This window comes from Camelus bactrianus, chromosome 16, assembly GCF_048773025.1.
Source record: "Camelus bactrianus isolate YW-2024 breed Bactrian camel chromosome 16, ASM4877302v1, whole genome shotgun sequence".
Lineage (NCBI taxonomy): Eukaryota > Metazoa > Chordata > Mammalia > Artiodactyla > Camelidae > Camelus > Camelus bactrianus.
Genome location: NC_133554.1, coordinates 20,325,016 through 20,469,194, shown reverse-complemented (window position 1 = coordinate 20,469,194; position 144,179 = coordinate 20,325,016). Strand labels below are relative to the sequence as shown.

At 42.7% G+C, this 144,179-nt stretch overlaps 1 pseudogene; it reads left to right on the top strand.

Annotated features, from left to right (window-relative positions):
- The first annotated feature begins 6,744 nt into the window (after positions 1 to 6,744).
- LOC123615645 (melanocortin-2 receptor accessory protein 2-like) lies at positions 6,745 to 8,501 on the top strand (annotated as a pseudogene).
- The last annotated feature ends 135,678 nt before the right edge of the window (positions 8,502 to 144,179 follow it).

Sequence of the window (144,179 nt, the reverse complement as noted above, 5' to 3'; positions counted from 1 at the left end):
CTCAGTCTCTGTCTCTCTCTCACTTGTAACTTTCTCTCCTGTTCTGGTTTCATTTGATTTCGACTCCCCCAATCCCCAGATGAACTTGATTTCTGTGTGTCAGTTCCAATTTCCCAGGATAGAAGCTCTGTCTCCCTCTGGATCAGTTGTCCAACCATCAGTTGTAGCCAGAGGAGCAAGACCCTCTGGGATCCCAGTGGAGGGGCTCTGCCCAGACCCCCAGACACCACTGTGATAGCACATAGCTCTCCAAGGAGGTGATACTGGCTGTGACTTGGTGTCAGTAAGTGTGAATTTATGTCTTCTCTTGTTCCACCTTCATCCTCCTAAAGAAAGATGAAAATTAAACACTCCTGGGATCTGTGTTATCGAACACTCATGGTGAGGGCTAAGGGGGCTGGATTCTCTGCTGCATTTAAGGGGCTACAGTGATTCCCCAGTGATAGCCTGTGAAGGGAACAGCACCATCACCACCCGGCACTTAGGGCGCTGAGTCTGCATGACGTCGAGCCAGGCTTCTGACAACAGCTCAGGTGTCTGGTCTGACCAGTTAGCCTTTGAAATCAACCAGCTTTGGATTCCTCAATCCCTCCCTGAGGTTTTACCTGAACCACAAGCTTCTATATCTCTGAAGACAAATGAAGAGGACCCTTCACATAAGTCGTTCTCACAGCCCTGTGCAGGCCTTTGTGCTGCACGGTCTCCCCAGTGAGTTGACTGTGGTTGATATTTTACTGGTCTTAGAAATAGTCTGGTTTCCCGATGTACTGTTTCACTAAACAAGCAACAGAAGCCACCTCTGGCTGATAAAAGCAAAAAAGGGAATTAATGATAAGATACTGGGAAGGTGAGTCGAGTGGCCAGGACCAGAGCTTACCCGGGGAACATAGGAGGTGTTGGGGATCCCTGGTCACCAAGCACCAGGCCAGGCGGGGTGCTGCCAGGCCCCTGCTGTGCCAGCACGGACACCTCCTCCACCCCAGCCCTCCACCCCACTCACTGCAGGTTCGTGTCCCGGCAGGGCCGGGTCACACTGAAGCCACCAGCACACACCTCAGTGGGGGAGTTGGCCCCATCTCAGCTGAGGGCATGCCTGGTGTGGGGAGATGCCCAGTTAGATGAAGGCAGCTCTCCTACTGTTCCGAGTTAAGGTGCAAGTTAGTGCCCATCACTCAGGAAAGCCAGGCTGGTCGGACCTCATTGTGGTGACTAGGCCGTCTGAGTTCCCTTATTACTTTTTATGTTGGAAGGTCCTGGAGGGAGAAAAAGTGGAGGTTCTAGTACTTATTTTGTATTTTCCACATACCAGGTGCGGTAAGCAAGCCACTTCACATAAATAGGCCACAGAGCAAGTCGTGCAGTCAGGCCTCTGCATCCCCAAAACCCATGTCCCCATTGGCTCCATAGTTACCAGTGGAAATTGGGGGGATTTATGGGACTGTGTGCTCATGTGGGGGCTGAGATGTGTGTATTTAAATCCACATCTTCTGAAACTCACGTAGAACCACAGCCACTGATTGCATGGAGGGAGAGGAGGGGAGGCTTCCAGCCTCTGGTCCAGCTAGTGAGGAGCTCAGAAGTTGCTCCTCCTGTCCTGAAAACAACATCAGAGCTGAGGGAGCTGCAAACCCACTGCTCTTCTTAGATCCACCAGAAAACTGAGGAAAAAAGCTGCTCCCAACCCAGAGAGGTAGCTGGGCAGCCTCAGAGATTCACAGCTCCTAGCGCAGAATCCGCTGCTGTAAGAACTGCTGAGGCAGGCAGATTTCAAAGGTCCCTGAGACCAGCAGGAGGCTCAGCATGGAGATGTCTGAGTGTGACAACTACAGGGGGCCAGTCAGAGGGGACCCCTGCTCTTTTTCATGCAGTTTACTTCCAAGACCATGCCCTGTTCTCAGAGTGAAGATCAGAGAAAAACCCCTCATGCTTCCTGCCAGGAAAGGAGAAAATAGCTCTATTGAAATACACCCAGATTCTGTTCCATTGGGGGGGTTGTGGTTTTTGTTTTTTGGGTTTTTTTAATGAGAAATTATTTTACCAGAGCCTAACCAACCTGGGGGAAGGGAAATACCTTCTGTTTCACACAAATTGGGGTGGGGAAAAGAGACAAACTTGTGGAGGTCACAACTCAGGGCACAGGCTCAGTGAGAACTAACCACAAGACTACAGATGCTCCCCTCTGTTCTGCCCCCCCATCACCTAATCTCCATGTCAGTAGGGCTCCTGTATAATAACAGGAATAAAACCAAAAGAAGTAAATGTCTCAGGAGTGTCTAGGGAAACCCAAAAAAAGCAGGGAGATGAAAACAAGTACAGACAGGTGGCTTTAGCCTCTCACACCAATAGCTGTAGCAAGCTACACACAGTGGTTCTCTTACCCACTGCATCCCATGATGCATGCTCACCTAGAATTTAGTGGAAGCAAATCCATATCAGAAGGGACACAACTGAAGAGGGATGCCTTTCCAGACTCTGAAGGGCAGACAGAGCACCAGCCTGGGTGAGAGCACTGTTAGGGCTGGGGTAGGGGGTGGGCTGCCTTTTCCCCAAATAGAGAAGTTCCTGAGGCCAGGAGAGTGGGAGGAAGGGCCATAGGGTTGAAGCAGCCAGACTTCTTCCTGAGAACTGATGGGATGCCTCCAAAGGACCATTCAGGTGACCAAACTGGGCCCTGAGTGTGGGAGACAGTCTGTCTGCCTCAGAGCCCAGGACTGAGGTAGGCGCACAGCAGGTATTATTTGGTTGGGGCCATTTCACTTCCCTGAAGTCCTGTGTAAAACATGAAGTGTGGAAGGTCTGGTGAGCACAGCTCCGCCCTAAAGATCGGTTTCAACTCCTGTCTTCCTGAAGAACAGCGTCTCTGATCCCGTCCTGGGTGACCTCACAGAGATCACCTTAGTGGCCCAGGATAGTGACCAGGAACATGTACCTTTCTGCAGCCAACCCCAGAGGTCCACTAATATATCATGTACTGGGAAGGATGAGTCCCTTTGCGCTGGTGCAACAGCAGAAGTTCTGCCACAGGCCCAAGTGGTGGTGTGTGGGACATGCAGGGGTGTAGGCGGTGCAAAGGTATAAGTGATGCCAGGGGTGCAGGGGCCGTGGAGGGTGCAGGCAATGCAGGGGATGCAGGGGTGCAGTCAGTGCAAGGGGTGCCAGGAGTGCAGGGGTGCAGGGAGTGCAGAGGTTCAGAGGCGCATGAAGTGCAGGAGGTGCAGGAGTGCAGGGAGTGCAGGAGTACAGGGAGGTGCTCAGGCACTTGGCCAGGATCAGAAGGCAGGCACACATCCTCACAGTCAGCCTGACCCCTGGAGGTGGGTGTGGTGTGTTTGGGACAGCAGCAGTGGCAGCGGGAGTGGGGCTGCCAGGGCAAGCCAGTCGATTCCTTCTCTTTCCCGCAGCCTGGCCTGGAGGTAGCCTTGTCCGCTGGAGATTCACCAGACGTTGGACTCCAAGTAAGCTTGCTCCTGGGAGGCAGGGCGGTTAGGTCAGGGGCAGCGGCAGCGACAGAGGCAGTGGCAGAGGAGGGTAGTAGCACTGCCCCTGGCTAGCTGGTGGATTAGCTCCCGTCTCCCCGGGGGCCGGGCCTGGGAGCAGCCTCTGCTGCCCCAGGTCTCAGGACACACCTGTCCCACTCAGCTTGCTGAGGAGGGGAGCAGGGGCAGTGCCATTAGGGTGCAGGGGTGACATGGGTAGGGAGCCTGCCACACGGAAGCCCGGCAATTTGCTCTGCTCCACCCTGTGGTGTGATCTAGTATCTGCCTCTACTGCCCAAGAAGCAGGATGCCCGTCTCCAGGTCACCTTGCTCCTGGGAGGCGGGCACGGTGTGACCAGGGGGCAGGTAAGTTGGCGGCTGCCGTGGGTAGGGGGTCTGCCCCGGGGGAGTTTGTGGATTAGCTCCCATCTCTGTGCAGTGTGGCTTGGGTGGCCTCTGCTGCACCAGGTCCTGGGACACACATGTCCCACTTTGCCTACTGGGGCGGGACAGTCAGGGTGCAGGGGCGCTGGGGAGTAGGGGACCTGTCATGTGGGAGCGGGTCCCTTTGGTCTCCTCTTCCCCGCGGCCAATCCTGGGGACGTCCCCTGATGCCCAAGAAGCCGGCTGCCTATCTCCCGGTCAGCTTGCGGGGGCGGGCGCGGCAACGGGGGCAGGTGGGCTGCGCTGTTTGCAGATCCAAATCTTTCCCTTGACCTGGCCTAGGGCGGCCTCTCCCGCCCAAGATTCGCCTGACACCCCACTCCTGGTCATGTTGCTCCTGGGAGGTGGGTGCGGTGAGATCAGGGGGCAGAGAGGGAAGGGATGCTTCCCCTTTTGAGCTGGTGGATTAGCTCCCATCTCCCTGGGAGCCTGACCTTGGAGCGGCCTCTGATGCCCAGGTCACGGGACACACCTGTCCTACTCAGCCTGCTCCCGGGAGGCAGGCACGATGAGGTCATGGGGTGGGGGCTGCAGCTGCTGTGGGCGGAGGGGAGCTGCCACAGGGGAATTGGTGGATTAGCTCCCATCTCTGGCAGCCTGGCCTGGTGGCGGCCTCTGCTGCCCCTCGTTCCTGGTCGCCCTTCTCCAGGTCATATTGCCCCGGGGGTGCAGTACAGTTGAGGGCGGCTGGGTGGTGGTAGGGGTATGAGCCTGCTACTCGGGACCCCGTGGGTTAGCTCCCGTCTCCCTCGCAGCCTGGCCTGGGGGTAGCTTCTGTTGCCCTGACCAACTAACCACCAACACCGGAGGAGGACAGGATGTGCTGAGGGTGTGGAGGCAGCAGGCCAAGGTGGCGATGGAGGGGGCTGCCCCTGGCCGGCAAGTCAATTTGTCTCCATTTCCCCTGCAGCCTGTCACAGGGGCAACCTTTGCTGCCCTAGGTTCACAGGATGCCCGTCTCCAGTTTATCCTGCTCCTGGGAGGCGGGCACAGTGCAGTCAGCCCAAGGTCTGGGCTCTCCCATGGGGAGGCACAGAACTCTCTTGGTCTCCTTTATCTTTATTCTTCAGTAAAGAGGTCAGTGTACCCAATTCTTAATCCTGAGAAAGTGTAGCCTGTGATGTGAAAGAGCTGCTGAACAGTGTGGTTTCTGGGTCAGTTTTCACATCAGCTGATGCTCCAGGCAGGCAGGAAAGCTATTACACAGAGCTTCTTAGCCTGGAGTTAGGGCATGGTCCCCGCCATCCTCACCATGCTTTTTCTAAATATGTTAATCCTCTCTTTTTCCTTGGTGACATTTTATGTTATTGGGTCAAAGATTGCTGGCATACTTATCCTTGTTCTCAAACATCTTTTAAACTTGGGTGAAGTGACAAGTAGGGGAAGAAGATGATTTACTGAAAGATAAGACCACTTAAATTTGCATTAAAATCACATTCTGTCAGTCTTTCTCAAATGATTTTTCTGATTCTAAATCCACAACCTAGGGAATGTTGTACGCCTGTGTAAATCATTGATCTTCACATTACATTTGTTGAGTGGGCAATGAGATTTGTTAATCAGGCTTATCCTTGAAAGGAGAAACTAAGGCTTTTGAGAATTCCTTGTCTGATGTCACCCAGGCAATCACAGTAGAAGATAGATCTGATGTAAAAGTCCCTCAGCTGCCTGAATTGCAAAGCTTCTGGGATTACTGATCCCTGAAATGCAGGTGACTCTTGATGATAATCTGGGGGATAGTTTATATGATCAGATCCTTCCCATCCCATAAATGGGTTCCATGGCCCCAGCCCTGGGAGAACTGGTCATAAGGGCTATATCATGAGGGGTGGGATGAGAAGGCAGAGGTGTAAGAGCTGGCATCACTGAGATTCCACACTCGCTAAACACAGAATCCAGAGACTCATTTTTGTTGGGTTCTGTTCTGGAATTGAGAGATTGTTCAGACATGATTCTTGCCCTTCAGGAGTCACTGCCTGGGTGGAAGTAACCTTTATAAAAACGTGGAAAGGATGGCGATTATAGTAGATGGGCTCTTACTGTACTCAGTGTGCCCAGGCTCACTCTTCCAGGCACTCGTGGGACTAATGAGAGTTATGTTATTCATTAATTCACTGAGTTATTATCCTTGAATTGATCATTTGTCCCACAGTAAGTGAAATAAAGGATCAGTAATCTGAGTTTTGTCCCCTCTCCTATCAGTGATTGTATCGATCCGTTAGGTGACCTGCGTATGCATTGTGAAATGGTGTGGTATTTCTTGCCCAATGGGACTGCATTGTCAATTTTGAGAATCAAGGGAGACAGCTCCTTGACAAACATGAACACCCACCGCCCCGTGAAACAGTGTTGTCGATGCTCAGGCCAGCTTGATGTAGACTGTGGTTCTAAACCAGAGTGTGTGTAGCGAACTTGGTGACTCTATGAACATACAGACTACTGGTCCCTACCTCTGGAGATTCTGAGAATCTATACCCCAGAATTCTGCATTTTAAGGAGCACTTAAATTAAATCTGATGAAGATGATCTGAGTGTCCCTCTGAGAAACACTGATGTGAGATGCACCAATATTGAGGATTCTCAGGGAGCGATGTCTTTTCAGGATGGTCCAAGGGCCCTCAATTGAGACTTTTGCCTTGGGTTTATTTATATGTGTTCAGAAGTGATGCCACTCACTTCCGATGCTTGTCAGCATGTTCTGTGCAGGGACTTGCACTCAGTAGATGGCAAAAACCATGATTCTTCAGGTCACTGATCTAAGTATGAGCAATCTTTTATTTTGGTTTTCTTTATAGCAATGCAGTCTCCCGAGAAGATATTCAGAATGAACAGCTTTGTGTCAGACTTTGGAAGACCGCTGGAGCCCAAGGTGTTATCTTGACAGGGCAATGAGGAATCTAGGTCCCTCTTTCACTGCTACATCAGTGAAGTGGACCACTTGGACAAGGCCAAAGCTTGTCTCCAAACCGCAGCCCCTGACAGTGACGTTCGGCTCCAGGAAGCCATCAGATGCAATAGGTGGCCAGAGGAAGAGCCAAACAGGCTTATGAAATGTGACATCCCCAACTTTGTCAACACGAACCAGAACTACTCTTTTGGGGGTGGTGATCTCCTGATTTTGGAACCACTGATTGTTCTAGAAAATAAGCCAGTTGCCCAGACCTCACACAAAGAATTGAAATGAGAAACGTGTTTTGTCAAGTGTCTTTCTGAAGATGTGAAGTCTGTCTTTGTATGGCAGGAAGTCCCCTTTCACAAAATTGTATGTGTTTGTGTCTGAGAGAGAGAAATGGAGACAGACAGAAAGACGAAGAGACAGAAGAGGACCCCTCAGAAGCGAGCTAGTTAAGGTGAGTTTTTGTGCCTTTAAAAAACATTTAGGATTCTGGGGAGGGGGCAAAGTATTTACACTGTCTCATTCTCCTCATTGGAAACCTTGGCCCCGTACAGTGTCACCATCCTTGAACGGGGGTTGGCACGTTACGTTGTTATCTGGCACTGCCACATCCACTCTCTGCACTTAGCACGTTGTTTTGCCTCTCAGGGCCGCCACTCTTTTAACTGTAAGAAGAGGAGTCTGGAGTAGATGATCCATCCCAGCTCTGCTGTTTTGCAAATTTCTGATTTTGTATTTGGATGAGGCTGGGATACACCCAGAGCAGTCTAACCCAGGCACTGCCTCTTGTCTCTTGCTGGAGCATTCCTCAGGTCTGTGCCTTCTACTCAACACTTAACTGAACCTAGATTTTGTCAGGAGCCCAAGTGCCTACCAGGATGGCAGGGGACTTGTCTCTCGTGGTCACAGTGGCCAATATTTCTATTGGTTGTGCTGAAACAGCTCTTCTGAGATCCTCCAGCCACCCTTGCTCAAACTTTAGGACAGCCCTGCCTTTCCTCTCCTAGGATGAGGATCAATCCATGGTATATTTTATGACAATCCTGTCCCCAGGAATGCACGGAAGTTTGTCAGCTGAGTGAGGGGAGTTGCCTCTGTGTCTCTGTGTCAGTGTATCTCTGTCTGCTCACAGTGCCCTGCCACCAGCTACTGAAAAAGAAAAGTGCTATTCACCATGCTGTGTGTTTTGCAGGTGTGTAAGTGGTGGTCGTGTGGCTCATGTGTGGGCTTTGAGTTGGGATGTTGAAGGGCTTATAAATACCTCAGAAACATGTATTCGAGGTGGCCTGGTGCCACACAGACTTGATTCATGAAGACATCAAGCCTGCACACTGGTTTGGAAACAACTTGGTTTTGATCAGTCACACTGCATGCATGACTCGCTTCTAATCTCTGGGTGTTTTTTTTCATTTTAGATTTGTTCACCCCGTGTCTTGCTTAAGCTGAAAAATATATTTATTGCACCAGAATATTCTCTGGTTCTTTGTTTTCACACATCCAGTTTTTTAATTCCTTTAAAAATGATTCTGTATTTATAATGCCTCCTAATTTCTATCATTTCTAGGTTCCCAGTGGCCTAAGCCATGCACCAGATTTGATATAGGAACTGTTCCACCAAAAAGAAATCCTTTTGCCATATCTTTTAAGGAAAATATTATTCTTTAAGAATCTAACACTATATTGTACAACAAAACATGGAACATTTCTTGTAGTTAATAAATGTTCATGCAAAAAGAAACTTGATATTTTCATTAAAGAATGTTGATTTTAATAACTGTTACTAATGTGAATATTATTATTCATAATTTAAGTAACCAAATAGAACCACAGTTATTTATTATTAAGATTCAATACTATTTATGTTGTCTCTCAATTAGAAGTAGCTTTATTAGAAGACTGAAGGGTATTTAAAAGATGGAAAATACTCATGATGACACCATCATTTTTATTAACTAAACATCAAAAACTGTGCAGGGTTAAGATTTGACCCCTCTGCAAGCTGCCAAATTAGCATGAGGTAGTTTGTGGATGCTGCCAGAAGACACGGAACTCCTGGGTCAGAGACAAAGATCTTCCTGCCAGCACAGGAGGCAGCCAGTGGTTCATGTTCATGTTGGTTCCTGAGTTCCTTTCCTATTGCTGTTGTAACAAAGGACCACAGACTCAGTGGCTTAAAGCAATACACATTCATTGTCTCACTTTTCTAGGGTGCAGAAGTGCAAAATCAATGTCAGTGGGCTAAAACCAAAATGTGGTCAAGGCTACGTTCCACACTGAGGCTCTAGGGAGGGATTCATCTTCCTACCTTTCCCAGCTTGCAGAGGTGCTCACTCACACTCCTTGGCCCAGTGCCCTGTGTCACTGTGACCTCTGCTGCAGCTTCACATCTCTGTCTCTGACCATCCTGCCTCTCTCCGCTAAGGATCTTCATGATGATGTTTGCTTACCCACAGTGGTCTCCCATCCCAAGGTCCTTGACAATCACACCTGCAGAGTCACTTCTGCCATGCACAGTAACATATTCACAGGTTCTATGGATCAGACCATGGACATAATGGGGGCCATTATTCTACCACTTTCTTCCCTTTGGCCCCACAGATTCTTGTCCAACCCACATGCAAACTGCATCCACCTCATCTCAACATCCTCCAGAATCTCAATTACTACACCATCAACTCAAAGTTCAACATGTAGTCTAACTATTATCAGCTCAAAAGCCTAAATATTTTCATTCTCATTGCCTAAGTCAGGCATGGGTGAGACCCTGGGTGTGATATTTCTCTGCTCAAAATCCTTCAATGGCTTCTCATTTCACTCAGTGAAGAAGTGACACTCCTTACAGTGACCTCACAGCTTTCCTCCACTTCCCCAAGCTGAACTCACCTCCGGTTTTCTCCCTGGCTCACTCCCTCCAGCCACACTGGCCTCCCTGCTGGCCCTTGGGAAAATCAGACATGCACCCATAGGGCTGTTGCTCTGGCCATCTCTGTCCAATTCATATGCTGAAGTCCTAGCCCCCAGGACTACAGAACATGACCTCATTTGGAAATAGGGTTGTTGCAGATGTCATTGATTAAGATGAGGTCATTAGGGTGGACCCTAATCCAGTATGACTTGTGCCCTGATAAAAAGGGGCAATGTGGACACAGAGACATGTGTACATGGCAGATGACGTGAAGAGATGTGGAGAGAAGACAGTCGTCTACAAGCCAAGGAGAGGGTCCTGGACCAGCCTCTCCTTCCCAGCCCTCAGAAGGAACCAGCCCTGCTGACAACCTGCCTGTAGACTCCAAGCCCCCAGGGCTGTGAGACAGTGAGCCTCTGTGCTTCACGTCACCCAGTGTGCGATGCTGTGTTAAGGGAAGCCCAGCGACTAGTACCCCCTTCCCAAGGTCCTCAGTCAGCCAACTCTGGCCATCTCATTTTAAACTGGAAACTGCCTTCTCCTTATCTCTGCTCCAGAGCCCATCTCTCCCTGATCATACTCTTTCAACCACCTTCTAGAATACCATATAATTCACGTGACTGTTACAACTGTAGTTTATGTTCTGCTCCTCCTCAGTCCTGCGAGGACAATGATCCTTATTTGTTCACTGGAGGACCTCAGGTGGTTTGACCAGTACCTGGGACACAGCAGTCAATACAAATTGGCTGGATGGAGGGAGGGATCGTTACTTACATTCACAGGTGAGTGAACGAAGGTTCCGGGGGATTGAGCGTTTCGCTCAGGCACAGAGCTGGTAAGTGTCAGACCAAGGTGGGTTTCAAGTACCTATGAACCTGAGGGAGGCTTGAGTGATTCCCTTTCTGTTGGTTAGTATTTCTCAGATGTCTCTTTTTCTGGCTCTAACTTTTGACCTCTTTCTGTTATAGTTTGAAGCTTTCAACCATTTTTAAGTTTTAATTTTGCTTTGTTTTGAGTAAACAAATGAAACCTGTAAATCCTTTAACTAATTATTTATTTCATCTAAATACACTGTGATTAGCATTGATGTTTTATTTCTGGCATCTTGTTTTGTGATTTCTATTTGCTTTGCTCTGCTTTTCTCCTGCCTATTATATACCTTGCAGTCACGGTTAAGGACATGGCGTCTAGAGACAGCCTATCTGGGCTTGGTTCCCTCCCTTGCTAACCATGTAACCAGGATATGTAATCTCTTTGAGACTCACTTTCTTCATATACAAAAAGTGGTACTATCCAACTCAAAGTCTGTGAGCATTAAGTGATAAAATAGATGAAGAACTTAGAAGGGTGACTGGCCTATTTTGCATACTTCATTTTGACTTCTTTATTTTTATTCTCTTTTTAAACAATTATTTTACAGATTACTTTTGAATTTTAATGAACACCCTAGTTATTGAAGGTTAAAATTTATTTAACCCACACATTGAATTTTATATACCAAATGTTATCTGTATTTTGTTTCCATAAGTTCTGTTTTGTTCTTTAAAAAATTGACCTGTTTTATTTTTCATAATGTCCTGATTTTTCATTATGTCATATATGATTCATTTTTTTTAATGATTCAGTCATACTTATTTTATGCTCTCTCTTAGGTTGTTTCATAATTTTAGGCTCTGGAATATTAATCATCCTGTGTTTTACAGTTAGCTTATTCTTCCCTGTGGCCACTTATTTCCTTCTGTTTCTGGTTGTGTGTCTGTGTGTGTAGAGTTGTGTGAGCTTCTCTTTAAGAGTACAATTTTTTTCCTATGAGTGTCCCTTAAAAAATCCTGGTTTTTAAAGTTTCCCTAGAGAACAACTTTGTATTGCTTATCCTAAGGTTCCAGGTGATTTTATCAACCTTGAATTATTATGCTTTTTGGTTTGGGAATTCCTGAATCATAAGCAGAGTATCAATTTGGATTCCAAATACATAGAAAGCAGGGGTTTGGGGATTAGATTTTTTTAAGGGAGACTTTGTTTTTTCCTAGAGAAGTGGTTCTTTCACCCCTTTCCTGTGTGTACATGTGGAGAATTTTGAGTCTCACTTTCAGTGAAGATGCAATTCTTCCAATAATTCTTATGCAGAGGTTTCTATAAAGGAAGACTCTTCTATATCTGGTATGAACCCTTTTTCCTAGATGGACATTGTATCCCTATTTATGTGCAGATTAAAACCCCCTCCCTCCAAGGCACAGTGGCATAAGCTCACAAGATTACCATTCTGGCTTTAAGTGTCCTCTTTGTATTTTCACATGGGAACGTCTCTTTCCATAGTTAGCTCTGTATTATTTTTGTTGTTGTATTTTATCCAACATTACTAAAAGTTTTACTTAACAGTGATCAAAATTAGCTCTGTTCACCTGTTTCCAGAACTGAAAGATTCAGTTCTACAGTATCTGTTTGATTTTTCTTAAAAATACTTTCCAGGATATTTCTCTGGTGAAAATTTTTATCCTGTTATCTATTTTCCCATCATTTCCTTATATTTATGAATATATTAAAAGTAATTATTTTATAGTCTTTATTGTTAACTTTGATGCCTACGTCACCTGGGGGTTTGCATCCATTGTCTAATGTTTCTTATTCTCATACTATCCATCATATAGTCTTGACATGTTGCATATCTAGAAATTCTGTATTGCATGGCAAATATTGTGAATGAAAAATCCATAGGTTATCTTCCATGACAGGTTTTCCACCTTCTCATCAGGCAGACAGGGTGAGGGATTGATCATCTCACTCTGATCAGGCACTGAGGTGGGTCAGGATTGAAGTGCCTTTTTTCTTAAAACAGCTTTGAGGTATATCTGGCAAAATAATTTTCACATATTTAAATGTACAACTTAGTACACTTTGACATAAGTATATCCCCAAGAAACCATGACCGCACTCAGGACAGTGAACATACCCATCACCTACAAAGTTTTTCTCCTGCCTTATTTTGTCCTGTTCTCCCCATCTCTTCCCCTGGAAACCAGTGATCTGCTTTCTATCACAACATATTGGGTTGCATTTTCAAGGTCCTTGTATGAATGGTTACATGCAGTATCTACTCTATTTTGTCTGACTACTTTCATTCAGCATAATTATTTTGAGAGTCATCTGTGTTGCTGTGGGCATTATTAGCTCATTTTTCTTATAGCAGAGTATTGTTTAGTGCTGAGTTATTGCTGACTAGTTTATTGTGAATAGTGTTTGCATACACCATCATTTGTTTATCCATGTACTTGTTGATGGATTCATGGGTTATTTACAACTTGAGCTACTATAAATAAAATTGCAGTGAATATTTGGTTACAAGTCTTTTTATGGACATATGCTTTCATTTTCTAAAGCACCCAGATGAGGAATGTCTGGGTCATATGGTAGATAGGTGTTTACCCTTTTTAAGGAAATTGCTTAACAGTTATCTGATATGATTGTATTATTGTACATTCCTCATGGTGTATATCAATTCTGGTTGCTCTACTTCCTTGCCAGCACTTTGTGAGTTCAGTCTTTCAAATTGTATTCATTCTAGTTTGTATGTATAGTAGTATCTCATTGTGGTTTTTAAAAGCATTTCACTAATGACTAATGGGATTCAGCACCTTTTCATATGCTTGTTATCCATCTGGGTATCTTTAGTGTAGGGTGTTTTCTGGCCTCATTCATTCATTCAGGTGTTGGCTTTATTACTGAGTTTTGAGAGTTCTTTATTCTGGATCAGATACAAAGAGAGACCTCTTTGTATCTGATCATCCTTTGTCAGACATATGATCTGCAAATAGTTTCTGTCTATGTCTTGTCTTTTCATTTGCTTAGCATTGTTTAAGAAGAGCTTTGAAGAGTCTTCATTTTGATAAAGTTCACTATATAAGTTTCTTTTTTAAATAGGTTATACTTTTGGTGTCATAGTAAAGAATTATTAGCCAAACTCAAGGTCATAAAGTTTAAGCCTATGTTTTTTTCTCTTAGATATTTTATAGTTTTAGATTTTCTATTAAGATCTATGATCCATTTTGAGTTTCTTTTTGTGTATGTTATGAGGTATGGACGAAAGTTCATTTTTTTTTTTTTTTTGCATGTGGATATCTAATTGTTCTAGCAATGCTTGTTGAAAAGACCCTTCCTGCACTGCATCCTTACTGAGAATCAATTGTCCATATAAGTGTTGGTTTAGTTCTGAACATTCTATTCTGTTCCATTGTTCTATTTTCCTGTTTTACATCAATATTATAATTTCTGATTACTGTAGCTTTATAAAAAATTCTGAAAATCAGATAGCGTAAGTCTTCCAACTTTGTTTTTCTTGTTCAAATTTGTTTTAGATATTTGGGATCCTTGGTATTTTTATATGAATTTTAGGATCAGTTTTTAACTTCCTTTCCTTACATCCTGTTCTGTCAAATTTCCACTCATTTCTTTGTCCATCAACAAAGGCACATTTTCTGAAGAAGTCTCTCTACATCCCAGGTGAAAGGAATTTCTCTTTCTTATGTGCTCCATTCACACTTCATAATACTTGATTGCATTTATTCATATTTGGCTGTATGTACTTATCTGATCTTCCCTGCCACATAGTAAACCTCTCAAGATCAGGAATCTTGACTTGGTTCCTTCTGTCTGCTGAGAAAAGTAGTTCTATGCTTTGCAGGAGTGAGCCCTGCAGTAAGAGGTATCTGCAGCAGACATCTAGCTCATTGCTTGCATATTGTAAAGGAATCCGGCAGATTTAGATTTGTTTATTGTTTGTTGTCTCCAATACGGCTCAGTCTTTATTATTTCTATTGCTACTGCTGCACTTTCAAAGAGCAATAGGCTAATTATTTTCCTAATATCAAAACATGCTATAATTGACTTGTGATGTTAATTATGTGCTTATGTGTCTTAACAACCTGCTTAGTGTTCACAGGCTCCCTCACTCATGGAACTTTTGGGAGGATGTCATATACTTAGAGATAGCAATGCTGTCTTTGGCTACCTGAGCAGTAGTATCTGAACTCAATCCTGCTGTATTTCCAGTGTCCCCTCTAGCTCGCCTCCTGCCCTCCATGGGGGGGCCTGCAGTTCTACCCTCAAAGAGCCTATTGTTTCACAGGAAGTGTTCCCTATGAAATATAAGCATGTCCTTCTTGTGGGGACATTCAGTCCAGAGATCTGACTGCAGGGGAAAATGTTTAGTCTGCTTTTTGTAGAACCTAAACTCTTCCATACTTATTAGAAGCAAATCCAATGAGGAAATTGTGTTGGCATCCACAAATCAGCATAAATGTATGATGAGGAAGATCAGCTTCCCCATCCCACTCAGGTGTCATGTTGATGTAACACTCACCTTTCTCCTGTGAGCAACATAAGCTTCAAGATGTTATGAATGGCTTTTTGTTTTTCTTCCTTATTCTTTCCACATTCAGTGTCTGGTGAGATTATATGAATCCTACTTATTTGCAGCCCAGCACTAACTTTTTCTTTAAAGAATCACGTGTTTAAAAGGCTAGTGGGCAATTTGTTAGAAGATAGAAATCCTCTTAGATTTTGGTCCTAAAGTCAAATCTTGGTTAGTGGTGAATGAAAATTCCCCTTAAAATTTTAAATACAGTGATATAAAGTTTTAAAAATAGTTAAGTATTAGTCAATTTCATTAAACACTTTAGCAGTTATTTAACTTTAAGCCTATTTCTGGAGCAATTTTGCAAAGATTCCCTCTTTTCATTGATTCCCTCTTTATCAGAGTCCTTGAGAAACCCCTGTCATCACTGTCAGTATCATCATCATCATCATGGAACTGAATCCTCTGTAAGATTCTAGGAAAATAAAGAAGATTCTAGGAAAATAAAGATTCTAGGAAAATAAAGAGATGGAGACATGTAGGTGAGTGTGTGCATATACACTGAGAACAATTATTAGATGTTAGATGTACAGTATCTGTTCCATTTAGAGAAGAATGTGGTCATGAACTCCTGATATGCTCAATGAAGGAAGTGGTCGAAACAGGAGTCAATGGAAAGGAGGAGGAAGTGAGCAAAGCTGGGAACATAGATCTTCGGTTAGGAGATCAGCACATTGGTGTGAATGAGGGGTGTGTGGTGGCAGAACAATGTGTCCCTCCGTCCCACAGGGTAGCCACCTGTGAAATGTTACTGTACAGGGCAAAAGGGATGACAGACATTTTAGGACAAAAATGTTAAAAAATCTTAGAGGATTTGTCTTCTAAATTGTCTATTAGTTAGCCTTTTAAACCAGTGATACATTATTAAAGATTAGTGCCAGGCCACAAATAAACAGGATTCATATAATCTCACCAGATGTACTGAGTGTGGAAAGACTAAAGAAGAAGAACAAAAAGCCATTCATAAATGTTTTGAACCTTTAATTGCTCATGAGAGGAAACGTTACCCAAGGTGAGTGTCACAGCCACATACATACAGCCTGAGTGGGGTGGAAAAAGGGGATCCTGAGATGATGTGATAGGGAGAGTAGCCTGGATTGTCCAGGTGGGTCCAGTGTAATCACAGGGCTCCTTAAAAGGGAGGGACATTTTCCAGCTGAGTTTAGAGTCAGAGGGAGGTGTAGCCATGGAAAAATGTTCAGAAAGGCTGCTGTCCATGAAGATGGAGGAAGTTTTGGGGCACAAGCTAAGGAAGGTGGGTTACCTTTGGAAACTGGAAAAACAAAAAAAACAAAAAAAAATAAAAACAAGGAAATATTCTCTTCTAGACCCTCCAGAAGGAAGGCACCATGCTGGTACCTTGAATTTAGCCCAATGAGAACTGTGTTGCATCTCTGACCTCCAGAGCCATAAGGTGATAAATCTGTGCTGGTTTAAGCTATTAAGTTTCTGGAAATTTGTTACAGCAGTAATTGAAAAGTAAAATAGGGAGGGGTTGTGTAAAGGATTAAAGGTCTGGGATGGGATGTGGAGAGGATTCTGACATTTACACCTAAAAAACAACCAGGTGAAGTGGGAAGGTGTTTTAAGGAAGAAATACCTGGTAGGGCTTTTAAGCAGACTGTTTGGAGTGAGAAGAGCATTGGAATTGAGGAATCAATTAAACCTCTACCGGGAAAATAAGGAATAAATTGTCACAGGGCTTCAGCGGTAGTGGATATAGGAATGGAAATGGGCAGAGAGATATAAGCATTACTTTGAAATTAGCTACAGGCTTGATGACTGCATATTGGGGAGAGTTAGCAGATGTGTGGACTGAATGTTTGTGTCTCCTCAAAATCCATATGTTGAAACCCGATCTCCCAGTGTGATGGTATTGGGAGGTGGGGCCTTTGGGAGGTGATTATTAGGATAAGATGAGATCATGAGAGTAGAATGGGATTAGGGGCCTTTTAAGGGTCCCAAGATAGCTTGCCTTTCTGCCCTCGGCCCCATGAAGATAGTGGGAAGACAGCCATCTTCAAGCCATGAAGCCAGTCCTCTCCAAGATACCTTGATCTTGAATGTCTCAGCCTCCAAAGCTTAAGGAATATGCTGTTTTTTTAAGCCACCTGACCCATGATAATTTGTTACAGCATCCCAGACTGACTAACACAGTGGAGGATGCCTCAGACTTTGGAACTGATTGCCTGAAGAATGCTGAAACCCAGGGAAGTGGGCAGCACATAAGTTAACTCACTTAATCCTGCCAACACAGTAGGAGATAGACTTTACATATTCCTTACCATTTAAAAGATAAGAGAAAAGAGGAACAAATAAGTAAATCATAATCATAATCATAATCATTATTATTTGTCCAAGATTCACACAGAACATCCCAGAGGCAGTGAGAATTTATACTCAGGCAGGCTGGCCCCAGAGACCCTGCTCATAACTACTAAATCAGATGGCCTGGCTTATGTGCATCATTTTTTTTTTCAACTCTGATATGATGATACTGTGTCCAGTAACTTATAACTTCAGAATACGTCACTATAAGGGAATCATTAGTCACAGACGTTAAAAACCACAGAAAGCTAGACATACAAAAATAAACTATTAGGACAAGAAAACCACTAATGTTTCTAAACATCATACACACTGAGCCTTTGCAGTAAATTTTTTATTTATAATTCTGCCTGGCTACAGATTAGCTTCATAATTCTGCATGTGGCTGGTGGCTCCCATAGAGGACAGCACAGGCCTACAGAACTTAAATGACTTGCCCAGCCTTGCCCAGGAAACTCGTGGTAGGATCAGACCTACAGTCCAGGACTTTTCCTTTCTACCCACCAAGTAACTCATGGAGGGTTAGAAGCATCTCCTTTGGTGCCCAGCTATCTATCCATGCTTATGACATCTTGTCATGTGTCACAGCCTGCTCCTGAACATCAGCCATTACCCACTTCTGCTCTTTTCTGACAGTGTAATATCTCTTAGCAATTCCAGTTGCCTTTGTGGCATCAGTTCTTACCTGGAAGGGTAGTGGCTAGAGATGGAAATGTGTCCACATGAGCAGACTGACAGACTTTTCATAAACATAGCAGGAGTGGTTAAGAGAAGAAAAAGTCAGGAAGAAAGACCAGCAGAAGCAGGTCATTTAAAATACCAAATGGATACCTTCAATGTATGTTTATGTTACTGAGTCTAAACTAATTCTGCTCACTGCAGGACAGGCCAATAAATTGGGAGACCAGGTTTTAGGGCAAGAAATAGTGACTTTAATTGGAAAGCCAGCAGACTGAGGAGATGGCTGACTAATTGTCCTGGAGAACCATCTTCCCCAAGTCAGAATTCAGGCTCCTTTTATATTAAAAAGGGGAAGGGGTTATGCTTGGTTGTTGCAAACTTCTTGGTGTAGGAATTCTTTGTTGTTAAAATCCTTTGTTCTTGCAGCTATCCACCTGGGTCACATTCATGTAAATCTCCAACAAAACAAATGTTATTTTCTATTTTGCAACTTGTTATCTTTATATGAATGGAAAAGTGTTAATATCCTTAAAGGTCAGAGCCTTGAGATTAGGCTCTCCTGTCTATTTCAGGTTCTAGGCAACATTGTTTCATAAAAGGTGCAGAACCAACAAGACTAAGCCTAGGAAACAGGGCACAGGCTCAAAGTCAAAGGAACAGATGTAATATGGAGTCAGATTTGTTCTTTCCTATTACAATAGTGCCATGGAGAAACCACTTTGGGCAGCTTTTTGTGGGGTCCTGGAGGCTTTCTCTCTCAGCCTCTGGGCATCTCTGTTGAAAACCCTTCCTAGCTGTCTGGCCTGCTGGAAACCCATTCCACCTGGTTTGCCCTGAAGATGTGCTCTGTTTATAACTCCTTTCTACTCCTTGGAATATGATTCAATAAAAACTCAGTTGGTTTTCCACCAGCCCTGGGCAGGGGTGAGGGATATCAAGTTATTATTTTATAAAAAATATACATAATTAATGAAGTCATAAAACAGCACTGGGCACATAGGAGAGAGTCAATAAATGCTTCCTGGTTTAAAACAAAAGTGACGGCTCAGTGTTTCCATGGCTGCTGTATTTGCTGATCTAGTTACTCCTTCCCTCCATTACACATTTTTTTTTAACTGAAAAAGAAATACATGCATACGGTAAAAAAAAAAAAAAAAAAATTCAAACATCACAAAAATACACAAGTGAAAGAAATTTTCCCTCATCCTCTGTTCTTTCAGCCCTCCCTGGAGATGCCACTGTTTACAATCCTTTGTGTGCTTTTCCAAATATTCTATCCATATTCTCACCTATGTATGTAAATTCCTTTTAAGTTTTAGTTATTTTAAACCTAAAGGGATTTAAATCCTCAAGTGGCTTCTTCTCGGGTAATAGAAAAGAACCTAGGCTGGAGGGCTGAAGCAGGGAGGTGAAATTTGAGCTGCGGGCCTTGAGGGGCTAGAGAAGGGCACAGAGGCAGGACTGGCACCTCCTTCGGGGTACCCCTGAAGGTAAAGCTTTTTCTCTCTATCTCTGCTACTCCTCTCCGCCTTCTCCTTCCAGATCCCTCCCTTCTCCCTGCTCCTCCTTCCATATATCTCTCTCCCTTCACTTTTCCCCTCCTCTCCTCCCACTCCTATCTTCTCCCTCCCTTGATTCCCCAGCTTCTCTCGAAGAACCCAGAGTGGATCTGGCCCTCCTGTGCATGCACAGAGTCGGTGCCAGCTGGACTGCGGGTCTGAAGCTCCAGCTCCAACCTGGGGATTGGCCCCAGAGGCTGCTCGGCTCTGCTGCCCGCCGGCCCTTGGGTCCTGCCCCTGGCCACAGCCTCCAGCTGTGTAAGTGCAACTTGGGGGGCTCCGAAGAAGGGGGTCTGTGTGTCACAGACCACAAGGGTGCAAGTCAGCACGTGTCTGGCTAAGGGGCTCCCTCCACCACTCTCTGAGTGCACCACCTGCCCCGGCGCCCCAGCCACAGCTGTCCAGGGCCGGGCACACGCCTGCCGGGGTCCCGGCCACCCCCATCCCCGCCGTGGCCCACACCTGCTGCCTCTCACCCCAGCTGGGCTCCCTTAGGTCCATGGCCAGCGTTCCCTTCCCTTCACCCGCCACTAGTCCTCTCCTCCTGGGCTTCCTTTCCTCGGCCGCAGACCCCACCCCAACCCTGGGCCGGCTGTGTCCTGGTCCAGCAGGGTCTGCAGACCCAGGCGAGGGTGGAGGCAGTGGCTGGGACTGGCCTCCAAGTGGGGCTGCAGCCTGCGCCCCTCGCCTCTTTCCATGCCCCGGGACCCCGGGACTTCTGTCCTCTCCCTTTCCCACTCCCCAAGGTCCAGCTCAGCAGCATAGGTGCTGTTCTGAGGGCTGAGAACCTCCAGCTGTAAAGCCCAGATTCTCCTGGCAGAGCCTTGGGAAAATAAAGCCCCATCGCTGAGCTTGTTTCTGTCTCTTCCCTCAGTGTTTCTGCCCCATGTAAGTACCTTTAAAACTTTTTCTAGTGTTAGGATGGGGGTGCTTGTTGATTTCACATGTTTTTTACAGTGAGAGGGATTACAGTGTTGAAAGCAGGACTTGATTCACTTAACAATGAGCTGAAGAGTGGGGGTATGGCTATAATTAATATATTTGAGTTCTGCAGGAGCTAAGGCCCCCACCCAGGTGGAGGATGGTAACTTCAGGCTGAGCATGAGATTGCTGGAACACAGCCCTATTACCTACCACAACCTAGTCAGAAGAAAGTCACACACATGGAAGCCTTAAAGCCTCATTTTCCTATTAAAAACTTCACCCTAGTAAAAAAAAAAAAAAAAAAAAAAAAGAAAGAAAGAAAGAAAGAAAAAATATTCACCCCAGAAGCCATCAGAAAGTTCAGGATTTTTGAGCACAAGCCACTGTTCTCCTTGCTTGGCCCTGCAATAAAATCTTTCTCTACCCAAAAAAAAAAAAAAAAAAAAGAGCAGAGGGCATGAGGCTGTGACATCCTCCATCCTGCCCCCTCCCAGGGTGAAACATGTGACCGTGGATTTTAAAAAGATATAGTCTTTAACTAGTCCAGCTCAACTAGTGTGCATTAACAGAAGCAGCGCCGCCAGAGGCATTGGAGACACAGGAACATTGCAGTCCTAAAGATCTGGCAAATTTTTGTTTGGTTATGTTTTTTCTTAAATTGTGGGGCAGACTACTAGTATAGAGAGAAAAATAGTTGTCAAGAAATAATTTTTCATAGAACAGCCTTATTGCAATGTTGTTCACACACTGTAAAGTCCACCCATTTAAATGGTACAATTGAGCAGCTTTTAGTAGATTCACCATAGTGAAATCATTATTATTCCTGAATGTATTCATCACTTCAGAAAGAACAGTGGAAAAGAATGACCTATCCACCCCTCCCTAGTGGTGGTTCTAAAGAAGTTTCTTGGCTGTTCCTGACCATAAATTAACTTGTTACACCCCAAAAAAAATCTGGTAGGAATTCTAATCAGAATTGCATTGAATCTATATATCAAAGCAGGAAGAATTAATGTCTTTATAGCATAAACTTTTTCTATCCATGAATGTATCTGGGACCCTATCATTTCATCTGTCCAGAGCCTGGCTCTGGGAAGTCCTCACTAATTGTTGGGTCTGTGGATAATGAGATTCTATACATCGTTACTTGCAACTGTAGCCTTTCACAAAAGAGAAAAGTATCCTCAGTAAAGCGAAGTGACTCCCTGATGGTCAGAAAGAGTGACAGCCAGTGCTGGAGTGATCCATTGGACTTGGTGCTTACAGCCAGTGTTCTCCACCAGCTACAGCTAAGGGGATTACAGGGTTCTTTTATTTATTTATTTATTTATTTATTTATTTATTTATTTATTTATTTATTTATTTATTTATTATGGCATTGCTTTTATTTTTATTTATTTATTTATTTTTATATTCTTATTTTTTATTAAAGTGTAGTCAATTTACAATGTTAGTTTCAGGTGTATAGCAGAGATTCAGTTATACATATGCATATGTACATATATATTTTTCAGATTGCTTTTAGTACAACTCATTACAAGAAATTGAATATAGTTCCCTGTGCTATACAGTAGGTCCTTGTCATTTATTTTATATTTGTTAATGTGTATCTGTTAATCCCAAACTCCTAATCTATCCCTGCCCCCTTTCCTGCCTGCTAACCAGTTTGCTTTCTATGTCCATGAGTCTATTTCTAGCAGCATTCTTTTTGCTAGTAATGTATGCTGGTTGGCTGCTTTCAGTTTAATTAATTCCATCTTATCTGTGGGCGTTTTACTTCTGGTGGGCCTGTATGTGGTTTGCACATGTGTTAATAGAGATCTGTATTTGGGAGAACCCTGGGCCTCGTGTAGTGCCTGGCACTGAGCACCCACTGAGCTCATGCTTGAACTGGGAAAAACCATAGTAAATGTTGGAATTTCCACCATGGTTGAAACTTCCAGGTTTCTATAACCTGTTTAGCCCACCTTAATGTTGGCTGTACCCATACTGGATAATTTGATGGAACTTCATGGTATAGTGGTATAGAGAGGGCCTTGTATGCTTCTTCTCTTTCATTTTCCTAACACTCATTCTCCTGGGCCTCCCAGATCCTCCCCCAGCAGTGCCCAGGGCTGGCTTGGTGCTGCGCTGAGACGATATTTGTTAATAAGTCCCTTTCCTCATCTTTGCTGAGCCTCCATTTCCTTCTCTGCCCAGTGAGGGCTTGGACTAGATAATTGCTTTTCACTTTCTTTTAAACCAATGTCTCCTTTTGAGAAACAGAAAACTCAAATCTCTCCTCCTATCCCAACCCTTCAGATTTTGAAACATGCTCCAAGGGGTAACATAGCTCTTTGTGGAAAGTTGATGTGATTGTGATTCCAGATGGCACAGAAAAGACTCTTCAGAGATTTATTGCAGGGAGAGGGCAGGAGAGGGGCAAAATGTCACACTTTCTAGTGTAAGCACTGGAGCAGTGGCTTGGGTTTAAGATTGGTCTCTAATCTTACACAATGTGATAAACTTCTTTCCCTGTTTCTTCATGTGTCAATTTGGGGTGACAATATTTTAGGGTTTTTGTGAAATATTATATGCGTAAGCCATTTGTGTCTTGGTAGGAACAAGACCTATAAGGGAGTCAGGGATTTCTTTAAAAAAAAAAAAATCTTGTCCATATCACTCTGTCTGTGTGTATTTTGAAGTTCCTGGATTGTGAGGGTTGAGTCTAAAGTCCATCATTGGACAGGTGGCCCCAGGGTCTGCATGCCCTAGATTGCCTCTTCCTCCCCAGTTCTCTTCCTCTCAGTCCAGGATGAAGTTCCCCATTAGAATTACACAGAGGTCTTTTGGTAATGGCTTTTCATTTTATTGTTTAACTGGGGGTGGGGGGCTGCTCTCATGATTTCTGTGGTCAGGTTTTGGTGACCTGAAGTCTATGCAATAGGGAGGTTCCTATTTAAGAAAAAGAAAACAAAGTTACAGATACAAAATTAGACCCAGGGCCGTGGTAGGAGCCCTTGGAAGTGGGGACCATTCGCTTTGTTAGCTTCAGGTGCAGTGGCCTCTGGCCACGAGGACACATCATTGTGCTCTGAAGTTGGAGGGACCAGTGGGTTCAGTGGGAATGTTTACTGAGTGTATCTCATGGGCTGAGCATTGTCCTATTTGTAGGACAATGCAAATAGACTCTGCCCAATTTTCCTTAATGGTTCCATCTTGCAAATTTGGGGTACAATTTGTTATTGACTCACTAACCCTTTGAGGTTTGTGTAATTACCCTCATTTCTAATCATAATTAAACTGGTGTTTAGAGAAGCACACAGGCCTGCCCAGGTCACCCACATGGTTAGTGTAGAGTCGGGTGGAACGTGGGCTTGAGATTTCCAGGCAGTACCATTATGATGGTCTGTGACAGGAAGCAGCATTCACTTGCTTGTTTATTCATTCATTCAACAAACATTTATTGAGTAACCTCTGTGGGTCAGATACTTTCATAGGATTATCTGATTCTTCAGCAGTACTGAGAATCAGGTAATGTTTTCTTTTTCAATCTGAGAAAATTAGGTCTGAGAGGTTATAAAACATCCCAAAGGAAATATAGCTCATAAAGGAGGGATAGTAAATGTGTACAGTCCCCCATTTTTATGCAGGTGGTAGCCTAGGCATTTTACATTTGCAAACTTCCATAATCCAGATATATTCTTGTAAGGCAAGGTTTTTTGTTTTTTTTTGTTTGTTTGTTTGTTTTTTTAATTGAAGTATAGTCAAGTTTAAAATGCTGTGTCAATTGCAAGGTGTTTTTCTGAATTTTCATTGAAAAAATTATTTTTTGAAGGGGGGTGATTATGTTCATTTTTTTGTTTCATTTTTTAAAATGGAGGTACTGGGAATTGAACCCAGGACCTCGTGCATGCTGAGCATGTGCTCTACCACAGAAATGTACCCTGCCCCCAAGGGAAGTTTTCTTATCCATTATTTTGCAGCTTAGGAGTTCAAGTAAATTGGAGTTGAAACCCAGATCTTTTGATCTGACTGTGGTTCTTTTCATTATATTCTCCTGAGATTCGGGGAAGCAGTTCCTTTTTACATTCCTTTATTCAGCATTTTTGAGCACTGGCTTTGCATCAGGGCCTGGCTAGATGCTGGAAACAGAAAAAAAGAAATCACCCTTTTCTCCAAAGGCTGGAATCCTAGACCAAGAGCAGGATAATGTGATCCTAGATATGGTAGCCATGTGCAGACTCTGAGGACAATCTGTACCCCAGGCTTTGCTTGGGCTTCCCTTGCCATCCAGCTGGTACACACCATGTCACTGCATTGCAGAGGGGCCTGCAACCCACAGCACTGTGTGTATCTCAGTTTCCTCTCCCCTCTCAGCAGAGCCTGCAACATGAGCATCCCTACTACGTGCAGTGTGCTGAGAACCACCAGAATCTTCCCGTGGTGGTCCAACCCATGGGGATCGTCTCAGATGAGAATTTCTTTTGCATCTATAAGCGAATCTCTTTGGTGAGCCAGATCAGCCCGAGCGGCTCACAATGGGCACTCTGTATCCACTACAAGCACCACTATGTGCCCGAGAATGGGTGGAGCGATGTTCAGACACACCACAAGGTCGTGGGCCTTGTCACCATCACCGACTGCCTCTTGGACAAGACCTTCGAGAAGCTCAACATGCAGAGGAGCTGTATAGCTTCACATTCTATGACTCTTAGCTCTTTGCCTTTGGGCTGCATGGGGAGGTGGTCAAGCAGCCGCGCATTGATGTGGTCTTCAACCTACGAGGACTGTAGAGCAGTGGAGAAGAGGATCAAGGACTTCATCAAGTCACTCTTCATCATGCTCGAGTCCAAGTTCCTGGACGGGGCCCCCTATATGTCTAGGGACAAGATCCCCCTCCTCTGCATCCCGTTTGGGAAGGACTTCGTGGGCCTGGACACAGACAGCAGATAAGTCTACCTGGAGGCCTGGCTGCCCTGGCTGCATGCCAGGGTTGCTTCCCTCCATCCAGAAAGGGATCGGCAAGGAGGAGGGCTGTCTTGTAGCCAAGGAGGGAGGGAGATGCAGCCTGCCGGTTTTCAGACTTTTAAAAATGAATTCATCTTTGGTTCAGAGAGATCCTTTTAGGGTTAGTGTGGACACTTACTCCCCCTTTTCAGTCAGAACCCCTGGTGGGACCCCTGGAGTTGCTGTCCAATAGAGTAGCCACAGCCACTGATGCTAGGAGTGCTGGGGAGGAGGCTGGTCTGAGCTGAGATGTGCTGGAAGTCAAATGCACATCAGATGCTGAGAGAGGTGGTCCCCCCACATTGCTGGGGAGAGCGAGGGAAGCTATGCCCCCCCAGCCTCGGTCCCTGATTCTGGAAAGCACACACAGCGGTCCCACAGGTGATGGTCAGAGGGCCACCGATGTGGAGGCAGTGTTCCATGATTCTTGAACTTACCTAAGGTCAGACCCTACTTTCTGGTTTTTGATAAGTTGGAGGAGAAGATGCCAGAGAACTGACAAAAAGAACGTCCCCGCCAGCCCTGTGAGTGAGAGGCACAGGGGACCCGAGTCCCACCTGCGTGTGGTGCCTGGCGGGCTCTGGAGGAATTTTCACTTCCTCCTTGGACATGCCTCTATGGCATAAGGAAAGGGTGAGGCATGTCGTAGCCATGATCTGTACTTGTCCTCATAGGGCTCTGTGATCTACATGCCCTCACTCGCCTTCTGCTCCTTGGAGATGAGGTGGCAGGTTTAGGAGACTGGGCTCTGCTGAGGGCACAGCTGCCAGCACCGGGCCACTCCGAGGCTGGCTCCATTCACCTCACCTGTCACCTCCTGCTGAGCCCCAAGGTGTTAGTCTAGGTAGTGGCATCGGTGATGCACAAAGGTGGGGCTACACGTGGGGCATAAGCAGGGACAACCTTCTCCCCATGGACAGACTTTTGGGTGAGCAGTGGAAGCCTGGAGCCCTGCCCCAGCCCCCTGGCCAGTGTCTCCTCTTTTGTCATAGGAGGCACTGGTGACATTTTTGGTCAGCAACTCCTTGGCTCTGAGTCCACAGACCCACTGGAGATTGCCAGCTTGTTTTTGCCTTTTGAAGGCGAGTAGCTACTTTCAGGACAGTGTGCTTAGTTCATAGTGGTTGACACTGTCACCTTTCTTTACCCAGAAACTCATGTACCAGGCATGGCTCTCAGCATCAAAATACAGCAGCGTGGGCCATTAAACCTCCCGCCTGTTAGATCTGTCTGTTCTTGTACCTTAAGTGCTCAGACAGCATCAGAACGTCAGTGAGATAATGGGGACAATGAGCTTGGGTCAAACAAGTTCTCCTCCAGTCACTTTTATTCCATTGTTGCTTTTACTATTTCATAGTCATTAATGTTTAAAACGATGCTTTGGTGCAGGAGCAGAGCCTAATTCTCTCCTGCTACTCTTGGGGGGTGTGAGCTGGTGTTGAGATGAGTTGAGGCCGTGGGACCCAAGGCCACGATCAGAGCATGTTTGTAGTATGCAGTAAATAATTGCTCCACGCATGTGTCAATTATAGAAGATTTAGAACAAAGAAAATAGAAGTACGTGTGTGCTAGAGATATTCTGTAAGCCTAATGAAGAAACTCAGACCGCGCATGTGCTGACAGAAAAGAGATAAAAGCAGGCAGGTGTATCATAGGCACGCAACTCCCTATGGCAATAAAGTGTTGTTAACCCCATGTCTCCGGCTGAAGTCTGTCCAGCAGTATGACAACTCCTCATGCATTTTTTTGTTTGGGCCGCTCACTTCCTAGAACCCCATATCAGCCTCCCTCGGCTGACAATTGGCATAGTCAGCAGGATGAGGTGAGTGCCCCTTCTGAACCCCCTGCCCCTGACGGGGATGCTCTGATGGAAGCAAAGTGGCCCCCTACCTCTGTATGGTACCCGGTGGCAGCCTATTTGCTGACGTGGGCTCAACCTGAGGACTGGGACACAGTGGCACCCCAGCCAGATGATGTCCAGAGGGCGTTGGAGCTGTTAGAAAATAATGTCCCATTAGCCCACCGAGAGGCAGCCAGGAGGGTGGCCTTCATGTTCTTATCTGTTTTATGGCATGCTAGCCAAGACACGAGAGATTTACAGATGCAAGTGGAGGAGTTGCAGTGCAAAGAAGAGGAGCTTAAGCAGAGACCCAGCACAGCAGAAAGATGTCTGCGTGGTCCTAGCTCCGCCACCTCTGAGAGCAGCTATGCCTGTGTAGCTCCGGTCCCACTGCCCCTGGGAGCGTCCAGATGATGAGTTCCTTACAGTTCGAATGAAAGATTTGATTTTGGCTAATGGCCCAACTGGAACGTTTGGGACTATAGCAGCGCTACTAGCACCATATGTAGATCACCCCATTCATGAAGTAACTGAGGCTCTGGCTCATCTGGGGGATATAGAGTTGTGCCAAAAGGGGGTACATGCTGCCAAGACTCAAAGTGAGTCCAAGACCCCCTCCTCCCGTGCAGTGATGCAGAAAGGGAAGTCCACACCAAGGAGGAAAAAGGGGAATGCTCCAATTTTGGGAGGGCCCCAATAGCTAGATCACTGGCAGATATGGTGTGATTTACTGGCAGCTGGCCTGGACCGTGTAAAATTAGATGGCCAGCCATTGGAGGTGCTGATGGCCTTATGGAAGAAATTAAGGCCTGAGCAACAATATACTCCATTGCCAACCTCCCATCAGGCCCGAGAGGTGGCCTTTGCTGATTTCCTCCCAGACTAGGAGGAAGGCCAAGGTGTTCGGGATGTGGGGCACCCCAATGACCAGAGGCCACATGTTGAGCTGAATATTCACTGGTCCCCCAAGAATAAACAGCGAGTGCTGGCACTAATAGACACAGGAGCTGAAATTACATTGGTGAATGGAAATCCAGAGCATTTTCAGAGACCATGGGTTGATATAGAAGGATATGGAAACAAGCAAATGTATGTTAAACGAGTGACTCTGATTTTGGGCATTGACCGTCTGCCCCCTGCTGCATATGAAGTGCATATATCCCCAGTAGCTGAATACATTCTGGGGATAGATATTTTGCAAGGATTGCAAATACAGACGACTCAAGGGGAATTTCGCCTGAGAGTCCACATGGTGAAAACAGTTATATGGGGGCATCCTCATCATGCACCTTTGATTTTGCCACAGGCCACACTAGTGGTGAATGTCCGGCAATATCGATTGCCCAGAGGCCATGAGGAAATAGGACAGACTATTCTGAAGCTTGAGGAAGCCGGTATAATTCGGGCTACGCATAGCCCATATAACTCTCCAGTATGGCCGTTGCAGAAGTCAGACGTCTCCTGGAGGATGACAGTGGACTATCGGGAACTGAATAAAGTCACTCCCCCCATGCATGCAGCTGTGCCAAATATAACAGATTTGATGGACTGACTGTCCCATGAACTGGGTACTTGTCACTATGTGGTTGACCTGGCTAATGCATTCTTCTCATTAGACATAGCCCCTGAGAGCCAAGAACAGTTTGCCTTCACCTAGGAAGGCAGACAATGGACATTTGTTGTGTTGCTGCAGGGATATCTGCACAGTCCTACACTGTGTCATGGCCTGGTGGCCCAGGACCTGGCTACATGGAGCAAACCAGATATTTGTTCCATTATACTGATGACATGATGCTAACCTCTGATTCTCTTTCAGATTTTGAAACCAGTGCCACAGCACTGAGAGAAGCCCTGGCAGGCTGGGGGTGGGCCGTGAATGAGGACAAAGTGCAAGGACCTGGATATTCTGTCAAATTCTTGGGTGTTGTCTGGTCGGGTAAGACAAAAGTGCTGCCTGGAGCAGTAATAGACAAAATCCAGGCATATTCCTGCCCTGAAACAGTTAAACAGTTACAGACTTATTTGGGTCTTCTGGGATACTGGCGGGTGTTTATTCCTCATTTGGCCCAAATAGCCAAACCCCTGTATAAACTGATTAAAAAGAGAGAAGTCTGGAATTGGTCTGATGAGACCGAATGTGCATTTGTTAAAACTAAGAGGGCAGTGGCCCAAGCGCAAACACTGTGCACTATAGACCCAGACATCCCTTTCTGGTTGACAGTCCATGTGGACAATGATGGATATGGCTGGGGCTTATGGCAGAAACATGGGCAACGGAAAGTGCCCATAGGGTTCTGGTCTCAGTTGTGGAAAGGGGCTAAATGTCGTTATTCTCTGACTGAGAAACAGTTGCTAGCAACTTATGCATCCTTCATTGCCACTGAACCCCTGATGGGGAAGCAAGAGGTCCAAGTGCAGACCACATACCCTATTGCAGGATGGGTACAGACATGGGCAAAGCAACCCCAATCAGGAACTGCCCAAACCCCAACTCTGATGAAGTGGGGTACTTATTTGGAACAGAGAGCCCAGTACACCGCTAGCCCCTTGGCTGCAGAGTTGCAGCAGGTGTTAGGGCCTATGATATTTGTTGTGCCTGATGTACAGACACTCCCACAACAAGGGGTGGACCCTGTGCCCAGTCCCTTTCGTGAAGGGAAAGGCCCACCCTCAGGAACTGCTTGGTATACTGATGGACCTTGTAAGGGCAGTCCGCCCACTTGGGTTGCAGTAGCACTGCACCCTGCCACTGAAGCCTTCTGGTATGAGACCGGAGAAGGCCAATCCAGCCAATGAGCTGAGTTACGGGCAGTATGGCTAGTGCTGACGAAAGAACCTAGCCCCTTACAGATTTGTACACATAGTTGGGCCGTATATCGAGGCCTTACATTGTGGATACCCCAATGGGCCCTGCAAGACTAGATGATTGGGCACCAGCCCCTATGGGGACAACAGATGTGGAAACAGTTATGGGACAAAAGCCAAGAAGGCCAGTATACAGTTTACCACGTACCAGAGCACCACCCAGCCCTGGAACCGGGCAATGATGCTGCTGACATGCTAGCCCAACTCCGCCCTGTACAGGCTATGCTTCCAAGACCCAATATAGGTCCTTGGCTCCATAAGAAACTTGATCATGTCGGCTCGTACACAATGAGGCAAGTAGCCAACCGGTGGGGCCTGCACCTGAGCCACAATGAAGGCAAAGATGCTGTGCGGCAATGTCCATGGTGTGCTAAGCACCACCCGCACTGGCAGCGATGGCCCAACAGATGGAAAAAATTGCACGGGGAATTCAGCCATTGCAGGTATTGCAAATATATTCCCTTTGCTCCAAGTACGGGCTTGCGGTACCTGCTGACAGCGGTAGACATTCCTACTGGTCTAGGTTTTGCTCACCATGTGCCCTGAGCTACACAAGGCTCTACTATTAGAGCACTGGAAGTTTTACGGGCCTTCTAAAGGACTCCCTTAGAAATAAAAATTGATAGAGGGACCCTTTTCACTGCCCAGCAGACCCAGGAATGGGCCAAGGAAAATGATATTAACTGGATATTGCATGTGCCTTACCATCCTCAAGCAGCAGGAATGATTGAACAGTACAATGGCCTATTAAAGGACAAACTGAGGGCTCTCAAACCACAAGGGCGAGGCTGGAACAGTGTCTTGCCACAGGCGGTACGTCTTTTGAATGAAAAACCTCGCCATTCAGGTATGAGCCCACTGGAAAAGTTATTGCAAGGGACTATTCGGAGGCTCAGAGTTGGGCCTGTGCAGGATGCCTCCGATGTCTCAATAGTGGGGCATGTGTTAATATTATGCGCCCCCAGGGTGTTGAACTCAGGAAAACAGGACACCTGGACATGGAAAAATCAGGTCCAGACTGAAGGCCCCTGGCTAACCCTTTTGGAACCATGGGGCAGTGGGCTAGAGAAAACCCTGTAGGTAACCCCACTAGTGGGGGAATGGCCTTTTGATGTGCAGGTTACTCTAGGGAAAACAGGAGTGTCCCTACTTGAAGGAGCAGAAGCCACGTGGCTTTGGGCAATTCCACTGATAGCTCCTGAGGCTCTCCCTGAGTGTAACCAACCTAATGTGGTTGGGTTGGTGTGGTACCACTGCCCAGGGCGAACAGCCCTTCCTGCCAGCATACTCTCACAGGATGAGAAAGTGGCTTGCATCCTCCCAGAAGGGAGAGATTTGCCAATCATGGTGTCCACCTCTGCTCTGTCCTTCCATCCAGGGTAACAGCAAATACCATGTTCTCCTGGGCACACACATTCGCGTGAGTCCACAACGTCTCTCACTGTTGGGTCTGTACTGAACTTCCCGTAGATGCAGGAGATGGACTGCCATGGCACCTCCACCCCGCGTCCAGAGCTAATTGGAGCACCTTGATTCAATGGAATGCCAAAAGGACAGCGAGATTGCCCTGGGACTTGCGGCAGCAGACTATTGAAGAAATACTCCAATGTGAGCGGGACAATGCCCCCCCTAATTGGATGGACTGTATGGAATGGGTGGGGATAGATAAATAGTGTTCATGTAAAAGTGAGAAATTTAAGCCCCCTCTGTATTGAGCAGCGGTTTGAACATGAGGCTCCAAACCGCATAGTGGGGTGGCTCCCAGAAGAGCTGTGTGCCAAAATTACTTATAATGTAAATGCCTCCACCTGGTGGGATGGACGACCTCTAATTGGCACAAAACCCACTGATTTCCTGCCACCAGGGTATCTGTGGGTATGTGGCACCCACGGATGGTCTTATCTCCCAGCTAAATGGACAGGGCAATGTACTTGGGGTAGAGCTTACTTGCCCGGACATATCCGGCCCACTTTAACAGAGTGCCCCACAAATTGGGACCCACTGCACACCCGGTAGCACCGGGGGAAGCACGCAGCTTGGTGGTTTTATACCATGACCCTGTTCCTGCCTAGTGCTGGGACCATCAATGTTGAATTGCAGGTAGAAGATTTAGCTCAGCACATATCAGCTGTACTGAATGTTACTAGAAGAGCTATAGAGGAATTGTTAGACGAGACTACCCAGATGCGAAAGGTAGTATTACAAAATAGAATGACATTAGATATTCTCACTGCAAGCCAGGGTGGCACATGTCCTATGTTACATATTGAATGTTGTATCTATATACCAGATCACCAGAAGGAATTAGCTAAGGCAATGCATGAAATAGATCAGGAATTGGATCACATAGATCATGTAACTCAAGATCCCGTTAAGAATTGGTGGTCATCCTTGACGTCCTCCTGGAGATGGAGCCTAACTGTCCTGGCTATTGTTGCTGTCTGTGTATTGGTAGGATGCTGTACTCTGTATTGTTGTTGTGGTCTTTGGGCACAATACTCCGCCCTGTGGGCTAGGGTTCCCACGACCTAGGGGGTGGAATGTGAGCTGGTGTTGAGATGAGTTAAGGCTGTGGGACCCAAGGCCACGATCAGAGCATGTTTGTAGTATGCAGTAAATAATTGCTCCACGCATGCATCAATTATATAAGATTTAGAACAAAGAAAATAGAAGTACGCATGTGCTAGAGATATTCTGTAAGCCTAATGAACAAAGAAACTCAGACCACGCATGTGCTGACAGAAAACACATAAAAGCAGGACAGGTGTATCATAGGCGCGCACCTCCCTATGGCAATAAAGTGTTTTTAACCCCATGTTGTCTCCGGCTGAAGTCTGTCCAGCAGTATGGCAACTCCTCGTGCATTTTTTCGTTTGGGCTGCTCACCTCCTAAAACCCCACATCAGCCTCCCTCGGCTGACAGGGGGAGTGAGAAAAAAAATGTCCAGCCAGAAATGCGACCACATTTTGTAGCTCAAAAGCTGTCTAGCCACATGTAGGTGGACTTTTGTTTTGGGGTGCTGACCATGTTGGGGTCCCCATGGCAGTGCTGCTCCCCTCAGGCCCCTGGCTTCCCTGGAGCAGGAGGTGAGGGTGGGTCTCACTCACTGTCCCCGCGTCCCTGACCTCATCCAATTCACAGAAACTCTTATACATGCTGTGAAAGTTATTTTTGTTCTTGTGTATTTCTAATTTTTGCTTGTTCATCTTTTTCTTTTTCTGTTTTCCTTTTTCTCTTGTACCTCCCTGTGAGCATGTTGTTGGGTCTGAAAATGTGGCCTGTTCACAACCTGCATTGGAAATAGCTAGATTGCCTCCAAGCTGCCTCCATTGCTTTAAAAAGCAAAAACTTAATGGTTGCCTTCATCCTTGTATTAACTCAGTCATGTTTTTATTTTCTAATTTTTTGGAATTTTTGCTTTGTTAGCATGTCACCTGCTGGTGTTTGATACCTGGTAAAATCCTTGCTTTGAGAAACCTATTTAATCTTTCTTACATTTGGTGACAAATGAGCCCTTACTAATTTTGTTTGTTTTGAGGAAGTGAGATGCGAATTGATTTAGGTGGCTTCTGAGGGATGTTTTTCATGGGGTATTTTCACTTGTAAAGTCAAAACACCTTGCCTGATTCTGGCTTTTTCACAAACGTACTCGGCACGTGGTTCCTGGCCGTCGCTGTGTGATGTGCGTGATGGCAGTTCCTGGCTGGCGGTCACCAGGAAGACGAGGCCCTCTCGGGGGTGGGGGGTGAGCAGCCCGCAGGGGACTCTGTTGGAGGAAGCAGTCAACGGGTTTTGTTTTGCTTTTGTCTTCCCCAAGCCATTTACTTTACTTTATCCTCGTAAAGGTGCAGAAGCGTGTCTAAAATACATACCAGTATTTTGTTCCCTTTACAAGGCTGGTTTTTCTGAGTATCAGGACAACGTAGCCTTCTCCTAAGTAGCTGGTTCACTTGGATCTGGTGGACACAGGGACTGGTAAAGGAGACCATAGCTTCCTCTCTGCTTCAGCCAGTGAGTGTTCATAGCCAGGTCTGTGGTTTCCCTCAGCAGCTGTGCAGGCCTCCCTGCACCAGCCTTTACTTTTAAACCATGTTGGCAGTAAATAGCTGACTCTGTGTCTGTTGGAGCTGACGTCCACCACCGACAGCAGTGTCATTAGTTTGCAATAGTGAGAATCTAACACCCCTGTCATCAGTGAAGGGAGGTGCTTTGACCGACCTAGGACCTTGCATTCTTACCCCCACCCAGGGGAAGGGTTTGGCCACCACTGTCATGCTGGCCATGAGGCCTTGTTTCTCCTTTCATGCTCTGGTCCAAATGTCGAAACTTTATCCTTCACTGGCTTGGTCTCGCTTGATACAGAGAAGACTTTCTGAAAGAGTCCATCACATTCTGGGTGGGGAACAGAACAGAAGAAAGTGTGGCAAGTAGAAGGAGTCTACGCTATCCATGTTGGCAAATGCAGGCTGGAATCTGTGATTGCTGGGCTGTGTCTCAGACACAGGGCCTCTCCCATGGCTCCCGAGAGCCCAGAGGTCAGAGTGAGAACAGCCTTGCCTGGGTTCCTCCATCCTCACCTGCTCACTGGCAGGTGTGTCTGCTAACCAGGAGCTTCCACAGACCTCGGGCCCTTCGAAGTTCAGACCACAGGAGAACACTGAGTCTTCTCCTGGGTCTCCTGTGTGAAACTCCAGTGCCTTCTGAGGAGACCGGTGGCAGAAGAAGCCTCCCCCTCCAGGGAGCACCCTTCAGAGGACTGTGACTCAGCACACCTTTCTGTGAGCTTGCGGGGTTCCGGCCGTGGTCTCTGCAGAACCAGATATGAGATGGCCTTAGCGACGGAAGTGAGAGGACCGATTCCAAGGCAGGACTGGTGTGAGGGAACAGGGGAAATTGAATGTGACCTCAAACCCCTAGGTGGGTCCTGGGGCTTTTACTAAAATGGGGAGCCTGGGAGTTACCTGCCAGGGGTTGAATTCCAGAGTAAATTGTGGACATGAGGCATTTTAAGATGCCATTTGTCATCTGAGTTATGACTTCAAAGAGGCACTCCAGTCTATGAACCTGGGGCTGAGGTGACGGAGCCGGACTAGAGATACACGTTGGGAGTTGTCATTCTTAGCTGGTGTTCACAGCCTTGCATGTAGATGAGCTCATCTCGAGAGGTGCAGACTGAGGCTGTGGGAGGACAGGGCTGTCCCTGGGCTGGAGGAAACCAGAACACATTGCTTTGGTGTCAGTCAACAGCGTGTGGGATTTCAGAGCAATGCCATTTATCCTCAAGGGGCCCAGGGGAGGGGCCCCCCAGGAAGAAATCTGAAGGCAGGGTCGTGACCACCTGCGCATCTTAGGAAGATGGGGAAGCCGCAATATCTGGGTGTGACACCTCCTCAGAAGATGGAATTGCCCTGGGGAGAGGGGAGAAGGTAGCCACACTCACCTGTAAGGGAGGTAGGGAGGCCTGGGGAGACCCTAACCCAGTGGACTCGCTTTCCCACAGACAAAAGGCAATCAGATAGAGGAACTGAGGTGAGAGGGGATAGGGGTTGGAAGGGGAGCAAACCTGGAGAATGGTGGTTGGACAATTATGGAATAATCTCCCTACAAAATAGAGTTAAAAAAAAAAAACGAATTCTTAAGAACTTAATGACTAGGGAGGAGGCAGTTTTTTTTTTTTTTTTCTTTTTTTTCTGGCCTCCTAAGGGTAAGGCTTGTATCTGGAGATACACAGAAGAATTGGACAGTCTGTTCCGGGGACTTGATCCTTACCAGGGGGAACAGTACAAGTTTAAAGGGGGAGAAGGGCAGTGGAGGGAAAGCAGCCAGGCCCCATGTCAGGTACCAGTCAGTCACCCTACTTACGTGTTGCACTCACATCCATGTCTCCGAGGTGGGCAGTGTCACCCCCCTTTTGCAGATTGGGGAGAATTTTCACAGGGGTGAAAGAATTGGTCCACTTAGTGGCTAGTAAATACCATAGCAGGATTCAAGCAGGGCCGTGTCAGACTTCAAGGGTGAGTTCTCTGTACTGATTCAGGTACCTCTCTGTTGTACCTGGAATCTTGATTTGGGTCAGTTTTGCAGACTTTCAGGAAAAGTGAGATATAAGTGCTTCAGGACTATTTCACCAACTCAGTGTTCTTTCATGGTTCAGAAGCACCACAATGCTTTATGTCCTAAAGATGTAAGGTCTTACTCCTTTCATGATGACGTTGTTGTAAATGGCATACAGGTGCAAAACAAGACTTAGCAGCTTCTGAAGGGAAACTCTCCAGTTCTCCTTTGATCGGCTTTCTTCCACTGGATGAAACTATGCTGCAGCGTAGGCCTGAGCTTTCCGTATGGAGTGAGGGTTTGCTATCCAATGTTAGCATAAAACGGATCAGATGGAGAAAATCGACGTTGACAATTTATTTTGTGATTTCATTAGACAAGATGCACTATCAGTTAATGGCCCATATAGCATATGAAATTGAGTACAGAACATTGCATTTCTTACTTTCTATTTAGAGCTGTCTTCCAATGTAAGGTTGTCTGATTTCAAACTTCAGCACCACCACCAGGGCGCCTGTCAGTGTGTTGGTGTGATTGCATTTACACAGTGCATGTAATCTGGGCTTCCTCAGTCCCAAATGCTCCAGTACAGAATCATGGGCTGTAGCCATCATTTAGTCATGCAAATACTTCTAAAATTCTATGATGCCAGAAAAAAAGGAGACAGAGAGAAATTGCCTTTATCAAAGTTCCTTTGGATTTTAACTGCAAATTGTTTTTCAGTAGCTCTGGTTTCTTTGGATATGAATATATACATTTCTTTGCATGTAACTTGGGTTTTGGACTAGAACACCAAGCTCTTGCTTTCCACAAGCCACAAAAATTGTAGTCAAATTGCACACGTGTGAAACATTTTATTCTTTTTTCTGAGAAAGAATCCTTGAATTTGGGACTTGGGCTGTGATTTTGCTTTTTCCTCCTCACACCCCTCTTGTCATCTCTCACTCCTTCTTCCCATGTGGCCTCCAAGAGGTCGTGGTCTCAAAGGACCGGGCGGACAAACACCCAGTTGGTCATCATGCAGTGCTGCCGTAAAGGGAGCCCAGCCAAGAGCTAAAGGACATTATCAGAGAGGACTTCTTGGGAGAAATGTGCTCTACATTCAGTTGTGAGGACAGAGTAAGAGTCAGCCAGGAGAAGGGGTCAAGAGTGTGGCTTAGGTGGCAGGAGCAGCCCGGGCAGAGGCCTGGAGGCTTGTGGGGTGAGGACTCGGGGCGAGTGCTCTGTGTGGTCCAGGGTGGAGGTTGCCCCTGCTGGGGAGGACACTGGAGAGGGCCTAGGGTTGGAGGGCTTTGGAGGAGCTTGGTTTTTACTAGAACTGACACAGGGAAGGCAGTGAAGCGTGTCAGCAGGAAGTGACCCTCAGGAGAGGTACTCCTGGTTTTGCTTCTGATGTTCTACAGAAAGAAGGGGTCGGAACGGGTGAGAGCAGCTGTCTGTCCCTTTGAGACCCACCCCTTCATTCATTTATTCAAAACATGTGCAATTCTGAATGTCTAGGGGAGAGGGGTGGACCCACAGTAGTAAGCAAAACGTACTTTCCTCTTGCGAGCTTAGCAGTGTCAGAAGTTGACTCAGCATGGAATGTTCTAGGAACACAGCAGGGGCACCTAAGCCAAAGTGCAGGTGTTGGAGGCCGGAAAGGCTTCCTTGAGAAATAGTGAAAATGAGGCGGGAGGCGAGTGGGAAGTAGCAGCTGGTCAGGGGGCCCCTGAGGTCACTGGGGACCTGGGTACTGTGGTGAGGCTGGGCGACTAGGGGCAGAGGTGGGGGTGGGGCTAGAACTCTACCAGGGAACCTGTGAAGGGTTTGAAGTGGGGGTGCTGTAATCAAATTTGTGTTTTGGGAAGGCTTCCCTTGCTCGCTCACGCTCTCGCTCTCTCGCTGTCTGTCTCTCTGTCTGTCTGTCTGTCTGTCTGTCTGTCTCTCTCTCTCTGTCTCTCTCTCGTGTGTGTGTGTGTGTGTGTGTGTGTGTGTGTGTGTGTGTGTGTATGTGTGTAGTGGGGAGGAGGGGAGTTTCCCATCTAGTGAGAGGGTCATTAGACGACCACTCACAGGCTGGGAGGTGACCAGTGGGAGAGGGGCATCAGGGTTGTGTGGGGACGACAGGGGCAGTGCAGATGCAGTATCTCCTCATGGGGAGGGCTTGTTAGCGGGGCCGCCCTAGCGGCGCCTTGTGGCTGGATGAAAACAGATGGAGGCAGCCAGGCTGACTTTCCTCTGTTCTCCTTCCTTGCCTTGTGTGATGATCTTAGCTCAGCCAACATTTGGACAGAAGAGTTAAGTTCCAGGGTAGCCCAGGAGTTTGTTGAGCTCCTTCGAGCGAGATCTGATAGGATTTATGTTTGTGTTGAAATTTGCATGTTCACTTAGCTAGAAATGACCTGTCTTTTGGATTTCAATAGGGGTTTTTATTCTTGGTAAAGATTACTTTCTTGGTGAAAGGAAATTGAATACAGCTGCTGTTTTTCTCAAAAAAATCTTATCTTTAAAGAAATTTAATATTCAAAAGAATAAGAATATTTTGAAATGATAAAATAAGGCTTCGGTGTATTTTCTTTGGTTTCAGAGTTGATGCGGAGTTAGAGCCTTTGCATTACTTAATAGCACATCCTTGTCAGTATTTAAAGACTTGTTAGTAACCACCCCAGGCCCCACCTCTCAAAGCATCACAAAAGTTTCCTCTGAAATTGTGAAGTCATAAAAGTCTTGATTGCAAAAGCCAAAACAGTTGGTTTATGATATGCAGCATAGCTCTTTTTATAAAATAATAGGTTAAAAGTTAAGAAAGTGGAAGATTTTTTCAAAAAGCTGAAACATAAACATTCTTGGGCTAATGTTGCACCCTGAAATTTTGAAAAGAAAAATCCTACTGTAATATCATCTGCATGAAATACATATATGTCTTTCACGTTTGAAAAATAACTGTGCAGTGGTTTTCTAAGTGATGAACATTCCCGCTCAGATACTGGCAGTGTTGTTACTGGTTTTTGATGTCAGAACCTAAATTCGCCTTCCTAGCATTTTCTTCTTCTTCTTTTTTTTTTTTTTTTTTTTTTTTTTTGTAGTGAGAGGGTTGATTAATGCTTTGCCAGCATGATTTTGGGGCAATTTTGGGGCAGACATCGTGCACCAGCAGTGAGGCATTTCTGTGCAGTTTACTTTCTGGACATCACCAGGGAGCATGCGAAAACACGCAGGGGTTTTTGCCTGAAGGCCGGGATGCTGCACGACTCCCTGGTCCATCCCCATTTGTCCTGGACCTGTTCCAGTCAGTGAATGACTTTCTGTGGCTTGGAGGTAAGGTGATCTGATGCAGATGATCAGATGTGTAGTTAAAGTGCTGCTATTTGAAATAAGAGAAAGCCTAGAAACATGGCTATAAAAATACAGGATGGGGGAGGAGAATTGGCTGAGCTGCTTGCAGTGGGGTGTCTTCTCAGGTGACTCCTTCACCCTGATTCCTGCCAATATCAGCCCCAGATTTGAATAGTAGTCCTGCCGAAGCAAGCATGCATTTTGCTCAGAAATGCGCTGAATTTCCTTGTGCCTCTTTGTGTTGCCTTTTTTTAAAGCATGTCTTCCGTTTGCATTGAATGCAATTCTTGTTACGCACCTCTTACACTCACTCTTCCAGATCTCGTCCATACGTAGCTGCTGAGTAGATGAACAGAATATAGTATCTCCACATAGTGGAATATTATTCAGACATAAGAATGAATGAAAAAGAAAAATAATATAAAGGGGAACATGAAAAAGGCTGCCTGCTCTAGGAAGTCCACCATGACTTCTCAACTCACCCTTTTCCCTTTGAAATCCCACTCCTTATACTCCTCTCTATTTGATGGCACTTACCACCTTCTAATAAACTGTAAACTTTAAAAAAAAGTGATGCTAAAACCATTTCAACATGGACAAGCCTTGATAATAGCATGTTAAGTAAAAGGAGCCAGACACAAAAGGCCACATATTGTTGATTTCAGTGACCTGAAATTCCCAGAATAGGCACATGCAGAGGCAGAGGGCAGATGATGGTTGCGAGGGGCTGGCTGGAGGGGGGATGGGGAGTGACTGCTAATGGACAGGGGATTTCTTTGGGGATGATGGATTGTTCTGGAAATAGATGATGTAAGGGCTGCACAACTGTGAGTATACAGAAAGCTGCTGAATCGTACCCCTTTAAGCAGGTGAATTTTATGGTATGTGAATTATATCTCAATTTAAAAAAACTGAAAAAAAAAATCCTTCAGTCAAAGAACAGCCTCTCCTGGGTCTGTCAGTCTCCGTCTGTGCTGGACCTGCTGCCTGTGGCATGATTTTCTCCTGCAGGGACTGTCTATGGAGGTGGGAGCAGGAGGCACGGTCCATGTGTTTCCATCATCTAGCATGTTGTAGATGTTCCCGAAATGCTTGTTAATAAATGCTGTGGGAGTAAGGACTAAAATGGGGCTCTTTCCTGGAAGAAGCTGACAGCTCAGAGCACCTACCAGCCACTTACGATAAATACGGGTGAGAGTGAAGTAACAAAATTCTCTGATAGAAGTTTAACAACAAGCTGTAGTACACACTAATTAGAAGAGATTCTTGAATGGACTTACATTTCTTAATTTGGCTTCTTAAAGAGGAGAGAGAAATAAAAGTGGGAAAGAGAAGAAATCAATGCAAAAGAAGAGGTAGCAGGTAAAAAAAATTTAGCTGAATGAGAAAGGGAAATAATAGGAGCTTGAGTACGTTGAATTGAAAGAGAAGTCTGTAAATACTCGTGACTGATGGGCGGAGTGTATTTGTAAGATTGGGTATTTCTCCAGGGTGAGAACCCTCCCGGGCCCCTGACCCATGTGGTGGACAGGCTTCCAGCTTCCTGCAGAGGATGGTGCACTGTGCTCTTGGCCTCTCACCTTCAGTCCATCGGAAACGTACTGTGGAGCTTCCTGGGGGCTCCACAACGTGCGACACCACAGCAGAAGAAGCGCAAAGGTGCATATAGGGACCCAGCTCACTTGTGTTGAGCCAGACGCAAGGAAATTTGTAGAATTGTAAAACGATGCCACTCTTCTGGCGTTTTGTTTCAGAAAATAGTTATCCTTCATAAAAATTTAACAGTTAGTGGGTTTATTTTTATTTTAATAGGAACGAATACATAAAGTTTTAAATCCTTCTCTATTTTTCTTCTTTTTTTTAATGGAGGTACTGGGGATTGAACCCAGGACCTCTTCCATGATAAGCATGCGCTCTATCCCTGAGCCATATCACTCTCCCCTACTTTTATTTTTGAATATGGTAAGTATCTGTAGCTGTAACCTGCACACACACACAAAAGCACTCTTTGAGATCCTCAGTGATTTTTCAGAGTGTCAGAGAGTTCTAAGACCACAAAGTTGTAGGCCTGCGGAGCTAATGAATACAGATGAAGACTGTAGCCCAGCTTGTCAGGGGTGTGTCTGCCTAAGGTTCTCAGGGTGGAACTGCCAGTGAGAGGAGAGCAAAAGATTGTAGCTACTAACTGTGGCTGCCTTTGAGAAGGAGGCAGGCCAGTTAGATATTTATTCCAGGTGGGGCAGATGAATTTAGGGTGAAGGAGGTGGAAAGGTATTATGGTACTGCTTCAGGTGGTAATATTTTAAAACACTGTCATTCTGGGCCCATCCTGCTCCATCCCTCATCCCTCTGCAGTGTCAGCACCTGGCCCAGAGCCTGCCACACAGAGCACACACCAGACTCTTGGTTAAATGAAAGACTGGATGGCCTGTTTCACTTGTGGGCTCAGTCCCTCAGTGGGACCCTGACCATCGTGAGATTCTTCCATGTTGCCAGCCTTGACACAGGCGTGCAGAGCAGAAAAGGTGGCATGTTCCTGTTTGTAACAAAACCAGAGACCTGTGGGTTTGATCTTTGGGGGAAAAATTGGCATTTCAACGTAATCAGACTGTCCAAATCATTCTTAGTCACTGCAGTCTGAGCTGAGGATGGCCCTTAACTTTGTTCATTGTACTATCATTTTAACGCCCAGCTGACCCTGAGGGTTTGTGTTCGGCCTCTGTCATCTGTCACTATCCTGCTGAGACTGGTGGCCAAGCTGGGGCTCAGAGGTTCCAGGGCAGCTCACTACCTGCCGAGGCAGCCAACATACATCACCCAGGTAATCTCCGCCTATGCCTCTGTCCTTGGCTTGTTGGCAATCCTTCAGCAAACAGGAGTAATTTATTACTTTGAGTCCCCTTTGAGTTAAGCTTGACTAATGTTTAAATAAAGTATAAAATCCATTGGGTCAAGAATCCTACACATGAGACATTTTCTTCTGATTTTACTGAATATGTATTGATTTTATTGAGTCTTATTGAATGATATTAATGGATTACAGTGATTGGTTGATTTCTGGAACTGGTGCATAACATTTCATGGTAGATCGACCTTGCAATTCTGGGTCCTTTTCATAATTCCTGTGTATTTGGTGAAATTAATCCCAGATGTCAGTTTTAACAGCTGATTCAGGGCCTGGGGGCTGTTTCTTTCTTTTTTTTTTTTTTTTTCTGGTTGACGCATTTCTCTTACTGAGTTGTGTTAGATTTGGTTATATTCGTTAGCAGCTGCAGAGAGTAAAGAATTTTTTTTGGAAGAGCTGACCCGCAAACGATCGCCAAATGACTTTGACCCTTTGGGCCCCTAAAGAATGAAATTGCCTTAAAAGGTTCAGGACGTAGCTGTCATATCGCACAGGTTGCAAAGATAATAACAGAATGTGGAAATCCAGGTGAGACACAGAGCTGTCGGGTGTTTTTTGATCCATGAGGTTTTACTTTTATTTTTTTTTTATAGATTATTCCCCCCAAAGGGAAAGCCTCTGGTAGTAGGTGTGTATTAGATGAGGAAATGCCTTGTATTTCCTTTTCCCTGATTTATACCATCCCCCACCATCAACAAGTTATGCAGCAAACACTTATAAACCATCACTGCAGCCGTGTGGTCTGAACCTCGGTGCACTCTTTGTAGACCTGTTTAGATGAATCTGACGGTTCTTGAAGATAGTTTCATCATTTTTCCTCAGACTGCTCTAGTGGTTTCAGTGGGGTCTCGGCTACTGGATAGGGAAGAAGCAGGCTGAGAAGTGATAGAGGAAATCAGGTCTAGATGTTTCTTCTCCTCCTTTCCTGGGCTTGATTCTGACATGAGGTCCCTCCTGTCAGTGTTCTCCTCCTGTGTTTATCCCTTGCTGTCATCCCTGCTGTCCTGGGAGGAGGTTCCAGGTTTCTAAGTCCCATGGTCCTCTTCTCTCTCTCTCTGGGAGTGCCTGTTGTTGGGGGTGGTTTTATTTTGTTCTCACCCTGCAATGTGAAGAATCCTCATGTGCTGAGGCCGTTGTGTGAGCAGTGAGGCTCAGAGACTTTGCAGAGTCATGTTTCTTTCTTCCCTTTGCTGAGTGTAGGTGAAAAAGGTTTAAGCCTGAGAAAGGACTCCGTCTGCAGAAATGTCTTTATTTAGTTTTGCATGGTGTAAAAACTTTGGGAACTTTTTAATCTTTGAAGACAGTCTGTGGGGGAAACAGTCGGTGAAGCCCAGTTGAGACCTGGAAGAGCTGCACTTCCCTCACTGACACGGGTGGTGACTTCACCCCCGTTCAGGCAGTAAAGGGCCCAGACCTGTGATCGGAGTTGACATCATGAATACATATGTGTATCCGCTGCTTGACCTTGGGTATTAATTTCAAAATGAGTCAGTTTGTGGTGGCAGCCTCATCCTACATCAGGAATTTATGTGGCAGACCAACTTGATCAGTGCAGTATGAAGTTTTTATGAAATCAATGTCATTCTAGTAAGATAGGGACTAGTTAAATTGCCTAAAGCAGACGACCTTGAAGATTATTTACACAGAATGTGTATTTTTACAACTCAGAATTCATATTGCCATGTAGCCATCCACTAGTACCTTTAAATTTGTAGGAATCTGGCCAGAACCATTAATTTAGAATAATCAATATTAAATATTTTCAGGGAATAAGCTTATCTCTTTTGTGATTGAAGAAAAGTTTGATTTTTTTCTGTACTCTTAATAGGTTTTAAAATACCAAAACATTGATTTGACATGTCACTTTTTAAATAGAGAGAATAAAGTTCAAGCTGTTTTAATATGTAACTAAATGCTTTTGTATTTCAACAAAATGGTATGATTTCCTGACTCTTTGGGAAGAATTTTGCAGGATACTTAGATTACCTACTGTTGGGAAAATGCAGAAGTGACTTTTATGAATATAGTCCTAGTTCAGATCTGTTGGTTTTTGATATAGTTCAAGACATGAGGACTAGGAGAGCTTTGCTGCTGATTACCAGAAGGACATATCACGGGTCTCTGTTTCCCCACCTGTAAAATGAAAAGGCTGGAGTGGATTCTTTCCTCTTCTGAGTTTCCAGGAGCCTATGTCTTTTATTTATATTCAGGAGTATTATCAATTTCATATTAAATGAATACCACTCCCTTCCCTGAAGCAGAATTCAGTATGTGCTAGATAAGCTTTTAGTTATCTGATTCTTCTTTCTTTTTCTTAAATTTTATTTTATTGAGTTGCAGTCAGTTTACAATGTTGTATCAATTTCCAGTGAAGAGCACACTTTTTCAGTTATACATGAACGTGCATATATTCATTGTCACATTCTTTTTCACTGTGAGCTACCACAAGGTCTTGTATATATTTTCCTGTGCTATACAGTATAATCTTGTTTACCTATTCTATATATACCTGTCAGTATCTACAATTTTCAAACTCCCCATCTGTCCCTTCCCACTCCCCTCCTCCCTGGCAACCACAAGTTTGTATTCTATGTCTCTGACTCTGTTTCTGTTTTGTATTTATATTCACTTGTCCTTTTCTTTTCTTTTTTAGATTCCACATATGAGTGATCTCATATAGTATTTTTCTTCCTCTTTCTGGCTTACTTCACTTAGAATGACATTCTCCAGGAATATCCATGTTGCTGCAAATGGTGTTATGTTGTCATATTTACGGCTGAATAGTATTCAGTTGTATCAATATACCACATCTTCTTTATCCAGTCATATGTTGATGGATGTCTAGGCAGTTTCCATGTCTTAGCTATTGTAAATAATGCTGCTATGAACATCGGGGTGCAAATGTCTTTTTGAAGTAGTGTTCCTTGTGGATATATGCCCAGGAGTGGGATTCCTGGGTCATATGGTAAGGCTATTCCTAGTCTTTTAAGGAATCTCAATACTGTTTTCCACAGTGGCTGCAAAAATCTGCATTCCCACCAGCAGTGTAGGAGAATACCCTTTTCTCCACAGCCTCTCTAGCATTTGTCATTTGTAGACTTTTGAATCATTGCCATTCTGGCTGGTGTGAGGTGATACCTCATTGTAGTTTTGATTTGCATTTCTCTGATAATTAGTGATATTGAGCATTTTTTTATGTGCCTATTGATCATTTGTATTTCTTCCTTGTAGAATTGCTTGTTTAGTTCTTCTGCCCATTTTTAGATGGGGTTATTTGTTTTATTCTTATTAAGTCATATGAGCTGCTTATATATTCTGGAGATCAAGCCTTTGTCAGTTTCATTATTTGTAAAAATTTTCTCCCATTCTGTATGTTGTCATTTTGTTTTACTTATGGTTTCCTTTGCTGTGCAGAAGCTTGTACGTTTAATTAGGTCCCATTTGCTTATTCTTGCTTTTATTTCTATTGCTTGGGTAGACTGCCCTAGAAGAATATTTTTGAGATGTATGTGAGATAATGCTTTATCTAGGTTTTCTTCTAGGAGGTTTATTGTATCTTGTCTTATGTTTAAGTCTTTGATCCATTTAGTTTATTTTTGTGTATGGTGTAAGGGAGTGTTCTAGCTTCTTTGATTTACATGCTGCTGTCCAGTTTTCCCAACACCATTTGTTGAAGAGCCTGTCTTTATTCCATTATATGTTCTTCCTTCCTTTGTCAAAGATTAGTTAATGAAAAGTTTGTGGGTTCATTTCTGGGCTCTCTATTCTGTTCCATTGGTCCATATGTCTGTTTTTGTACCAATATCATGCTGTTTTGACTACTGTAACTCTATAGTATTATCTGCAGTCTAGGAGGGTTATTTCTCCAGCTTCTTTCTTTTTCTTCAGTAATGCTTTGGCAATTCTAGATCTTTCATCATTCCATATAAATTTTATTATGATTTGTTCTAGTTCTGTGCAATATGTCCTGGGTAACTTGATAGGGATTGCATGAAATTTGTAAATTGCCTTGGGTAGTGTGGCCATTTTAACAATATTGATTCTTCCAATCCAGGAGCATGGGGTATATTTTGTTTTTATTTACTTTGGGCTCTATTGGGCTTAGCATTCCTTGATTGTTTTTCCCCAATCCTATAGCAGGCAAATAGCCTTGCTGTGCCACCATTGCTCGGCTTATCTGACTAGACTGTGAAGGATGAAGAATGTAAATTTTAGCTGTCCATTGTTGTAATAAGTCTTTCCCCCATAGGTTTATCAGCAAGTCAGCAATATAAAGTTGTAGCTTAGCTGTGTGACCATCAGGACCTCGACAATCAAGGATCAGACTGATACGTTTTAATCCCTGGGTTCTCCCTAGACCTGCAATATCAGTATTTGCTGGCTGAGTTGACCATCGACTCAGCAGTGAATAGAATTAATGATAGAAATGTCCGTTCCAGTATCAATTAAGCCTCTGAAAGATTTTTCTTGTATTTTCACATTATAGATATGATGTGAATCCAGAATCTTTTTGGTTAAAAACACTCCCACCTTTCCTGTACTTCCAAATCCTTCGTTTCCTCACACATTGTTGCTGACACCTGCAGGGTAGTATGGCAGTAGTAGTAGCTGAGCAGTTTTATTTCCTTTTTCTGCTTTTCATGGCTTTGTAGATGACATTATAACCTTAATTTCTCCTGTATACTCACTACTTGTTACCCCAGTATGAACCCGGACACCTTGAGAAGTTAAACTAGATCTTCCTAATAACAGGCCCACTGTTCCAGGAGGAAGAGGTCCATACATTTCTGTGTCTATTAATGATGTTTCCTCTCCTGGCATAGGAATAAATGAATTTAAACAGGGGCTATCGACTGAGGCACTCCCTGCTTTTGCTGGGGATAATTCCATGACATTGTTCTGTAATCTTTGTTCTCACTAGCCTGTACAGGGAATGCTTCCTTTTGTCCCTGGGCTGGGAGTGAGCCCCTTTTGAAGTTTTCCTGAAGCATTGTCCCATCCTTATGCAACACAGACCTACATTGATTTGCCCAGTGATTCCCTTTTTCACGTCTTGGACAGACTCCAGAGGACTTTTCTTTTTATTTCTCATAAAACTTCCTTGTACAGCCTTTTGTTTTGTATTTCTTCATTCCTTTTTTGTATGACAAATTTTTCCACAGTTAAAACATTTGCCTTGAAAAATTTTTCCTAATTTCAATCCTGCCATGGCTTGCAACTTCATATTGGCCTTAAAACATTCTGTTCCCACTCTCTGTCACAATTTTATATATTCCGTCAATGGAACCTTCCCTTTAAAGGGACCAGTAGCATTTTGCAGTCCTCATTAGCTTTTTAATAAGCAAGAAGATGAAGAATTGTGTTGGCAGCCTCCAGGCTAGTCTGTGGGGAAGATGGGAGCAAGATGACCAGAGCAGAGCATCCAGGGCAGGCTCTGTACACCTTCCTCCGTCACTGCACCCGCAGACTCCTGACCTCACCATGCAAGCCTCCTGGGAGCAAGCTAACCAGGAGACATGCATCCTGTGAACCTAGGGAAACAGATGCTGCCCCCAAGACAGGCATCAGGGGAGATGGAAACCAATCCAGGAGCTCAAACCCCACTTGTTATGCAGATGCTGAGAGTCCCTGCTGTGATAATGATGACAGTGGGGGTTGGAGGTGCCCAAGACCATACTGGGCACAATACTCAGTAATTGCTTCATTTACTTTAACCCTCAAAAGCCCTTTATGAAGTTGGTGCCTCTACTGTTTCACCATTTGACAGATAAGGAAGCTGAGGTTGGAAGAGGAGTGACTTTTCTAATACTAATTACTGGTGATGGAGGTGGGGCCCAGGTCATCCATCTCCAAAGCATAAAGCATAAAGATCTTAACACACAGAGGATCCAGGAAAATGGGCATAGACTCTGATGGGTGACCTTTTCCACTTGGTTATTTCTTCATCTGGTTTACCAAGGTGTTTTCAGTTTCTTACTTGAAATGTTAAGACTATCTTGACCTCCTTGCAAATTACCAACTTGATAGAAGAAGGTCAGATACCAGATGGTCCCGAGGTCCCTGACTCAGTGACATTGTGAACTGCTATAAATAACAGCCAGATACCCTTCAAGCTCCCACTTCAAAAGGATAAGCCTGCACGTTATGTTCAGTCATTGACTCCTGAAAGCATAGGCTGCCTTCTCCCAGCTGACCTCCCCTTTGGTGGATATGTACAAAAATGATGTACATCCAAAACCAGGAGCTTGGGCTCCAATAATGACATACCTTATATGAATAGTATTTACATATTTTACATGCATTTCAGTAAAATTGTGAGTTTCCTAAACTCCAGGTGGTAGAAATGAAAACTTACAACATAATGGAACTTTGGCACTGAAAAGTTTACTCACACTCCCCTTCCTACATAAAATTCTGTGCTGCTCAGGAGACAATGAGAAAACTGATGATGCAATAAGTGTAGTCCCTTCCCTAAAATAACTTGTGACTTCATCGATGAGATCATATATAGAGAAGAAAGCAAAAAGGCAGCATTAATACGTGAGTGCTGTGACAACTCTGTAGGGATTATCTCAGGTTGAGCTCCCCCAGAAGCAGATCCTCAGACAAAAATGTGTGTGCAAACCTGTTTGGGGTATGTTCTTAGGAAGCTCCCGGGGGGGAGGCAAAGTGAAAAGTGGAAAATGTTATTTCAAGTGAAAACAAAAAAGTTCATCCCCCACTTAAACCACATGGCCTGGCAGAAATGTCACATTTCATATGGTTTCATTCATAGGGAACATCCAGGAGAGCTAAAGACACCCAGAGAGGAAGAGGACTCGGGGTTGTCAGGGGCTGGGGGAGGGAGGAAGCGGAGTGTGCGCTTTGGGCCCAGGGTTTTACTTTGAGGAAAGAAATAGTGTGAAACTAGATGGTAGTGATGGTCGCACATTATGAGTGCACCTAATGCTCCTGATTGCACAATTCAAAAGGGAAAAAGTCTATATTTTATTACAAGAAACTAAAAACATAAAAATAAAGGATACCAAAAGGATGTGAAATAAACAAATGAAACTAAAGAAAAACAAAATGAAAACAACTCCAGGGGAAGGGAAGTCAATTTCGGGTTGGGGAGGGTATTGACGGTGGGAATTTGGAGAAGGTGTGGGTGAGCGCAGAGGGGGCTCAGCCCCAGGGAGTGGTGAGGTCTGAACTGATTCTCCATTGCCCAGTGGTCCAGGTGCAGGTTCAGAAGGAGCAGCAGGAGCTGCAGGAGGGAGCTCTGGGTCTCCTGCTGGATCCAGATCATCTTTTTTTTGGCCTCCGGCACCTTCCCCTATCCCCGCCTGCTCTGGATCTGTAACTGTTGGACTTGGAGAGAGCTTTGAGTCTTGTGGAAGTGCTCATGCTGTGAGAGAGGAACAATTTACCCACGTGCCTCCCTTTCCATGTGCCTTTTCAAGAAGAGAAATCCCAGAGCTTGCCAGACACGTCCCACCCATGAAGTGCCCACAGGATGTGTTCTGTGACTGAATACTTGCAGACAGGTGATCTGAGGCCAGTCTTTGCTCTGGTCCCAACAGCAGCCTCTGGGGACACCTCCCTGTGTGGCCCAGCCCTTGGCCCTCCTTCATCTACACACATGCACCAGCTCTGCCCTTCTCACCTTTGGGCTCGGCCTCAGTGGGCACCTGGTCCTCAATCTGACTCAGAGGGAGGAAGGTATGGTGCTCCAGGTCAGAACCAGGTGTGCTGAGCTGTTCATCAGCCCCAGGCAGGACCCTGGGGAGAGGCCTAGGTGGTTTCTGTGCAAGAGGCCTGCCCTGTTCACCTCTGGGCCATTGTGGGGACCCCTCCATGTCCAGACTCACCCAGAGCCTGCACTGGCCCTCAGAATTGTGGCACACCAGCACCTCACTCAGGGAGATGGCATGGGTGCCCTTGTCCACCAGCTCCTGCTGTGTCTGGCTCTGGAATGACAGTGACCGGCATCCTGCCTGGCCTGGAGGTCTCAGAGCCCTGCCCGGCCAGGATCACCCCTGCTTCTGCCCACTAGACCCTCTGCTGCCAGATCAGACTGGGACCTTTGTCAGCTCAGACAGTCACCTGGGAGGGAAGAGACACACCCAGAGAGCATGGGCTCCACCTCAGACAGCAGGGCCCTGCCCTGGCTCTCCACATCCCAGCCAGCCAGCTTTGACACAGGTTGTGGACGTGACCAGCGCCCCAGGCCTCTGACTCTTCCTTAGCCTGCTCTTGCTTGAAGAAGGACCCTCCCACCCCAACATGACGGCCCCTTCTCCACCAGCCAGGAAGGGGCCATGTGGCTACCCAGGTGGGATCTGAGTGGTGGCCTGGCCTGGGTGGGCCTGCCCTGGCTGCCCCGTGTTACCTTTGGGTCCCTGTGGCCAAAAGGCCAGAGGCGCCTGGGTTGAGATCTCACCAAGTGTCAGCACCATTCGTACAGTCCCTCGCTGTGGGCTTTCTGAAGGTCGCAGCCTCGGAATTTTGGGATGCAGCAGAACATGTCTGAGTTGAGCTGAGTTGACCAACCAAGTGAGCTGAGTAGGGGGCTTCTCTAAAAAGTGGGTGCCTGGTGACCTAGGATCCAAGTTCTGTTGAGCTCTATTGTGAGGTCATTTCAAGGGGTCTGCTTCCACAAGCTTCCTCCTTACACAAAGCTCCCCAAGAACCTTTCTGTGCTGCTGATGGCTCACTTCCCACTCCATGCCATGTCTACAGACAGTGACACCAACTCAGCTCACCTCATAGCCCTGGGGAGGCATGGATGCAGCCAGGGCACCAGCTTTGAGGACACAGCTGGGTTCAGACCCAGCTCCCCACTCAGCAGTGCTGTCACCCTGAACAAGATACCTGCCTCTCAGGGTCTCCCCAGTCCCCCATCAGTGCAGAGGGCATCATTCTGGCCCATGCTTCCTATGGAAGCCATCCTGTCTGCAGGCCCATAAAAGTCTACTGCATCTGTCTCCCCCATGGGCTGGCATCACAGGGAGCTTGTGCACAGGCTCAGAAAAGGAAAGACCCCACAGAGGGCTGGCAGAGCACAGAGCACACCCCAGACAGGCCAGGGTCTGCCCGGGGACGTGGGGAATATCACCCTCCTTGCCGCCTGTTTCCCAGCTCCCTGTTGGCAGGTTGAAATTAAATACAATTCTGACATCGTCCTCTCTGATATACAACCTCCTAGGTCATTCTATCATTTTCAGATTCAGGTCCAGTGTCTCATCTCGGCCTCTGGGGTGGGCTTCCCCACAATGGCTCCCTGCTTGTTTTCCTTCTGGTCACACGTCCTTGTGTGATCCCCACACCATCCCCTGCAGGGTGGATATTGGGACCAGGTTCTCACATGTAGCCTGACTTGTGAAAATGCACGTGAGTTCCGCTCATTCCCAGCTCCTGTGTTCCTTATCTCTGTCTGTGTATCAGTGCCTCTCTGTCTGTCTTGTCTCTCTCTCTCTCTTTCTCTCTCTCCCTCTGCCTCTTTGTGTTTCAGCCTGTCTGTCTCTTTCCTGTATGTATGTGTGCATATGGTTATATGTATATGTGTGTATTTATGTGTGTGTATTGTTAGGACCCAGGGCAGGTCACTTCTGAAAATGCCTTGATGACATATTATTTTATATTCATGTTACTGAAGATAAAACATCTTTGAAAGTTGTGCAAGCACTTTGGTGGGATCAGCTCTAAGGTTCAGCACCGCTGGAGAAGGGATGCACCTGTGGCCCTTTGATGTGTCCTGCACACTGTTTCCCCAGAGAGGAGCTAGTGTCTCTTCGCTCTTCCCTCCAGGGGACCTGCTGGGGCATCTGCCTCTTCACGTTGTCACCAGGCTAAAGACCTGCCAGTGTGATGGTGACCAGTGCTGCCTCCACAGTGTGTCCGTCTGCCTGTGTCCTCACCTGAGAGGTAGAGCATTTCTAACACACTGGCCACCTGCACTTCCCTCATTGGTACTGCCTGTGTGTGTTTTGTTTCTTTTTAGAACACTAGATTTCATGAGGTTTTTGGACCACAGGGATGTGAAACCTTTCTCTGACCTTGGGTCATGAGGAATGCTTTTTCCACGTTGTGGTTTGTCTTTCCAGCTGTCTTTCTTGGCCTTTGTTTTTTGGTTTTGTTTGGTTTTATTTTGCCACAGGAAGAGCTAAGCATCTCCCTTCTGGCTCTGGTTTCACACTTAGAACAGCAGTGTCTACCCCAAGATTATACACAGAGTTACTAAAAGGGCTTCATTTTGTACATCTCATCTTTAATCCATCTGGATTTTTCCTCTCAAAATACAAAAATGCTAATTCATGTGAACACAAAAAAATTCACCAGTCCTCGCTTAAGGTATGGGGGCACACACAAAAAGCCACCTTTTATATGATCTCATTAACAGGGTACCTCTAGAATAGGTAAAGACACAGAGGGAGAAAGGGAATTGGGGCTTTTCATGGGCTGGGGGAGGGAGGATGTGGGGTGTGCTTTGAATACAAGTTTTTAATTTGAGGAAGGAAATAGTCTGAAACCGGACAGTGGTGTTGGTCTCAGCATTGTGAGTGCACTTAATTCTCCTGAATTGCACAATTTTAAATGGGAAAATGCTAAACTTTATTCTTGTAAACTTAAAACATAAAAATAGGTGTTACTCTAATAGGAAATAACAAACCTGACTCCATATTAGATCTGTTCTTTTGGCTTTAACCCTGTGCCCTGATTTCTAGGCTTAGTCTTGCTGGCTCTGGACCTTTTGTAAAACAATGTTGCCTTTAGTCTGTCTGGTAAACGTAAGAGCCTATTCTCAAGGCTCTGATCTTTATGCATATTAACACTTCTGCACTGATATAAAGACAATAAGTTACCAAATAGGAAATAACTTTTGTTTTATTAGAGGTTTTACAGAAGCACCATGACCTGACCCACGTGGAGAGCTATAGACCAAGAAAATGGTAGACTACATCCTGGAGAACCATCTTCCCCAAGTCAGACTTCAGGTTCCTTTTCTACTGAAAAGGGGAGGGGCTATGGTTGGTTGCTGCAAACTTCTTGGTGTAGGGTTTCTTTGTTCTTGGAATCCTTTGCAGCTGTCCACTTGGGTCGGATCATGGTATCCCTGTAAGACCTCCAAGAAAACAAAGATTATTTTCTATTCTGCAACTTGTTATCTTTATAGGAGGGCAAAAGTGTTAATATCCTTAAAGGTCCATGCCTTGAGAATAGTCTGTCCTGTATATTTCAAGTTAAAGGCAACATTGGTTTACAAAAGGTACAGAGGTAGCAAGACTAAGCCTAGAAAACAGAGGACAGGGTTAAAGGAAAAGGAACAGATCTGATATGGATTCAAATCTGTTATTTTCTATTACAGTGCCTTTTGGTGAGAGGTAAGAGGATGTTTACAGGTGGGTCCTCCTCTGCCCCAGGCTGGGGTTCAGGCAGAAACCCTGCCAGGTTCACCATGACTGTGGACTCAATCTCCTTCAGAGAAAGTAACAATTATTGGTGATTAAAATTGCAGTCAATGTCCCTTCAATTGCCTGTAAACCATACCACAGCAAGGGACATCTCTTTGACCAGTTAACGGTCAATCTTCCCTGATGCAATGTTCCAGCATCATGGTGGGTTCCAGGGTGGCCTGGCCAGCACAACTGCCTGCTTTGTTCTCCAGCCTTGACTTCCTAACATGGACACTTTCAAAGCTCCTGTCCCTCTCCACTCTGGCCCGGTGTGAATGAACAATGTCCCTGCACCCACATGGGCTGAGCCCAGGCCACACACACAGCCCCATGCACACAGCCAACTGCCTGCTTTCCATCCCTGGGCTTAGCTGCACCCTCCAAACTCCCCCATCCCTGCCGGTCCACATTCACTGTGCCTCCGCCCTAGGGGTCCGGATAACCATCAGGACCATCAACCACCCAAGGTCCACAGGCCAGTTATGGGCAGCCAGAGATCACCCTGACACTCAGACTCAGATGAGGTACAGCATGCAGGGGTCAGGGCGCCAAGGCGGGAATTGTAACTGCCTCCAGCTTGGCCCACCTCGCCCTGTAGCCTCAGACACTAGCTATGCAGGTGCACACTAGGCCAGATCCCTCGCTGATGGCAGTCACCATGGGGACTGGAGTCTGGACTTCCCACCCCCAACCATGGGGTGAGGGGTGAGGGGGTCATCTCCAGGTAGGGGTACACTAGAAGTGAGGGGGGAAACCCGGTGAATGGGGTGTAGGCTGAGGGGTGGGGGGCCACTCTGAAGGAAGTGACCCAGTTGAGGCATGAGGGGGAACACCTTGTGATGTTGGAGGTCCTGTGGTGAGGCATGAGGGGTGAGGTTGGGGAGTAGGGGCCATAGGTTAGGACCTAGCAGGACTGAGTGTGGGGGCAGGGACCTCGGTGTGAGGAGAAGGAACCCCATCTTCGGGGTCTGGTGGGAGACTGGGCCTGTCCAGGATGGGAGGAGAGTATCAGGAAGGGGGAGGTGACCAGAGGGAATGGGGCTGGGGATGTGGCCTGGCCCAGGGTGGTCGTGGTTCTGGTTGAGTGCCAGGACCCAATTGGTAGCAGTATGGGGGCACTGGGGATGGAGATAGGGGAATTGATGGCAGGGGTGTGGCGGACAGGAAGGTAGACCCGCAATAGGGTGGGCCCACAGGAGGGTGGGCCCACAGAAGGGTGGGGGCCCACAGAAGGGTGGGGGCCAACCCCACCTCCCCATTGCCCCAACACAGGGCCCCACCCAGGTCCTCCTGGCCCCAGGCGCCACTTCCGGTACAGCAGGCTCCCTAGCCGAACATCTCCGCTGCCGGAGGGAAGGGGAGGGGCACTCAGATGCCTGAACCGTGCAGAGTGTGTGGAAGCTGGACGGGAGCCAGGTGCTCCTGGTGCAGCTCCCCAAAAAGGAGCCCTGCCTGGGGTCTGGGCCAACGCTTGCTGTCGCCTCCACTGCCGCTTCTTGGCAGGTGAGGGGGCGCTTGTATGGACACAGAGCAGGTGGGTGAGGCCTGCGCTGCACAGTTGGGGAGGCGCATGGTTAGGGGTGATTAGTTGAGTCCCGAGCCACAAGGCCTGTTAGGACCCTGAGGCGGGTTCGAGGCCACCGCCTGGTTCGTGGTGCTGGCCCCCAACGTTAGGAGTCCCTGAACCTCACATCTTCCCCAATTCATGTATCTGGGTTTGGGAAAGTGGGTGTGGCCCCGGAACATCTCCAACCAGCCCTCAGACCGTGGCCTGATCCCGGGAGGCTGCTGCAGTGCAGTCAGGGGGCAGCGGCTGAAAGGAGAGGTGCCTGTCTTCAGGAGGAGCAGGTGGACTTGCTCCCATCTCCTCCAGGGCCTGTCCTTGGGGCGGACTGTGCTGACCCAGGTTCGCAGGATACATGTCTTCATGTCAGCCTGCTCCTGGGAGGAGGGCGCAGTGCAGTCGATAGCAGCATCAATGGCGGGCAAGGACTTGTGGAGGACTGGGCTCTAGCCCAGTGTAACTCACTCTCCTTTATTCTCTTGCTTACTCAGGTGGTGGCTGTAGCGGATTTTCCAGTATAGGTTATTACCAGATATTGAATGTAAGTTTCTGTGCTATACAGAAGAAACTTTTTAAAAATCTATTTTCGTATATAATAGCCAACATTTGTAAGTCTCAAACTCCCAAATTTATCCCTTCCTGCCCACTTTCCCTGGTAACCATGAGACTGTTAACTCTGTGTACGAGTCTGTTTCTGTATTGTAGGTAAGTTCATAGTGACCTTGTTTCTTTTTTCTTTTTCTTTAAGATTCCATGTGATATCATGTGGAGTGATATCATGTGGTATTTTTCTTTCCCTTTTTGGTTTGCTTCACTTAGAATGATGTTCTCTGAGTCCATCCACGTTGCTGCAAATAGCATTATTTCATTCTTTTTAATGGCAGAGTAGTATTCCAATGTATAAATATACCACAATTTCTTTATCCTGTCATCTGTTGCTACATTATAGGTTGCTTCCATGTCTTGGCTACTGTATATAGCAGTGCTGTGAATATTAGTGTACAGGTCCCCTTTCACATTGGAGTTCTCTCTGGATATATACCCAGAAGTGGGATTGCTGATTCATAGGGTAAGTCTGTTTTTAGTTTTTTGAGGCATTTCCATACTGTTTTCTATAATGGCTATACCAAACTACATTTCCCAGTGACAGTGTAGGATGCTTCCTTTTTCTCCACAACCTCTCCAGCATTTCTCATTCATGATGACCATTCTGACTGGTGTGAGGTGATATCTCATTGTCGTGTTGATTTACATTTCTCTGATAATGAGAACTATTGAGCATTTTTTCATGTACCTATCAGCCATATGTATCCCTTCATTGGAGAAATGCTTGTTTAGATCTTCTGCCCACTTTTGGATTGGGTTGCTTGTTTTGTGTTATGAAATTGTGTGAGCTGTGTATATACTCAGGAAATAAAGCCTTTGTCAGTCGCATCATTGGCAGATATTTTCTCCCATCCTGTAGGTTGTCATTTTGTTTGCTTAAGGATTCATTTGCTGTGCAAAAGCCTGTAAGTTCAGTTGGGTCCCGTTTGTTTGTTTATTTTTTGCTTTTATTTGCATTGCTTGGCTAGACTGCCCTAGGAGAACATTGCTGAGAAGTATGTGAGAGAATGATTTGCTTACGTTTTCTTCTAAGGGGCTTGTAGTGTCTTGTCTTATATTTAAGTGTTTAAGCCATTTTGAATTTGTTTCTGTGTGTGGTGTGAGGGAGTGTCCTAACATCATTGATTTGCATGCAGCTGTCCAGTTTTCCCTACACCATTTGCAGAAAAGACTGTCTTTGTTGCAGTGTGTGCTTGCCTCCTGTGCTGAAGACTAATTTACTGTAGGTCTGTGTTTATTTCTGGGCTCTGTGTTCCATTCCATTAATCTATATGTCTGTTTTCATGCCAGTACCACACTGTTTTGATTACTGTATCTCTGTAGATTAGTCTGAAGTTTTGGAAGATCATTCCTCCAGCTTTATTCTTTTTATTCAATATTGTTATGGCAATTTTGGGTCTTTATTATGAGTCCATAGAAATTTTAGGATTATTTGTTCTAGTTCTGTGAAAAATGTCCTGGGTACCTTGATAGGGATTCCACTAAATCTGTCGATTGCCTTGAACAGTACTGCCATTTTAACAATAATGATTCTTCCAATCCAAGAGCATGGGATTTCTTTCCATTTCTTTAAGTCATCTTTAATTTCTTTAATCAGTATTTTGTAGTTCTCCATGTATAAGTCTTTCAACTGCTTGGTCAGATTTATTCCTAAGTATTTTATTGTTTATTGGTTGTGATTTTAAAGGGGATTGTATCTTTATTTTCTTTTCTTACTATTTTATTGTTACTGTGAAAAACGCAACTGATTTGTGCATGTTAATGTTGTGTCCTGCCACCTTGCTACATGTTTTTGTAGTTCTTCTCTGTCCTCCTTCTTTCATACTCTTCCCTTATGGGTAGTTGATTTTCTTTATTGTTACATTTGTGCTTCTCACTTGTTTTTGCATACCTAATGTAGGTTTTTGATTTATGGATACCATGAGGTTCATATAAGTTGCTTTGTTACAATATCTGATTGTTTTAAAGTGATTGTCATTTAAGGTTATATAAGTTCTAAAAGATCTACTGTTTTACTCCCTCTCCACTCCTTTTTTGATTGTATTTTTTACATCTTCATATGCATCCTATAAGTGTTTATTGTAAGTATAGTTTTTACAAATTTTATCTTTTAGTCTTTGTAGTAGCTTAAGTATTTGATTCACAGCCATTGCTCCATTTTTGCCTTTAAAGTGGGATTTCCCCCTTCACATAAGTTCTTATTTCTTGTTCTTTCTCACATTAAAAAAACATTTTAATACTTTTTGTAACTTCAGTTTAGGAATGATGAACTCTTAGTTTTTGCTCATCTGAGATGCTCTTTAATTCTCTTTCAATTTTGATTAATAACTTTGATGAGTAAGTGGCTTAGATTCCAGGTTTTTTTTTTTCTTTGAGTACTTTAAATATATCATGGCTGTTCCTTCTGGCCTGCAGTGTCTCTGCTGAAAACCAGCTGATAGGCTTCCACTATTTGCCTCTCCTCATGACTACAGTGAAACCACAATTGACTGCTAAACAAGCATCAAAAAAAAAAAAAAAAAAAAAGACTGGATCCTAGTAAAACAAGAACTTCAGTGGAAACATGGAGACGGAACCACAGCAGGATAGTAGGAGGGGAATTCTCATGATATATGTGGGCCCCATATCCCCCACTGAGGACAACTCACAAGGTGAAGAATAAGTGATAATGAACGTCCAACAGGAGTGGGAATTATAAGCCCAGCATCAGGCTCCCAGCCTAGGGTTCTGGCATTGGGAGGAGGAGTAGACCCCAGGACATCTGTTTTATTTTTTTTTTAATATTCTTCTTATTTTATTTTATTTTATTTTATTTTATTTTATTTTATTTTATTTTATTTTACTTTTAGTTATTGTCAGTTTACAGTGTTGTGTCAATTTCCAGTGTAGAGCACAATTTTTCAGTCATACACTTATTCATTGTCACATCCTTTTCCACTATGAGCTACCAAATCATCTTGTATATATTTCCCTGTGTATGCAGTATAAACTTGTTTATCTAGTCTATATATACCTGTCAGTATCTACAAATTTTGAACTCCCGGTCTGTCCCTTCCCACCCTCCTCTCCCCTGGCAATGACAAGTTTATATTCTATGTCTGTGAGTCTGTCTCTGTTTTACATTGAAGTTTATTTGTCTTTTTTTTTTTTTTAAGATTCCACATATGAACAATATATGGTATTTTTCTTTCTCTTTCTGGGTTACTTCACTTAGAATGACATTCTCCAGGGACATCCATGTTGCTGCAAATGGCATTATATTGTCATTTTCATGCCTGAATGGTATTCCATTGTATAAGTATATCACATTTTCTTTGTCTGGTCATCTTTCTATGGACATTTAGGCTGTTTCCATGTCTTGGCTACTGTAAAGAGTGCTGCCATGAACATTGGGGTGCAGGTGATTTTTTAATGTCAGGTTCCTTCTGGATATATACCCAGGAATGGGATTCCTGGGTCATATAATAAGTCAATTCCTAGTCTTTTGAGAAATCTCCATACTGTTTTCCACAGTGGCTGCACCAAACTGTATTCCCACCAGCAGTGTAAGAGGGTTCCCTTTTATCTACAGCCTCTCCAGCATTTGTCATTTGTGGACTTTTGAATGATGGCCAAACTGACTGGTATGAGGTGATACCTCGTTGTAGTTTTGATTTGCATTTCTCTGATAATTAGTGATATTGAGCATTTTTTCATGTGCCTATTGATCATTTGTTTTTCTTCCTTGGAGAATTGCTTGTTTAGGTCTTCTGCCCATTTTTGAATGGGGTTGTTTGTTTTTTCTCCATGTTAAGTCATATGAGCTGCTTATATGTTCTGGAGATCAAGCCTTTGTCAGTTTCATCTTTTGCTAAAATTTTCTCCCATTCTGTAGGTTGCTGTTTTGTTTTGCTTATGGTTTCCCTTGCTGTGCAAAAACTTGTGAGTTTACTTAGGTCCCATTTGTTTATTCTTGTTTTATTTCTATTGCTTGGGTATACTGCCCTAGGAGAACATTTTTGAGATGTATGTGAGATAATGCTTTGTCTAGGTTTTCTTCTAGGAGGTTTACTGTATCTTTTATTATGTTTAAGTCTTTGATCCATTTTGAGTTTATTTTTGTGTATGGTGTGAGGGAGTGTCCTAGCTTCAGTGATTTACATGCTGCTGTCCAGTTTTCCCAACACCATTTGCTCAAGAGACTGTCTTTATTCCATTATATGTTCTTGCTTCCTTTGTCAAAGTTTAGTTAATGAAAAGTTTGTGGGATCATTTCTGGGCTCTCTATTCTGTTCCATTGGTCCATATGTCTGTTTTTGTACCAATACTATGCTGTTTTGATTACTATAGCTCTGTAGTATTGTCTAAAGTCTGGGAGAGTTTTTCCTCCAGCCTCTTTCTTTCTCTTCAGTAATGCTTTGGGAATTCTAGGTCTTTTGTGGTTCCATATAAATTTTATTATAATTTGTTTTAGTGGTGTGAAATATGTCCTGGGTAATTTGTTAGGGATTAAATTAAATCTGTAGATTGCCTTGGGCATTGTGACCATTTTAACAATATTGATTCTTCCAATCCACGAGCATGGGATATTTTTCATTTTTTTTTAAGTCTTCTTTAATTTCCTTAATTGGTGTTTGTATAGTTTTCCATGTATAAGTCTTTCACCTCCTTGGTTAGATTTACTCCTGGTAGTTTGTTAATTTAGGTGCCATTTTAAAGGGGATTGTTTCTTTACTTTCTTCTTCTGTTGATTCACCATTAGTGTAAAGAAATGCAACTGATTTTTGAATATTAATCCTGTAACCTGCTACCTTGCTGAATTCTTCGATTATTTCTAGCAGTTTTGTGTGGCCCTTTTAGGGTTTTCTATATGTAGTATCATGTCATATGCATATAGTGACACATTTACCTCTTCTTTTCAAATGTGAATCCCTTTTATTTCTCTCTCTTGCCTGATTGCTGTGGCTAGGACTTCCAAGACTATATTGAATAGGAGTGGTGATAGTGGGCAGCCTTGTCTTGTCCCAGAGTTTTGAGTTTTTCACTGTTCAGTATTATGGTGGCTGTAGGTTTGTCATATATAGCTTTTATTATGTTGAGATATGTTCCCTCTTTACCCACTTTGGTGAGAGTTTTTATCATAAATAGGTGTTGAATTTTATCAAAAGTTTTTTGTGCATCTATTGAGATGATTATATGTTTTTTATTTCCTTTCTTTTGTTGATGTGATGTATTGCATTGACTGATTTGCCTATATTGAACCATCATTGTGTCCCTGGGATGAGCCACTCTTGATCATGATGTATAGTCTTTTTTATGTGCTGTTGGATTCTACTGGTTAGTATTTTGGTATGGATATTTCCATCTATGTTAATCAGTGATATTTGTCTGTAATTCTATTTTTTGGTGGTGTCTTTGCCTGGTTTTGGTATCAGGGTGATGGTGGATTTATAGAATGAGTTTGGGAGTATTCCCTCTTTTTCAGTCTTCTGAAAGAGTTTGAGAAGGAAGGGTAATAGTTCCTCTTTGTTTGGTAGAATTCCATTGTGAAGCTCTCTGGTCCTGGACATTTATTTGTCGGGAAGTTTTTTATTGCTAATTCAATTTCATTTCTAGTGATCAGTTTGTTCAAGTGGTCAGTTTCTTCTTGATTCAATCTTGGTGGACTGTATGTTTCCAGAAACTTGTCCATCTCCTCTAGGTTATCCATTTTGGTTCCATATAGTTGTTCATAATATTCTCGTATGATATTCTGTATTTCTATGTTTATTGATTGTAATTTCTCCATTTCCTTTCTTATTTTGCTTATTTGTGCTCTCTCGTTTTCCTTCTTTGTGAGTTTGGCCAGAGGTTTGTTGATTTTACTTAGTCTTTCAAAAACCAGCCTTTGGTTTGATTGATTTTTTTCTATTTTTTAATCTCTTATTTATTTCCTCCCTGATCTTTATTATTTCCTTCCTTCTGCTGACTTTTGGGTGTTTTTGCTCTTCTTTTTCTAGTTCTTTTAGCTGGTGGGTTAGATTGTTTATTTGAGATTGTTCTTCTTTTTTGAAGAAGGCCTGTATTGCTGTAAACTTCCCTCTTAGCTCTGACATTGCTGCATCCCATAAGTTTTGTGTGGTTGTGTTTTCATTTTCATTTGTCTCAAGGTATTTTTTAATTTCAACTTTGATTTCCTCATTGGCCCATTGGTTTTTTAATAGCATGTTTTTTAATCTCCATGCTTTCCTTTTTTTCTTCTTTGTTTCTCTATAGTTGATTTATGGTTTCATGGCATTGTGGTCAGTAAAGATGCTTGAGATAATTTCTATCTTCTTAAAATTGTTCAGGCTTCTTTTGTGCCCAAATACATGATCAATCCTAGAAAATGTTCCATGTGAACTTGGAAAGAATGTATATCCTATTTTGGGGGAGTGTAATGCTCTGAAAATATCCACCAAATCTAATTTTTCTATTGTATTATTTAATTTCTCTGTTGCCTTATTTATTTTCTGTCTGGAAGATCTGTCTAGTGATGTTAATGCAGTGTTAAAATCTCTGACAATGATTGTATTCCCATCAATTTCCCCCTTTATCTCTGTTAGTAGTTGTTTTATTTACTTAGGTGTTCCTATGTTGGGTACATATATATTAATGATTGTAATATCCTCATCTTGTATCACTCCTTTAATCATTATAATATGTCCTTCTTTATCTTTCTTTATGGCCTTTGTTTTAAAGTCTATTTTGTCTGAAATCAGTACTGCAACACCTGGTTTTTTGGCTTTTCCATTTGCATGGAATATCTTTTCTATCCTTTCACTCTCAATCTATGTGTCCTTCTCCCAAAACTGTGTCTCTTGTATGAAGCATATTGAAGTTTCTTGCTTTATTATCCAGTCTGACACTCTACGTCTTTTGAATGGAGCATTTAGTCCATTAACATTTACAGTAATTAATGATATATGAGTGTTTATTGGCATTTTCAACTTATTTTTGCATTTGAGTTGGTATTTTCTCTTTGTTCTTTTCTTCTTCCTTTTGTGCTTCGGTAATTTTCTGGTGTATTATCTTGTATTTCATTTAGTTTTTGTGACTCCCTTGTAAGTTTTTGGCTTGTGGTTACCCTTTTTTGTAAATCTATTAACCTATTACTGTAAATGTTTGTACTAAACAGATAGTAATATTAGCTCAAACCCATCCTACCGGGAACACATTTGTTTTTTAAAAGAAGGAAGAAAAAAATACTGTATACTTTCTTGCTTCCCTCTCCCACTCTTAATGATTTCGATGTCTTCTTTTACAATTTTGTGTTTATTCTATCTGTAATTCACGGCAGTCATCAACTTTCCAGTTCTGGGTTTCTCATTTTTGTAGCATCCTGCTTCTTTTCTATTTAGAGTAGACCTGTCATTATTTCTTTTAGCATGGGTTTAGTGTTGCTAAACTGTTTTAGTTTTTGCTTGTCTGTGAAGTTCTTTATCTCTCCTTCTATTCTAAAGGATAGCCTTGCTGGATAGAGTATCCTAGGCTGCATCTCTTTTCATTCAGGACTTTGAATATATCTTGCCACTCCCTTCTGGCCTGTAGTGTTTGTGTAGAGAAATCAACTGAGAGCCTTATAGGGGTTCCCTTATAACTCACTTTTTATTTTTCTCTTGCTGGCTTTAGGATCATTTCTTTATCCTTGACTCTGGCCGTCTTGATGAGGATATGTCTTTGTGTGGGTCTGTTTGGGTTCTACCTGTTTGGGACCCTTTGAGCTTCCTGTACTTGGATATCTGATTCCTTCTTTAGGTTTGGGAAGTGTTCAGTCATGATTTCTTCAAATACCTTTTCAGTCCCCTTTGTTCTTTCTTCCCCTTCTGGAACTCCCATTATGCATAGATTGACATCCTTTGTATTATACCATAGGTCCCTTATATTGTTTCCATTGTTTTTTATTTGTTTTTCTCTTAACTGTTCTGATTGGGTGCTTTCTGTTGTCCTGTCTTCTAGGTTGCTTATTTGTTCCTCTGCATTATCTAGCCTGATTTGTACAGCCTTTAGATCACTTCTCATTTCAGCCAATGAGTTTACCAATTCTACTTGGCTCTTCTTTATAGATTCTATTTCGTTTTTGACATATTTTATATCTCTAAACACTATCTGTTTTAGTTCCTTCAGTACTTTGATCACTCCTTTTTTAAAATCTTGATCTAGTAGACCATCAGTTTCTATTTCATTGATCATGCTTTCAGGAGATTTCTCTTGCTCTTTTAATTGGCAGTGGTTCCTCTACTTCTTCATCTTGCTCATATCTCTCTGGCACTGTGACTTAAGGATTATAAGTTATCTATTATAGTCCTTAAGCAGTTTATTTATTTATCTATCTAAAGCCTATGCAGGAATAAAACAGATTTTTTGGCATCTTTGTCTTTCAAAGATGGTGATGTTCTCTCTGAGTTCAGCAGGTGATCTATTTGGCTGAGTGGGTCCGTAGATGTGAGTTTTGGTGTATTGGGGAGAGTGAGCTACAAGCATCCTTCCACTCCTCCATCTTGCTTCTAAACTCCGATATCACGTGTTTTTATAGTGAGAGGGTTTACAGTGTTGAAAGCAGGGCTTGTTTCAGTTAAAAATGAGCTGAGGGCATGAGGGTGGAGTCATCCTCCATCCTCTCCCCTCCCAGGGTGAAACATATGACCGTCAATTTTAAAAAGATAGTCACAGTCCCTAACTAGTCCAGCTCAACTAGTGTATGTTAACAGGAGCAGCACCACCAGAGGCACTGGAGACCCAAGAATATTGCAGTCCTAAAGATCTCTTGGCAAATTTTTGTTTGGTTATGGTTTTTTGTTTTTATTAAATTGTGGTGCAGACTACTAGTATAGAGGGAAAAATAGTTATCAGGAATTTTTTTTTTTTCATATAACAGCTCTATTGGAATATTGTTCACATACCATGAAGTCCACCCATTTAAATGGTACAATCTGGTGGCTTTTAGCATATTCTCAGTGGTGCAACCATCATTACTCCAGAATGTTTTCATTGCTTCAAAAAGAGCAGTGGAAATGAATGACCCATCCAGCCCTCCCCAGTTCTAAAGAAGTTTCTTGGCTGATCCTGACCATAAATTAACTTGCTACATTCCATGAAAAATCTGGGAGTAATTCTAATCAGAATTGCATTGAATCTATATATCATAATGGGGAGATTAATGTTTTTATGACATTAACTTTTTCTATCCATGAGTATATCTGGGACCCTATCTTTTTGTCTTTGTAGAGCATGGCCCATGGGAAGTCCTCGCTAATTGTTGGATCTGTGAATGATGAGATTATATACATCATTAATTGCGACAGTAGCCTTTCACAAAATAGAAAACTAACCTCAGTGAAGCCAAGTGCCTCCCTGATGGTCAGAAAGAATGAGAGCCAGTGCTGGAGTGATCCAGTGGACTTGGTGCTTGCAACCAGAGTTCTCTGCCTCCTACAGCTAAGGGGATTACAGTGTTCTTTTAATGGTGTTGCTTTTATTTTTATTTATTTATTTATTTATTTATTTCTTAAATTCTTATTTTTTATTGAAGTGTAGTCAATTTACGATGTTAGTTTCAGGTGTACAGCAGTTATTCAGTTATATATATGCATATGTACACATATAATTTTCAGACTGTTTTTAGTACAACTCATTAAAAGAAATTGAATATAGTTCCCTGTGTTATACAGTAGGTCCTTTTCATTTATTTATTTTATATGTAGTTATGTGTATCTCTTAATTCTAAACTCCTAATCTATCCCTCCCCCCCTTTCCCACCTGCTGACTACAGTTTTCTATGTCCATGAGTATTTGTAGCAGCATCCTTTTGGCTAGTATTATATGCTGGTTGACTGCCTTTGCTTTCTGAATTCTGTCTTATCTGTAGGTGTTTTTCTTCTGGTGGGCCTGCATGTGGTTTGTACATGTGTTAATAGAGATCTGTATTTGGGAGAACTCTGGGCCTCGTGTAGTGCCTGGCATGGAATGCCCACTGAGCTCATGCTTGAATTGGGAAAAAACATAGTAAAGTTTGGAATTTCCAGTTTGATTTAGACTTCTGGGTTTCTGTAACCTATGGTTAGCCCACCTTAATGTTGGCTGCACCTGTTGTGGATCATTTGATGAAACTTCATGGTATGGTGGTATAGAGAGAGGGCTTTATATGCTTATTCTCCTTCCTTTTTTCTAACACTCATTCTCCTGGGCTTTACACGTCCTTCCCCAGCAGTGCCCAGGGCTGGCTTGGTGCTGCACTGAGGCAATATTTGTTAATAAGTCCCTTTCCTCATCTCTTCTGAGACTCCATTTCCTTCTCTGCACAGTGAGGGCTTGGACTAGATAACTGGTTTTCGGTCTCTTTTAAACCCATGTCTACTTTCGAGAAACAGAGTAATCAAATCTCTCCTCCCACCCTAACTCTTCATATTTTGATACAGCCTCCAAGGGGTGACACAGCTCTTTGAGGAAAGTTGATGTGATTTTGGTTCTTTCCAAGTGGTGCAGAAAAGACTTCCAAGATTTATTGCAGGGAGGGGGCAGGAGGGGGACAGTATGTCAAACTTTTTGGTATAAGCGCTGGAGCAGGGGCTTGGGTTTAAATGCAGCCTCTGACGTGACCTCTCTCTAATATTGCAAAACGTGATAAACCTCTCTTTTCCTCAGTTTCTTCATCTGTCAAGTTGGAGTGATATTATTTTAGGGTTTTCATGAAACAATATACACATAAATCATTTGTGTCTCAGTAGAAACATGAGCTGTTAGGGAGTCAGGGATTTCTTTTTAAAAAAAACATCCTGTCTACAGCATTCTGTCTATGTGCATTTTGAAGTTCCTGGAGAGTGAGTGTTGAATCTAAAGTCCATCATGGGACAGGTGGCCCTGGGGTCTGTGTGCCCCAGACTGCCCCCTCCTCCCCAGTCCTCTTCCTCTCAGTCCAGGATGAAGTTCCTGCCATTAAAATTACACAGAGCTCTTGTGGATATGATTTTAATTTTATTGTTTCACTGGGGAGGGCTGCTGTCATGATTTCTGTGGTCAGGTTTGGTGACCTGAAGGCTATGCAATTGGGGGATTCCTATTTAAGAAAAAGAAAACAAAGTTACAAATACAAAATTAGACCTAAGGTGGTGGCAGGGGCTCTTGGAAGTGGGGACCATTAGCTTTGTTAGATTCAAGTGCAGTGGTCTCTAGCCATGAAGACCCATCCTTGTGCTCTGGAGTTGGAGGGACCATTGGGTTCAGTGGGAATGTTTAGTGAGTGTATCTCATGGGCTGGGCATTGTCCTATTTGTACTGTGTGTTCCTTGTTTAAGACAGTGAGCTCATTTAATCTCAATAGCCTCTTTAAAAAATTAGACTTTTTATTTTGAGATGTAATGAAGATTCCCATGCAGTTGTAAGAGCTAATATGGAGAGACCCTATGCACACTTTGCCCAATTTTCCCTAATGATACCATCTTGCAAGGTTGGGGTACATTTCATTATTGACTCACTAACCCTTTGAGGCTTGTGTTATTACCCTCATTTCTATTCATGATTAAACTGGGGTTTAGAGAAGCACATATACCTGCCCAGGTCACCCACATGTTTAGTGTAGAGCTGGGTGGAACCTGGGCTTGGGATTTCTAGGCAGTACCATTATGATGGTCTGTGGCAGGGGCAGCATTCATTTGCTTGTTTATTCATTCATTCAACAAACATTTATTGAGTAACCTCTGTGGGTCAGATGCTTTCATAAGGTTATCTAATTCTTCAGCAGTACTGAGAATCAGGTAATGTTTTCTTTTTTATCTGTGAAAATTAGCTCTGAGAGGTTATAAAACCCCCCAAAGGAAATATAGCTCATAAAGGAGGGATAGTAAATGTGTACAGTCCCCCGTTTTTATTCAGGTGGTACCCTAGGCATTTTCCATTTGCAATCTTCCTTGATCTAGATATATTCTTGTAAGGTAGGTTTTTTTTTTTTTTAATTGAAGTATTGTCAAGAGTACAATATTGTGTTAATTGCAAGGTGTTTATTTTTTTAATTTTTAAATAATTTTTTGTGGGGTATTTAAGTTTATTTTTTTGTTTCATTTTTTTAATGGGGATACTTGGGATTGAACCCAGGACCTTGTGCATGCTGAGCATGTGCTCTACCACTGAACCATACTCTCCTCCCCAGAGAGAGTTTTCTTATCCATTATTTTGCAGCTTAGGAGTTCAAGTTAATTAGAGTTGAAATCCAGATCTTTTGATCCCACTGTGGTTCTTTTCATTATATTCTGTTGAGGGATGGGGAAGCAGTTCCTTTGTTCATTCCTTTATTCAGCATTTTTGAGCACTGACTTTGCATCAGGGCCTGGCTAGGTGTTGGAAACAGAAAACAAGGAGTGAACCTTTTCACCAAGGGCTGGAAGCCTAGATCAAGAGCAGGATAATGTGATACTAGCTATGGTAGCCATGTGCAGACTTTGAGGACAGACTGTACCCCCAGGTGCTTGGGCTTCCCCTGCCTTCTGGCTAGTACACACAGGTCACAGCATCACAGACAGGCCTGCATCCCACAGCACAGTGTGTACCTCAGTCTCCTCTCCCCTCTCGGTAGAGCCTACAACATGAGCATCGCTGACTATGTACACTGTGCTGAGGACCACCAGACTCTCTCCTTGGTGGTCCAGCACGTGGGGATCATCTCGGAGGAGAATCTCTTACGCATCTATAAATGAATCTCCTCAGTGAGCCAGGTCAGGCTGTGAAGCTCCCAGCGACTCTCTGTATCTACTACAGGCACCACTACCCGCCCAAGAATAAATGGGGTGACTTCCAGATCCACCGCAGGGTCATGGGTCTTGTCACCATCACTGACCGCTTGGCCAAGGACTGGCTGCAGATCGAGGAGCTCCCTGTGCAGAGGAGCTGTGTGGCACCACAGTGTACGACTCACGGCTTTTCGTCTTCGTGCTGTAGGGCGAGCTCGCAGAGCAGCTGCACACTGATGTGGCCTTCTACCCCAGCTACGAGGACTGTGGGGCGGTGGAGAAGAGGATCGAGGACTTCATTGAGTCGCTTTTCATCATGCTTGAGTCCGAGCACCTGGACAGGGCCACCGACCAGTTTGGGGACAAGATCCCCCTCCTCTGCATCCCATTTGAGAAGAAGGACTTGGTGGGACTGGACACAGACAGCAGGTAAGCCTACTTGGAAGCCCGACCACCCTGGCTGTGTACCAGGGTTGCTTTCCTACATCCAGAAAGGGATCAGCAAGGAGGAAGGCTGTCTTGCAGCCAAGGGGGGAGGGAGATGCAGCCTGCCGGTTTTCAGACTTTTAAAAATGAATTCATCTTTGGTTCAGAGAGATCCATTTAGGGTTAGTTTGGATACTTACTACCCCTTTCCAGCCAGGACCCCTGGTGGGACCCATGTAGTTGCTGTCCAATAGGGTAGCCACAGCCAAAGAGGCTGGGAGCACTTGGGAGGAGGCTGGTCTGAGCTGAGATGTGCTGGAGGTCAAATGCACATCAGATGCTGAGACTTGTCTAGGAAAAAGAATGTCAACTATCTTGATACTTTCTATATTTACTACATGTCAAAATGATAGTATTTTACATATTAGATTAAATAAGATCTGTTCTTAAAACCAGTTTCAAGTATTTACTTTTCTACTTTTTTAAATGTGTCAACTGGAAAACTTTCTTTGCATGACTCTCATTTCATTTCTGTTGGACAGCCTGTCCTGGGAGTCTCATCCCTTTGATGTATAGGTGAGGGGCTAAATCCTGAGATGCAGCAGAACGAGGCGCTAGCTGAGCTGGGGGTGGAACCCATGTCTCCTGACTCCCAGGTTGTTCTTCCTGCCCGACAGCCACTATGCCAGGTTAGGACATCAGAAATACTGCCAGGGATTTCCGAAGGAGCTCCTTACACAGGGAAGGGTGTGTCACAGAGTATGGGACAGAGCAGGGAAAGGTTCATCCTCACTTTGTCCCTTTGATTAGGTCAGTGGCCCCACTTTGCCCTGGAATTGCAGACGAGTTCTTCTGGGCCATCTGCCCCCCACCACCACCCTCTGCTCTGCTTCCCTGTGTGGCCATTGTGCCGTTCCTCAGGCAGAAGAGGGCGAGATGCCTTTGCTGAGAAGTGGTCCCCCTTTGCTGCAGACAGTGAGGGAAGCTGTGTCCCCCAGCCTTGGGCCTTTGGCCATGAGTCTGATCTCCCCGCGCTGGAGAGCATGCACGGAGGCCTCACAGGTGACGGTTGGTGGGCCTGGGATGTGCTGCTGGGCCTGCTGTGGAGTCGGGGCTCTGTAATTCTTAGGCTTATCTAAGGTCAGACCATACTTTCTGGGTTTTGGTAAGTTGGAAGAGAAGACACCAGAGAATTGACAAAAAGAAAATCCTGGCCAGCCCTGAGAGTGAGAAGCACAGGGGACCCGAGTCCCACCTGTGTCTGGTGCCTAGCGGGGTCTGGATGAATTTTCAGTTCCTCCCCGGACATACCTCTATGGCTTAAGGAAAGGGCGAGACATGTCATGGCCATGATCTGTACTTGTCCTAGCAGGGCTCTGTGATCTACACGCCTGAGGCCCCCTTCTGCTCCTTGGAGATGAGGTGTCAGGTTTAGGGGCCTGGGCACTGCTGAGGGCACAGCTGCCAGCACCAGGACTCTCCCAGGCTGACTCCATTCACCTCACCTGTCACCTCCTGCTGAGCCCCCAGGCATTAGGCGACATAGGTACATCGGTGATGCACTAAGGTGGGGTTACATGCACACACAGTGCTGCAGCATCAGCAGGGACCACCTTCTTCTCCTGGACAGACTGGTGGGTGAGCAGTGGAAGCCTGGAGCCCTGCTCCAGCCCCCAAGACAGTGCCTCTTCTTTTGTCATAGGAGACACTGGTGACATTTTTGCTCAGTAACTGCTTGGCTCTGAGTCTGCGGACCAACCGAGAATGCCAGCTTGTTTTTGCCTTTTGAAGTCTGTCCTTGGGATTTGGTGGAGTAGCTAGTTTCAGGACAGTGTGCTTAGTGCATAGTGATTTACACTGTCACCATTCTTTACCCAGAACCTTGTCTACCAGGCACAGCTCTGGGCATCAAAATACAGCAGCACCTTAAAATTCCCTCCTGTTGGGTTTGTATTTTCTGGTACCAGAAGCGCTCAGCCAGCATCTGAACGTCAGTGAGGTAACCCGGCCAGTGAGCTCGGGTCAAACACTTTCTCCTCCAGTCACTTTTACTCCATTGTTGCTTTTATTCCATAGTCACCTAACTTTTAAAACAATGGTTTTCTGCAGGAGCAGAGCCTAATTCTCTCCTGATACTCTTGGTGGAAGTGATAAAAAATGTCCAGCCTGAAATGCGACCAAGTTTTGTAGCTCAAAATCTGTCTAGACGCATGTAGGTGGAGTTTTGCCTTGGGGTGCTGATGACGTTGGGGTCCCCACGGCAGTGTCACTCCCCTCAGGCCCCTGGATTCCCTGTAGCAGGAGATAAGGGTGGGTCTCACCATCCCTGCATCCCTGGACTCATCACACTCACGTAAATTCTTATATTCATGCTGTCAAGGTTATTTTTGTTCTTGTGTATTTCTAATTTTTACTTGTTCCTCTTTTCTTTTTTCTCTCGTACCATCCTGTGAGCATGTTGTTGGGTCTGAAAAGGTGGGCTGGGCACACCCTGCATCAGAAATATCTAGATTTCCCTCCATGCTGCCTCCATCACTTTAAAAAGCAAAAACTTAACAGCTGCTTTGATCCATGTAATATCCTAGTCATCTTTTTATTTTCTAGTGTTTTGGAATTTTTGCTGTGTTAGCACATCTCCAACTGGTGTTTGATAACTGTCAAAATACTTGCTTGGAGGAGCCTGTTTAGTCCTCCTTATATCGGTGACAAATGAGCCCTTATTAATTTTGCTTCTTTGTTTGTTTTGAGGAAGTGAGATGTGAATTGATTTAGGTGGCTTCTGAGGGACGTTTTCCATGGGGCATTTTCACTTGGAATGTCTAAGTATGCAGCACCTTGCTTGATTCTGGCTTTTACACAAACGTGCTCAACATGCTGTTCCTGGTCGTCATTGTGTGACGTGCGTGATGGTGCTTCCTGGACGGCCATCACCAGGGAAGACGTGGCTGGCTGGGGGGGTTGGTGAGCAGCCCACAGGAGGTGCTGTTGCAAGAAGCACTTTTCTTCTGCTTTTGTCTTCTCCATGCCATTAACTTTACTTTGCCTTCATAAAGCGGCAGAAGCGGGTCTAAAATCCATGCCAGTATTTTGTTCCCTTTATGAGGCTGGTTTTTCTGAGTATCAAGAAAATGGGGCCTTCTCCTAAGTAGCTGGCTCACTTGGATCTGTTGGACACAGGGACTGCTAAAGGGGACTGTAGCTTCCTCTCTGCTTCAGCCAGTAGGCATTCAGAGCCAGGTCTGTGGTTTGCCTCAGCAGCTGTGCAGGCCTCCCTGCACCGGCCTTTACTTTTAAACCATGTTGGCAGTAAATAGCTGACAACTATCTGTGTCTGTTGCAGCTGACATCCACCACTGATGGCCATGTCGTTAGTTTGCGGTAGTGAGACTCCAACACCCCAGTCAGCTGTCAAGGGAGATGCTTTGACAGACCTAGGATCTTGCATTCTCACCCCCACCCAGGTTCATCTCACCCGGGGGAAGGGTTTGGCCACCACCATCATGCTGGCCATGAGGCCTTGTTTCTCCTTTCATGCTCTGGTCCAAATGTGGACACTTCATCTTTCACTGACTTTGTCTCACTTGAGACAGGTCAGACTTTCTGAAAGAGTCCATCACATTCTGGGTGGGAAACAGAACAGAAGAAAATGTGGCAAGTAGAAGGAGTCTACACTATCCACGTTGGCAAATGCAGGCTGGAATCTTTGACGGCTGGGCTGTGTCCCAGACACAGGGCCTCTCCCATGGCTCCTGAGAGCCCACAGGTCAGAGTGAGAACAGCTTTGCCTGGGTTCCTCCATCCTCACCTGCTCACTGGCAGGTGTGTCTGCTAACCAGTAGCTCCCACAGACCTCAGGTCCTTTGAAGTTCAGACTATGAGAGAGCCTTGAGTCCTTTCTCCTGGGCCTTCTGTATGAGACTCCAGTGCCTTCTGAGGTGACCGGTGCCAAGAGATGCCTCCCCCTCCAGGGAGCACCCTAAGGATGACTGTGTCTCAGCACTCCTTTCTGTGACCTTGTGGGGTTCCAGCCATGGTCTCTGCAGAACCAGACTTGAGATGGGCTTAGCGATGGAAATGACAGGACCGATTCCAGGGCAGGGCTGGGGTGAGGGAACAGGGGAAATTGAACGTGACCTCAAACAACTAGGAGGGTCCTGGAGCTGTTACTAAAATGGAGAGCCCAGGAGTTTCCTCCCAGGGTTCAAATTGCAGGATAAATGGTGGACATGAGGCATTTTTAAGATGCCATTTGTCATCCGAGTTTTGACTTCAAAGAGACACTTGGGTCTATGAGCCTGGGGCTCAGGTGATAGAGCTGGACTAGAGATACACGTTGGGAGTCGTTATTCTTAGCTGGTGTTCACAGCCTTGCATGTGGATGAGCTCATCTCGAGAGGTGCAGACTGAGGCTGAGGGAGGGCAGGGCTGTGCCTGGACTGGAAGAAAGCCCAGATGACGCAGCTTTGGTGTGTCAGTCAGCGTTGTTTGGGATTTTCAGAGCAATGCCATTTATCCTCAAGGAGCAAGGTGGTGGGGCCCTCCAGGATGAAATCTGAAGGGAGGGTTGTGGCCATGTGTGCATCCGCATTGCAGGAAGATGCAGAGGCCACAGGGTCCGGGAGGGAAGTGGGGAGAAGTTAGACACACTCACTTGTGAGGGAGGGAAGGAGGCCTGGGGAGCTCCCACTCTAGAAGACTCGCTTTCCCACGGACAAAAGGTGATCAGACAGAGGATCTGAGGTGAGAGGGGATGGACGATGGGAAGGGAGCCAACATGGAGAATGGTGGTTGGACAGTTCTGAGATGCTCTCCCTGCAAATTAGACTTTAAAAAAATAAAACAAATTCTTAAGACATTGGTACTGACTGAGGAAGAGGCAGTTCTTTTTCTGGCCTCCTAAGGGTAAGGCATGTATCCAGTGTTACACAGAAGAATTCGGCAGTGTGTTCCGGGGGCTTGATCCTTACCAGGGGGAACAGTTCAAGTTTAACGGGGTAGAAGGGCAGTGGAGGGAAACTAGCCAGGCCCCGTGTCAGGAACCAGCCGGCTGCCCTACTTGCATGTTGCATTCACATCCATGCCTCCGAGGTGGGCAGTGGTAGCCCCCTTTTGCAGATTGGGGAGACTTCTCAGAGGGGTTAAGGAATTGGTCCATTTAGCGACTAGTAAATGCAGTAGGAGGATTCAAGCTGGGCCTTGTCAGACATCAAGGTCGAGTTCTCTCTAATTCAGGTACCTCTCTGTTGTACCAGGAATGGTGAAGTGGGTCAGTTTTGGAGCCTTTCAGAAAAAGTGTAATTTAAGTGCCTCAGGACTGCTTCACAAAGCTCAGTGTTTTTTCATGGTTCAGAAGCACCGCAGTGCTTTAAGTCCTAAAGATGTAAGGTCTTACTCCTTTGACGATGACGTGCTTGCAAATGTCATACATATGCAAAACCAGACTTAGCAACTTCTGAAGGAAAACTCTCCAGTTCTCCCTTGATCTGCTGTCTTCCACGGCCTATACTGCAGCATAGGCCTGAGCTTTCCATATGGAGTGAGGGTTTGCTATCCAATGTTAGCATAAAATGGATCAGATGGAGAAAATCGATGTTGACAGTTTATTTTTGGGTTTCATTAGACAAGATGCACTATCAGTTAATGGCCCATATAGAGTATGAAGTTGAGTACAGAACATTGCATTTCTTACTTTCTATTTAGGGTTCTCTTACAGTTTGCCTGCTTTGGAACATCAACTCCACCACCAGGGCGCCTGTCACTGTTTTGGTGTGATTGCATTTATACAGTGCCTGTAATCTGGACTTCCTCAGCCCCAAACACTCCAGTGCAGAAACACTGGCTGTAGCCATCACTTAGTCATGCAAATACTTCTAAAACTATATGATGCCAGAAAAAAAGAAGAGAGAGAAAGAGGTTGCCTTTATCAAAGTTCCTTTTGATTATAACTGCAAACTGTTGTTGAGCAGCTCTGCCTTCCTTTGGATATGAATATATACATTTCTTTGCATGTAACTTGGGTTTTGGACTAGAACACCAAGCTCTTGCTTTCCACAAGCCACAAAAATTGTAGTCAAATTGCACACGTGTGAAACATTTTATTCTTTTTTCTGAGAAAGAATCTTGAATTTGGGACTTGGGCTGTGATTTTGCTTTTTCCTCCTCACACCCCTCTTGTCATCTCTCACTCCTTCTTCCCATGTGGCCTCCAAGAGGTCGTGGTCTCAAAGGACCGGGCGGACAAACACCCAGTTGGTCATCATGCAGTGCTGCCGTAAAGGGAGCCCAGCCAAGAGCTAAAGGACATTATCAGAGAGGACTTCTTGGGAGAAATGTGCTCTACATTCAGTTGTGAGGACAGAGTAAGAGTCAGCCAGGAGAAGGGGTCAAGAGTGTGGCTTAGGTGGCAGGAGCAGCCCGGGCAGAGGCCTGGAGGCTTGTGGGGTGAGGACTCGGGGCGAATGCTCTGTGTGGTCCAGGGTGGAGGTTGCCCCTGCTGGGGAGGACACTGGAGAGGGCCTAGGGTTGGAGGGCTTTGGAGGAGCTTGGTTTTTACTAGAACTGACACAGGGAAGGCGGTGAAGAGTGTCAGCAGGAAGTGACCCTCAGGAGAGGTACTCCTGGTTTTGCTTCTGATGTTCTACAGAAAGAAGGGGTCGGAACGGGTGAGAGCAGCTGTCTGTCCCTTTGAGACCCACCCCTTCATTCATTTATTCAAAACATGTGCAATTCTGAATGTCTAGGGGAGAGGGGTGGACCCACAGTAGTAAGCAAAACGTACTTTCCTCTTGCGAGCTTAGCAGTGTCAGAAGTTGACTCAGCATGGAATGTTCTAGGAACACAGCAGGGGCACCTAAGCCAAAGTGCAGGTGTTGGAGGCCGGAAAGGCTTCCTTGAGAAATAGTGAAAATGAGGCGGGAGGCGAGTGGGAATTAGCAGCTGGTCAGGGGGCCCCTGAGGTCACTGGGGACCTGGGTACTGTGGTGAGGCTGGGTGACTAGGGGCAGAGGTGGGGGTGGGGCTAGAACTCTACCAGGGAACCTGTGAAGGGTTTGAATTGGGGGTGCTGTAATCAAATTTGTGTTTTGGGAAGGCTGCTCTGGCTCTGTGTGTGTGTGTGTGTGTGTGTGTGTGTGTGTGTGTGTGTAGCGGGGAGGAGGGGAAGGGTGCGAATGAGTGGGAGGGTCATTAGAAGACCACTCACAGGCTGGGAGGTGACCAGTGGGAGAAGGGCATCAGGGCTGTGTGGGGATGGCAGGGGCAGTGCAGATGCGGTATCTCCTTATGGGGAGGACTTGTTAGCCGTGCCATCCTAGTGGCGCCTTGTGGCTGGAAGAAAACAAATGGAGGCAGCCAGGCTGACTTTCCTCTGTTCTCCTTTCCTGCCTTGTGTGATGATCTTAGTTCAGCCAACATTTGGAACAGAAGAGTTAATTTCCAGGTAAGCCCAGGAGGTTGTTGAGCTCCTTCGAGTGAGATTTGATAGGATTTAGGTTTGTATTGAGATCTGCACATTCACTTAGCTAGAAATGTCCTGTCATTTGGAGTTACAGAGGAGTTTTTATTCTTGATAAAGATGGCTTTCTTGGTGAGAGGAAATTGAATACAGCGCTGTTTTTCCCAAAAAACAAAATCTTATCTTTAAGGAAATTTAATATTCAAAAAAATAGTTATATTTTGAAATGACAAAGTAGGGATTCAGTGTAGTTTCTTTGGTTTCAGAGTTGATGTGGAGTTAGAGCCTTTGCATTACTTAATAGCACAACCTTGTCAGTATTTAAAGAGCTGTTTGTGAGTGCCCCAGGCCCCACCTCTCAAAGCATCACTAAAACTTGTTTTGAAATTGTGAAGTCATAAAAGTCTTGTTTGCAGAAGCCAAACAACTGGTTTTGTAGTGCAGCATAGCTCTCTTTATAAAATAACAATAGGCTGAAAATTTAGAAAGTGGAATATAATTGATTTTTTTTAAAGTTGAAACATAAACTTTCTTGTGCTAATGTTGCATCTTGAAATTTTGTAAAGAAAAATCCTACTGTAATATTATCTATGTGAAATACATATATGCCTATCATGTTTAAAAAATAACTGCACTGTGGTTTTCAAAGTCAGAAACATTCCAGCTCAGATACTGGCAGTGATGGTTGCTGGTTTTCAATGGCAGAGCCTAAATTTGCCTTCTTAGCATTTTCTTCTTCTTCTTCTTCTTTTTTTTTTTTTTTTTTTTTTTTTGTAGTGAGAGGGTTGATTAGTGCTTTGCCAGCATGATTTTGGGGCAATTTTGCGGCAGACGTCGTGCACCAGTAGTGAGACATTTCTGTGCAGTTTACTTTCTGCACATCACCAGGGCGCATGCGGAAACAAGCGGGGGTTTGTGCCTGCAGGCTGGGATGCTGCAGGACTCCCTGGTCCATCCCCATTTGTCCTGGAGCTGTTCCAGTCAGTGAATGACTTTCTGTGGCTTGGAGGTTAGGTGATCTGATGCAGATGATCAGATGTGTAGTTAAAATGCTGTTACTTGATATAAGAGAAAATCTAAAAAATGGCTCTAAAATACAGGATGAGGGAGGAGAACTGGCTGAGCTGCTTGCTCTGGGGAATCTTCTCAGGTGACTCCCTCACTGTGTCTCTTGTCACTCTGCCTCACAGCCCTTCATGGCAGTCCTGCTGAAGCAAGCATGCACTGAATTTCCTTTTGCCTCTGTTTGTTGGCTTTATTTAAAGCACATCTTGCCCTTTGCTTAAATGTCATCCCTGTTAGTCACCTCTGACACTTATTGAAAAAAAAATTAAAGAGCAAAAAAAATAAATAAATAAACGGGAAGATATAAAAGGCCTCCTGGTCTTGGAGTCCACCCTGACTGTTCAACCCGCCCTTTTCCCTTTGAAACCCCACCCCTTATACTCCTCTCTACTCTTTTTGATAGTACTTACCAACTTCTAATAAACTTTAACATTTTCAAAAAAAAAAATGAAATGCTGATGCCAAGTCAAGATGGACAAGCCTTGATAACAGCATGTTAAGTGAAACTAACCAGACACAAAAGGCCACATATTATTGATTTCAGTGATCTGAAATGCCCAGAATAGGCATATGCAGAGGCAGAGTGCAGGTGATGGTTGCAAGGGGCTGGGTGCTGGGGGGATGGGGAGTGACTGCTGGTGGACAGGGGGTTTCTTTTGGGGTGATGGAGTGTTCTGGAAATAGATGGTGGTGAGTGCTGCACAACCGTGAGTGTGCAGAAGAGTGCTCAGTGCTATCTCTGAGAGTGCCTGTTTTTGGGGGCAGCTTTATTTTTTTCTCACCCTGCAATGTGAAAAGTCATCTTGTGCTGAGGCCATTCTACTCGTGTGAGTGGTGAGACTCAGAGACTTTGCAGAGTCGTGTTTCTTTTTCCCTCTTGCTGAGTGTAAGCAAAATAGGTTTAAGCCTGAGAAAGTGCTCCGTCTGCAGAAATGTCTTTTAGTTTTGCATAGTGTAAAAATCTTGAGAGATTTTTAATCATTGAGGACAGTCTGTGGGGAGAAATAGCCAGTGAATCCCTGGTGTGACCTGGAAGAGCCGCGCTTCCCTCACTGAGACAAGTGATGACTTCACCCGCTTCAGGCAGTGAAGCGCCCAGACCCGTGAACGGAGTCAACAATCGTGAATATTTATGTATACCCGCTGCTTCATCTTGGATATTAATTTCAAGCTGTGTCAGTTTGTGGTGGCAGCCTCATCCTACATCAGGAATTTAAAGTATCTGCTCTTTGAGGTGAAGACCTGACAGACTTGATTATTTAACAGTCTCTCTTGAATTGATATCTCAGATTCCTTTTTCAATAGCAAAACAGCAGAAATACAGACATCCTTTAATGCCAATGTGACCTGGAGCAGGTTTAGTCTCTGTGCCTCAGTGGCCTTATCTGCAGGTGGGGAAGATGATAACAGTGCTTCCTTCAGAGGGGCTGGTGAGGGGAGAGTGAGAAGCACAAAGGGAGGACTTACACGAGATGCTCATGAATGACCAAATTTAGTGTTCTCAGCCTGGTGAGACCTCAGGGGCAGAGATGTCAGAAGAGAGCAGTCCTAGCCGGAGCTCGATCCATGTTAGCAGCTGTTATTATGATCAGTATCACCACTGTGGGTTATCAGGTAGTTTTAAGACTTGGTAATATGAAGTCATGAATAATGTTAAAAGACTAGACATCTCAGATCTGGTTTACATAGTTCTCAAGATTTCCTCTGAGAAAAGATTGTTTTTTTCCCCATCTTAAATCTGAGTTGAGTCTGCAAAAGAATTCTGTAGTCCTCCATCTTTGTGCTTTAATTCTCCATTTCTTAAAAAAAAAACGTTTTTAAATGGAGGTACTGGGGACTGAACTGAGGACCTCATGCATGCTAAACACATGCTCTCCCAATTGATATATAATCTCCCCCCTTGTTTGTTTTTTTTTTTTCATCTTTACTTTCTTAGTATTCAGAGGTTAGAGGCCTCTAATTCTTCTTCTAGAGACTTTTCCATGAACCTGGAAGTCTATAATTAATGGACAAAACTTGGCTTATTAAAAAAATCAATAGAATATTCTGCAATCCATCCAAAAGGAAGTGCTCATTGACTTAAAATGTTTCTCCTTTATGGTGATTTCTAATTTTTGGTCTAGCTTAATTTATTAACAGCCATCCTCATCATCATAATGACCAAAATCCCTCTGAGTTAGTGGTCACAGACCAAAGACTAAAATGCTTTCCTTATGTTTTACTTCATAGCAGGTGTTTGAGGGTAGGTATCAGTGTCTCCTTTTTTGCAGCTGAGTGATTGAAAGATGGAGCAGCTTGTCCCAAATCACACGTAGCTGGTGGTGGCAGACTCAGGACTGGAACCCAGGCTGCACACGATGAATTCTCAATTGCTTCTCTAATCAGCCTCCTGTTGAGTGGTTTCCCAAACTCCTTTGAGTACATAAATGACCGATTTTAGTGATCTCAGCCTGATGAGGCCTTCAAAGAAGAGATACCAGTGAGAATGTGAGACAGAGTGGCATAAATTAAAATTGTACATTTTCACAAATGTTTTTTTCTCAGCTAATGACTTAAAAAGTTAGTAATTTTTATTCTAGTGTTCTGTAAGTGCTGAAAACAAAATATTAAATATAATTATAATGGAAAAGAGAAGTGGGCTTTGAAAGTCCAACCACTGCTAATGACTCATTGCTTGTTTTTCTCTTACTGAGAGAAAAATTTACAAAGTCTGAATTGGTTTTATGTAGTCTTAGTATGGAAGAAAAGATAGTCAATATTGAAAGTAAAATTTTTACTCTTTTCTTTCCTGATGATGAATATGTAAGTTGTTTTTCATGGCTTAAGTACATTTCCTCACTTGTGAAATTTGAGTAATGCTGTTTACCTTGTCTTAACTGTGAGAGGTAGACTCCTTGTATACAAAGCACCAAAGAGGTGCTTAATAAAAAATTTGCCATCACCATGACAGTTTAGAAGGATCAACTCTGAATACTAAAGAGGGTGGCTTATTTCTGATACATGTTCAATATGTATATATATGATATATATGAATATGATTTAAAGTATTAAGGATTCAGTTGTTTTTAGTACAGTATGAAGTTTTGATGAAATCAATGTCATTCTTGTAAGATAGGGACAAGTTAAATTGCCTTAAGCAGACGACCTTGAAGATTATTTACAAAGAATGTGTATTTTTACAACTCAGAATTTATATTGCCTTGTAACCATCCTCTAGAACTTTTAAATTTGTACGAATCTGACCAGAACCATTAATTTTAAAAAATCAACATTAAATAAGCTTATATCTTCTGTGATTGAAGAAAATTTTGATTTTTTTCTGTACTCTTAATAAGTTTTAAAATATGAAAACATTGATTTGACATGTCACTTTTTAAATGGAGAGAATAAATCTCAAGCTGTTTTAATACATAAATAAATGTTTTTGCATTTCAACAAAATGATATGATTTCCTGACTCTTTGGGAAGACTATTTTGCAAGACACTTACATTACCTACTGTTGGAAAAATGCAGAGGTGACTTTTATGAATATAGGGGTAGTACAGTTCTGTTGGCATTTGATATAGTGCAAGACATGAGGACTAGGAGAGCTTTGCTGCTGATTACCAGGACAGATCCCAGGTCTCAGTCTCCCCTCCTGTAAAATGAAGAGGCTGAACTGGATTCTTTCCTCTTCTAAGATGATTTTCCAGGAGACTATGTCTTTTGTTTATATTCAGGAGTATTATCGATTTCAGATTAAATGCTGAATATCACTCTCTTCCCCGATGCAGATTTCAGTATGTGCTAGATAAGCTTTTAGTCATCTGATTCTTCTTTCTTTCTTTTTTAAATTATTTAATTGAGTTATAGTCAATTTACTAGGTTGTGTCAATTTCCAGTGTAGAGCACAAATTTTCAGTTATACATGAACATGCATATATTCATTGTCACACTCTTTTTCACTGTGAGCTACCACAAGATCTTGTATATATTTCCCTATGCTATATACTATACTCTTCTTTATCTATTCTATATATACTTAGTATCTACAAGTTTCACACTCCCTGTCTGTCCCTTCCTACCCCCTTCCTCCCTGGCAAGCACAAGTTTGTATTCTATGTCTATGAGTCTGTTTCTGTTTTGTATTTATGTTCATTTGTCCTTTTCTTTTCTTTTTTAGATTCCACATATGAGTGATCTCATATAGTATTTTTCTTTCTCTTTCTGGATTACTTCACTTAGAATGATTTCTCCAGGGACAACCATGTTGCTGCAAATGGTGTTATGCTGTCATTTTTATGGCTGAATAGTATTCCATTGTATAAATATACCACATCTTCTTTATCCAGTCATCTGTCAATGGATATTTAGAATCTTTCCATGTCTTAGCTATTGTAAATAGTGCTGATATGAACATTGGGGTGCAGGTGTCATTTTGAAGTAGGATTCCTTCTGGATATATGCCTAGGAGTGGGATTCCTGGGTCATATGGTAAGTCTATTCCTAGCCTTTTCAGGACTCTCAATACTGTTTTCCACAGTGGCTGCACCAAACTGCATTCCCACCTGCAGTGTAGGAGGGTTCCCTTTTCTCCACAGCCTCTCTAGCATTTGTCATTTGTGGACATTTGAGTGATTGCCATTCTGGCTGGTGTGAGGTAATACCTCATGGTAGTTTTGACTTGCATTTCTCTGATAATTAATGATAATGAGCATTTTTCCTTATGCTTATTGATCATTCATATGTCTTCCTTGGAGAATTGTTTGTTTAGGTCTTCTGCCCATTTTGGATTGGATTGTTGGTTTTTTCTTACTAAGTCATATAAGCTGCTTGTATATTCTGGAGATCAAGCCTTTTTCAGTTTCATCTTTTGCAAAAACTTTTTTTCCCATTCTGTAGGTTGTCATTTTGTTTTGCTTATGGTTTCCTTTGCTGTGCAAAAGCTTGTAAATTTAATTAGGTCCCATTTGTTTATTCTTGTTTTATTTCTATTGCTTGGGTAGACTGCCCTAGGAGAACATTTTTGAGATGTATTGAGATAATGTTTTGCCTATGTTTTCTTCTGGGAGGTTTATTATATCTTCTCTTATGTTGAAGTCTTTGATCCATTTTGAGTTTATTTGATTCTTGTTTCTGATCCTACGGGCAATTTTTGTGTTACATCATTCCCGGCAACCTGGAAAGCCTTTTTAGCCATAGGTGGCGCTGTTACACCATTTTACATTCTTAATTTTCCTGTTTGTAAAATAAGGCTTAAACAACGTTATTTTATTTTGATTCCTTTGTTTAATGCTTCAGGGTAGCACGATGTCCATTATGTCTCGCTACCTGGAAAAATTATTCTACTTAGATCTTACTTTTATTCTGTCACCTCACTGTGAAAATGTCAGACTTGCTGTGCAAACAATGGCAAAATCGGACTTTTCTTCCAGTGTTAGAAACCAGTGAGCCAGGATTTTATAAAACAGCTAGAAGCTGCCTCTGGAGCACCTTAAAACTGAAAAGTGTATTGGGTTCCCTGAGTATTGGACTCGCCACTGTGTGTTAATTCGTGGGAGGTGATTTGGTATGTATAGGAAGGGATGTAGTTTTTTGACTTGGGTTTGCATGCACGTACTGTCACTAAGCCACATGAACCCAAGTCAGTCTGTTCTGAGTTTTTCCCTCGTCTGTGTGATGGGGATGCTTATATCTGCTTTGTAGAATTGTGAGAATAAGAAATTATGTAAATTGTTTATCACAGTGGGTATCTCAAGAGGCTCATAAACTTTAGCTCCTGTTTTGTATGAAGCCATCATTTTATAGTCTTTGGCAATTTCTAAGAAATAGGAAAATAAGAAAAGCTGGTTTTATGATGAAAGATATTTGAGGAGGTTCCATAGTTCCTATACTCATAATTTAGCATCAGCAGAGTCAGGACCATTACACAGTCACCCTGAACCAATGATAAGTCACAGAATTTTTTGTTAATTCGTATATGTTGGGGCTTAAGGGGACCCAATACTTATACACATGTTTTTTTTCCAGCAGCCAACTGAGAGATGACACAGAAGAACAGGCAGGTGATAAATGTCTCCTTTATTACTAGGAAGCCACATTCTCCATGAACTTCAGGGATGTGGGAAAATGGGTGTCATGATACTGCGTCCCAAAAGTAGAGACTCACCCAGTCCCAGGTAGCTCTGGGCCACAGCGGGCCTTCCCTTCAGAAGATCTGCCCCATCATGCACAGGGCTGTCCTTCCATGGAGTGGAGCATCCTGGGTGCTTCCTGAGGGTGGCCAACACTGGAAGGAAAAGGTTTTCACATGCCCTGCTTGTCTCCTGGATTCACACCTCATTCTGTTAGTGTGAGGAGGGCTAGCTGTGGGCCAGGGGTCAGGGGTGTGAAGGGAGCAGCCCTCTCCATGGCCCAGAGGAGTGGGGAGGAGGCATCCCCTCCCACAGTTTAAACAGGTGGTGGGATGAAACAGAAGGGTGCTCCCCAAGAGTTTATAAAAGGAGAAATAAGGATTTCCTTTGGGACTTAGTCTAGCTGGGAAACACAGAAGGCAAGACAGTCAGAGACCAACTCTACCAATCAGAAAATGATGGAGTACCTGGAAGTGGGTTTAATAGATGAAAAGGGCTTCCAGTAGTCCGATCAACTGTTTGAGTCCATTCAGTGAAAAGCTGTCCACTGTTTGTGGTTAAGCTGCTTCTTTGCTGTTGAAAACACTGGATTAGATGAAGGGATTTTAAAAGGCAGAAAGGGGTTGTTTCAGGTGGTATATCCACACCGGTGAGAAGTGATGGTAGATTGCCTGTGTTAGGCATAGACAGAGTCTTACAAGCTTCATGAAACAGCTTTAAAAGCTCTGCCATCTGAGTGCACTTCATATGGGGTCCAGTTCATCACTGGTCATGCTGAGAGGGCAAATAATTGATGATGGCAGAAAGGACATGGAGGCATCAAAAAGTTCTCAGTCATGTTCCCGGTTTAAAGGCACAATGTAATATATTTGAGTTGGTTTTTCATTGAACAGTTTTGAGCATTTTCTGGGACTCCCCATTCCTCCAAGGTTCCATGCAGCTGGGTGTCCCATCAGTGCAGCTCTCTCAGAGCTCACCCTGGGTTGATATGGTGTCACGGGGAGCAGGATGGTCAGCGTCCCTGGCTCCTCCAAGCTCCGTCTCCTCATCCGCAGTGCAGGGTTTCTCATCCTTGTCTACTTTTTAGGGTTGTTGAGAATCACACGTGATGGTTGTCAGGTGTGATTGGTGGTTGTCCCTGTGTTTGGCATATAGTCAATATTTGATAGAAACAGTTGTTTTTTTGTTATAATCATGGCTTCTAGATTGCAGTGGTTTTTAGTCTGCATTTATTTTTTATAACTTTATTCTTATTTTTTAAATTAGCATTTATTTTTATTTATTTTTATGGAGGTACTGGGGATTGAAACCAGGACCTTATGCATGCTAAGCAGGTGTTCTACAACTGACCTATACCCACTCTCCTTGTCTGCACTTAAAAATAGACATTGCAATACACAAAATAGGTCTTAAACATCATCATGGGACCTAGTCTTTGCAGAGACAATTGGACACGTATGCTATTTCAATAAGAATAAATGTTGTTGGGACACACCTTTCTGAATCTGTTAATATGTTTAAAACGATCATAGCTAGTGAAAAACACGAGTCTTTGATCCAGTATTTCTAAGGGTCTGTTTTGCCATCATACGAAATTACATTCTACAGAGAAGGCTAATTGGGTCTTGTTAATATTTGGATGGTTTAACAAATGATCAAGGCTTTCAAAAGCTGACAGTTTTGTATTTTAAACTAACTACAAAGTTATCTTCTAGAAGTTGGAAGTCCTAAACTTGTGAAGTAATTCAGTGTGTATGTGTCTGTGTCTGTGTGAACGTGTTTGTGTGTGTGATTTCAGGAAGGTAGAAATAAGTTCCATATAGCCTTCTGATACCTTTCTCCTCCAGTTCAAGGTGTAGGCATATATTTCTACAAATAAATTGATATTCTTTTGTCATTTGGCATATTGGTGGGAATAAGAGGGTCTCATACTTGTTTCAGAAGGGTTGGAGAGCATGAGCTTAGAAAGTGGGAGGGGAAAGAGACAGGGAGGCACTTTACAATTTGTGCAGGATATGAGAAACAGTAGCTTTTCTTTCTTCTTCTAAAGCAAACTGGCACTGAATTGTAACATACTATTACTCAGAATTGCTTTTCTGATCAGCTACAAGTGCCTCAGATTTTTCAAGGCAATGTGAATGATGAAATGTGTTTTAGCAGTTTTCTTTAAAAGTCGTTTTATTTTTCAAATAAAAGACTATAGCCTGTTCTTTCTTCCAGCGGTATGAGAAGTACTCATTGATCCAGGTACATGATCTATGTGCTTAGTTTCTTTGGCTTATTTTTTTTTTTTTTAAGTGCTTGTTTCATGGTAGTGTGAATGAATGGTTAAAATTTCTGGATTTTGATCTTCAGAACATGCTCATCTATCAGAACTGTTAAAAACCTGATTGTTGTTTGTTCCTTGTTTGGTGGGGTACCCTATTGATTTATGTTGTCTTTTAAAGAGGGAAATTCTTCCTCTAGCCTGCAGATCATTAAGTGAGTGGTGTGCAGTGTGCCTTTAAAATTCTTTGAATGCATTGAGCATGCTTGTCCAGTGAATTGTGAATTGACTCATAGTAATGACTTTGCTCTGATTCTGTGGCTTTTGCTTCTCTCCACATGATTTTGAATTCTCTGTTGTATTTTGTATATGTGTTCTTAACGGGGAAAAATTTTGCATTTTTTACACAGGTGGGCTTTCCTATCCCCTCTGAATGCCTTCTGTAATTAATACATCAAAAATCTCTTATTGCAGTGATTAATTATTTCATAATGAGCTCTATTATTTTTTGGTTTAATCAGAAACAATGACAAAGAGTGATAATAAAAAATATAAAAACCTTCCTTTCTTTGAAGAATAGAAATCAGGTGTTCAGGCTTATGCATGCTTTGTGACAGACACCCTTACTTTCATGTCATTGTGTATCATGATTCTGAGATGGAGTTGCTTTAGATTTGTAGATTTTTGTTTTAACATTTGTATTGAATTCTTTCTCTAGGCTGATGTTTCTTGTTTGGTTTGTGGAAAGTATACAGGAAGGGAAACAATTGTTTTGTTTGGTTTTCAGGAGACCTGAGTTGCTGATGAGAAAATAATTGAGGGTGGGCTGAGGAACAGAGTGACACTCCCTCACCTCCTGGCTGAAACTGATGAACAGTGAAATCAATTAGATCTATCGGTATTTGACCAATAGAAGTTAGCGAGCACAAACTGGCTAGTTATGCCCAATGGAAAGTACTGAATTCACCTGCAGGAGAATTAGGTGTTTTACCATGTACAAGAAGCTTAAAGCAATCATAAAAATCAGTCTTATGATGAGATATAAAAGGAATATATCTTTTATTTCTGAAAATATTCTACATTAAGTTGTGTAGAGCTAAAATTATGTTTCAAGAGCCAGGAGTAAGAGTGAGGGTGGTTCTGTGGGACCGTTATTCAGGGATGTGTCTAGACCCTGCTGGAGTGGCTGAATCTGGCAGGAAAAGACCCAGAGCCAGGATTTGTCATCCTAGGGTGTCCTCCATAATGGTTCCATGTGGGAGTCCATGATTGGGTTAACAAATTGTAACAGACCCCAGCCAACTGTCAAATTTAAGAAGAAAAAATGTGCTTAGTAACTGCTTTGCAAGCAGGCGCCTGTGCATTCACACTCCTGCCTCCTTGCTGTAAAAAGGAGAGAAAATGCTTTGCTTGCATAGCTGGGTTTTAGATAGCACTCTGTTTGTTGCAAAGCAATAAATGACCCAGGCCTCAGCTATAAACGCTGGGCGTGCATGATGTTAGATTGTCTATTATCCCCAAAACAAGGAACTGGCTGGTCTGGTGGTCTGCTTTGTAATTAACACATCTAAAGAATGTGTCTTGTTCCCCTCTCCCCATGACTTCCCTAAAGATAAACTAAGCCTTTATACTCATTGTGGATTCTACAACCTCTGTCTCATCCTGTCTTTCCCTAAGTTCCTGCATAACATCACACAACTGTTAATGATTTTTTTTCCTTTAATTATACACAATAAATGTGGGAGCATATGAGAGGCTCCTGGAGTTGGCTCCCGACTCCCTCTCGCTCTCTTGACTTTTTCCACAGTCTTGAGTAATTGATTCCATCTCGGTGGGACTTCTGCCAGCCAAAACCCACAGTTCCAGGTGAGAAGGATGCAGGCTTTATCTCTCCTACCCAAGGGACAGTGAGAAGAAAATTGAGATCTGCTCCCCTGTGGTCACTTCCTGCCCCAGGGCCACTCCAGTTCACCTGCAGCCTTCTGGCCTCTGCTCACAGGGTCTCTGTCCCAGGACTGACCACAACCTTTCTTCCCTTGTCAGCATTTCCTGTCTTTCAGAAGTTGGTCTCTTCTTCTCTGCAGTTCAACCCTGGCAGATGTGATGGTGGTCAGCTTGCTGGTGGGCAGTCACTTGGGGACTCCCAAGAGCCATACTGATTCTCCTGAGTCTCTCATTCGGGGTTACAAAACTGCTGAGCTCCGGAGGAAGCCCATTCACGTGAAGCCAGCACAGCATCGCATTACTTTCATTTTATTTTTGAATTTTCAGTGGAGAAATTATTTGTAGCAGACTTTTCCAGATTTTTGGCCACCTGCTTTCCTCACCACCTTCTCCTTGTTGGCTCTGGTGCTTATTGTAAGAACCAGGTTTCTTCTCTGGTCATTTCTAGCAGCTGGGCTTGCTGAATCCTTCATCAACATTTGAAGCAGAATGATTCTTTGTAATGTCAAACTGGTTTTCCTTGTCATTTCTGAATACTTCATGTACACTCAGCAACTGTTTCAAGTGAAATGCTCTTGTCCAACTTCAGTTAATTCACATTTGCTGATCTCCTGTTTTCATGTTGAGGGCAGTTTCTTCTTCCTGTAATAAAAGTTAGCAATTTGCATTTATTATGGGAAGGTACTGGCCCAAGGTGCTTTTGTTCTTAACAGTTTTAATACAATTCACCCATTAAAATGTACTGCGGTTTTTACTCTATGCCCAGATTTGTGCATCCCAGTCAATCTTAGAACATTTTCATCACCCCAACAGGAAGCCACGTACCCATTAGCAATCATTCCCATCTTCCTCATCCTCCCCCAGCCCCAGGCAATCACTCTTCTCTCTCTGTGGATTTGCCTGTGCTGGACAGTTCATGTAAATTGAGCCATTTCATATAAATGGAACCATCTTTTGTGAATGACTTCTTTCACACTGAGTAATATTTTCAAGTTTTGTCCACGTTGTGGCCTGTGTCAGTACTCCTTGCTGTGCTATTGCAGTGTGATAATCCACTGTATGGATGGGCCACTCTCTGTTTACCCATTCATGAAGTGATAGACATTTGGGTTGTTTCTGCTTTTTGGCTATCATGAGTATTGGCGCCATGAACATTCCTGTAGGACTTTTTACGTGGACATATGTTTTTAGTTCTCTTACATGTGTGCTCAGGAAGCAGAATTACTGGGTTATTCAGAAACCAAACGTTCTACTCTCTGAGGACCTGCCAGCTTGTTTTCCAACGTGGTTGTGCTACGTTACATTCTCACCAGCAAGGGCTGTGAGCACCACTTCCTCTGTATCCTCATTACTGCTTGTTACTCCTTTTTTGATTACAACCTACTGTAGTGAGTGTGAAGTGATTTCTCCTTGTGGTTTTGATTTGATTTCCCTTAAAGCTAATGATATGGAACATCTTTTCATTGTGCTTATTGGCCATTTGTATATTTTCCTTGAAAAATATCTTTTCCCATACTTTAGTCATGTTTTAATTGAGTTGTCTTTTTATTTCTGAGTTTTAGGAGTTGTTGTTGTTATTGTTGTTTTTGTTGTTGTTGTTGTTTTATCTTGGAGATACAAATTCCTTATCAGATAAATGATTTGAAAAAATTTTCTCCTGTGTGTTGTTTTTTTCACTTTCTTGATGGTGTCTGTTGAAGCAAAGTTTTAAATTTTGATGAACTCCAGTTTATTTCTGTTTTCTTTGTTCCTTGTACTTTTGGGGTCATATTTGAGATCTGAGGTATTTTATATAAACTTTTATATATAAAATAACTTAATTATTAGGACCATTCTAGGAGATAGGTGCTGTTGTCCCTGGTCTATGGATGAGAAGACTGAGATGTAGAAAATTTCACTGACTTATCTGTGTCACAGCTACTTGGTGGTGCTGTGGGAGTGCAGACCCGCATGCTTGTCCCCAGCATCTGTGCTCTTCACTACCATGTTCTACTCCTTCCCAGAGTCATTAATGAAAAATCTTTACTTTTTTGATTTCCTGTTAGTTTTTTTTTTTTCCTCATTGGGGACCTCATCTCCTCATTTTCCTTACAGAGCTCAATGTAGGTTTATTTTATGTCTCATGTAGGCAGAAGCACTGCTGTCAGTTAATTTCTTTATTACTCACCCTCCAGAAATGATTGTTGCTAATTGACCTAATAAGTCATGCTTAAGTCTTTCTTGCTCATGACATTAAAAACAGAGTCATGACTTACAGAATGCTCAAAGAAAGTACTTGATTGATTTTATTTTGCTAATCAATCAAATAAAAACCCCAATGTTGACATACATTATAAGCCCTCCAGTATAGGGCCATTGTCTTCCTTGTGTTTCATTTTGTTTGATCACAGTGTCTGGATAGTACCTTGCTGTCCAGCAGTTTTGTTAGGATACGGTTCTTGTGAATCATTGTATGGACAGAATTTTGACAACAGACTCTGTTTTTCATTTCACAAGGGAAAAGATAACATAGAAATACTGCTCAGATCTATTTTAAAATTAAGGAATTTTGAGAACAGTTTGAGAAACCATACAAAGGTATTTTCACTAATTTTAGATCTATCTTAGTCATATTATGGTTACATAGCAGAGTAACTTATTAACTAGATTTGACAAGAGAAGTGTATTATTGATTATTCATTTTAGTTAAAATATTCTACCTGGGATAAAGTAATCAGTGCCCATAAATGAACAAACATAAGTTTGTATTTCTAGGCACCATGGGAGCAGACTTCATATATTTATATATAATATATATGGGTGTGTGTTTTAATCTGTATTTCAGTGTTTTTATAGTTTTTCAGCAATGTTCTAACTTTAGAATTCTTCTAAAAAAATCACCACCGTGTCTAGTGCAGTTTGTACTGTTTATCCTGTCTTATGCATGGAATTCCACTGTCCCTCAGTGAAGAATTTCCTCTCTTACTGAGTTAGTAGCAGAGTTAAAGGAACTGTGATTTCTAGGCCTTTGCTCTCCATGTATTTGAAGTTGACTGTCAATCATGATTTCCCCTTTCTTGGGTTTTCATTGTTCAATTAGAATTTTTGAAAATAACTATTCATATGTTGCTCCACTCTCCCTAGAAACTTGATGTGTTTGTGCTTTTCAGTTTTGTATTTATGAAAAATGTAAATGCACTCTTGTTTTTAAGTAGTCCTTTTTCACTAGGTATTTGTTTACCTCTTTATAGGTAAATTTTTTGTTTTTCCAATGAATTAATTGGTGTGCATGTTTTTAAAGATACCTTATTTTTTATTTTTCTTATTGTAAATGTTATATTCATTGTAGAGAATTTAGAAAATAAGGATAAACACAATAAATAGGTTTAAAATGGTCCTTAATCTCACCTAGAGATACAGTTGTAAGATTTGAAACAGAATTACAAGTCCTCTCAATTTGTTCTTCGTTTTAGTTATTGAAACCCTTGAATTTCCATATGAATTATGGTAGCAGTTAGTCAGTTTCTGCAAAGAAGCCAGCTGGGATTTTGATCAAGACCACATTGAATATACAGATCACTCTGGGGAGCACTGACATTCCAAGAGCATTGTCTTCTGATCCAGGAATGTGCGTGGTGTGTCTGTACAGGTATGTAGGTCTTCTTTAATTTTTTTCAACAATGCTATGAGTTTAGAGTATTAATTTATACTTTTTTTTTTTTGCCTTTATACTGAGGACAAGTGTGCAAGTTAGTGGCATCAGAAGTTACTTGTATTTGAGCCCCGCCCTTTGCTGCCACCATGGTCGCTGTGCTCTTGCTTCATCCTCTGTACAATCTTGTGCAAAATAGGACCTCAGTAACTCTCTCTTGAATGAATGGTTATATGTTTGTTGGATTGATGCTTGAGAGCCCTAATGATGTCTTTTTTCCCAGTCTTTCCCCAGTTCTTCTTAACTATGCCCTTTCTCTTCCTTTCCTCCAGCCTAGGTTTCAGCCTGCCTGTGGCATTGATTTTTCTTGTCTGTAGACTCTTCCTTTAACTGATTCACGATAATGTTACATGTGGGCTGTGGAAACCTGCTAGATGTCAAGAAAGATCAAATCCATTGCATGCTAGTATTTTTAGGGTGTGTTATTCTTTTATCGATTAAAATTAAATCAGGTTGACCCCCTGAGCTCTCCTGTGAGCTCTTTTCACCTTCCTATGGGTGATACTGCTCTGGTTGCTGCATGTGCCCTTTCACCCAGCCTCAGTTTGGGATTTGAGTAAGTCACCATCAGTGGAGCCCTCTCTTTAAAAGATGGAGAGAACATTTGCTCCTTCTCCCTGTTTGGGGACTTTGATGAGATGAGGTACCAGATAAAGAATGGAACCCCACCTCATTCTGACCCCCGGTCTTTCCCTTCCTTTCTCCAAGGGAAAAGATTAATTTCAACATTATAAAGATTAATTGTGAGCTAATGAGATAGATAAGACAACTCAACATTTATTAAATATTCTTTCACGCCAGAAACAAATGTATTGATACACACAAAAAGCACACAAAGCACTGTAGTACCGTGGTTACAAACATGGGTCCGAGTTTGAGTCCCGGTCTGGAGTGACCAGTCCTTTGATCTGGAGAACTAGCAGGTCAACTTAGCCTCTCTCCGACTTGTTTTCTCCCCTGCAGAGACTGGGCTTGCTAGGCATCCCTCCCCCGTAGAGGTGCTGTGGGGTGTAAATGATGAACGTGGGCAACCCGAGCACAGCTGCTCATTCCTCATAAGTGCAGAATGGCATAGCTTTTGCTGTGATGGCTTTATGACCGCCTGGTGTAGACTCTCAGTGCTCCAAAGGGGTGCCTTTTGGTTTGGAGATGGGATCCTCAGTTCTGTAAATACACAAGGATTGTGTTATTGGGCCTTGCTCATATGAATCTATTCTTTAGAAAGTATATATTGTAGTTTTTTTTTTCAAGCATGCGTGCTTTTTTTCTTTTATTATTTATAGTTCTAACCTCTCATCTCTTGGTGTGATTTTTCATTGAATCCAGGAAACAGTCTCAAGCCACCTGCATCTTCACACTTCTCCTTGTTGTTTTTCTTCCCTGACTAGAAAAGGGTTTTGCATAAGAAATTTTCTTTGTTCCCCTTTTCTTGGAGACTCTGTCTGTCTGCCCATCTCTCACCTGTCCATCTGTCCATTTATCTACCTACTCATTCTTCTGACTTGTTCCAAGAAGCATTTCAGGCAGCTTACAGAATAACAGATACCAAAAAAGCAGGTGAGAAAATGCGGCCAAGTTCAGACAGTGAGGCTAGGAGGCGAGCCTTTGTGAGGGTTGCTGGCGTGAGACACACACTTCTGCTCCATGAATTATAAGATCAACAGCAAATGTATGCCTGAGTCTCCCAGCAGACACAGGGAAACAGGGTTTGTGGGAGATGCTCACTGTCTGTGAAATAAATAAGTGGCTTAGGAGAAGCCCAGCTTTTCCTGCTACTAAGGCTTAGGAGAATATTTTGTCTTCTGAAATCAGAGTATTTCATCTTTTCTTTTGTCAGAGTTCTATGTATAGTTGGTTACATCCTATACCTGGAAATTTCTCCAAAACTCCTTCCCACCTTAGTCCCATGGCTAGGGAATGGGGTGGTTATGCTCACTGACAGGGGTTGGCCAGAAACAGAAAATGACAGCCTCAAAGGAGCCTGGGATTTGTCAGTTATATTTTGTCAGTACTGTAGTGTTCAAAAAATGCTTTCACCCATTTTTGCTCCCTCTGAGGTGGCAGCGTGCTCTCTTACCAGCATCAGGAACTCAGGGCCACAGGATGATGCCGGCTGACTGCACCGCCATCAGGACAGCTGAGCTAGTCACTGCAGGCGTGGTGCTTTCACGTAGTGCATTTCATGTTCTTTAATAGAAAGTTTCAACAAGGAGTTAATTAATTGATTAATTTAATAATATGATGCTTTGTTGAGAAGACACTTATAGGCAGAATATAAGCTGTGAAGACTTTAAAAGCGGTTTCAGTACTGAAATTTCAGTAGGGAAGATTCACAGTTTATCTTATGTGTGCCTCTCTTTTAAAGTAACAAAGAAACAAGACAGAAAAGGCAGAAGATGATTTCTGTTCTTCCTCTTGGCTTTCAGTTGCCTTCACCACCAGTGGCATCAGTTCAGACACCAGCACTGACACTGGCCGTGCTCAGAACTGCCTCAGCCCTGAAGACACATCTGACAAATAGAAGGGGGTCACACCCTGTTACAGCAGGTGATCTTACTTTGTGGGTCCTTATGTAATGATGCTGTGTTAATCAGGATTGCCTGTTTTACACTGTGTAACGGTGTTGTGATATCTCCTAGATATTTGTTTCTGTAAGTATTCATGTATTATTTTCCAATGTGTGATACTACACACCTAAAAATGCTTTTTTCTTTCAGATGAAAAATGTGTATTTAATATAATAAGTTTGAAAAAAAGGGGCAAAAAAGGCTATCCTGGTCCCTCTACTCAGAGATAATAATTAACACTTTAACATCTATTTTCTGTTCTTTCCATGAGTGTATATCACCTCTGTCATAAAAACCAGCGATCACTCTGTGCCTGTTTACTGTGTGGAGACCTCCATTTTCCATTTGGCTTATTACATGTTTTTCTACAATATTCAATCTCCTCTGGCATGCTTTTTAATGACCAGTATAGCATTCTGTCTTGTGGAGCCATCATCCATTTTACTTCAGACTTAAATAAACTTCCAAACTCCAAATATACTTAGCTGAAATACTGAAGAGAACTGTGGTGCTAAAGAAGAGTGGTATCAAGTGAAAAATTAAAGGCCCCTACCTCCCCTCCCCTTATTTCCTGAGAGTAAAAGTTGTTGAAAATTTGGTATATATATTTTATGACCTTTAACCCTATGACATACATATATATACACGTATATGAGAAATCTATGTATACGTGTGTGTATATATACTTTATTGAAAAATAAGACCATACTATATGTTTTTCTGCAGCTCGCTTTATTCACTCAGCGGTATATCATAGATGTCCTCTCACTCCAGACCCGCCCGGTCCTTTCAGATAAAGTGGAGGGTTCTCCTGATGTGAGGGGGTGGTCTCTTGTCTATGGACAGCTTTGGTGGGAGAGTGCTGTGGACAAGGCCCTGGACCACGCCGAAATGCCAGCACCCTCAGAGCCTGCAGCTCGCCGTGATTTACCGCATCATTGCCTTGATGGTGGACACTTAGGTTTTCTTCATTTTCCACTGTCAGAAAGGATGTTTGACTGGCATCCTTCTTGTACATCTTGTACATTCCTGTGATCTTGTATGAGTATTCCCTTAGTTAAGGCTTCTGGAAAGTTAGTCCCTGGATGTGACATTTACATTCATCACAGGCTCTTTTCAAATGACTCTAGAAATTCCTTCTCCAGTGGGTGATGAAAAGATGCAGAATTACTTATGTAACCAATTCTCTATTGCTGGATATGATTTCACTTCAGTTTTTCTTCCCGCCATTTTAAACACTGCTGTGTAAATGCCCTGATGGATACATCTTTTTAGATTGATTTTTTTTAAAGGAAAGTTTCCTAGAAGTGGAGTTGAGTCAGTGTGTACGTACGTTTTCCAGAGTTTACATGTCCATTGACATGTCGTCCTCCAAAAAGATCGCTCATACTTTGTTCTCCCACAGACAGACACTAGATAGTATATCTTTTAAAAATATTTCCTAATATGATGAGCAAAAGTTCTTTTTCATTGTTTTAGTTTGCATTTGATGACCAGTGAGGTACTGAGCATTTTTCATTCATTAGCCATTTGACTTTTTTTTAAATGAATGATCCTTTTTGTCCTTTGCACACATTTAAATGGGGAGCTTCTTGTTGCTTTGTGACAGCTCTTTGTATGTTATGAACATTAACTTCTTGTCTTCATCAACATGTATCACAGATATGTTTCTTAACATTGATTGCCTTTCATTTTGCTCAGGAGGTTTTTTATTTTGGTTGTGGCCCAAAATATTCTTAAGATAGTAAATCTCTTCCTTATCAGTTTTATATTTGGTATTCTTAGAAATACTTTCTTATAATGAATAAATCTCTTCTGTAGGTTTTTTTTTTTTAATCTCTAAGATGGAGATAATAATAGTACTTCTTATAGTGAGGTTAAGTTGAATTAATATGTGCAAAGAGTTGTATTTGCTGTTATTAGTATTTTTTAATATTTACATCACTATCTGTAATTTATTTTGTGGTCCTTATTACAGGAATAGAATTTATTTTTTCCAGGTGATTCTCTGGTTGTCCCAGGAGAATTATTGAATTCATACTTTTCTCTTTGATTTGAAATCCCGCCTGTACAAAATACTTATGTGCACTAGTCTCTTTTTGAGCTCATAGTTCCTTTCTGTCAATCTTCCTTTCTTACTCAAGCACCATATCTTACATATTGTAAAAATTTATTTAATATCTAACAGTGTGATTCTTTTTTTTTTTTGATTATTTTCTTCTATCTCAAAATTTTTGGCTAGTATTATGACTTTATTATTCCTAAAGAATTCTAAAATATTTTGTTCAATTAAAAAAAAATCAGATTGCAATTTTCCTGGGATTTTTTTTAGTAAATTTTGAATTATTTTTAGGAGAATTTATAACTTTACAAAGCTGCTCTCCTCCATGCAATATGTTGATGTCTCTACATTTACACCTCTTAATTTACCCTTCAGTACAGTCCTGTAGTTTCTCCATTTAGAACATGGGCATTATTTTTGAGTTTATTCCAGATAATTGTTTATGTTTTTGTTAATTGTGTAAGTGAGAATTTTTTTGCTGTTATTTTTTAACTGCTTAAAACTGACACCTAGAAAGGCAGATTCATTTTGTAAATACTCACTTTGTAACTGGTCATTTAAAATTGAAAGTGTTAAGTATTTGTTCCAGAGCCCTTTCTTTTCCATTTTTAAAAATGTATATCCAAGATTATCAAAATGGTCATAGCTATGTAGTATATGTGGGGAGACAGATGGAGAGAGATAGTGTGGCTCATGTACAAACTTTGAGCAGTTTCATGGCTGCCTTTGGACTGGAGAAGCCCCAGAAGAGCCCAGGTTAGACCAGGGGTGGCTTTGAATGCACTTGAAAGCCAGCTTTCCTGCCTGTATGGTGAAGCCTGGTGAGAGTGGCAGTTAGACAATCAAGATCCAATCAAAGTCATTGGCTGCACAGAGTGCTGTGTCATTGAAAACTGGAAACCATCGCCATGGGAAATGCTTGGTACCAGGAACACAGCAGGGGAGCAGAGAGCCTGTGTGTTAAGGGCTTTCCAGTCCTAGGAGTGGGAAGAGCAGACTCTGCAGTTAGAGCTGAGTTTGAATCCATCCTCTCCTGTTTACTGGTCCTCTGACTTTTGTCAAGTTATATACCCTCTTTGAACTCCTGTTTTCTTTTCTCTCAAAATAGGAGAATTACGGCCTGCTGCTAGAGTGTTTGATCAGGGTAAATAATTTGTGCCTATAAAATGCCATGTACAGTGACAAGCTCAATGAGAAATGGGCTATCGTCTCTTCTGCAATTCGGTACTCGACAAGGCATCGGGGGAAAGCCAGTTCCTAATTTGTATGTGATGCAAGTAGGAACAAAATTAATGTCTTGCCTTTCCCTAGCAGTATTCTTACTCCTTTGCTTCATTTACCTCTTTCCTCCTTTCCTTTTCCCTCCTTTAACAAAAGAGCCTGAGACTTTCTCAGAACACTCGATTCAAATTACTTTAAAGGTTCACTCACCCGCATGAAATGACAGTGACATAAAAAAAATCTGTACACATCCCAGACTTTATTGTATTGGATTTACACACACACACACACACAAACACACACACACACACACACACACACACACCAGGTTATGTCTCACTCACTTAGGGAGAAGGACCAACTTTTCTGAGTTTTCATTCACTGCTCGTGAGAGCAAAGTCTCTTAAACAGAATTTCCCCTGGCTTCATGCATTTTTTTTTTTAATTGGATTTCTGCTTTGTAGCCATAGAAATATTTTCCTATTAGAAAAGAGGAAGTGGAGACGTAGACATTCTCCTGAGATATTGGTGTCATCATATTTGAGTTGGAAAGGACTTAAGACAGCATAGAGTCATAAACTTTTATAGGTGAGAATCCATGATAGTGTAATTTGGACTAGAACCTGGGTCTTCTGTCTTCGTGTCCACGTGGATGAAGAGGCAACTGGGTGGGGTATGGGAGGGATCCTTCTTGCTTGAGTTCCAGGGTCTTGCTAGTTTTCATTGCTCACCTGCCTTTAGTTAATGTCCATGTGGCCTCTAATGGGAAGGTCACTCTGTCCTGATTGGGTTTCTAATCAGCAAAAAGCTCTGGACCCACTCATATTTCCCAGAGTTTTTCTGCTTACCTGCTGATACTTTATAAATAAGACCTAAGAAAATTACTGGATATAAAATCCTTATTGTTATCATTTGCCCTCGAGTTCCATAGGAATTGGGTGCTGTCTCAAGCTGTATAAGGTTAGATCTAAACAAAGATAGGTTGATAGGCTGTGCTGCTGGACCCTCTCCAGTCGAATGGGATTTCCACCTTAGTTTTTAGAATCAGGCAGACCTGAGTTCAAACCCGGCCTTTACCAGTTACTAGCTTTCTGACCTTGGGGAAGAAACTTTATTTTTTTGGGTCCAATTTTCTTTATCTATAAATAAGTTCAGTATTTATTTTAGGGTTTTTGTTTTAGAATTGAATGAGATAATTCCCTCATTTATTCCTAAAATACTGATCGCATGGTTCTATGCTGGTGCCTTGGTAGTTGATTACTAAGGGAGTTGGCAGTGAGAATGGGGGTGGGGGACCCCTGGATCATAGAGCTTATACGGAAGGATATGCTTGTAAAAGACTGGATGTGCAGTGGATTTTTTGTAAATGTCCATTACATTCCTAATCCCCATTTATTGTGTGTATATCTTTATACATAAACAATTTTTTATTGCAATTTAAATCTCTTTGTAGTATTTAAAATATGTAGCTATAACCAAAATACATGAAATAAAATGATTTGACTTTTATTTTCCTTTCAACAAGCAAAACAAAATAAAATAGAAAAGAAAAAAGAAAGTTCTGAAGGAGTAGAAATAATTTTATTTCCATGGAATCAAGTCCTTGTGTTAGGTTTTTTTGGTTGTGTTGTTAAATGGCATACAAAATTGATAGATTGTGACTTCAGTGTTGATAGGTAAGCATAGTTTTTTTGTGGTTGCTTTTGATGAATTATTTGCATTAGATCATAAATGATGTGCATGCTACATATTGGAAATGAGGAAACAGTGGAGACATACTACCTCCAATGCAGTCATTTTGTTACCGAGTCCAAACTCATTCTGCTCGCAGCATGACAGGCCAATAAATTGGGAGATGAGGTGTTGGAGCAAGGAATAGTGACTTTATTTGAGAAGCTGGCAGACCCAGAAGATGGCAGACTGATGTCTTGGAGAATCATCTTCCCCAAGTCAGAATTCAGGCTCCTTTTATACTAAAAAGGGGAGGGGCTATGGTTGGTTATTGCAAACTTTTTGCTGTAGGAATTGTTTGTTCTTGGAATCCTTTTTCTTGCAGCTGTCCATTTGGGTCACATCACGGTGCCCCTGTAAAACCTCCAACAAAACAAATGTTACTTTCTATCCTGCAACTTGTTACATTTATATAAGTGCAAATGTGTTAATATCCTTAAAGGTCAGAGCCTTGAGAATAGGCTCTCCTGTATATTTCAGGCTAAAGACAACTTTCTTTACAAAAGGTGCAGAGCTAGCAAGTCTGAGCCTAGAAAACAGGGCACAGGGTTAAAGCCAAAGGAACAGATCTAACACGGAGTCAGATTTGTTCTTTCCTATTACAATTTCTTTTTCCATGTCATAAATAATTTCAGTAAGAAATGAACAATTATGTATTTTTGCTTCTTAATAATCAATAAATGGGCCAACTGCAATTTTGAGAGCAGGGATGCTGTACAGGCCTTAAGGTCTCAGCAAACTCTTGTTGGGGGTGGTCAATGCTGCAGCATGCCTGATGCCCTGTGAGTGTTGGTGAGGGTCCCCCTAGCCTGGGGATCTCTTCAGGCACCAGCATATGGGCACTGACCTCTGGAGACCTCTTTTTTCAGCTGTAGGAAATTTTCTCAGATACTGTGTTTGAAAAAATCACTCCATCTGGGGATAACTTGGGGAAAAGGAAAAGGAAAAGGGTAAGGAGTATAAGATAAGGGTAGAAGAACAGGGGGCCTGAGGGTTTGGCAGTGGGGCCTCGGGAAAAAGGAGAGCACTAGGTGGGAAATGACCCAGATCCAGAACCAGCTCCTGCACCTGTCCCCGAGCCCAAGACACACAGTTTTTAAGTGGCCCAGGCCACTCTCCTGGCTGGATGTCACCTTGGGCACAACCTTGAAACCTGAAGGTGAGGGGTGGGCAGCACTCACCAAGGGGGTCACTGAGGACTTTGGTCAAATCCACAGTGCCTTTTGTGGTCATGTGTCTTCACTTGTCCTTTATCTTAGGGTCTGAGGAGCAGGAGCAAGGAAGTCAGGGAGAAATCCAGGAAGACATCCAACTGTGTTAAGAGAGGACAGACACAGTGACATGGAGAGCTAGGACATTTGCAGCAAAGTAAAATGAATTCACAACTATTACATCAGAACTTCAGGTGTGAGAGAGCCTAAGCTTGTCTCAGAATGCAGGGGACAAATGGAAAGGAATGGTAAAGTTTCCACTGGCAATTGAAATTTTCTAAAATAGCCTGCTACTGTTGTTTGTATCACTTGAATGCAGGTGAGCAATGAATTTCTGTGAGAATATATAGGTTCACTCAACCCCACCAGCCCCTCTTGCCCCCATCAGGGATGGGCTTTCTCAAGCACAGTGCCCCTCCTGCATGGATGGTCCATGCTGCTGGTCCTCGCCTGGGGCTGGGTTACTGCAGGGCACTGAGTCCCTGAGGCACCACCTGAGGGACATGACAGGAATATCTCTGCTCTTGACTGAGGGCCTCCTTTTTCCCCTGAAGTGTAGGAATGCCAGTGACTGAGTTAGAAGCATGCATCCAAGCTGTCCGTGTCCTTGCCATCCAGAAGCGGAGCCTGGAAGTTTCTGAAATTCTCCAGAATGCGGTTTACATTCACCATTGACAGGTGAGTGTGTGTCCTCTTACAAGTGGAGAAATTACTGCAGTTTTCCTGGAACTTACTCACCACTAGTCCATCTGATTTTTCTGTGCTAGGTAGGATTCATTATGGCCTGCTAAAAACTCTGGTGTCAGTTCAAGAAACCCTGATGACGAGGGTTATATATTTTATTTCTTTATATCATAGTCTTTTACTTCCAAAATTCAGAATTTTCGATTCTTTCAGGAATTTTGGGGGGGTTGGAGAAACAACTTTGCCCTTACCATCTTTGTGACCTGTTGCTGTATGCCTCTCACTTGTCTTCTGTCACTTGTGAGACGGTTCCATTTGTGACCCTGTCCGGGTTGTTCATGTTATAAAACATGAAGCCTGTGAAAATACGTGTCCTTTTACTCTGAAGGCATTCCACAAATACTACTTAAATATGGACGTGGTTTTAAGAAGACAGAATCATTAGAACATGTACTTGCAGGTTCCTAGTGCAAAATCCCCAAATCAATAGTCTAGGTAAACATCTAAAATCTTTCTAATCTACCTTGGATTTGTATGGATAAGTGAAGCAGTTTGCTAAGAACTCAAGACCAGGGTTAGAATACAGGCTGGTGTAGCTCAGCAGGTCCTCCCTAGCCAGGTGCTGTACTAGAGGGTGGGGCTAAGGGGGAGAAGGTGGGTCTAGGGGAGAGGGAGGGTCCTGCCCTCTCTGAGCTGACAGTTTCATGGCAAAGACCTTCACCAGGTGAAGAACTTGGAGTTTCTTCTAAGAACAGTGGGTTTGAAAAAAGTCTTTAAAGCACGGAAGTGACATAATCCCATTTGTCTCAAGTAGGGAAGAGCCTCTGGAGGGCCACCTGGGAGACTTGTGAGTCCATGTGGGCAGTGATGGTGGCTTCCACCTGAGAGGTGGGATGGTCAGTGGGAAAAAGCGAACAGATTGAAGGCATGTTCAGATGGTAAAAATGAAAGGATGAATGATGTCTGTCAGGGTAGGATGGAGTAAGGCCCAGGTTTCTGGGTGGATTAATGAGGTAAATGCTGTGCTCTGAGGAGGAAAAGCTGCAGAAGGAGTTCTGGGGGGAAAGTGATGAGATCAGCTGTGGGTAAAATGAAAGACTGTTAGATGTATGGTATGGGAGCTCAGGTGAGAGCAGGTGGTGAGTAGAGGGAGAGAAGAGAGACTTTCATATCGTTTTGTCTTCTGAACATACAAAAAAGTATGAGTAATGAGACACTCACATCTCTATCTTCTGGATTTAAAACCCATTAACATTTTGCTATATTGACTGCAGAGGTTCTTAATTTTTTCAATACAAATAAAATAGAAACAAAATAGTGGAGTTAATGAGCATCTTAGAGTTGATGTGTGTCCTTGTATATATTTTGATAGCTCATCTGTTTATAACCATAATCTATAAAAAGCTAAATTGTTTAGCATAAGAGTTAAGCAGAGGGAATTGATTCACACTTTTGGGGCTTGAAGCTGATCTCCTTGGGCAAATTACATAGCCTCTCTTTGTCTTAGTTCCATCTTCTGTGACTTCCCCCAGGTACCTAATCACAGCTGATTTCCTAGACTAGATGTTGGAAGGGAGGCTGCTGAAAGGAGTGAGAAGTGGCAACTGCCAGGGACAATGAACAGGGAGACAAAACCAGAGTAAAGCCGATAAACTGAGTACAAATATCCTCAAAAGAGAAAGAATCCCACGGTGTTTTGAGCCACTTAGCATTAGGGAAACAAAAACACGTGTACCGAAAGCTCTTGAGCATTTGAGTATTGTGAGTGGGAAGGTGTCATTAGAAAAGGGTTGAGAAAAGACCTTTTGGTTTCCCTTGACGTTTCCAGTAAGGATGGGCAGCAGAAGCGAAAACATCCCGCTTCACAGTGGAAGCTGCTGTTTTGTGCAAAACTGACCAAAGGTTGGAAACCAGTCATCAGCGGTGCTGGCAAGTGAACAGACTTCTGGATTGGGTGGGTCACTTACTGTGACTTCTGGGTGACCTGCTGGGTGGGGGCTGTGAGGCAGTCAATAGGTTTGCATGGTGACCTGGGCATAATCCCTGGCTCTGAGGCTGCTGGTCTAGCAGTCCTGGGCACATGCTGTCCTAATGGGGCAGCTTGGGATGTGGCCTGGGACACCTGCCATGCTGAGGGCGAGAGGAGGGCTCCCCTGAGGGGGTGTCCCTGCAGATACTGGAAACATCCACCTGCAGGGGAGGAAGAGCCTCTGAGCAGGGGGCCAGATGCACAGGCATGACCTACCTGAGCACGGAGCGTTCAGGGAGCCGGGAATCATATAGTGGCCCGAGCAGCCTTGTTCCTGAGAAACTGGGAAGAAAAGATGCTGAAAAGGCAGGCTGGGGACAGACCCTGTGGTGGGTCATGAATGACAGCAAAGGACTGGTCAGGCAGGCACGAGAGAACCCTGTGGGAGTCCCAGCTGGGGCATCACACTGGAGGGGAGGAGCAGAGTTTTGGACTTTGCCACTTCTTAGCTGTGTGACTTTGAGCAAGATCACCATACCTCTGTATATATATATATATATATATTATATATATATATTCATCTCTAAAGTGACAGAATGATAAGCTTATGTCACCAGAAGGCTTAGTTTAGCTCTGATCCTTTGTGTCCAGTCCTGTCAGTGCTGTACTTCAAGGTTCTGCAATGGCTGCTCTTACACTGAGATGGGAGGGCATAGAGGGACATTGTAACACCCAAGGGCAGGTGGGGGGTTCTTTAAAAACAGACATATAGCCGTCTGCAAGCAGTTTGATTGATGGTCGTGGAGAGGACTTTGGAGGACTTAGCATCGTCTTAAGACTTGCTTTCCCTTGGGGACCAGAATTGCCTTTCCAGATTAATGTGGAAGATTTGGGCTCCTGGTAAAGCTATTTTTCAGACGTGGATATATCCATAACATATAGTATAAAATAAAATGCTTTTATTTAATGTGTGGGACTTTGCAGCTGTTAGGAACAGCTCTGTTGGCCTGGTCTCCACAGAGGACACTTGGGGTCCTCAGAGCATGCAAGAGGGCAGGCAGTCCGCCGTGCTGCTGTGGGTGTGTTCTCCCCAGCATAGCACTCTGCTGAGTTAACTCTTCTCCGAGTTTGGTTGCCAGATGAGCAGACAGCAAAGTAATGAGTTCTCGTGGGATTTTATAATGACAGAAACAAAGAGGGATCCATAGTTCTTCTGGACTAGGACAGACTTTTGGTTCTTGATCCAGTGTGATTCATTGCAGAATTGATGATTTGTGTCTGTTCTGGATCTGATTTGGGCTAATCTGGGAACTTGGAAAGGAACTGAGATGGAATTATTGCAGTTAACTTGTGCTTTAATAAGCCCTGTGTAATCATAAACATGGACGAAGCACACATTTGGATTTAGTGGTGTAGGGAAGAGTTTCTGCACATTACAGAAGGCAAGGCAGAATTCCTCTTCTTTGTGGGCAGGGAAGTGGGGCCACCTGTCTTTCTGTAACGGTTTCTGAGAGCAGTTTATGTTAATTAACGAACATTGACAAACGTGGCACACATTGCATTTAAGAGCTGGCCGGGTGCAAACTTATGTATTGGACAGGTGGATTTCACAGGTAAGTGGTCAGGTGGATGGGGGAGAGAAGGAGCACAGGCTTGGGCACCCCAGCTTCAGGTTTAAATCACCATTTCCTCACCATAGGACCTTGGACTAGAATGTAAACTCCCTTAGCCTATTGGTGAATCTGTAAATTGGGCATGATAATATTTGCTTCTTCCTGGGTTAGTTGTAAGTTGTAAACAGTATTATAACACACATGAAACACTTAACACACTTTGGCACTTAGTGTTCACTGTGTGCGTCCGCCCCACTTGGGGTGTGTTAGAGCCAAAAAGGTAGCATGTGTCTGTTGATGACACACTGGTAGCCCCTTGACTAGGTTGTGAATTTGATGATTTCCTTTAATCCTTGTAATGCTGTGTGCCATGGACAGTTATTTTCATGAACAGATGAGGAACCTCAGGGTAAAGAAGAGTGTGTCATTTGCCCCAAGTCAGACCATAATTCTGGGTGCAGGGGCTTCCATAAAGCATGGGCCTCTAGGCTTTCTGCCCTCTCCATTCAGCACCAGAGCCAGATGTGGGATCAGCTGCCTCCCAGCCCAGAATATCCAGCAGGCAGCAAGACACACCTGGCCCAGTGCTGCTTGAGCAGAAACTCCGGAGGGGAGGCAGGTACTAAAGGGATAAACATACAAACAGACGACTACAAACTGTGATCAGCTCTGAGAAGGAAAGGAACACGCCTCGCCATGCAGAGCTGGGAGCTTTCCCATCGGGGCTGCTCTGGGGGCGTTCATCTCAGCTAAACAAGTTCTGCTCCTGCACCAAGGCAGGAAGGCAGGGCGCGTGTGACCAGCTAGACTGGGCCTCGTTGATCATATTCATTCCTCATTAAGTGGCAGCTGTCATGGGCACTTACCTAGTAAACAGATGTCGGCCATAATCATCACGCAGTTTGCTTGGTAGTTTTATTGGCCCCACCTTTGAGATGAGGTAATTGAAGCTGGAGAGTTTGCTGCATGCCCGTGATTACCTTGGAAATACCCTCACTGGTCTTTAAACCTAGACTGTTGTGGCTCTTATGTCCCAGGGGCTCTTCCCCCTGGGTAGCTTCCCCCAAGTGGTCCAAATGACTGACATTGATTTTCTTAATTCGTAGGAAATAGTATGTGACAATAAGAGAAAGAAGTAGTAAGAAATTGTTTGGAAAACTAGAAAATAATATAATAATTACCCAGCTGGTGGAGCATACCCAATGTCACTCACCCCACTCACTGCCTGGCATGTCCTCCCTGCCGATCCAGTGTTCAGAAGCCACTCTTAGCTGTTGAAGAACATTTTGCCTCATGACGCTGTTGACAAGGACCTGCGACCTCTCTGTCCCTGGTTAACTCTCTCTTCAAAGCCATTTAAATTTTATGCAGACTCGTCCACTCAGATGTAAGAATAGTCTCTTTAAGCTTCTTGATGTAGCTCCTTAATGAAGATCTTATGAAGGAAACCTAGCCAAAACCTGGGAGATATGCACATAGTAACTGTAACCTCGGCAGGCACTTTGTCAAGTTCAGATTCAGAGGGGTGGGAGACTCAGGAAAGTCTTTGTTAAGGTAGAAAGGGGAAAGTGAAAGGACGCAGGCTCTATGAGACTGAAATATTTCAGTCCCAGCCAGCTAGTCACCTGCTTTCAGGATGGTGTGTAGGGAATGCAGATTTCTCACAAAGAAAGAAGTGGGATGGGAAGGGAGGAAAGTCAGGTTCTTTACTGGGGAAGGAAAAAAGAGGGGGCTGAAAATTTCCTGGTTGAACAAGAGGAATGTGACATGATGTTCTTGTATTTAGGAAAGAAGGGTTTTGTGGGGACAGGCATAGGGAGAATGCTCTCTGGAAGGGAATTCAGCACAACAGAGAACCAGGCAGACTCGAGGGCCCCTGTTGGGGGAGGGCCTGCCTGCCAAGCTGAGCCCTGGGGACTGCTTCTGTCTCTTAGCTGGGGCCTCAGAGCTCCCTTTGCAGCCCAGTCCTGTTGATACAGGAAAACAAATGTGGGGCATGAGAAGGGCTGTGTCCCAGGCTTTGGTTGAGATCCTGGGATGAGCCCCGCCAGGTGTGGGTCCTTGGCTTCACAGAGGAAAGAATTCAAAGGCGAGCCACAGTTGAGTAAATGTAGATTTATTCAAAGAGATACACTGAAAGGCAAGAGAAGGGCCATGAGGTGTGTGGATTGGGTGCTCAGATTAAAAGTAGACACACACTCCATAGAGAGAGAGGCACCACGAGGTGCCCTGTTGCTGGTTTTATGGGTGTGGTGGTTTCATAAGCTAATAAGTAGGACCAGACTAAGGAGAGGAGCTGGGATTCCCAGGCAGTTGGCCATTTCCAACACTTGGACCTTCTGTGGCTAGCCTTGGGACTGCCATGGTGCCTGTGGGCGTGTTATTCACCCTGTTAATGTTACAATGGACATATAATGAAGCTCAAGATCTGCTAGATATTAAATCTCTTCATCCTGAGCCTCAAGGCCTATTGGGGGTTGAATCTTTTACCATTTTGATGTTAATTGCTGTGGCATTCCTTGAATGGCTGTGGCCTGCCCCCTTCCATCCTGCCTCACTGTGATGACAGAGAGAGAGCAAAGGCCGGGCTGAAGCTCAAGCCCCTTGCTTGTGCTCCTGCATTCAGCAGGGGGAGGGGTGGGGTGGGCCTGAGGACGACTCTGGGTGGTGAGAAGGAAGTTTTGGATTTTCCCACGGGGGAACTGGAGACCTGCCAGCAGCCACTGCAGATTTGTCTCACAGGAATTATGGCTTCTGTCACTCAACTTCTTTTCCATTTTCTTTTTATTTTTTTTTCTTTTTTAAAAGTATTTAATCTAAATTTAAATTCAGTTTCTTTTTTTAAGAAAGAAATTTCTCTTTTTCTTTTCTTTGGGGCTCTTTTAGGGGGATAGGTAATTAGGTGTGTTTATCTGTTAGTGGAGGCCCTGGGGCTTGAACCCAGGGCCCCGTGCATGCTAAGCAAATGCTCTACCACCCACCTGATCATCTTTTTCTTTTTGCTTCAGCTGCCAAGAATCTTAGAGCTGAATTTCTAGTCGGCCTTAAACACTTACCCTGACTTCATGGCATGCATTTTTATGACTTTACCTCCCCCTGGTTTCATTTAAGTATTGAATCTCCATTTTCTCTTCACTCTCACTTTTGTCTTTTTGTTTTTATGGTTGTTAAGTTGTGTCTAAAAAATTGTTTAATTTCTCTTTTAGCAGAAGGCTGAAAGTAAATAAATATGTAAACAGATATACTTAAATGCTTTTATACATTCTAAGCTGTTTAGTAGTTACTTAAACACCAAATTGAATACTAAAGTGATAATATTTTAAATTTTTTTAAATTTTTTTATAAAGGTATTGTTGATTTACAAAATTATATGTTTCAGGTGTACAATAGATTCACAATTTTTAATTTTATGCTCCATTTATAGTTATTGTAAAACATTGGCTATATTCCCTGTGTTGTAAGAAACATCCCTGTAGTGTGTTTATGTTACATGTAGCAGTTTGTATACGAAAGTTGTGTAACACAGAGTCTGGTGCTTGGCTGTGTCTGACACAGTTTTATGGTCACCCTGCCTGTCAGAGCCCAGGCCCTCACTCCTGTCTGCAGGGGAGTGAGTGGAGGCAGCTCTCATCAGCTCTGGCATCACCCTCTGAGTGGCAGTGACAGCAGAGACTGTCTGTGGACATGCAAAGTGTTGTTCCAGGAGCTTTACATGCATTTCTGCATTTATTACTTAGAGCTCTCCTGTGATGAATTATTTTATGTTTTTTAATGAATAATACAATTTATTTTTATTTTGATAGACTTCAAATCTCTAGCAAATTTACAGGAGTAGTACAATGAATGCTTAGATACACTTCACCTAAAAGGACAGTATTTGCCCTTTTGTATCTGGCTTATTTTAGCATCATGTTTCAAGTTTCATCCATGTTATAGCCTGAATCAGTTCTTTATTCTTTTGGTTTGATAATATCCTTTCTCTTTCTTTTTTTTTTTTTTTTGGTCTATTTAAAAATATTTTTATTGAAGTGTAGTCAGTTTATAATGTTGCGTCAGTTTCTTGAGTACAGCACAACACTTCAGTTATATAGGAACATATATATATTCATTTTCATATTCTTTTTTAACATTAGTTACTATAAAATATTAAATATATTTCCCTGTGCTATACAGTATAAACTTGCTGTTTATTCTATACATAGTCATATCTGCAAATCTTGAACTCCCAATTTATCCCTTCCCACACCCTCTCCCCTCTGGTAACCATAGTTTGCTTTCTATGTCTCTGTGTCTGTTTCTGTTCTGTAGATAAGTTTGTCTTTTTTTTTTTTTTTTTTTTAGATTCCACATATGAGCGATCTCATATGGTATATTTCTTTCTCTTTCTGGCTTACTTCACTTAGAATGACATTCTCCAGGTCCATTCATTTTGCTGCAAATGGCATTATTTTATTATTTTCTATGGTTGTGTCAACTGAAATAAACATGCAGCCTAAAAGTTAAGAGTTATGTTTTATTTGGTGGGAGGACTCTAACAGGGATGACAGCCTCTCAGATCACTTTGAGGGACTGCTCCAAAGAGGTAGGGAGGAGCTAGGATATATAGGAGCTTTACAACAAAGATCAGGTAGTTGGAACAATAAGAGATTACTTGTTATCTAAAGACAATCAGGCATCTCATGTTAAACAATTTAGTGCTTTTCTATTTATGGGAGGAAGCAAACATTTGGGCTCACTGAATTCATTCCTTGGACAAGCACCTAGCTATCTAGGTCCAGTATCCTGTCCTTTCTTATTCTGAGCCCGCTCAGGGTGCACCATTGTCAGTGGCTGCAGAGGCTGTGCTTCAGGCCCGTCCCCAGTTGGGGGGTGGCGGCAGCCTCTGATGACTTGGTTTCAGCATTCTTTGTTTACTGATATGTTTGCAGTATTTTCACTCATATTGCAGTATTTTTGTTCACAGCTGAGTGGTAATCTATTGTATAAATATACTACAACCTCTTTATCCAGTCATCTGTCAGTGGACATTTAGGTTGTTTCCATGTCTTGGCTATTGTAAATAGTGCTGCTGTGAAAATTGGGGTGCAGGTGTCTTTTTGAATTAGGTTTCCTTCTGGATATATGCCCAGGAGTGGGATTGCTAGGTCATATGGGAGGTCAATTTTTTATCTTTTGAGGAATCTCCATACTGTTTTCCACAATGGCTCCACCAAACTGCATTCCCACCACAGTGTAGGAGGTTCCCCTTTTCTCCACAGCCTCTCCAGGATTTATTGTTTGTGAACTTCTGAATGATGGTTATTCTGACTGGTGTGAGGTGATACTTGATTGTATTTTTGATTTGCATTTCTCTGATAATGATATAGAGCATGTTTTTCATGTACCTATTGGCCATTTGTATGTATTCATTGGAGAAATGTTTGTTTAGGTCTTCTGCCCATTATTTGATTGAATTGTTTGTTTTTCTTTCTTATTAAGTATAAAAACTGTTTGTATATTCTGGGAATTAAGCCCTTGTCAGTCTCATTTATTGCAAATATTTTCTCCCATTCCATATGTTGTCTTTTTGTTTTGCTTATTGTCTCCTTTGCTGTGCAAAAGCTTGTAAGTTTAATTAGATTCCACTTGTATATTTTTGTTTTTATTTCTATTGCTTGGGTAGACTGCTCTAAGAGAACATTGCTAAGATGTATGTCAGATGTTTTGCCTATGTTTTCTTCTAAGAGGTTTATTAGTGTCTTGTCTACATGTTTAAGTCTTTAAGCCATTTTGAATTTATTTTTGTATATGCTGTGAGGGAGTAGTCTAACTTCATTGATTTACATGCAGCTGTCCAGTTTTCCCTACACTATTTGCTGAAGAGGCTGTCTTTACTCCATTGTATGTTCTCACCTCCTTTGTCAAAGATTAAATCAACAAAAATTTGTGGGACTCTTCTTGATAATTATGTTTATCCATTCATTGATGGATGGATATTGTTTGTAACTTTTGGCTACTCTGAATAATACTGCTATGAATATTGATGTACTAGTTTTTGTGAAAATATGTTTTCATTCTGTTGGCTGTACAGGTGGCCCGCCATATCTGTAGTTTCCACTTCATGGATACAGATGGCTGAACATAAAGGGAGTCGAACATCCTTGGATTTTGGTATCTAGGGTGGGGGGGGTTCCTGAAACAAACCCCCCGAGGATACTGAGGGGTGACTCTATACATAGGTGTGGAATTGCTGAGCCATATGATAACTCTAACCTTTTGACGAAACACCAGACTTTTCCAAAGCAGCTGCACCATTGTCTCTTTCCACTGGCTGCATATGAGGGTTCCCATTTCTCTGCCCCCTGACCGACACTTCTTATTGTCCATGTTTTGTTTATGACCATCCTAGTGGGTGTAAAATGAGATCTCAATTTGATTTTGATTTGGCTAGTGATGCTGAGCATCTTTTCATATGCTTATTGGCGATTTGTGTATCTATTTAAATCCTTGGCAAATTTAAAAATTGAGTCGATTTTCTTTGTATTGTTCAGTTGTAAACATTTGTTATATATCCTGGATACTAGTCTCTTATTAGATACATGTTTTGCAAAATTTTTCTCCTATTCTGCAGATTGCCATTTCACTTTACTTTTTTTAAACATTAAAACAATTTCTTTATAGGGGAGGTAATTAGATTTATTCATTTATTTTATTTTTTTGCTAAGCATGCACTCTTCCCCTGTCATTTCACTTTCTTGATGATGTCCTTTGTAACAAAAAGGTTTTAATTTTGATGAAGTCCATTTTACCTGTTTTTTTCCTCCTATCACTTGTGCTCTGGTATTATATCCTGGAAACCATAGCCTATCCTAGGACCACAAAAATTTATACTATGTATTCATTTAGAAATTTTATGGGTTTAGTTTATACATTTCTGTCTGTGATCCATTTTGAATGAATTTTTTTATTATATACAATAAGGGGGTCCAGATTCCAGATTCATTCTTTTTCCTGCAGATACCCAGGTGTCCCTGCACCATTTGTTGAATAGACTATTCTTTCAATGGAGTGTTGTTGGCACCCTTGTGGAAAACTGGCTGTAAATGTAAGTATTTTTCCCCTGGATTTTTTATTCTGTCTCTTAGATTTATGTATCCAAACTTATGCCAGTACCATACTGACTTGAGTACTTTAGTTTTTTTAGTAACTTTTAAAGTGTGAGTCCTCCAACTTTGCTGTTATTTTTCAAGATTGTTTTGGCTGTCCTGGGTCCCTTGTACTTCCGTATGAATTTTGGGATCAGTTTTTCAATTTCTGCAAAGAAGTCGGCTGGAATTTTGATAAGGATTCCATTTAATCTGTAGATCACTTTTGGTAGTTTTAACATTTTTAACAATATTGTTTACCATTCTATGAACACGGTATGCCTTCCATATATGTAGATCTTTTAAATTTTTTTTGGTGATACTTCAAAATGTTCAAAGTACAAATCTTGTAAATTTTTGTTAAATGTATCTCTCATTTTATTTTTTAATGCTCTTGTAAATGGAAAGGCTGAGCTTCTTAAGGGTGGGACTATATATCAATTTGTTTATTTCTAGGATTCCTACACAGCAAATACACTAGGTTTATATTTGCTACATAAATCAATCCATAACTCTTCCCACACCCGTGTTATAAGAAATCAAGACCCTGGTTAAACTACCTGAACACCTATGTGGAAATGAGAAATGAGACCCTTCAGTGGGGCACTATGCAAATGATACTGAGAGCTTATTCAAGATGACTTCATCTAAATATCTTTTAAACAACCCTTTCAGTGTATTTAGTCAGATACATCAAGAACATGCTCTTTTGATGTGCAGAGGAGCTAAGACTATTATTTTCAAATAATTTCTAGTGAGAGTGTTGTACTTGAAACCTAATTTGCATCTATCTTTGAAGATGTATGTTTCAGGAGCTTTGACTAAAGAACATGTGTCTTTATTCAATAACTACAACTAAATGCTCAAACAACATGTAAGAGTTTGAGCAAGCTGCCCCTGCCCTGTAGTGCTGGTTGGCTGCAGCTGTAACTAGAGTCAGTGCTTACTTCTCCCAGTACACTTGTGCTGATCTGCTCAAAGAGGTTCATTCAACAGTTTGTCAGTAGTCTGTTGGACAAAGCCATAAAGCATTGATTTAAGGTTGCTGGAATGGAATATATTCTTATTAATATTAAGTAAGCACATATTGAGTGCTTACTGTATGTTGGGAATTGTCCCTCAGCCTCACATAAATATTATTTCTCTTAAAACCTCACATATTTCCTTGTTATTTTCACTTTACAGATAAGGAGACTGGGAATTAGGTCTTCTCTCTTTTGGGGGGAGCTCATTATCAGTGACTGGAAGTTGTAAGGAAAAAGTTATTGATTCATCTTGAGAAAACATTTTTCTGAGAGTCAGCATTGAAGAGGGTGACCACTGACGAGGGTGATCATTGTTCGAGTGGGTCAGCCGGGTTGTACTGAGTCAGCATCCTCTTCCTGGAACCAGCAGGTGTGGAGCTGCATGGTGGGTGGGGCGGCACGGCCGCGCAGGGAGTGAGGATGCCGGGCCGCGGGCTGTGCTCAGGTCCGGTGGGGCTTTCTCTTAAGGGCAATGGACAGTCACTGGTGGATTTTAAGAAGGGGAGTTGGGTGCTTTAAGAAATCACTTCTGTGCTTGTAGAATGCTTGGAAACATTTAGAAGGCTCAGCAGGAGGTGATGTGATGAGTCTCAGTAGGGTGGCTGCTAGGTGTAGCAATTTGCAATTTTCAACTGGTTTTCAGTCCCAGGTTTGTGGCTTAGTAGCCGTGTCACTTTGGTTGACTCACTCAAGAAAGTGAAACAACAGTTTATCTAATAAATTGAAGCAGTGATGTACCCAATTCACAAGACTTATGTGAAGATCCAGTGAGATAACGTGTGCACAGTGTGCAACGTGGTCCCCAGCACAGCCAATGATAAGTGTCAGTGAGTACCTGGTAGGGCAGGTGTGGGTGGTGGGACTCGGTGATTGAGGAACTCTGGGCTCTGAGGGAGGGGTCCAGGCATGCCTGTGAGTGATGGGCCTGAGCTGGGAGAGGCAGGGAGGCCTTGCCCCCGACCAGGAGCCCTGGGCAGGATGGTTATGGGAGGAGTACCATGAAGTCAGCTCTGCGCAGGTGGAGTTGGAGGTGCTTTGAGACATCTAAGTGCAGTGTCACGAGCTCATGGAGTAGATCTGGGCCCAGGCTGTGCATTTTCCTATAATCTCAATCCCTGAGGACCCTGAGGTATTGATCACTGAACGTGAAGACATACTTTACAGGACAAGTGAATAGTAGTATCATCTCTGTCATCAAAGCTCACGTCTCTTTATTCATCACTCACTTTGCTAATTGGGTACTTGCAGAGATCAATTCACAGACCTCCCCTCAGGCTCCACAGAAAAGAGCTGGTGAGACTCTTTTTTTTCCAGAAAGAGACACATTTAGCTGGTAGGCTTCTATACCTTCACAGACTTAGAATTTTAGTTAGTTGTTTTAATTCTATTTTCTGTTGGCTAATTCCAGACAAGAGAGACATTTTACCTCATGGTCATTTTTCAATTAGCTGTTACTGAGAATTGCTGATCTGATCCAGAGTGTATGTATTTTATTAACTTTGTAGAATATTTTCTCATTTTTCTGTCTTTGCCCTTTAATTTTGTATGCCCCTTCAAGGCTCTATCCTATTTGGGGCCTTATTTTTTTAATTAAAAAATGTCTGTTAGCAGTTAAGAAAACAAAAGAAAAGAAAAAATGCACATGATATCTAAATTTAGAAAATATCTAGTGTGTTTTCTGTCTCGGCAATGGAGGTTCTAGAGACTCATAAAAACCTTCACTGCACAAGTTCCTTAAAATGCTGATTAAGAAATAAAACCTTCCTTCCTCATCTTTCAAGCTGCACAGCTAATTGTCAAGAAAGTGAGGGGAAATCCTCAGAAGCCAAGACAAACCAGAAAGCCGGGATTCTGGGATCTAAGTGAGCCTTAGAAGCCCTGGGGTGCCAGCTGGCTCCTGAACTGAGTTTCAGTTGCCCTGACAAGAGGGCAGGAGGTGAGTCCCAGGCCTCTCACACTCGGAGTTGGATGGCTGATCACATGTAAGTCCAAGCCCATCCTGAGAAGCCTGGTTTACTAATGTGTGAACTAGAAAAAAACCCATTCCTCAAGGCAAGAAAGTAAGAAAAGTCAATTTTGTTGGAAGGGGGGAAAAAACAAATCCAAAGTGAGAATTTAGTTTAAAGCTGCTCTGGCATGAGAGTGACCACAAACTCCTGGCAGAAAAGCACAGCTCCTCCTGGAATGAGAAGTTGTGTTTGGAATGAATCAGTGAATAGCCATTCTGAAAAAGGTCTCCAGATTCTTTTGGATCAAGGTACTGGACCCCAAACACCTCTCTTCCAAGGTCTCATTTAAATAACCAAAAATGTTTTAAGGCAAAGAAGCCATAATCATAGTTCTATTTATTGATATTACTGTATGCTATGAGTTCAGAGGTGACTACGGAGTTGTCTCCTCTTTTATGGAGGTTTCTTTCTGTTTGGTAAGATGCAGTGACACAGTTGGGGAGCTTGGTGGAGGGAGGTGTGAGTCTGTTGCAATTAGACAGGAGAAGAGATTAAGAAAGCAGTGAAGGGTGGATGACATTTTTAACTGTGGACAGTCTTGTTCAGTTGGCTTTTAATTGCAGGCTCGATGAGCTGTCACTGGAGGTAATAGATCTTACAGAGGATGAACTTAGCTCAGGCCTCTTCAGAATGGACAGGTGAACCTGGAGAAAGACAGTCAAATCTGTGCAGACATTAAAGTCCACGTGAACGTGCTCCATCCCTGAGCCAAAGATGGGACACGTAGGCAGCACCTCTTGAGACCAGAGGAGTGGTTTTTAAGGTTCTCCAAGAATGAATCCCAGGGAAACGGGATGACCGGTTGTCAACCTGTGACTTTGTTCTTTGGACGGTATACCCACCAAGGGTATTGGCCATTTATAGGTTTTCATTTCTCTTTAACACATGTCAGATGATGAGCACGTGGGCACAGGTGTTTGAGACCTGGTCGAGTTGACTTTGGGTACCTGCCTAGGAGCGTGGGAACAGCTGCGGCTGCTTCACACATCTTGCAGCCCATCCTGTTCCCCGGCTCCGTGATCACGGCAGAGTGGTTCCTTATTGACCTGACCGTCTCCTCCGTGACCTCATAACCATCAAAGGACCTGAATATATTAACTTGACTTTGTTCTTTTCCATCCTTCTCTTTGAATGATGATGACTGAAAGTGGACCGAGTTATTTTAGCAGATGTTTTACAAGTAGGGCTCTCAGTACAAACCTTGTAACCCCCGCTTTATGATCTAGAGAAGAAAGTTACATTCTTCCCAAATTGTTTTGATGCACATATGTGGGAAATTGGTGTAATTTTGAATATGTACTTCCTCTCTGAATAATTATGGCTAGAGATGAATGTGGGTAGACATGGAATGTGTTTTCTGTACTTGAAATGTATGGTCCCCAAGTCCCCCCCCCACTTTTTAAAGTCATCACTGGAGTGCTACCGCCAGAGTATCCCAAAACATCCACCACTGCCTGTTCTTCAGACAGTGTGAGTTCCCAATTTGGAGAAGGCTGCTGGCTGCTGAGGCATTCTCTGGCACATTTCTGGCTGGCTGATGTGGGCTTAGCACCAATGACTTCGCAGACAGTAACTAACCATGATAGCTTCCATTTCTTGAACATTCATGGATGGTTTTAGACCTGTGCTAATGGTATACGTTATTTCATTTATTTTTCCCAACAATCATAATTAGATTTTATCACCTGTATTAATAAGGAAACTGTCAAAGCGAGTGATGTGCAGACTTGGGACTGGAAATTGGGTCTTTCTGATTCCTGTCTCTTTTCCTTCCCTGGCCTATCCTTCCAGATGGCCAGGAGACTCTACCTCTGTCTTGAGTTTATGCTGATGTTACCACTTTCTTTATTTCTAGTAGAGGAAAACAAGTCTAAATTTACTTTCCAGTTGGAAATGGAACGGAGAGTTAACATTTGAAGCCGGGAGAGTCTGTCCTGTGATGAGGTGGTCTCCGAGCCACTTCTCCTGGGATGTCATGTTACTGTCTGGGCCCCTTATTCAGCCTGTGCACAGGTGACAGCACAGATGTGCCGAGCAGTCCTCCTGGACAGAGCAGTGGGTTGGAGATGAATTTGGGGATTTGGTTTAATTTCATAGGTTCCTGAGGGTCTTAGCCTGGCACTTCGAGTGGGAACATTCACTGTCCCACAGACTCGTGCTTTGGGCCCATGCAGACCTGACATGGCCTCAGCCTAAGGCTCAGGGCCCGTGGTGATGAGAATCATTTTAGTCTTAGGTCTGCCGGCGGCTCTGACACTTCTGGGCTGTGGGACTTTGTCCAGGATGGTAATAATACCTCCCCGAGTTTCAGATTTCCTTACCTGTAAGCCGGGGTAGTAATAGTTTCTGAGATGATTGTAATGATTCAGTAAGGGGCGCAGCATGTGCGGGCAGGTAGTTGGCGCTTAAGGAGCAGAAGTCACAGTCACTCTCTCAGCCTTTCAGTGTGTGCTCTGTGCTTTGAGACGTTGTGTGTTTGGCAAAAGTCCCACCCAAATCCTAGGGTCTAGATGAACTGCTGTTCCATTTCTTTCCCTCCCTTTTCTTCTTTCCCTTCTCTGCGTCTCATGGGTAAGTAGCAGATTCCTCTGTTTCAGGGAATATGGGCATTTCTAGTAAAAGAACAGGCTGAACGTGGAGAGGTGGGGCCCGGGGTGGGGGTCTGGAGCATCTGCAAAAGGCTGCTTCCCTGCGTTTCTGCATCCAGTGCCTTCAGTGCACTAAGTCATCCATCCTCTTCCTTCCTGTGTCATCAGGCCTCTGTTTTATGTGAAAACCTTTTTTACGTGTCTTTTTTCACTTACATGTTTCTTTCAGATGCTTGTTGCTTTTCTCCCTGTGCTTCAGCGTTCCGAGGAGAGAATCCAGCAGTGCAGCATCCTCTCCGAGCTCTATGAGTTGATTGGCTTCCACTGTAAGTCTGCCTTCTTCATGCACGTGACCCTGTGCAGCGCGCGGCCCCCGGCATCTTGGAGCCTGGTGGGAAGGCCTGCTGCAAACTCCTCCTGCAGACGCTTCCTGGCTGCAGTCTGTCGCTTGATCCGCAGGACTTCAACAAAGGTGTTGGAACTAAAACATGGCTTCAGTCCCATGAACCATGCCTGGTTTGGGCCCTGCCATCCTGTCTCATCAGGGTGAATCCTGATTAGTGTAGAACAGGCCTCAGAAGACTTTTCTGTCAAGGGCTTGGGAGTAAATATTTCTGGGTCTGCAAGCCCTCTGGTCTCTAGTGCAGCTGCTCAGCCCTACTGTTCAGGCGCCAGAGCAGCCGGATAATCCACACACCCACAGAGCTTTATTCACAGTGGTGGCTGGGGCTGGATTCAGTGTGTGCAGTATAGTTTGTCCCCACAGCCTCCCCACTATTGACACCTGCACCAGGGCGTGCATTTGTGACATTGGGTGAACCTACACTGACAAGTCATCATCACCCAGAGCCCATACTTGACACTAGGATTTACACTTGGTGGTGTGCACTCTGTGGGTTTGGACAGATGTACAATGACATGTATCCACCATCACAGCATCATACAGAGTAGTCTGTCTTAGTGACCCTAAAAATGCTCCGTGCTGCAACTCATTCATTGCTCCTTCCCCTCTAGCCTCTGACAGCCACTGATCTTTTAGTCTCTGTGGTTTTGCCTTTCCCAGAACACCATACAGTTGGAATCAGACAGTTGCAGAACCTTCCCAGATTGGCTTCTTTCACTTAGTAATATGCATTTAAGGTTCCTCCATGTCTTTCCATGCCTTGATAACTCATTTCATTTTAGCACCAAATAATAGTCCATTTTCTGGCTGGACCACAGTTTATTTATCCATTCACCTACCTAAGAGCAGCTTAGTTGCTTCTAGGTTTTGGTGATTGTGAATAAGTCTGCTATTAAGATCTGTATGCAGATTTTTGTGTGGACATAAGTTCCCATTTTGTCGAGAAAACACCAAGGAGCACAGTTGCTGGATCATATTGTAGGATTATGTTTAGTTTTGTAAGAAACTGCCAGACTGTCTTCCAAAGTATCTGGGCCATTTTACATTCCCACCAGCAATGCATGAGAATTCCTGTCGCTCCACATCCTCACCAGCATTCGGTGTTGTCAGTGTTCTGAGTTTCATCAGTTCTGACAGGTGTGCAGTGGTACATAGTGTTTCAGTCTGCATCCCCTTAATATCAGGTGATTTGGAGCATCTTTTCATAGACTTCTTTGGCATCTGGATTCCTTTTTTGATGAGGTGTATGTTCAGGCATTTTGCTCATTTTTTAATCAAGTTATTTATTCTTCTTGTTGAGTTTAAAGAGATTTTGGTATATTCTGGATATCAGCCCTTTATCAGTGTGTTCCCTGCCCTTCACCTGCAGCATCAGATTTGTCCTTTGGGTCTCAGTGGAGTGTCAGCTCTTCAGAGGTCCCCTTTCTTCCCTCAGCCGAAATACAGTTCTTGTATTTTTCACTTTCATTAACTTATTTTATTCTTTTTAAATAGCATATCCCATAAATTGTAAGTACATTAAAAAAAACTGGACAATGATTGAACACTGCCTCCCCCACCAGGCTGTGTGAGCAGAGACCCTGTCCCCACTCACCATGTCCCATGACAGCACATGGCAGATGTCCATGTAAATGTATGTAACACGGGGCCAAACCTGATGAGCAGCTATGATGCCATGTGTTGATTACCATTTATTGAATAGAGTTTGTTTCTTCATCTTAACTATTAAATCACATGAATGAAACATATTTCTTTTGAAAAATAAAACAACAAAGCACACCTCCATGTGATTGGTACTTTCTACTTAGCCTTCTGATCCAGGAGGGGAAGTTCACCGTCATTTTGTGAAGGAGGTTGGGGAGGTAAATTAGGAGAGTGAGAGCAAATAAAGAAAAATGATAACTATCAGCTGGCTGTATTTTCACTAGGACATAAAAGTTACTTTAAACCCTATGTCAGCTGTTGTTCTGGGCCTCTTTAAACATTTCTCAGAGAATTAAATGGAAGTTCACTAAACCCTGAAGGGGAAATTGTGTTCTCAGGACCTGAAAAGTGTTTCTGTCTACTTCTTGAAATGCACATTTTCCCCACTGGTTATGGAAAGTCGAGATGGGAACACAGCTGTGCACTGTGTGTGTCTGCCGGCTTCACGGGCTGCTCATGATCATTTTCATTTTCTTGTGTTGCAGTGTATGAAGGTTTTCCATCAGACCTTATGCTCAGCCTTTTCCTGAAAAAGGGATTGAATTTTCCACAGGAAATCTTATGAAAGAGAGTGACAAGGCACATGAGTTTCCTCAAAAGCAATAGCTGATATAATAAACTGTCACATTGGTGAACTTTTTGAATACAAGCGAGTTGAAAATTTTATCACTAGGTCATATGCCAAGAATCTGTCTTAAGAATAAAAAGATTCAGATTTTACAGGAGGAGCAGTTTGAATCAAGTAGAAATTATGATTTGTACACTATTTGGTGTTAAAACTTATACTCAGTCTTATCATAATTGCCTGTGGTAGGAACTGGATCATTATTTATTAAAAAAAAATCCACAAGGTGATATTTGCCCCATTCTTGATGTGATAGTGCTGAGGGCCATTTAGAATTCTTAGCTAGATTTTCAGGACATTGACTTCAGCCTCTTTATCTTTTTTTATAATCTCTTATTTTGTGTCAATCTTTGGCATTTGACAACGTGGAAATACTGCCAGGATCTGTCTTTCCCTTTTTTCTTGTCTGTGTGGGAAAAGATTTCTGTAATACAGACTACTAGGAAATTAAGGTTTTTGTGTGGGGTAGGTTTGGTCAGCTCTAAGGATTTCAATTAGTAAGTATTAATACTTGCTATTCAGCTAATGATAGTAAAATTACAAAATAATTTAAGTATACATCAATAAGTATAGTACAATGAGCCCGTCACCCAGATTAAGGAATTCACAAGTTTTTTCCATATTTCCTTTATTCATATCTCTTTTTTTCTTTTTTGCCCTTTGTTGAAGTATTTTACAGCAAATCCCAGAAGTCATGTCATTTTACCCTGTGTACTCAAGTAGGCATGTCTGAAAAAATGAGGGCCTTTTCTTTTATCAGGTTTTCAATTTGACCCATGTGCTTGTTAAGTACCAACTGTATCAGGCATCTCACTAGGTATTAGGGATCCTTGGGGCAATGAGACAGTCCTGGCGCCCAGGGAAGTTAAGGGCTGATGGAAGAAACCAACACAGGAGCTTAGGTGCCTCACCTAAGGTAGCTGCTGGATGACACCAATGGGACAAAATTTGTGCACAATACAGTGGGATTCACATAAGGGGCTGGTCAGCTTTGTACAGCAGGCAGTGGGAGAGGAAGTCAGCAGGGCTACAAGAGGAGGAATAATTTGATCAGTATCTGAAATCCTTTCCACCAGCCATTTTACCAAGCCCCCAGAACACTCACACACAACACTGTGGAGTAACTTTTTGATTCCTGTTACCACATCTCCTTTAGGAAGGATTTTAATGTGGAAAATATTTAAAATTAGTAATTGTTGCCAGAAGGGACATAGAACAAGAAACATGGAAACAACACAATTGTCCATCAGCACATGACTGGATAAAGAAGAGGCGGTACATATATACAATGGAATAGTACTCAGCCATAAAAAAGAATAAAATAATGCCATTTGCAGCAACATGGATGGACCTGAAGACTGTCATTCTAAATGAAGTGGGGCAGAAAGAGAAAGAAAAATGCCACATGACTTCATTTATGTGGAATCTAAAAATTAATAATAAGACCACAAATGAACTAATTATTATTTTTATTTCTTAAATATGTGTAAGCATATCTGATGGTCCTTTATGATTGGATTACCATATTCTGTTTATTATTATTTTGTAGTTGGCTTTATTCCTTTATTAAGTATGTAAATTTAAAAATCTAAAGCTCTAATCTGTTCTTAGAAACAACAATTAGTACATATATGTAAAGTGAAAAAAATGCAGTATACTCTATACATGTATTTACATGCAATATGTACATGTGCAGTTGAACTCTAATAATTCTACCTAATATAACTGAAAAGGGGAAAAATTATTTAAAAAATGACCCATCTTTAGATATTAAAATTTTCAGTTCTGAGATTCTATGAAAGGCAACAGGGAAGTAAGTTTTAAATTTTTCCTCCTTGCACCTCAGTGAGCAGCCTGGGCTGCAGAGCTTGGCCGCCACAGGCACCCAGGACTTGCCGGCTTTCTCCTGACCTGTTGGGATGAAGTTTAGCTGCTTTAGGAATATGTATGCTCTTAAACATTGCTGAAAACTCCACAGAGCTTCTGCTTACATGGAGTGTATCTGTCATTATCCTCCATTTCAGAAATTAGAACAGAAAATTTTAAACCCAAGAATTGACAAGCCCACGCTGCACCATCACATGGTCAAAGCAGTGCTGCCACGGTGCCATGTGTTTGTTCTAGAAAAAAATGCACCGTACACTCAAGAATGAGGCTGAACACACAGATCTCATCTCAGCAATGCTATGAAGAGCTGGGACCCAAAGCTCCTAAAAGAGTGCTGAAGTCCCCACATGTCCCAGACCACACAGAGAGAGCCACAGGATGAAGAATCCAGTGTCTTGTGGATCATCAGCCGTGGAGATGCGTCCTGGGTCAGGAGGAGCAGAAGTAGGGATATCAGGCACTCACAACCCTACTGACAGCAAAGCTTTAAAGGTGTTGAATTGACTAAAAGTTTGGCAAAGATTTGCATTTAGAATATTACATTTCCTCTCCTGGAGATGTTAGAAGAATAACACTGATCAATAGAGGATGACAGTAATGTATTAATTATGATACTGATGACATGGGCTGCTAACACTAATCCTGCACTCAGTGTAGACTAAGCCTTTTATGTACACACTTCATTAGGTCTTCACACCCCTGCAAGGTGGCATTAAGCACTCATACAACCATGAATTCAGTGACTATAAAATAGTCACAAGACTTCCTCTCCAGCATGAGGTAGTAAAACCAGCAATGATTTTCAATGACAAAAGCAAAATCATATATATTTCGGAAATAAAGATAATGAAACACTGAAGAAGAATAAACCAAAAGAACAGATGGAATAGAAACTTGTCGAAGAAAGCAATGATTGATTCAACTAAGAGAGCAAATGTCCCTGGTGTAACTGAACCTTCAATTCAGCTTTCTGGAACACTGGGTTGTGAAATTACTCTCATTTAATGTAGGAATTCCTATTTGGACCAATTTGATATGCTTCACTGGTGTGAGGTTAGCTATTTAGGTAAGCAACAATATTTGTATTTTTTAAGTTAACAGGAATCATAACACAGGACTCCAGATTTAGGGAGAGAATGCAAACAACTACTGTCATGCTCCATCCAGTAAGGACATGTGTCCCTGCGTCACCAAAGCAATGAGAATTTGCACAAAGAAAACACAGTTCTCCAAATGTGACAAATATAGGACCGTGAGCCATGAATTACAAGAACAAGCAGCCGTTTAAATGCCATGGGAAATTTTTTTTATCATCTTGAAAACATCACTGATGCTCTAGATAAGGAAAAGAATTATTTTACTAACAAATCTAACTGACACAGGGGTTTTTCCAAGTGAGAAAGTAATTCAAAAAAGTACAGTAAAATGAGTTACGATTTACTGTGCAGTGATGGAGCTGATCTCAGACTGACCAGCATCATGATTCCTGGTTTTACACTTGCTCTCTGCTCATCACCACTGACACAAGAACTCACCAAATGATTTTTTTTTCTTTAGGGAAAAGAAAAGATAAATAAAATCTAACTACAAGATGTGGTATGAAAAGCGGTAATGAAGTTGCCTAATCTAATGATGCAACCAGTGTAATGTAACACTTATTTAAATCATGGTTTACTTTATATCCTATTTCTATCCTAAAGGAGGCACTTAAAGTTTTCTACTTTATTCAACATATCTTGTGGAGGTTGTGATATACACTGGTATGACCATTTTCAGAGATTTAAAATCACCTTCGTGGTTGCAGTCAGGAACAGCAAGGCTCCCTCACAGCTGCGGCAGAGAAGGTATCCCTGGAGTCAGCCTGTGGGCAGCTTCCGAACCGCACTTGCTTGCACTTGGCACAGGACACCATCAGCAAGTGTAACTCTGACAAGGAGTTTTCCCCGGGGACCTCTGAGGTTCTATAAAATTGTGAACCCACTTGTTTCTCAGTTAGGTAAGGCTTGGAAAAATAGTTTACTATAACGACTTCCTTTGTATGTGACTTTTGTCCTGAGAAGTCACTAATTAGCCTAGAATATAAAAATCCCATAATATAAGTATTTAGGTACTCCATCTTTCCATCTACCTGTCTATTTATTCATCATATTTATAGTTAGGTAACATTTTCTATGATGTTCACTTCCAGACACCAAAAAAGAAAGGATACAAAATATTTATTATAAAAAGGGGGGATTGGGTCTAAGGGTTAAAAACCACTACTGCTAGCAATAAAAACCATATAATTGTTAATCTCAATTGCATCAGACCTTCCCAAATTCCTCCCTCAAATTCACTGTTACAACAGTAACAGAATCTCTATTCTTTCAAGACTCAGGCCTGATCACCGACCATTAAGACGTCTGTCTGTGAGTCCCTACTTGTCCTTGAGGCCCCTGAATACACCTTACGGGGTGAACCTTCATCAGTGTCCCTACTGTAGGGGAAACCTGAAAGTCCTGGGCACTGTCCAGGATTCACAACTACCTGCAAAAATCAAAGTCATGTGACTGAAATGGGACAACCCAGGAGGTGTGATAGGGCTGAAAGCTCACCAAAAACAGGCTTGGGGGTCTTACCCACGGCTTCTGGCTCCTCACATGAATAAGAGGGAGACCCAATTAGCCACGGGACAGGTGGACTTCATTAACTCCATGAATAAAGGATTTGCACCAGTGCTGCCTTTAGACAGGGAACCCTGGAACCCAGACTTGGAAGTACCATATCCCCTCCCCTCTGGACAAATATTCCCTCAAGACACATGGTGAGAGGTGGGAGCCCCAGTGAGCTCTGGATTAAGATACAGTCTGAAAGACTGCTGGTAACAAATGGCATGGAGCTTGGGCAGCCCTCAGGGCCACAGCCCTTCTGGTACCACTGATGCTCACTTCCATCCACAACAGTTTCTGCAAGACCCTTACACACACATAGCTATCACACAAAAAAGATTGCTTAGACTTATTTTAAGAGAAATAACATTCTGAGAATGCCAAATTCATGACAAGTCAGAGTCAAGACCCCAGAGTACTTACTGGATGAGATCTCACATGTGCTCCCCAGTGGGCTTTAAACCCTTAGGACACAGTCATGGGACAGTAGACATTTTCTTTCTTTCCTCCAAATTGGATTTACTGGAGATCTCAGCAGACACAGGAAGACTCTGTATCCCATCTCCACTCCTTAAACAAAGGGCTTACCACACGGAGTGGGATCAGTGCTGGTGCGACCGGCTCCAATGTGAGCACTCCCCTGTCCAGCTTCCCGAGGAGCAGAGCTCCCCCCACAGGAGCGGAGACCCCCTAGGAGCAAAGACTCCCCCCATGGGCACTGCAGTGCCTGTAAGAAAAACGTGTCTGATGAGTGAATGAGGAATCTGCCAAGAGCAAGACAGGAAGCAAGCACTGCTCCCTCAAGCTCTGCAGGTGATCTCTGTGTCGTCTTGAATAAATACAGTTAGCATTAAAGATGTTTGACAAGAGGGTAAAAGTTAAGCCCCCCCCCCAAATCTCAGTGCATTCTTTTAGTGGGAGTCCTTGGTAGAACACATGGTAACAAGAGATGCTGGCATTACATGCACACACTGGCCTCAGGGCTGCAGAGTAGGCCACGTGCTGCCTCTGCGCCACCTTCTGCCCTCGTCCCCCCACCCCGACCTCACAAGGGCAGCAGACTCATTTCTCTGACTTTATCTTCTCTGCTGTGCTGCTCTTCCAGCTTTTAAGAGCTCCTAAGAGCCCCACCAGAAAATCTGTAAAAATGAATCCAACTCAAATGAAATCAACAACAGAAACACACTGCCTTCATTATTACTTTATATTTTAAGGAAGAAATTCTTGATGACTACTCTCTGATGAAGGGGTGGATGGAGGAGAAAAGAAAAAAGATAAGCATTTTTGGCCCATAAAAATGAGAGGGAACCAGATGGTGGCTAGTTTTCATTTCACCTCTCTGCCTGCCCCAATTTCACATGCCTCTCCCAACTGAACTCATCAGAACTCTACTAACGGACACGGCTGTGCAAATTTATTGGAAACCTAAGAAATCACTACAGAAACACTCTCCCAAACTCAGTGAGAACCCTGTAAGAGGACCAGTGCCAGGATCTTGATATTAAAACATACAGATCCAAATTCAGACCCGCTCTGTGGTGGGTGCACTTACAGTGGGAGTGTCGCCGTGCAGTTTGTCTGCATCCGACATATGAAAATGAAAAGGACTCTAGTTTTAAACATCCTACTCCCTCTAAAACAACTGCTGATCTTTGTGAACGAAAATACTGCAACCATATCAGAAAACAAAAACTGCTGAAACCCAGAGCAGACTTCTCTCCTTCACCTGAGCTCTCCGAGGAACCACAGCCTTGGTACCAGCAGTGGCCCTTTGTGCCCATGTGCCTCCTCGGGGAGTCCAGACCAATTTGGCTGAGTCTCTCCTGATTCTCAGATCTCCCATATTGGTTGATGATCCTGAGTTTTATTTGGCGGTGTATCCAGGTACCCGGCCCTCCATTTGAAAGATAGTGGGGGGAAATACTCACCCAGTGGAGACATGCTGGGTGAGGCCTGGTTGAAAGATACCGGGAAATAGGCACCTAGAGGAGACGTCCGAGGTGGGAGAGGGGCTGGTTGAAAGAGATCAGGGAAATACCCACTCAGTGGAGACATCCCAGATGGGGCCCAGTTGAAAGATACTGGGGTATGGACTGTTTTGGTAAGAGGCTGGTCTATCACTCTTCTCAATTTGGCTACCTCCATTGAATTTGTCGGGATAAAAGTAAAAATCTTATGAGGAAACTTTCAACTCCAAAAATGGGACCCTCCCCCTGGCTGACAACAGCTTTCTCAGGTGACTGAGAAACTTGCAGGAGTGGTAGAGGAAAAGATATGCCGTGCAGGTGTCCCTGCGGGAAAACCTACTAGATATTTTATTCCAACAACCCGACCTTAGAATGGGGAATAGAACTTTCAAAACAAAAGAAAAAGAAATTACAAATTGCCAGCCTCTATCTAATCCCCCAGCCAGGTTTATGTACGTATAAAACTAACACCTTTTATTAGGAATTAAAGAAAATGTGACCCTGAAAATAACTAGAAAAATATTTTTTGGCATTCTGACCTTATAAAAACAAAAGCCTCTTCAGAGGGAACTTGGATTTCTCTTCCTGTGTCCTTGAAATGTAAATATTTTATCTTTCTCTGGGTGTTTTATGTGTGTGCATGTATGTATATATGTGAGACAGGAGGGAAGGGGGCAGGCCACAACCACTCAAGGGATGACAGCAATTGAACAGCAAAATGGTGGAAGATTCACCTCCTAGTGTGCCTTAGGGATTAAGAGGTTTAACTCCTAGTAGACCTTGAGCCTTATTATATTCTCATTGTAACAGCCTGATCAAATAACATGCCCGTAGGTGCCATGGCTAACTGCAAAAGGCCAAAGAATGGGCGGTGGCCCAATTCCTGGTAATCCCAGCCCCTTCCCCAGGGCAGTTGGATTGATCCCACCTGTAGACTTGTGAAGCTACTGAGACCATAAAAAGTGACAACACCACACTTAGTGGCCCTTGGCACTATCTCTCCCCTTTGGAGATGGCATGCACACTGTCCATGGAATGTGTACCTACATTTACTTTAACCTCAGAACCCAATTCCCACACCTCTTTCCTTGCCTTTCTCTTGCCTTACACTGTATGAAGTATGTATCTCTCTAAAGAAATCTACCTTTACTCAACGGTGGCTCACACTTGAAATCTTCCCTGTGTGAAGCCAAGGACCCACACTTGGCAGAGCACGTCCCAGGGGCTCAACTGACACCTGGGACTTGGCCCTTCTCATGCTGCACCTCCGTTTTCCTGCATCATATGTGTTTCCTTTCTTTTTTAAAGAAAACTTGGACTCTGCCATCCAAAAGGTACAAATATTGTGTACATATGGTGGACAAGCAAACAAATAGGGATTCTCAACAATCCTTTGATTGTACCAATTTTCAGGCATTTGGGCATCTTAACCTTTGTTGCATCAGCCTGGACCACAAAGGCCTTTACCTTTTGGGGAGTGAATTTTTGAATTTTATTTACACAAGATGCCCCACCCTCATGTGGAAAACACACTTATTGCTTTAAAATCACTATACACACACACACACACACACACACACACACACACACACATACATACATATATATAATTGATGGCCATATGATAGATTCCTTAATTTGGAGAAACGTCTAAATCAGTGAAAGTTGAGAGAGCTCTCATTATAAACAGCTGTTGTATTGGTACCTATTAAAATCAATCAAGTTTAAAGATGGAAATATATATCTAATGTTTAACCTTAGAACTTAGTTTAAAAAACAAACACTTTGAAAAGCTACATTTATGATTTCTCTCCCCTCAATGGGTTTGAGAGATACTAATAAAATCATTATAAGAATTAATGTTAATTAGGTTGAGTAACTGGAAAAAGGAACGTAAAAAATGTTCAAAGAATTTTTTCTTAACAAGCAAAAATAAGGGACTTATTCCAAATGGATAAATATTTTTAGATGGTTATTTTGAATGGGATAAATAAAATGGACATTTTGGATTAAGATACAAGGTTTTGATACTACAGTACATTAAGTTAAAAAAAGGCCAAAGGGATCACCTACTGGTCCCCAACATTAACGTTCAAACAAGTCTGCTTTATTTACCCTAGTTTAAAATGTATATATTAAAGGGGCTGGAAATATATATATAGACTGACATAATTGATCAATGATTGAGGAAAAAGACCAATCAATGAAATTAAAAATTGGCAAAAGCCTAAGTCCTTTGGCTCAAACTTAGTTATCCCAGAGACTTTTAGGTAAAATTACATAAAATGGAGAAGAAATAAAAGGAAAAGTCTTCTGGCATTCCTTCTAGAATTAAGACTTATTGAGTAAACCTAATAATTATTAAAATTAAAGGTATAAAAATCTATAAAATTGAGATAAAAGTTTGTAAAATTGGTGTATTTAACTGGGCTTTATATAAACCTCTTTTCCTTAATTATGTTGTGGGATAGATGTGCTACAATGGAGAAACGCTTCCCCTTCTTGGTATTATAAGGCTGGGCACATATCTCTCCCTCAGAAAATATTAATTGAACAAACTAAAGGAAACCAATAGAATTACATGAGCCATCCAATATAATGTAAAACTAAAAACTAATATTCAGTGGCTAATAAAAAAATATGATAAGAGGTTTACCCTGGGTTTAACTTATACCTCAAGGAAAAGAGATCTTACTAAATGCCTTCTGCAAGCTTTGGAAGACAAGATAGAGTAAACCTTAAAATTTTAAAACATGGAATTCTTTGTTTAGAGCTCTTCTCACTGATACAGAAAAGCAAATTAAGGAGACACATTTGGGCCTATGTGACAGAGCAGTTCTCTGGGGAACTGGAAGCGTCTGTTTTTGTCTTACAGATCAAAGATATGAATACAGCAAACAGTGACCTAAGATTTAGCATAATTAGCTCAACGAGGTAAAACTTAAGGCCAAAGAAATTCTTGGCACTTTAAAACTCAAACCTCTGAAGGGTCCTTCAGACTTTGTCAAGGACACATAGAAATCTTAAAAGGTTTTCATAAATAGTAAGCCTTAGTGATTTCAGCAAGCAAATTCAGCTTACTCCAACTATTATTTATAAACAGTAAATTTTTATTGTAATACCTAACTCATAAGTAAGTTCTAAAGTGAAGCTATGAAACCTCTAGCTTTGGCCTGTTTATAAGTTTATGTACACATTATAGATATGAGATATTTCTCCTGCTTGGAAAAAAAAAGTCAAAAGAGCTATGCTTAATTGATGTCAAAATAAGAGCTTACAAATTAAGTATTTTTAAAATAAAAACTGATCAAATTGACTTTCAGGTTCACATGAACTGGAAAATATTTGATATTAAGATAATACTTGGTATTAAGTTTAGTTTAAGTTTGTTATAATTAATATAGACATCTTTAGAGTCATCAATATTAAGAAGAATACCTTTACTGTACCTAGGCTTAACAAAAATCAAATAAGATCCTGTTATATCTGTTACAGATTTGTCAAAAAGAAAAATAGTAATGTGTGGTGTGTTAAATTCTAAGTAAATTAAATACAAATGAGATGAGAGCTTTGGGGTAAATTCTTTAAAAGTATATTTTTAGAAATGTAGTCTTAAGAAAATCTCTGTAAATATTTGGTATCTTTAAATTCTAGAGTTGTGCTAAATTAAGTTAAATGATAGGAGTTTATTAAATAGCTATGCCATTTTCAGATAAAATAAGATTGAAATATGAATTACTTAACATTTGACTTCCTCTTACAGAGAAACTAAAGGTGTTTACAAATAGTAATAAATGGTTGGTGCCATCCTGAAGTATTCTCTACTATTAAGAGAAACATCTCAGTATCCTGAGAAATTAAGATAAATGTGTAAAGGAAGATATAAGGAAGGGGATTATATTTTGTTAATGGAAAATATTGGCTTTGTCCTAAAGCTGGTTACTTCTGAATGGAAGAGAAAATAAGGGACAAAATAATATGAATATAGAAAATTGTGGAAGGCTTCTGGCAGAGGAACCCTGAAGAAAGGGTTTCATACATGGTCGGGATTGGCTAAGGTTAGAATAAACTTGGGCAAAGTAAATGAATCTTAGAAATAAGCCTGTACAAGACAAGATTTGGTTATCTCTCTGTTAAGAGGACAAATTTTCTTAAAATGTGAATCCGCCTTCAGTAATAGATTGTACAGCTTCTTTTGCCCCTGAAGTGAACTGATCTGCATTTACCTTTGAAATATATTCTTGTTGATAAATAAGTACTCTTTCACAGTAATCTATACTTTTATCTGACCAAGTGTTTTGAAAGTTTTAAGAAGATTCCCAAATATCAAATTCTGATTAAAGTTCTTTTGACCTCTAGTTAACTTTGGGATGATGCAGAGGGATACCGGAAACATCGCAAAGAGAGATTTTAAACTAGTAAATTTCACGTGGTATGTTAAATAACATGGGAAGTATTGTCAAACAAATAATAAACCTTCCTGGGTTATATTTTATGAGAAAATATTAATATAGATGTTCTAGGAATTGTATGGAATCCCTAAAATTCGGTATATCTGAAATGTTACCAGTCACAATTCTGGTTACTGTGACCAGGTTTCTTTATCAATTACAGTGTAAGGCGTTTAAGTATGCCTTTAAATCTTTCGTCATTTATAGGCGGTTATTGTTTTATTCTGATGATTTTGCAAAATGCTTTCTCTTCAAGGAGATTTACTGGTTTCTAATAACTTTCAAACTATAGCACTGAACTAAACTGGGTAAGAAATGTTAAAGTTCTGATGAAAACTCTGATTTGATAAAACTGTTAACAAAAGGATTAATTACATGGGACTGAGTACACTGATGAATATGGTTATAACTTTTGATTTTGACTGAAATATTACTGGGTTTTAATCTGTTTCCCAGACATAAAGAAACTCTTCTCCTTAAGCTAATTAGGATTTACAGCAATTTGATAAATTATACCTATGTAAGCAGACTTGGTTCAGTTACATTTTCTCTCTATGTGATCCCTTCAGAGACTGGAAACTCTCCCCAGTTGCTCTATCAGATAAATTAGAAAGATTGTCTCCTAACAATTATAGGAATCTCAAGGTGTTTTAAGGACCTTAAAGAGAAAAGAACTTACCTGAATCTGTAAGACAAAAGTCTAAGACAAGCCCTTGATATGGCATTCCTGGCCTTAGACAACCTTAATAACATTCTAGCCTGAGACCCCTTATTAAAAGTTGCAACAGAGCAAATTTAAAAGAGCCTACATGATCAAATAATCAGACTTAACTTGTAAACAAATTAATCTTGATTTGGCTATATTTGATAAAAATGAGGATAACTGTAGAGAGAAAAGTTTATGTTTTAGTGGATATAAAATTCTAGTTTTGTTAATTGTGGTCTATATTTACTAAGACACTTCCCAGATCATTCTTTGCTGCTATGTTAGATTGCCTCAAAGTTTAATTGAATTATTAAAAGGACACTGTAGATTTGTCTCTGAAGCTCAGTAATCTTTCCTTGGATGAAGGTCTGATGCTCCATCACCTGTAACCAGGGGATTATATGTACTGGAACAGGTATGACTTAAAGAATTATCTCCAACCTGAATGGAAGGACCATTTATAAGTTACTCTTAACTAGACCACACACAGCAAAGCTGAAGGAAACTAGCTTTTGGATTCATTTCCAAAAAGAAAGAGCTGAGCCCCTGCCTATAGAGTAGTGCTCACCTTAAAACAATGCCCAAATGGAGAAGAAGCTACCAGGCCAGGATGAGAAGAAGATGACATCTGAGGTAGGCAGCTGACCCGAGACACTGGACAAGATCTGTATACCAGTTACTTTGATATTGCCATACCTTTAATTATAAAGAATTCAATTGTTAGGTTCACGGTAAATTATCTCTATCTAGTACTTCTGTGTTACCTTGGTGGGTTTCCCTACTCCAAATCTCTAAGTAAATAGCCCTTAGAAATTGTATTCTAAAAAGAAATGATAGTTGTGTTTTGGCCACCGTTGACATTACAAGGTGGAATACCTCACCTGGCCAATTAATACCTGCTCTGAGCTTGATCATGAATGTGAATTTTCTTATAAGATCAGTCAAGCTTAATGAGGAAAACTAGCAAAATTTTATCCCAAAAATGTAACTTCTCGAGTATTAAATCCTTCCTTGTTAATTTATTAACATTATTAGCTGTATTACTAATATCCTGTCTATTTGGTAAGATTGTTGTCTCTTACATTTCCCAGTGTGTAATTAGGCCTCTAACAAGATTGATGATTGCTAAACATCTTGAAGAAAAGATAAAATTTATAACCCTGCATACAATAATTTAATAGTGTGATTCTCAGTATGGGAATGAACAATGAGGGGTAAACATTTCCTGGATCATAATAGACTAGTAAGACAGGGGATCTGGAAAATTTTTAGGATCAACAGGGCCTGATCCAAAAACTAGCACTTTGAGTGGCATGTCAACAGATGATTCACTTGATCTAGGAATGAGCCTTCCTAGCACCATGGGACAAAAGTGGTCATAAAATGCCGCCCAAAATATATGTCAAATTTAGGACTATGGGGGAGCAGTATGATTGAAAATACTGCAACAACATCACTAAACAAAGAATGCTGAAACCAAGGCATCAGCAGCTGCTGCCAGCACCCAGTGAGGACAGGTCTGTAGCCCAGCCTCTGCAGCCACTCACAATGGTGCCATTTGAGTGGACTCAGAATAATAATGGACAAAATAAACAGCCCTAGTTAGCTAGAGGCTTGTCAGAGAAATGAATACAATAAGCCGTATGGTTTGCTTCCTCCCGTACTTAGAAAAGCACTAAATTCTTGAACTTGAGGTGCCTGGTTTTCTTTAGATAACATGTAATTTTTTTTTTATTGTTCCCACTACCTGGTCTCTGTTGTAAAGCACCAATACATCCTAGCTCCTCCCTTATCTCTTCAGAGCAGTCCCTCAGAGCCATCTTTGGGGCTGTCATCCTGGCTCGTGTCCTCCTGCCAAATAAAACATAACTCAACTTTCAGGCTGCACATTTATTTCAGTCAACATCAGTTAGCGTTTGTCAGCAGCAAAACTCGATTTTCTCCCCTACATGAGGAGGTGAATACACAGAAGAGACTGATGATTCCCGCTGCAAGTGTAGCTAAGTGTTTCTAAGCCCCTTGGCTCCATCATCCTCCTGAAGAGAAGGGGAGCATATGAGACACGGGGCTCTGCATGGAACGGGCCAGGCAATAAGGGAGCTTCCTTATATTGGGGATAGAAGCAGCACAGCAGCTCTCGCTAGAAATAAATTCTAATTAAAATTTCAGGTGCGATTCCTGCAGCGGAACCCACGCCGATACATGAGGCTCCCTCCGTGCTGTCCAGTCATGTGAGCCGGGCTCATTAATATACCTGTGTGTTTGGTTTAGCAAATGATTCATGTGTGTTTTCTGGCAATTAAATGAGGGAGCAAAACCTTCCAAACGTCCATTTATTTTCTATGGAATTTGTTTAATCCTCTTAGGTACATTTAGACTGACAACATTCTTAAATTAGTTGTTTGCCCGAGAGCCCTTTCCAGTCACAGGCGCCGAACTCTAGGACAAACCAGAAGCAAAATTAAAACCATTTCAGTCTCACAGCATCCGAGAATCAAGGATTTTTTCTCCACACCATTTTCCTTCTCTGCCCAAATTAATCACCTTCTACTGCTCTTGTAAAATGAGTATTATATGACAAATCTCAGCCTGTAAAATGGAAATGGGAAATACCTCTTCCCAATAAAAGTGCCATAGAACTACCCTCAAAAATTATACATATTAAAAAAAAATTAAGCTAGAACTTTATGCTGTCCAGGGGTATGAATCATTTATTTAATGTGCCAATTGTTACTAAAAAAAAACCTTTAAAAAATGTAAAATCTCCTCAGAAAAATTCAACTACGATTAAATAAAAATATCACAGAAAATTTCTGAAAAAAAATTTAAAGGAAAATCATTTTTAACTGAATCATATTCTAGGCACAGTGAAAAAATTCAATTTAGAGAAATCCTACAGTTTTTTTTTTTTTAATAAATGACCTATAAAAATACACCAAGCATTAATCTGGAAATCTTAATTCCTTATTTTTAAATTTCTTAAGGCATGCTATTTTTCTTTAATTAAATGAGGAGGTATTCCCAAACGAATGGATACGAGAATTACTTAAGAAGACATCATAAAGCAGCGAGAGCAGCTAGCACTTTGCCAAGCATTCTGCCTGAGATTCACTTGTGCCATCTCATTTTGACGTGACCACTCAGAGGTGAGCTCAGAGAATTACTTAAGAAGACATCGTAAAGCAGCGAGAGCAGCTAGCACTTTGCCAAGCATTCTGCCTGAGATTCACTTGTGCCATCTCATTTTGATGTGACCACTCAGAGGTGAGCTCAATCAGCCCATCTAACACATGAAACTGAGGCTCTGGGTGGTCATGTTTCAAGTACTTGGTGGAGCCAGGATCCAAACCTGGATCTCTGTCTATACAGCCTGTGCCTTTACCAGATCACACTCACATTTCCCACTCTTCAAATACACACAGTCCCCGAGGTAACACACCTTCCTTGGGTTTCTAAGTGTTTTAGGAACTACTGAATTACAGGCAATAATGAGACTTTTATGTGGGCCAATTTTTTATTTGCTGGGTTTCCTGAATCAGTTCAGTTTGAATTCATACTACATATGAAGAGAAATTCTGAGGCAGAGTAGAGGATGGAAGATCAGCTAGACATAAACAATTTCAAGAGATCCACTTAATCAAGGAAGCAAAGTATTAAATAAACCACTTCAGCAACACCCTTGTGAATAAACCCTGGTGTCTCTGTCTCAGCCTGAAGGAGGGTAAGCTCTCCGGCCTGCTGCCCTCCTGCCACTTACCCTGGGTGATCTTGGTTCCCTCAACTGTGACACGTGTGTTCTCCTGGGGATTTTTGTAGAGATTAAATGAAAACAAAATATGCAAAAGGGCTAATTCATTGCCAGACAGTAGGCACTAAACAAATAATGAAATTATTTTATTTCATGAAAATGGAAGGTGAGCCTCCCAATTAAACTTTCCTGATAGAATCCAAACAAGCACTTTAATGTGTCTGCCAAAAATTGTAAAATAATATTTCCTTTTTAAAGGCTGTGTCCATTCCCCCTACATTTTTATCAATCCTAGCTGTTATCCTGAAAATCTATTCCCAGAACTTGGCATCTCCCATATTAAAATCCTTTAAGCTTGAAATCATGATGAAGCTTGGGCACATAGAAATTCACACCATAATTCACAGGATAAACAAAGACCACAGGAGCAGGGCCACCTCCAGACCCCGTGTGCTCAGGACAGGCTCCAAACTTCATAAAATCATATGCATGCTGTTTTAACAGAAAGAAAATTGAATGTGATCAAGGAGGATGACACAGAGCACTGGCCGGCTCACAAGACGACTCCTTCACCCCCTCATCTGACTTAAGTCGTCTAACACATTTATCAGTTGATCTCTAACTAAAACTAAGACACAGGTAGGGTTGGAAAGTAACATTTTTCCCCCACAATATATACATACTGCCAACTAAAAATTGGCCCTTGCCATCTGCTTCTGATTGGATTAAGTCATGAGCCACTGCAGCTGCTGACCTCCAAAACCCTCTGAAAGAAGTTCAGCATGGAGATCAGGAATGGGGAGCTCTGTGCTCTGGGGAAATGGGCAGAACAGCCTTCAGATAGTTAGACATTTTCAGGAAATTTTATGAGCCCAAATTCTTGCATCTCCTCATATCTAGAAAAGCACTAAAATCATTAACAGAGACACCTGCTCCTCGACTAGGAGCAGCCTCTGCCTAAATGTGTACTGGACAGCACGTCCCCCTTCACTGAAATCATATATAATGCTGAGCTCCCCCTCCTGTTCAGAGAAGTTCTTCCGAGGTCTCTGAGATGCTGTCTCCTAGGCTCTGGCCCTCATTTTGCCCTAGATAAAACTTAACCCACAATTGTCACATTGTGTGGTTTATCGACAGTACCACGAAAATTAAGGTTACATACTTGAACTCATAATAAACATTCAGTATCAAACATTTCTTGACTTAAATTCCTTTTTAAAAGTAAATTATTATTACATTTCTTAAATATAGCATCTTTAAATATAAATTAACACATATTTGTGAATTTTAGGAAAACATGTTCTAGAAAAATTTTTAGCTAGTTAAAAAAAAAGCTATTGTGTGGTGCTTTAGATTTCAAAAGTGAAAGAGAATAGTATTGTAACTCAAGTTCTTGTTTTAAATGCAGAGATACTGAGGCCTCAAAAGACATATCAATTTGCCTGATTTTATACACTGTCCTTTAACAGAAAATCTAGAACTAAGATCCTGGTCTTTGAGAAACAAAGACTTGCTTTGCTGGTGCAGGGCTGAACCTGAAGAAAATGGGTCGTGAGAAAAAACCACAATGCGGGGGCCTGGGCGAGGCAGCGGAGGAAAGGAGGGTCTCACCTGGTCGTGGGTGAGAAATAGGCTCCCAAAGTGCTGATGTGATGGGCATCCGTCAAGTGCCTGAAAACTACTATTTTGCACACCTGCCGCTGAAATGCACACGAGCTGTTTAACTAGAAGGCTGACCAGGAGGCTTTCTCAGTGACACAATGAGCTATTTTCACACTAACTCTACAACTACAGAAAGAGAAAGAATAGAAAGCTGATATTAATTATTAAAAATGTACACCAAGAACCAAGGAATTTCCAGGAGAAATATAAAGACTTGCTGGAAGTTTCATTATGTGAATTTACTGCCAATTCAGTTGTCTTAAAAGTTGTGCTATAAAATATATTGTCCTTTGCTGTTCCAAATCATATTTGAAAGAAATAATAAGTTTCTTAAGGGTGTTTCTGGAATTTTCTTCTATTTTCTAACACCAAATCTCAGACCTTTAAAGAAATGGGGGGTTGGCATTTCACCCACTCTTCTGTAGGCAATTTGTACTTCCCTCAAAGAACAAGGGGGGAATCACACAGAAAAGTATTTGAGCATCAGGCTGCTTACATTTCCTCTGGAAGTCTTGGAAAATAACGTGGAAATGAAGAGCAGGGCAGAAGCCTGGCGGGAGGGTCACTGGCTAGAAGGTGAGAACAAATCTGTTCTCCTAAGTGCTCTGGTAGCCACTAGTGTAAATGAATCGAGCAATTGTTCCAGCATTTATGCACCTCTACATGAAAATCTCAACTGTTACCAACCGCTCACTGCAGCCCGAAGCAATGGATGCACTGCAGAGGCCCCCACGGCTCATTGTGGTGTCTTACACCATGTGCAGGATGAGTGGTGTCTCCCCGCCCCCTCACTCCCCTCCCCTCGAAGGGGATGGCTGGTCTTGAGCTGAGCTTAGCTCATAGCAAGCTGTCTCTCAGCCCTCTGACTAATGCAAGGTAAAAGCCAGAAAGCCACCTGGGACTTCACAGAACCATCCCAAAAGGGAAATAAAGCATACTTCTTCCCTCCTTTATGTTGCCTGGAATGTGGAACTCAGGCAGCCACTTTGGAACGTCAGGTTGATGGGCTGAAGATAACAGGCATCTGGTTCTCTGACCCTGGGGCCATCATAAAAATAAGCCCTGGGGTACCGATTGCTTGACTTCTTTCTGTAAGAGGGAAATACACTTTTAGCATGTTTAAGACACTGCTGTTATCTAGGGAAATAGGGATTGTACATTGCCATGATAAGTCCTAATAATAAAGTTAAAGAGTCACCAAAAACTATTTACCAAATAGTTAATAAATGATAAAGAGATCTTGATTTTTGTTTTAAAGCTATGAAATGTAAATCAAGTTTCAGCATATGCCAGTAAAACAATACACAGTGGAGAAAAAGCTAAAGTGAGATAGTAGAACAGAGACCCAAAGCATCCTCCTCTCCAAGGCACAGGAAGACAGCCGTGATTCTATGTTCCAAGGCTGGAGTTACATGGGCTCCCTGTTTTCCTTGTCTTGGGTTGTGTTTTGTTTCCAGCCTTGGAAAAAGTGTGTAAGACTACCGGTCAAATCATTTCAGGAGCAGCTTCCATTGTGTAGAACCCCTGTCTCTTCCTTTCCTCTTCCTTCTGGAATGTCCTGACACAATTAATCAGTCCATCCTTCTAAATCGAGGAAATAGAGGTAAATCAATCTGCTTTTAGACAGAGTTAAGAAATAGACATTAAAAAGCATAACTAGGAAATCTTATCTTCCAGAAGTCATTGCACAGATGAAATATGAGAATATCTGTGAATCACTCTGTAAACACTAAGTACAATACAAACATTATTAGTACTGATTCTATGTTACATTCATCAAAAAAGGAAAGCAGAACACTTTCCTACCAGAAGGAGAAGGTGCTTTGCAATTTTCTATCACTTTAATTCTTCAAATTTTCTATAAAATTGATGTATTTAAAAAAAAATCAATGCACATTAGGGACTAAATTTAATTCCTTAATCTCCACCTGTATAACAGATATCATTAATGATACCTTTTCTAGATATTTTATTTAGGAAAGCCTTTGGTATACATGAGGCACAGATCATGACAAATTGCCAGTATCACTCACGATAGGAAGCCCATGTTTGATACCCGAACTTGAAGACATGAAGATGCCTGACGTGTCCCACTTACTTTTCAAGCTATTATTTTTCAAACACTTGTTTCTTCTTGGTCCAGAACAGACACGCATTTGTTGATGTGAGACTCTTTAAGTGAAAAGGTCAACCCACCATTACCACTTTAGAGACTGAAATCTTACCCTCCTAATCCACGTGGACATAGCATCCTTACTGCTTCCTAACATGAAAAATGAGCACTGATGACATCTCAGGATTCTCCAATGCAGAGGTTCTCTGGTGCAGTGAGGAGGAAAGAGCCATGTGCTTAAAGACACACTTACTGTCTGTAACTAACTTGGTAAGAAACTGCAACTTGTCTAAGCTAAAGCTTAAAAGTGGAAAATAGAGACATCGATGGCAAAGGGCATTTGAAGGCTCGTTCCTTGGCCCCACTTCATCCCTTCTCAAGAGCCGTGGGCAATACCTTGAGGAAGGCAGCAACATGGTACCTAACTCATCAAACAGCTGCACCTCCTAATAATTGACAGTAAAGCAAGTGTCATCTGGCTCAAAGGATCTCCCTGTGTCTCTACAGTGTACATCTACTTTTTCTTTATTTTCTTGGTTGGGGGACATTCCTTTCTTGCAAATCCCCCTCCCTGCAGTAGAAATTCTTAGTTTCCTAACCACAATGCAGGCTTGATAGGAAGATAACAGAGCTGGAAAATCATAGAACAGTATTTATTTCTTGATATATTTTTGGCACATGGGCTAAAAACATTTGGGTCAGTTGGACATCAAGATCATATCTAATTTACACAATTGTCAACTGTCAATTTACTACCATCTCCTGAAACAGTCACGTGGTCACTAGGTTTTTCCCTTCCCTTGACCCATGGATTCAATGATTTCTCCCCCGACACAATAGCTGTTTGAAAAGAAGTCTGTTTCACCTTTTGCTTTTAAATTAAATTTGCATGCTTGACCCTGACTTCACTCTAACATTCACAAAAAGCAAACCAAGGACACCCTCATTTGACATCATCTCTAGATGTCTTGAATACACTGCTGAGCTGATTCTTCCAGATCATTAAAATATATATGCACATTATCCTGTGGTCCTCTTCAATTTGTGAAGTTTTCAGTCATCATTACCTCTTTGGATACTTTATTACACATTTACCATTTCTTTATCCAATTCAGTTAAATTAGTATATAAGATTTCAAAAGAACTGCTTTCTCAAAATGATGATATTTAACATCTATGGCCTTTTTTTAATCAAGTAATTTTATAAGGCTTTCAAGGACAACAGTGAAGTTTGTGTGTGGGTATTGCTGCTTCAGAGTCTCCGGTCCTGCCCCATGATCTTGCAGGTGTTTATGCATCCTTGTCAATGTCATCACATCAGTCTATTAGGAGCTGAAATTAAACTACTTGGATGTTAATTTTTCTTTTTAAAAACAATAAACTCAATTTCCCCTACTAATTCTTTATTATTTCTCATACTGAGGTTCACCACTTCTCCTAATATATATATTTGGGGTGGGGGGCACAGCCCTGAAAGCCTGCAGACAGCACCCACTCTATAAGAGTAACCAGAGGTGGCTGTGGATGTTGTGTGAATTCAGCCACTGAGCAAGAGCACCTGCTGTCCCTCCAACTGTTCTGCGTCCATTGCTGACAGTCCTGAAGGTTACTGCTTCTTGTAAAATTCTACAACATTACAGTTCATATATTTTTTAAAAGGTAGAAAATTGTGAAAGTCGTTTGTTGTTTGTGTAAAATGGGGAGTACTTGCCTTTGCTCATTTCATGCTAAACTATATCCAGAAGGACACACACACACACACACACACACACACACACACATGCAGTTCTTAGTGCCCCCAAGGAAAAGTTTGAAAGGCTTCAAGACAGTGGTGGCACTCAAACCTTTGGAATTTTGAGCTTTATGAAATTATCACTTATTCAGAAATTAAGCATTATTATTCCAGACCAGGAGAATCAGAATCCCCCACAAGATGCTTACCAGAATTTTTTTTTAAGAAACTATCTTCCTTAAAATCCAATGATAATTCAAATATCCATGGAAAGAATATAGATCAGTGATATCAAGCAACAATATCTATACTAATGCTCTTTAGCTTTCAGCCCCAACCAAAGGAAATAGAAATGACACCTGGAGATAAAGAGATGGAAGAGAGGTATTAAAAAGCAAGAATATAAAAGAAGCAATGGCCCTAGGGAAACCTGCTCATTTTCTTTGAAATAATTACTTGGTTAAGGGAACTCACTTGTGAGGATCTGGAAATGCACCAAGAGGAAATCTAGCAGGGAAAAGAAGCAGGAGAAGGCCTCAGTTTCCTCCGAGGCTGATCCTAGATGAAAAATATTTCCTTGGCTTCCAGAATACACAACCTGCATGGTTCCCTTAGCAGAAGAGTGAGGAGGAGAGAAAACTGAATGTATGTGGAAGCCATCCTTCACCAACCCTGTTGGAAACACAGAGTTTCAGTGTTAGGGGCACTACCAAACCTATATATATATAACAGGAGGAACAAGCTCTAACTAGGTTTTTGATTGCAAAATGCTTTTAGCTTTAAACCTCCTCTAGGAAACATGCTTAGAAACCATGGTAAGTGCTTGAGATGTAGCCTTGCTGTTTAGGTTAGATAAAAGAACGCTTCTCCACATGTTCCATTATGTTAACGGAAAGTGAGTGGAAGCCACCCTTCACCTACCTTCTTGGAAACACAGTTTCTGTTTTGGGGTCACTAAGATACCTATATATATATAAGGGGAGGCAGTTGCTCTGACACGGTTTTCAAGCCCAAGCTGCCTTTACCATGCAACCGATCTAGGAAACTTTCTGAGAAATCTGGGTTAGTGCTACTTCTTGTATCCTTGTTCTTTAGGTTAGCTGAATAAATGCTTCTCCACGTATTCCATTCTGGGAACCGAATGTGATTGGAAGTCGTCCTTCACCTACCTTGTTGGGAACACATAATTTCTGTGTTAGGGGCACTACCTTACCTATATAAAGGGATGCATTCAGTCCAACTCGGTTTTCCAGCACAAACTGCCTAAACCATGCAACCACCTCTAGGAAACATGCTGAGAAATCAGGGTAAGTGTTTCCAAAGTAACTTTGCTCTTTAGGTTAGCTGAATGAATGTTGCTCCACATGTTTCATTCTGGGAACTGAATATGTGTGGAAGCCGTCCTTCACCTACTTTATTGGGAACACAGACTTTCTGTGTTCGGGGCGCTGCCCTACCTACGTATATAAGGGGAGGCACTTGTTCCAACTCGGCTTTCCAGAGCAAACAGCCTTTACCATGCAACTGGGTGTAGGAAACTTGCTGAAAACTCAGGATAAGTGCTTCTAGATCAACCCTTGCTTCTTAGGTTAGTGGAATGAAAGTTTCTCCACATGGTCCAGTCTGGGAACCGAAAGTGCATGGAACCCTTCCTTCAACTACCTTGTTGGGATGACATAGTTTCTCTGTAACGAGTACTGCACTACCTATGTATGTAAGTGGAGATACTCGCTCCAACTCAATTTTCCAGTGCAAACTGCCTTATCGTGCAATCAGATCTAGGAAACATGCTCAGAAATTAGGGTAAGTGCTTCTAGATATATTGCTCTTTAGGTTAGCTGAAAGAACGCTGCTCCACATGGTCCATTCTGGGAACTGAATGTGTGTGGAAGCCGCCCTTCAACTACCTTGTTGGGAACATAGGGTTTCTGTGTTAAGGGTACTTCCCTACTTCTATATATAAGAGGAGGCACTCACTCATACTCTGTTTTCCAGTGAAAACTGCCTTTACCAAGCAACTGGCTGTAGGAAACATGCTGAGAAAACAGAGTAAGTGCTTTCAGATGTTCCCTTGCTCTTTAGGTTAGCTAAATGAATGCTGCTTCACATGTTCATTTATGGGAACTGAAAGAGTGTGGACGCCTTCCATGACTTTCCTTGTTGGCATCAGAGAGATTCTGTGCATCGAGCACTGCACTACCTATATATATAAGGGGAGGGACTTGCTTCAACTAGGTTTTACAGTGCAAACAGCCTTTACCATGCAACCGAGTCTAGGAAACATCATGAAAACTCAGGGTAAGTGCTTCTAGATGTAACTTTGTTCTTTAGGTTAGCTGAAAGAACAGTGCTCCACATGTTCCATTCTGGGAACCAAATGTGTGTGGAAGCCATCCTTCACCTACCTTATTTAGAACACAGAGTTTCTGTGTTAGGGGCACTGCCCTAGATATATATATATATATATATAAAAGGGGAGACACTCGTTCGTACTCAGTTTTCTAGCACAAACAGCCTTTACCATGCAGCTGGCTGTAAGAAACATCCTGAGAAATCAGAGTAAGTGCTTCCAGATATTCCTTACACTTAAGCTGAATGAATGCTTCTTCACATGTTCATTTTCAGGAACAGAAAGAGTGTGGAAGCCTTCCTTCACCTACCTTGCTGATAGCCTAGAATTTCTGTATTAGGGGCACTGCCCTACCTATATATGTATAAGGGTAGACACTTGATCGAGCTCAGTTTTCAAGCACAAACTGCCTTTCCCCTTAAGCTGGCTCCAGGAAACACGCTGAGAAATCAGGGTAAGTGCTTCTAGATGTAATCTTGCTGTTTAGGTTAGCTGAATGAA